We start from the raw sequence: 144,179 nt of genomic DNA on the forward strand, positions 1-144,179 counted from the left end.
GTTTTATCTTTGTTATTTGCTCTTGCCTTTTTATCATTTCACCTATTAATGATCATCATCCCTTTATTATTTCTTTTTCTAAAACTCTTTGTTGTGTTACATGTCAGAGAGGATAATATTATGAACCCCCCATGTCCCTGTCCCAGACTCAAAAATAAATTTGGGGCACCTGGGTAGCTCAATCGGTTAAGCATCTGCCTTCAGCTCAGGTCATAATCCCAGGGTCCTGGGATCGAACCTCTGTGTCAGGCTTCCTGCTCAGAGGGATGTCTGCTTCTTCCTCTCCCTCTGACTCTCCCCCTACTTGTGCTCTCTCTCTCTCTCTCTCAAATAAATAAATAAAATCTTTAAAAATAATAATAATAATAAATCCTTGGCCAATCTTTATTCATTTGTTACCCCAACCCCTCAATTATTTTGTAACAAATCTCAGATATTACATCACTGCATCCCTACATATTTCAGTATATATCTCTAACAGTAAGGACTCTTTTAAAAATATAAACATAGTAGCACTGCCATACTTAAAGATTAAAATATATTTAATATCACCAGATCCACTCAGTATTCAATTTTCCTTACTGTCTCATAATTTTTTATAATCTTGTTTTCCAGTCAGATATTTATTAAGGTCCATACACAGCAACTGCTTAATGGGTCTTAAGTCTCTTTTGATGTACAGATTTCTTCCAACTTTTGCACTGTTGTTCGAAGAAGCCAAGTAGGGCGTCCTATAGAGCATCTCTGAATCTGGAATTTGCTAAATACATCCAGGTATTATTTTAAATAGTCTTCCCTTTATACCCCATAATTCCTGAAAATTGGTAGTTATATACAGAAACCTGATCAAATAAAATTTTAATATTTTATTTGGTAAATACTTCATAATGTTATGTACCATAAAGAGATTCATAATGTCTGGTTGAATTTCTTTTCTCTTTTCTCTTTTTTTTTTTTTATGTTACCAGCTAGTAGTAAAAATTGCCTAAATCCACTCCAGCTGGAATTAGTATTAGAGTTAGCATAAGGGTGCAAAATGATAATTTTAAAATTGTATTATTCCCATTGGAATCATAAGCTTTCAGTATTCTGAAAAAGAGAAATTTTTCTTAATCAATTGTTTGGTTACCCTAGGCACGGGTTCAAACAGAAATATAGGATTAAAATGTAAGTGTGTTTGACTTTTTCCCTCTATTTATCAGTTTTCTAATAAATGAACTGGTGTTCCAATAGCTCCCAAAAGTGACAGAAAGGTGCTTCTTTTTTTAGTATCCTTATGAAGTCATGCATATTTGATATTTGATATGTTCTTATTTTTATTGGTCCTGAAATTGTCTCATCTCTGACCAGTGGAAACTTTTTAAATTTGACTCTTAGGTCTTCCCAACATGTTACTGGGAGTCTGATAGATAGCTTCCTTGCTTTCTGGTATGACAAGATATTCCAGGCTCTCATAAATTTCCTGTTCAACACCTAGCTTCTCCATGGATTTATGGTTTCTCTCGTTGGTAAATGGTATCTGGAAACCACACCCTGAGCCAAGAGATGCTTATTGTCCCTTGCCATTTCGTTGTTTTTTCTCCCCCTTAGCCTTTTTAATTAACAAATGAGAAGATAATCTTTTAGATAAATATATATCATGACTTTATACTAATACCTCCGGTTCAAATCTATAATTATAGAGTTTCTTTTTAGCCTCATTGGTCTCACATCTGTGTCATTCTTTCCTAACATGGAAAACCTTGGTTTTCAATAGTGTCAATATAAACATTCATTTTCTTTATCCTTCAATACACACAACAGCCTCAGAATAATATTAGTTAAGTGTACATTTTAGTTCTTTTTGTCCTTACGGTATACACCTCAAAATGTAGTCCAATTACCTTATAAAAATAACTTGTAATAATTCCTCTTTGTGTAGCTATTGTTCTTTCATCCCTAATACTTTAGATGGTAATTATTCAATTTGTTGTCTCTGAACTGTCTTGTATTGAACCTAACCTTGTACATATTAAAGTTTCTATAGGTCTGAAGAGAAACCCAATAGTTGAGTTCAACCTTCCATGGGACATTTACCAATGCCTAGACCCTAAAAGTTTCACTGATTATGAACTATTTTTACATTGATTTGTAGCTCCAAGTTTCATCATCTTTCAGTAGAAATTTAAGGTTCCTACACTCAAGGTGATTCTGTTTCCTTCCACAGTAGAGTATGAATGCTTGTCTTTCTGGCTTACAAGCAAAGATTTTTCAATTCCTACTGATGGACTAGGGAGCGATTTCACAGCTACTTCCAATGAACAGGAATGCTGATATCATCTCTCAGATAGGCGTGGGCATCTTCTTTAACCTATAGGTCTAAAGGTGAGTTTCACCCTAGAAACCCCCTCTCACCACTATCACTTTTCACACCCTCTTTATTTGGCTACCTGGAGTTTTCTGTTTTTGTCGCAAACGTAGCTGTCTATTCCTTAGTATTTAAATAGTTTAGCCTAGTGCTCACTACAGCAGCACATAGAATAAAAATAGTTTAGCCAACATGTCTATGCATTTTAAGAAATGACGGAATCCCCTGCGTCTGTTAAGGTCACAGCCTTGACCAGAAGTCTCAGATGTTAAACTTGTACAGATAGGTTCACATGGTCTATAAAATCCAGGTGAAATTTGGAAGCTTTCTTCATCCAGATATTTTGATATTTGTAAACATCTGAATAATTGACTGAATTTTTTACCTAGACACTTGAGTTCATGTAGATGTGCATCCAGTTTAATTTCTTTGTATGTATTTCAAAAGGTTTTCAAACCTTAATCTATATCCTGTAATATTTTGACCTTGAGCATGATACAGAAGCGCTCAGGTGCTCAATGGGATGCTCTGCTGCATTTTAGATCATGAGACTTGAACAGAGTTTCGAATACACTGAAGAAAGTCTAATAGATCCTGCAAGTTTGAAAGCTTTTTCCCTGGGTGTGCATTAAGTGATTTGTAAGCGCACTATCTTGTCCAGTTCATTATTTAGTCAATTGTTGTTCTGAAGGAGACTTCACAGCTCCTCAAATGCATCATTTCCATTTTCGTTATTGGGTTTCTCAAACTTAGCCCCCATCTCTTCTTAAAACTTTTATTTTTTAAGGGAGAAAGAGTCATATATTCCAGCACTTTCTTCTGCTGTGTCTTAACATATACTTAACACAATTTTAAAAAGATATTTAAAAATTAAATTTATCCCTGGGCAATTTGATTTGTGGGCTAAGGAGAGCTAAGTTATACAAATAGAACATTTTTAAATAAATCATAATTAATTATGCAAATATATCAAATAAATTTGGATACATAGTTAGATGGCTAATTACAGTTCAGAAAGGTTAGAAATTGTAATACTATTTTTTAGCTTGGTTAATATAATATTATAATTGGGGTTGCTTTGATCATGGGGAATGTTGGAGACAATAATTTTTCAAGCTTGGCTGATTTTGAAATCGTATTAGCAGCTTAATATAAAATGTGGTGCTGTCCACCAAGTTAAAAGAAATTATTTTTGTCATAATAAGCTATATTAATTTAATTAGTTGTGTATACAGTTATATTTCTCACTTGAAAATGAAAGCAGAATGTTAGTTGATAGATCTAGTTTCTAAAAGAGACAGAAAAGAATTCTTTGATATTTCAAATCCATAGGAGAACATTTCTGCCTCCTTTGGTTTTATTATTTCATATGTCCTAGAATTTGTAAATGGCCATTAATTCCTGTATTCCTTCAGTGAGTGTTCATATAGGGCTTGGCAATGTGTTAAGGGCTTCCCTCTTTGGTTTAACTTTCAAGCACGTTCTCCTGGGCTATTTCAATGGCCTCCTACTTTGCCTTCTGGTTTCTGGGCTAACCCCCGCTAGTCCAACCTCCACCCGGACGCCTGGGTCATCTTCAAATACAGCAATCTGGGGCCTGTCCCCCTGCGTTTCAGCTCATCATCCCCTACAGTGGCAGTTCTAGACTAACAGTCTATGAGTCACTTCCAGCCAATGGATGTGTTTCTGGCACTCATACTGTGATGTAAGTCCTGTTTTTTGTTTTAATTTAAACTTGTTTCCAAATTTGAGAATAAGGAGATTTCATAAAAATTCTAGAAATCTCACTTTTCTCCAAAAACTAAAAAGATATGATAATGTTGCTTCTGGAGCTAAGCAGAGCTTCCCCTTTCAGATGAGGTGGGTTGCAACAAGCACCTTGGGCCCCGGACTCACTGACATTAGCTACCCGGAATCCAAGTCTGTGATCCCTGAATAAAGATTCAGATCCAAGTCTATCATTTTTCCTACAAGGCTGTAGTGGGTTGAATTGTGACCCCCCAAAGATGTGTCCACCTGGTATGTCAGAAAGAGACTTTATTTGGAATAAATATCTTTGCAGGTATAGTACGGTAAGTAATATAATAAAGGTAAATGATCTTAGGATGAGATCATTCTGGATTAGGACAGGCCTTAAATATGATGACCAGTGTTATTATAAGAGACAGAAAAGGAGAAGACACAGAGACACACAAGGGAAAGAAGGCCCCATGAAGACAGAGACAGAGGTTGGGATTATGCATCCCCAAGCCGAGGAACGCCAAGGGTGCCCACAACCACCAGAAGCCATGAGAAAGGCACAGAAGGGAGGCTCAGAGCTTCCAGAAGGAGCCAACCCTAGGAAACTAATAAGGGCCCTCAATGATCTGGCCCTGGCCTACATCCCCAGTGTCTGCTCTGGCCTGTGGCTGTCCTCATCTTTACCTCTGTTCTCACCTTTACCTGTCACCTGTCCTCACCTTTACCTCTGTGTACATGCAGTTCCCTCACATCCATGTGGTTTTGTGACTCTGCTTTACACCAGCTGCCCTACCTGCCCCCCCTTGGAAAACTCTTGCCTCTCTTTCTGCCTGGTTGAATTCCAGTTTGTTGTTCAAGGCTCATAACACAGGACAAACTCCTTAAGGAACTCCTCCTCCTCATCCCTCAAACTGAGGAGATTGCTGCCGCTGACTGGCAATACTGTACCTTGAACTACAACTCCTCCTTTCAGTACTCACCACAGTCGGCTGAAAAATCATTCCAAGAGAAGAAACCTGCCAAAGGAACTAATCATTGAAGGGAGTTAAGATTATGAGGCATGTGACGGTTGATTTCATGTGCCAACTTGACTAAGCTATGGCGCCCAGTTGTTTGATCAAACACCAGTCTCGATGTTGTTGTGAAGGTATTTTTTAAATGTATTTAATATTTATACCAGTAAACCTGGAGTAAAGTAGGTAACTCTCCATCATGTGGTCAGGCCTCATTCAATCAGTTGAAGAAATTAAGAGCAAATACCGAGGATCCTCACAGTAGAAAGAATTCTTCTCAAAACTGCCATGTTTCTAGTAGTAGAAACCCTACTACAGGGGCCCCTGGGTGGCTCAGTTGGTTAAGCAGCTGCCTTCAGCTCAGGTCATGATCCTGGAGTCCTGGGATCAAGCCCCATATGAGGATCCCTGCTCAGCAGGGAGTCTGCCTCTTACTCTCCCTCTGCCCCTCCCCCCAGGCTCATGCTCGCTCACTCTCTCTTTCAAATAAATAAATAAAATCTTAAAAAAAGAAAGGAAGAAGAAAGAAAGAAGAAAGAAAGAAAGAAAGAAGAAAGAAAGAAAGAAAGAAAAAGAAAGAAAGAAAGAAAGCCTACTAGAGTTTCCAGGCTGCTGCCCTCTGTAATTTGGACTCAAGACTTGACATCAACTCTTGCCTGATCTGCCAGCTTACTCAACAAATTTCAAACTTGCTAGCCCACATGGTCATGATCACGTGAGACAGTTCCTTAAAATAAATAACCATGTGTGTCCCACTTGTTCTGTCTCTCTGGAGAACCCTGACTCATTCAAGGCAGAAAAGAGAAGGAAGAATGTTTCAGAAAGCAGGAGCAAAATACAGGCGTACTCATGAGTTCACATGTGGCCGGCTCATGGGGTGTGCTGAATAATGGAAAGAGGTAGAGCTGGAGTGGGGGCTTGGGCCCAGGCTTTTACTGGGGTCATTGCAGACATAGACACAGAGTTAGAACAGGATTCATTCTGGGCTTTAGAAAGGTAACCACTACAGTGGCAGAGATGGGATGAAAGCAAAATAACTCTAGACAGACATCTCAGTTAGTGAACTGCTGCAAAAATCCAAGTGAAATGTAAAAAAGCATATAAGGAGGCACTTGGAATACATGGGAGGGGACAGGTTGAGATACAGGGGCAGAGCCAAGTGACACCAACTGATGGCTAGCTTGCTGCATGGTGGTGTCTGGAAATCAGCCTATGTCTATTCATCGGGGCACCCCAGGGCCCAGCACACCTGAGACACAGCACTCGATAACGTTTGTCAAGTGAGGAACAAATGAAGGTGTATGCTGGAGGACAGTTGACAAAGGAGGAAAGACAATCCTAATGCTGCTCTCTGAATGGCCGTGTTTTTCCTTTCTGCAGCCTTCTAAAACTCTACTTCTTGTTGCCCATCTTCAAACCCTGTATGGTCTAAAAATAATCAGGAACAGTGCGGATTTAGCTTCCCACAAAACTTATTCTCCCTCGAGCTTTTCCTCCAATTTCACAGTGCACCCAGTCTCTTCCCTTTTCCATCCTCCAGTTTTCCTTTGTGTCATGTTGAGCCATGAATGCATGAGATGTGATGGATGAGCATCAGGGCTTGGCAATCAGTGAGGAGATCCAGCCCGGTGGAAGTAAAATCAAGGTTGGTTCGAAAAATTATTAAGTTACCAAACTTAGGGGGGAAATGTATAGGTAGGCAAGACCTACCCACACAATAGGGAAAGGCAGAAAATTGAGAAGGTGTCAAGAATACTGGGGGGTATTTTGCAATCATCTGACAAAATCATCTGAACAAAATTGGGAGTTTGACCAAGTGGTTTTGAGAAAAGCCAAATTGCGCATTGTACCACCTTCATCACCTTGACAACACATCCTCTTTCTTATGATAATAATATCATACCAAGAAAAGCCTTTGCAAATGAGGGAAATATTAATTATAAGTGGAATAGGATATAGCTAAGCTAGCCCTGTCTAGGGAAATCAGTGGTGAGGTATTTGCAAGGAGTTTGTACCACTAACACAGAATGAGATAAGGAGGGAAAATTGAAGTTATGTGAAAAAGGGATAAAACGCAAAGGACAGATGGGGTTATTCACAACCAGTATCAATCAGTCAAATAAGGTGCAGCCGTGATTTGGGATCTATTGGCCTCACCTTCTGGAAGGGACTTTGAGCTGAAAAATAGACAAGTTGCTGTTGGAGGCTGTAGCTGTTAGAGCACCTGTAGCTCTTGGAGCACTACACCTTCATTGGCTGGGAGGGTGGATGGAGAAGGATGCAGGAGTCGAACTAGCATCAAAAGCAACAAGAGACAGACATACTGATTTTCAACTTACTTACAGGAGGTCACTGTTCTTGAAGAGCCATCTCCCATAAAGCACTCTAAGGTGGATTCTGTGCAATTATTTTATTTTCTCTTCATGGGAAAAAAAAAAAAGGTAAAATGCTGCCATTAGAAAAATGCATTTTTGTTTTTAAATTACCTACAAGGCATTTATTCAGGACAATTGTCTTATTAAATTGTATTCTCCCATTGCGAAAATCTACATTTTAAGTATAAACTTTTAAAATTTGACATAAAATCTAGGGTAGAGTGAGCACTACATGACTGATCCTCTCTTACCTGTGGCAGAAAGAGCTTAATGGCTCCAGTCGTCCTGAATAACATTTTTTTCGTAAAGGTTCAAGTTAATCAGCCAGGCCATTATAAAATACCTTCTAGCTCTGGATGCCAATCAAAGCAGAAGCATTCATGCTCATAGGAGAAGTTGTCATCGCTGGTTTGGGAAATGCCTCTGTGCATCCGTCTTAAAAGCAACGTGGTCAGACAGACCATGGGACTGAGGGGCAGACACAATGGGCTTGCAGCTCAGCCATGATATGTGCTAACTAGATCCTGGTATAGTTGCTGAGTCTCTGCCTCTCCACATCATCCTCATCTATAAAAACATTTTATCATACCTTCCTCAGAGGTCTGTGGGGATTATGTATCACAATGTATGAAATACCTGGCACGTGGGAGGCCCTCCGGAAATATCCATTCCCTAGGCTTCTGGAGAATGATTAAACCCCCCTTGTTAGCACTTCCAGGCTCCATCCTCTAGGATCGAGCCTCCTGAAGTGAGTTTGTAGGAGACGCTTTTTGCTAATTCTTTTATCTCTCTCCCATAAACTATAAAGATAGGAAAACAGAGATGTAGAAGAGATGTAACAAAATAGCCAGTGGTCTGGAACATCCTGGGCTCTAGACCTATTTCTCCATTAATCAGCAATACGCATTTAGATGAGTCCCTAATCTCCCCGTCTCTGTTTTCTCCTTTGTAAAATGAGAATATTGCTCTAAATTATCCCTAAGATTAAGTATTATGATTTTAGGCAATTTTGATTCAAAATATGAGGCTCTGCAAACCACCTCTAAAAAATATCACTCAATAGGGGCACCTAGGTGGCTCTGTCAGTTGAGTGTCCTACTCTTGGTTTTGGCTCAGGTTGTGATCTCATGGGTCATGAGATCGAGCCTCCCCTTAGGCTCCACACTTAGCAGGGAGTCTGCTTGAAGATTCTCTCTCTCTGCCCACACCACCCCACTCACTCGTGCTCTCTCTTTTTCTCTCATAAATAAATAAATCTTTAAAAAATATATCACTCAGTCTTTTTGTGTGTGCATGTCCAGTGTGTTGGATGATGGTGACAATAAGGATGGTGGGCAGGTTTGTCCCATTTTGTCAGTTTCTTGTTTTGTGCTTATTGAATACTCAGAGAAATCTTGTCATGGTACCAAGCAAACATACCTCCTTTCTTCTTTTTTCTTTTTTAAAGATTTTATTTATTTATTTGACAGAGAAAGAGACAGCAAGAGAGGGAACACAAGCAGGGGGAGTGCGAGAGAGAGAAGCCGACTCTCCGCTGAGCAGAGAGCCTGATGTGGGACTCGATCCCAGAACCATGAGATCATGACCTGAGCCGAAGGCAGACGCTTAACGACTGAGCCACCCAGGCACCCCAAACATACCTCCTTTCTTTTATTTTCCTTTTTTTTTAAATTCTGTTTCTAGCTTAGCTTCCTAATGGTCTTTTATTAACAAAATGAGTCTTCGAAGTTGTAATAATGCAACAATTGGCAGTCGAGCAGAATGATAACAAATGGCACATGAGATGACAAATGAAGAGCAAACCATTTCGTCCTAACGCAGAGATACCACTGAACATTTTGCATGCTGTTGGCATCCTTCAGGGCAAATGTGCAAGCTTTCTCCAGCTTCATTTTCACATCTGCTGGTTTTATTTTTTGAAGATGCCAAACCTTTATTTGATCTTCCCATTCTTTTCTGAACTCGGATGCAACATTCCCACAGTTGGGCAAAGTACCTTCTCAGGGACTAGAAGGCTTAAAAGTAAACTTTCCAGTTTGTCTAAATGGATCATGGAAACAAAATATTTCAATAGATGTTCATTTGCTTTCTTATTTGCTACCAGAAAATTCATGGCTGTTACAAGAAATATTTATTTATAGGAAGCTTGTTTTATGTGACTCCCCCCCCCCCCCCCCCCCCCCCCCCGTCTATTAAATCAAATGGATGTAATTCATTGTGTGACTCCTCGGAGCCTGCCCTGCTCCACACGGGGGATCAGCAAGCATGCAGCACGGGAGAGCAGCAGGGAGATGGTTTGGAAGTGCTCTCCTCATCACAAATACGTGGCTTCAATATTTAGTTGTTGTGGCAGAAAAATGGCAACAAATACATGAACTGTAAACCATCTGCCTTGAAATATGTTCAAATATGAATGTTCATCTTGAAAAATGAAATCTATGGAATCCTGGCATCCACTTTGACTTTTGAGAGATGAACAGCTTGAATATGCAAAGAACGGATTTCTAGACTAGCCTTCTTAAACTTTAAATTTTCGTGAACTCCGAAGTTAAATGATCTACTGTCAAGACCGGAAAACTTCCTTCTTGCTTTTCAACTCTAAGGAAAAACCCTTACTGCTTGAAAATCCTGTGACTGTAACCGTAGAGGGATTTGTACAGAATTCTCTTCTGTGTTAAGAAATAGAGCAGTGAATGTGATTCTGTGTTTATTTAACATCTGCTAAGTTCCAGTGTATGCTGGACACAATGTAAAATGTGTAAAAAGCATGAGAATTCTGGCTTTCATGAGATTCCTAAAATAAAATGTTTAAACTGGCAAAACAGGAGACTTTGAACTGTGCCACTTAGTTTGGGGTAAGACATGAGTCATTCCCTCTGCTCTCTTTTGAACCACGATCCAAAGGCGATACAACATCCGTGCCCTGTGAGGAGGAGCTCTCCAAAATGCTTTGCGAGGGGTTTCAGGTGACTTGATAAATATAAAGAAAAAATGTGTTGCAAATGTATGGGAGCAGTGAGGAAGACGAAGGCAGGAGAACGGGAACCAAACAAAGCCCAGAAACCCTCTGAGCTTAGCAGACCAGACCAGAAGTGACCACGGGAATAGGATTGGGGGCAGGAGTCCTTTCTGTTTGCTGTTTGAGGTTTGGGGAGCTTATTAAACTGACCTTTGGTGAGACACAGAAACTTAAACTGATCTTCTTCCTTCTCTTCTTCACACCATATACTTTTGACCTTGATCCACCTCTAGAGAGCATTCTCTCCAGGATAAATCCTCACCTAGATCTCTTTGTGCTTTGGTGGTGCCCAGGCGTGCCGTCTCTCCCACTCCCGGATGCACTCACCTTCAATGGTTCTCCAGATGTTGCATGTGCACCTGCTGCGTCCCCACTACAGTGGAAGCTGCTGAATAATGGAATCCAGACCTATTCTGCCCACTGTGTCCAGCATCATGTGATACGTGCAGTGGTCTCAGTAACTATTCATTTGAAATTACGAAAGTTGCATAAATGAAAGAATTAGACCATCGGTAGGGAAAAAAGCCTGAACTGGATAAGGTTAACTAAATTTGTGATACAAAGCATTTTAAAATGATGTTAAGGGAGCACCGGTGTTTTCTGAGATAAAAATATGATATACATACCACAGTAAAAGATAGGGGTATTGTTGATATTCTTAATTAAACTTTATTTTAAAATTGGATATATTTTAATGTATTAACTTCATTTTTCTTTGATTCTGCTTTTCCTTTAAAAAATGGAATTTATCTCACATGGAATTTGTCTCATATAATTACATAGTTATCACAACAACTGGTCCTCAAAACAACCATGTAAGGATTTGAGATGATAGGTGTTTGTATTTTATTCTTTATTTTGTTCATCTTTTTCACTTTAATACTTACATGTTTACTTTGCTTGGAGGAAAAGGCAAAAAACATGTTGAGCACTTAGAAGAGGAAAATTTGGCAATGCTATTTTTATACTGTAAGTGCTCTGCTCTCTCTACAGGGAGCTTAGATCTACAGGGATGCGGCAGCAAAAGTCACCAGATGATCAGTCTTGCCCTGGAGGATCAAAGTGGTTTTTTGTTGGGTCAACTGTTTAACTAAGAAACTAAAAAGGACTAAAAATATAATAGAGCAAATCCAGTCCTGGAACATAGTGTGGGAGCAGTGTAGAATTTGTGTTCATACATACAAGCAATTAACCTGCCTTTGTAAACATATTTGTTCTGTTCCCCTCCTACTTTTTCCATTAAAATAGTTTGTTATTGGTGATCTTTACAAGGGAAAAAACCACATCATCTTTTGTGGTGAACTGGAAGAACCAATGAGTGTACTCATTTAATTAGAAAGACTATATCTGCCTTGGAAATGAACAATGCAAACTTTACTTTGTTTGTTCTGAGAAAATTCTGAGAAATGAAATGGGCACTACTTATTAACAATGAAAACAACTAGGTGAGACTAATTCTGAGCATTTACATCATTTTAGTAGATTTTGTATAATTTCCACTCTCTTTATATGCAACCCTATTAACTTGGCCCTGATTCTGGGGAAGTGATTCAGATAGTCTTGACTTAAATTGTAATTTGTACGGATTCCTTCATTGAAGTAAAAACTGAGGCAGACCTTTGGGGCATGATCAGCATCCCCAAACTTTCCCCAGGTAAGTTAAAAATAATGAGAGCAACCACAATGTCTTATTTATCCAAAATGAGAGCTTCCGGGAAGGAGCCCAGAGGCTGAATGAAATTGGACTTAGGTGTGTGGTATAAGATATCTTCAGTCTTATGAAATCTGATTGCAATATTGTAAACCAACCAGTGGTATCATGAGATTATTCCTAAATGTGAAAATAGAAAAGTTGAGATGAAAAGATATGTACATCAGTTGCACAAAAGTGTTGAGCTCTGAATGGATTTGAATATAATTTGAAGTTCACATATTTTTTATATGAGTAAACTAAATATCATTGCAAGTTCTACAAAAATAAAATGTCTGAAGAAAAATGCTGAAGTAAAGTCATGAGTTATACTCTTATAATACAACCGTGAGCCATTTTTGTGTGCTATAAATGAATAATAGCTACACTTTAACACAACGTGTCTTTACATATTCAAATGAGGAATAAAACACATGGCATTTTACAAATAAGAATGGAGCATGGAAAGATGCGTTTTTAAACCTAAACCTTTACATTTTATTTTTACAGTAGCACTAGCAACATTCTAAGCAATTAACAAAAAAAATGTGACTACACATTATTATTCCGCAATATATGCGTCTCATTTGTAACACTGTATGAAGAGTACAGAAGGCTGGAAAGTTCCAGCCTTCCTTACACTTATTGAATCTAAAATAGACAAGATAGTATAAAATTCTAGATGTATTCTCTCTGAATTAATTTTTATAACCCAACTGAATAAGGCCTCTAAGATATGTAAATCCTAAACACTTCAGAAATAACAAATCATTTCATCATGGAAGATTATTGGCTTAAAGAAATGAACATGAAGACTTTACAACTTTATATTGTTCACTATTAAACAGGCTACTGAAAATATTTCACTAAGTGCACTCTAACCTCAGGTTAATGCTGCCAAAATACCTGTACTTTTATATATTTCTGGAGGGGAAAAATCTTCAAGAATGGTATCTTTTTCTAAAGAGAAGCAAATTTGCTAGATTTTTACCGATAAATCTAAGACTTATCGCACCCAGACAGGCATCATCTTCTGTAAGTGTGAATGTGTGTGAATGTGTTTATGAGTGTGGGTGTCCAAGTGTCAGTTAGGGGACCTGGAGGTGAAGAAGCAACAAGATAGGCTCTATGAGGTATATATTATAATTAGCCCTAGCAGACAAATGGAGAAACAGACTCAAAAGAGGTAACAACAGTCAGAGGCAGATGACATGTAGAAAACTCATCCATTCATCAAAATGCTTAATCTGTAACTCCGAAGTTCAAGATGCTTAGAAATACAGGTGTTTTAAAATGTACCTGGGGTTTATTTCAATCGAGTATGGTAAGCTGGCAGACATACAGACATCTGCCTTGAAAGAAGAGTTTATCACTTCTAGTTCCCAAGACAAGGGGGTGCATCACACCATGCAGGGCCACGAGGGCAAGCAGTAGGATCAGTGAGGAGGAGGAGGAGCAAGAGGGAGAGCATGGGCCAGAGTCTCTATTGTGCTGTTTTTTTGGGAAGACATGGGCAATGCAGGGTGAGCAAGCTGAACAAGCTTGGGATTGGATAGTTTGAAGAATTTCAATAGGCTTTGGACTGAAGGGTTGGTCCCTAGTTGTCCAGTCCCTGGTCCTGGGGTGACTTAGGGCAGAGACAATATCGGGTTGGTAAGTGAGAGAGAGCTTGATAAAGGAGGTAGCTAGGGGGGCATGGGCTCTAGATGGGTTGTTTGCATATCAAAGATGTGTCCCTGTTTAAGTTGTTTGCTCTCACTAAGAATTAGCCAACCCGAGAGGGGCAATTCCTCTCCTGTGTCTGAAGAACCCAAGATTCCAAAGGCATCTTTTTACAGAGAAGATAAAAAACATGATTCATACAATAAGATAACCTATGTATTAATTTTTTTAATCTTTATTATTGAAGGACAGTTGGTAGAAAATGTTACATTTGTTTCAGGTGCACAACTTTGTGATTTGACAATCACATACATTACACAAAGCTCACCATGGTAAGTGTAGTTACTATCTGTCACCATACAAAGTTACTACAGTATTATTGACTATATTCCCTATGCCTTACTTTTCACCCCCATGATTTCTTTATTCTATAACTGGAAGTTTGTATCTCTTAATCTCCTTTATCTATTTCATCCATCCCCTATCCAGCCCCCTACCCGGCAACCACCTGTTTGTTCTGTGTATTTATGAGTCTGTTTCTGTTTGTTTGCTTTGTTTTTTAGATTCCACATGTACATGAAATTATATGGTATTTGTCTTTCTTTGTCTGGCTTATTTCACTTAGCATAATACTCTCTAGGTCCATCCATTTGTCACACAGGGCAAGATCTCATTCTTTTTTATGACTGACTAATATTCCATTGTGTGTGAGTATGTGTGTTGGGGGGTGTGTACCACATCTTCTTTATCCATTCTTCATAGATGGACACTTACATTGTTTCTATATCTTGCCTATTGTAAATAATGTTGCAGTAAACATAGGGGTACATCTATCCTTTCAAATTAGTGTTCTTATTTTCTTTGGGTAAATATATGCAGCAGTAGAATTACTGGATCATATGGGTCATTTTCATTTTTCTATAATTCATTATCATTATGTTAAAATAGACATCATACTTAACCACATATAATAACTTATTTATTTCTAATTAATAAATTAAATTAAAGGAATTCCTATTGCTTAAATGTGTCCAATTTATAGGAATGAGATTAATATCTGTACTTAAGTATGTTTGATGCACAAATTCATATATTAGTATTTAATAAAAAAAACACAGTGTAAGGTAGTGGTTAACAATAAAGATGCTCAATTCAGAGAGAACCAAATTCAAGTCCCAACTGCTTCTACTGTAAGTTACTTCACTGGGCCTCTTTCTACATGTGTGTAATGGAGCTTTTAATACTTACCTCATAGAGTTAATGTATGACTTAATTGGACAATACTCAAAAATTTCTTAACCTAGTGCCTGGATTATTTATTTAAAATCTAGGATTATTATTACTATTATTATTATTATTTAGGTCAATGAATATCAAATTAATGTTCCTACCAGGTTTAAATTTTGTTTAATTCTTGTAGGACAACTAGATTCATCCCATAAAGAAACAGAAGCTTGGGCAAATGTTTAAATGATTCAAATCTCCTCCTATTTTCATCTTAATTATCTGAAATTGTTAAATGAAATACTTGGGCCAGGACTAACCAGTAAATTGCTTCCATTGGAACAACTTTGTCTACCAAAGAAGTCATAGTTCTTGTATGGAACACAAAACCATAGAATGGCCAGGCTCATGCACAGCCCCTCCTGGAATCACTAAGTATAAAAGGATAGTCTCATCTACTTCATGAATGCACCAAGTGGGATTGGGGGGGAAATAGCATTTATTCTATCAATCCCACAAATATCATCTATTTTTTTCTTTAGAGTCATACTCAAAGATCTTTTTCATTTTTCTTCACCATCTTCTGAAAAACTGCTTAATTCATGTTTATTTACCACCATTCTATATCTTCCATAAAGGAATTTTTTTAAAGGGGTGGGGGGAGTAAAGAAGTAGAGAAAATAAAGTAGGAAAAGTTCAAGTGAAGTGTTTTGCTATACCCGACCTTCGGCAATGAGGTTATTTCTCAAATTTACATAAAGACTTATTATCATCTTGACTGCAATCATGTAGAAAATGAATGGGGTATAAAGTACATGAGGATAATTTAATAAAACGAGCTTTCTTTTCTTAAGAAATCTTTGAAGAAGAGAATCATTAGACAGAGACTTGCCTTGTATTCACCCAGGTCATGAGGCATGTCAGCCTGGTGATATGCCTTTGGCAAGAAGTCCTTAATTAGAAATTCCTCGAGAGCTGCTCCCAGTAGGTGCTTCCTAAGACAAAAAGACAAAATAATTTAGCAGGGAAGCCCTTACTAAGGATACAGCATCCAGGCTCAGGTGAATGAAGGCAATAATTTGCTGACAGCAAAAGAGCAAATCTGTCACAATGGGGTGCTGGATTTTGAATGAGAGTCTCTCCATCATATTAGTAGTAAGTATCATTTTTGTTATTCAAGTTTAAATATATATATTAAACAGTCTTTAATTTTTAAGATAATTTGTATAGGAACGCTAAATAGCTTGAAGTATTACTTTGGTAAAAGACTAAAACTTGTTAGAAAACATTCAGCAGATACATTTAATTTACCCTTACAGAATCATGTAAAGTTGTTTTTCGATTGAGTTCATTTTTAATTATTTTTAAAGTCAAGTAGTTTGTTCTTGCATAATGTATGAATGTTTCTCTAAATCAAATGAAGTCTTTGAATTAGACTATGAAATTGGAAATTTTCTAGAGTACTTTCTGAGTTGTTTTTAAAGATTTCTCCTTTTGCCATCATTGATTTAAAACACTAGAGCGATGTTGATTAGGAAGGTTTTTATACTTTTCATTAAATTCCTTAAAGTATACCCATATGTGTTTAAAATCTTTTTTATAAAGTTAACAATTTATTAACATTGTAATCACTGTTAAAAACTAATCTATGAGAAATAAGTATAGAGTAAGTCTGATTAATATTGAGAAGCTCTTCATTTCACTTTAAAAGAAGAACCCCAAGTGGTTTTGAACAGAATAAAAGATTGAAGATAGTATTGATTGGTCTCTTTTCATTCAACACTAGCTCTCATGGCTGGGAGTGAATTTATATCTGTTTATCGACACATTCTGTTGGTATGAAGAAGAAGAGTCTTTCCTTTACACGCGAGTTATTCTGGGTGTAAGTAGAGTTGGTGACTACACATTATCATTTTGGAAAACATTCTATTTTCCCCAGTTTCCTTACTCTCACTGCATCTCTCTCCTATGTCTTTATATATGGACAGTCAACGCTGGCTTGGGCGAGAGCGTCTGCAGTCTGCCTGAATTTTAACTGCATGCTAATTCTATTACCTATCAGTCGAAACCTTATTTCATTCATGAGAGGGACAAGTACCGTAAGTACTAAAATATTTGAAATAATTTCCATTGTTATAATGTCCTAATATAAGTGCCATGGAAGACAAAGATGTACTTTACTGTGAAATTCCTAATAATCCTGTTTGAATTGAAGTTTGTTTCTTTGTAAGAGAGAACACAGTGGCTAAAACTAAAAATCAGAAATTGGTACATCCAGGGGCGCCTGGGTGGCTCAGACGGTTAAGCGTCTGCCTTCGGCTCAGGTCATGATCCCAGGGTCCTGGGATCGAGTCCCGCATCAGGCTACCTGCTAGGCGGGGAGCCTGCTTCTCCCTCTGCTTCTGCCTCTCTCTCTCTCTCTCTGACTTTCATGAATAATAAAAAAAAAAAAAAAAAAGAAATTGGTACATCCGGTGTGACTTTTGTTCTTGCCGTTCACTCCCTACATGACATTGGAGCTATTGCTCAGCCTTTCCCTTATATGTTTGCTCCACTGGATAAAGATGGCTAATAGAATTGACCTGACTCACAAAGATGGAAGTATTATAGCAGTTTGAACTGTTACCACTTCTAATTGAAAGGAGACAAATAAGCAGTTGAGCCAAATGCCACTAAGGACACATCTTTCTGAGCTCTCAGCCCAGGAATGCACAACCACAGTGCACAGATTTCATTATGTAGACTTTAACCCCTACCAGATGTAACGGGACATTTCCTAATTATATTGACCTCACTGTGTTGGGTACTGTGTTTCCTGTTGAACTGAGTAATGCGCCATACAGAAAAATGAGAATGTCAATAACCCTAGCTAGATGAAATAATTTATTATATAATCATCATCATAATTTTATGAATATTTAGAGGCAGATGAATATAGTGCCTTTCTTTGTGTAATAAGGAATGCTTTAGAGACTACTTAAACCACATCCATGAGGATGACGGTTTCCATCTTCATTTCCTAAACTAGTTGAGGCATGGAGATTAGCAAGTTTATTCTAGAATTTGGACTTAATAGTCAGGGAACTATACTACCTCATTCACTTTTATTGAGCTGAAATGTCAGCAAAGCCAGTAATAACCGTTTGATTTTGCCTGCTTGGACTAATTAATGACCACTAACTTCTGTGCCCCATCATCCCATCTTCAGGAGTGTAGATAGAGGCAGAACCTGAGTCCTGCTCTCTTAGCTCTGAGGATGCTGTCATTGCTACGATTTTTCCTCAAACAAGGCTTTTATTTTCTGTTACTCCAGTGCTGCAGAGGACCATGGAGGAGGCAATTAGACAAAAACCTCAAATTCCACAAACTGGTCGCCTATGGGATAGCCGTTAATGCAAGTAAGTGCTTCTTATTCATCACCCAGTGCATTTTATAAAACCTAATGTTTAACTTGATAATTTTGTTTTAGTTCCCCCCTCCACCAAGGGCTCACCTTAAATAGATCTTTGCCTTCCATTAGACCCCAGAAACCTTCTATAAATGGATTTTTAAATTTCTAACGTAGACTCATGCAGTCTTCCCTACAAAGCCTTCAATTTGTCAGGGAAAAGTTTATGAAACTCCATTGTCATTTGTGAATAATTAAGCTTGTTGAGAAGACAACAATAAATACCTACTTGCAAAATGAATACCATGCTATTCGATATGATTCACATTGGAAATAAAACTCACCTATACTCAAAATCTCATTCACAGTCGTGGGAAAATTGTATCATAGGCAGTAAAAGAAAAAAGAAAAGGAAGATCAGGTGAACAGGGTTCCGAATAGTATTGAGCTAGTGGATATAAAAGGACCTTGAAAAGATATGAAGCTTTAGAGCATATAAAGTGTTATTGTTATTTTTTGAATAAGAAGACAAGAGAATTCAAGAGAAATACAATAAAAAGTAGCATCCAGGGCCAAGGCTAAACTCTGATGAGGAAGAAAAGAAGCTGAGCAAAACCAACTCGTTTGTGGTTTTGTTGGACAACAAATACACTGAAATGAAAGGCTATCTGCACAATAAAGAGTTATGGTTCAGGACTGTTTCCCTCAAACTAATTTAACTATAAAATGTTTTCCTCATTTGTTTTTATCCTTTCATGCATAAAAAATAGCAGAGTAAAAAGAACACTCAAAACAAATGTGGGTTTAATTAAGCAACAAGACATGATAGACAGTGCCTGAGTGCCAATTAACACAACTTCGGGTGTGTGGTGAGACAAGTGGGGAGATTTCCCCATCGATTGTCCTCATTGCCAGATTAAACCAACCCAGGAAATGTTTGCAAAAGGTCTTTGTAGTTTGTTAAGAAATAAGGGTAAAAAGACATCATGTCCTAGAGAAAACCAGCCAAGGTATGGAGGGCAAAGAACAAGCTAATGCATCTTTATGTCCAAGGCCTACTTAGGGCTGTCGTCCACAGAGGGGCCAAAAACCTTTGATGTATGAGTTGAACGCATGAAGGAATGAAGACTCAGGGAAGCAGATTTCAGCTCAGATATGGGAGTCTTCCAGACCTTCAAAATTATCTAAAATTGGAATGAGGATCCCTGAGAATACGGAGTACCCTGTCGTGGGTGGTGTCAGAGTGGAGTTCAGACTGCTCCTTGGAAGGCTCTTCAGAGAAGGAATTCAAGGATTCTCTGGGTTTCCTTTAAAATCCTAAGAATCTTTAATTCCTGCATTAAAAGAGGAGATAAAATATAGTAAAAAGGCAGGAAAGATATTATCACTATGCAATAGGTTTAAGACAGAACTAAACTCTAAGAGAAAGAGAGAAGGAACCCAAAAAAAACCCCACAGCATCAAAACACATCAGAAAAGGAAGCAAAAAAATAAAGGAAAATATGTTATGCAATTACTTCATCCTTGAACTTTGGGTATGTATATTTCTTTCTGTGTAATCCTAGATCAATAGGATAAATGCATCAGTGACGTGTATTGAATGTCCCCCATGTGCGAGATACCCTAAGAGAAGCTATAACCTGAAAGTAGTACAGGCAGTAATAATTTAGCAGGGACAGCAATTGACTAGAACCAGGCAACCAAATTATTTTATTCCCCTGTTACTGACTGGTCCTGTGATCTCAGATAAGTTTTTTTATGCTTTTTCTTCTATGAAATTAAAAGAACAAGAATACAATCTATTCATCTCTAGATGTGCAGACTAGTTGTCAGGATGTCTCTTGGATTCCACGGACTACGGGGTCATCCACTTGCCACTATTGCAAAGAGAATCACCTCCAAGTTTAGCATGGCCGGTGGGCTCCGTTCAGTGAGCCCTGCCCCCTCCTCCACTCTCATTTCTCTCCATACCCCCTTCCTTCTCCCGCCCTGGCAATGCCCAGCCACGGGGTCCCTGAGTAGTCTGTACCTTTGCTCCTGTTATCCCCTTTGTGTTACATGCTCTTCCTCTCCTTCCTCAGTGGATAAGAAGTTGCCATATCCGGGGCTCCTTGCCTGGCCTATTTCCCCTGACCCTCTGGGTCTAAGCTGTCAGCCCACCTCTCCTGCTGGCCTCGGCCTCAGTCACACCTCCTACTACAGAGTAAAATTTCTACAGACTCCAATCGCCTAAGGGGCTGAGCTGTGCCTTATCTGGCTTGGCTTTCCCAGCCCCTGGCACGTAATAGGTCCTCAACAAATTTGGTCAAACCTGAGGATGAGCAGGAGTCAGCCAGCCAGCAAAAGGGATTGGGAGAATTTGTGGGAAAGGTACAAGACAGCGCAGAGTTGTTCAGGGACCCAGCAGCAGCTGGGTCGGGGGGGGGGGGGGGGGGGGGGGGGGGGAGGGAGGAAACACAGGGTGTGGGCAGGGAAGAGTTTCAAAATGATGCCAGTCGTCCAAGATAAATTCACATTCTGCTGCAACAGGAGGAAGCAGGATGCTCTTTTTCCCTCCTTCCCTCCCTGGAGAGAATCAAATACCCCCTCGGGGGCCTCTTCTGCTTGAACCCCCACTGCTTTGTGGGGCTCCCAAACATCCCCGGGCTCCCCCTCGTGGGGTCAGGCTGCTTCTGAGAGCAAAGCACTCATCCCCCACCACCATGGCAACCAGCAGCGCGGGGCTGTTTCCATTCCCGGCAGAGGCAGGAGGGTGGGGGAGAGAGCTCTCTGCTTCTCCCAAACCCTGACATAGCAATTATTACATTTCACACTAACTAAGAAATGCGGCTGGCAACTGCGCTTTTAGAAGAAAAAAAATGCTAAGCCCTGGTTTCATAGATATCCCTTTGCTTTTCACATTTTGTCCTTCTGGTATATTCACTTGGGAGCCGCTGAAAATGTCCCCGTGCTTATTTTATTAGCATCGCCCATTATGCTGCTTTTCAAATAGCCGACTGGCTTAATAGAGGTGTGTAACCTTGGAAGAAGTGCATCCACATCGAAGTTTGCGTGCCAGCCCCTAATTTCTCATCGGTTCCTCTCTAAGTTGAACTGCAGGCTTTAATTGGTCAAATCATTAAAGGATGTAATTAGAGCCTGGTGGAAGTAGGCTGGGGAGGAGGGGCGAGACAAACAATGGTATCTATAATCAAGGGCATCACCGAAAATGCAGTGACAGAAACTCTTCTTCTGGCTTCCTGCCTTCCCGCTTGCCTGCCTATGATAAGAGCTGCTGGAGCATTCTTCAACCACTAATAAATCATTTTCAGGGACCTATAACCCCATTGGTATAAAAATCCCAGTTTCACAGCCCCTTCATTCTTATGAATGTGGATCTTTTTGGACTCTGTGGTCCACAGTGCACCTTAAAATCCCTCCAACTGAATAGTAGTACCGTGAGCCGAAGCTTCCTTCAAAGGGGCCTGTGAATAGTGACCCAGGCGGCTTACATCTGCTTGGCTCCAGGGGGGTAACAATTACCCACGCGCAGCTACTGATGAGCTGCTAAAATTAGCTTACAAAGCTCAATAAGCATAAGAGACAGGTTGAGAGGAGCGAGCTCAGAAGAAGGGTACTCAATAGAAAGACTTGGAGACCCCGGGAGAGAGAACCGCCCCAGAGGCCCAAATTCTTCAGGACCAGGTCCCTAAAGGATTGCTACTAACCCAGTGCTGCCAAAGGCATCGGGACCTCCAAGGAGGCTGTCTGCCCCAGCCTGTCTAGCATAATTGAATGTGATTTATAAATGAGTGGCGTGCACAGGGCGCCATAGTCACTGTGCGTTCCTGCGGAAATCAGACCGCACACTTAAAAGTTTGAGGGCCGGGCTCTGGCTGTAGATGCCAGGATTTGTCCCTGGGTCCTTATTTCTGAAGGCTGCTTAATTAGGAGGTGACTAACTCCAAAATGACTGTTATCACTGACAGGCAGGCAGAAAGATAGCAAGAACTGACCGCCCTTCCAAGATTCTCCCTCAATTATGCTTTCTTTGATCTCCTGAAAAATAAAAAGAAGGAAAGAAAGAAGGAAAAGAAACTTTCTCAGGGCAACTGGCTCTAACTGTAGCCTTTATGATTTTTTTGTTCACTGTTCAATAAAAGCTCCTTATTTGAACTCTGAAGTTCACACACCAATTAAATGTGCATTTGTGGTTTGTCCAAGACTGCTGCTCTCTTTTAACTGTAGAAGTACTTTGGTGAGAAAATAGGATTGTGGAAAGACCCAGTTATAGCAACTTTTAGCCTGGCGTTTGGGTGGAGTCAACTTGAGATTCTCTCTCCGTTTGCCTGTCTCTCTCTCTCTCCCAATCTCTCAAATAAATAAATAATCTTTAAAAATAATAAAATAAAATAACTGAAGTCTGTAAAGGGAAGAATAGAACATATAATGTCTGAAAAAACAGAAAATCTGTTTCTCCCTGGGAATCTACCAAGTCCCAGCAGCCATGGAGTTGGTGGGTGGGATACCTTTAGTTCGAAGCCAAGATCACAACAAAATTAGGATCAGCCCTCAGAGGAAATAAAACGTTTAGACAAACCAAATGGGCACAAGTAGTTTTCCTTCTGAGAATTCCTGAGATAAACAAAATTAGTCTACTTGTTATCTTATTACCTATAAAAAAGAAAACAAAATGGAGGCCGTTGGAGCAAAGGAGTATATCAGGCATGAATTTTAAAGTACATGAAAAGAGAAAAAGCTGAGAAGAGTAGTTTTCAACATATTCCCTCAGGAGCTACCTCTTAAAAAGCATCTTGGGTTTTCTTATACTACTTCATTAGTTTCTTCAGCTCTGTTACGGGAGACCTGGCAATAAGAATAAATAAATAGTTCAATATCCTTGCTCATTCAATAAATGTACTTAAATCTAGTTTAACAGTGTCAAATTCTCATGTGGAAATCAATCTAATAGAAAATAGATTGTGATCAACAACTCCTTACACAGGAGGAGAATGCTATGAAATGCAGAATATAAGACACAGAATCTATCCTGTACTTCCTTTCTGGCCGACACCGGTGCATTATGGGATTGGAAATGATGTCACTTAATTTGGCTTGAAGCTCAGTATCTACATCTGTAAAATGGGAACAGCTCTGCTCTGTCTGGTGAGCTTTAGTCCATGGAGGAGAACTGGGGACAGCCAGAGGCAGAGGGGTAAGGGTAAAGGGGCAGAGAGTAAAAGGTGAGTTTCCACCCACATGCAACGAGGATTCCAAAGGCTGCAATTGGTCTTAGGAGCTATTTGATTCTAAAGACTCAAGTGAACCATTCAAAGAGTTTTAGCTAAGCCCACAGGAGAAATTAGTTTTCAGTAAATTATAACAATTATTAATCAGTGAAAAGAAGCAATATAACTTAAAGGTCAAAAATGGGGCTCTGGACTCAGGCAAAGAGGGTTTATCCCACTTTTCATTAATGGACTACAAGCACCATAACTTTTTGAATACTGGTCTGTCAAATGGCAATAAGACTAATAAGTCTTACTGAGGATTAGGTGAGATAATATGCCCAAAGCATTTATAACATTGTTTGGAGTATAGTAAGTATTCAATATCTGTTAGCTATGAGAAATACGACCTTTAAAAAAAAACTTTAATATAATTATCAGAAAACAGCAATTAAGAATAATGCTGAACTGTTTGTGTTCAATTTAGCAAATAGTTTCCATTTTATATATTGCATATTGGGAGAGATGGCTACTAGACAAACTTTTCTAGCTTTATGGATGCTGAGACTAAACAAGGCAGCCCCTTCCTAGACACGACCACATTTATTGACAAAGGGAACATAAGGAAGAAATACAATGCCTTTTTGGTGCTACCCACGCCATACCCATAAGGAGACAGTCCACATCATGGACCCAGAAATAGCATCATGCTTTGCCTTTTTAGGTGAGCTTCAACCAAAAGCATATTCGAATTGATTTCTAACTTAAAGGGTGCAAGAAAATGTGCAAAAAAAAAATGTATTAACAGGGAAAACACCACTCCAACAATGTTGCATCTGCAGACAACCTCCTGACCCTTTCTCTTTCTGTAAGCTCATTGTCTCTCAGCAAATTCTTATTAAGTATATCCTGGTAGTAAGCAATGTGCCAAGTGTTGAGGTTACAAGATGAATAAATCTTGAGGCATGAGAGTCCACTGGGCAACATAGATGTAAATTAATACTCATAACAGTAACGTCTGGGAAATGTTATAATTAAATCATTGCTGTATCATTGGTGTCATTGGTGCCTATGGAATTGAAAACAACTTTGATAGAAAACAACTTTTGAGTTGGGTCTTAAAGCATGAAAACAACTTTGCAGGGCACAAAAGGGAATGGCTCTGATCAAAGAAACTCAGGGGACAGAGAGTAAAGCTAAATAGCAGATGGTATTTCTAGATAAGTCTGCTATTAGGACCACAGGGAGCAAAATGCCACCAATATTCTCAGAAGTTTCACTGTTCCTTTTTCTTTCAACTCCCAGCACCTCAACCCACAATGTACAGCCATGGAGGATTCCAGAATTTGCCTACAATGTGTAGAGACTGCATAATAGTAGTAGTCACTGCTTCTTTCCATGGTGAAGGGGGAAAAAAGGTATCAAATGGGAAGTTATCTACACCCTGGGTAATGAATTCTCATTTCACACTTGAATCTGATCCCGATGGCTGGTATCAACGGGTCACCCAATAGGGCTTTCATTTGCAGGAAAAGCATCAGGAGGAGGTCCTTGTCTGGATGTTGTGACTGCTAGCTTCCCCACAGATTTTACAAGACAGAAAAGCGTGGCATTGGGCACAGGCTCCTCAGGCTAAGTTATGCTGTGTTCCTGAGCTTGTTCTCTTCATTTAGAATTTAGGCATCACCAATTCTCAGAATTAGAAAGCTGAGTTTTCTTCTTCAGAATATACGGAGAGGATTAATTCTATAAATACTAACTTATTTCTATCCTCAAGGAATAACACATGCAAAGATATTGTGTATATGTGTAGGAGCGAATATACATATACAGTGAAATATATAAAGGAAGAATAGAAAGTATAACGTTTGAAAGAGAACAAAAACTCTTCCCTGGTATCTATCATATGTGTCATATGCACAGATGTCCATGTATATGATGTACAATACTCTAGAATAATGCTCTGTGATTACTTGGAAAACATATTATATAAGATATAAAATATGGAATCTATATACATATATATAAAACAGAATGTGTTCTATATAAAATATGGAGTTATATATATATAATGGAACATGTATATAATTATGTTGTGACGTCCTGATACCTATTCCACTTGCAGAGTGAGCATGTGTTTATAATTAAATTAAGGGGAATTGAGATTTACTTTATTTCTTCAAATAATTAAAATAGATGTGGCGAATCCCAGCATACCTTTAGAACTAGTTAATCCACTCCATTCAGCACAGTGTGAAAGATGCACAAATAAGTCACTCTTTGGAGATTACAAAAACCAGAACAGAGAAACTTGACCATAGAGGCATTGTGTTTCTGAGTAGCCATAAAGGAAGAAATCCATATGGCACATGTCTGATGTCAGCTCCTCGACCGCAGCCATCCACATCGTCGCCCATTTGTGCAACCTACAGCGCTTCCACTGGAGCCAGTCGGCCCACGCAGAGGGACTTCTGGCTGTGCTTTCCAAACTTGGCAACGCCCCCAATGAGAGCTACCTCAACCCCATCCGAACCTTCCACACAGTGAGTCCTTGCATGCTACCTGGTTTCTCATCTGAAAAGTCCTTCCTTTTCCGATCACTTTATCAGGAACACTGTGTTTCAAAAGCTATTAATAAAAGAGCTGGAGAGAAGTTTCTGCCAATTGTTAACATCGGTTTCACCATTTTTTTAAAAAAAGCTATTTTTTCATAAATGTTGCTAAGAGGTTATGAGCAAGAAGAAAAACTGATGCCGCTTAGTTTATAGCAAAACATAACAAATACACCTAAACAGGAAATGCAGTAACCTGTTAAAACCCTGATACTTTAAATTTTAAAGCAACTCATGATTAGATATTTTTTTGTTGGTGTTGGAATCATAAAGAATGTGAAGTGCCATCTAAATCCAGGGATTATAAATTGGATGTCTTCATCTTCAACTTGCAAATTGTTTTTGGATCTCTTCTCCTATGTCGTATTTTGGCACACAATGTGCCTGGTTGATTTGCCAAATCAGATACTGGGCAGAGTAGCTAATTTCATAATCAGACCTGCATGGCTAGTGACATCATTAATGCTAATTATCTGTGTGCACAGAATGGCAGCACATGTGGGAAACAAAAAGAAAACCAAAAATGTAGCTCCAGAAATCCACCTGCAGAGATTAAGATATTCCTCTCCCATCACCCACCTCCTACCCTTTTTGTCCTGGTTGATCAAAATATTAGATCATGTACTACCCTATTGAAATAGGCATCCACCATGTTGACCAGGATAAAAAAATTGGTATTGCTCAAGAAAAACCCAAAGACAATGCACTCCAGCCATGGAAATATCTCTTTCATGACACTTTTGCCCATGCAGCCTTATTTGAAGAAGCAAAATTCAGAGTCTCTTTTTGGGGAAATTCTTCTATGGCATGCCCCTAATTACCCTAAGATGATTTCCAATATCAGTCCATTAATCAAGTAGAGCTACATTTTCTTAGCAGACAACAATCAGAAGCACAAGTTTCAACATTGTAAGTCAAAAACAGATGCCATAAGCCTGTGGGAAGGCCTTTGGGGGTCACTCGTTTGAGCCACAGTATTTACCTTGACACCTACTGGGGTTAACTCTTTTCCCCACTAAGGCTCTGGAGAGCTCACTGTTACAGACAACCAAGAATAAGCCTCAATATTTTGAAAAGACCATACAGTGAATAGTATTTATTATAAGTACTTTTAAAGCAATTTAACAAGATAATTAAGTTACTCCCAATATGGTTTTCTCAAAATTTTAGTAGCAATCTACTATGTAAGTGCTAATTAAGTTCAAGAAACCCTCTGCTTTAGGGTATTTGGAGAAAGATCAATAACACAAATTGGTACATTTGGAGAAAGTATCCATAACACAAAGTGTACATTATAGAGTATTTTTAAAGAGATGCAATGGGATTATTTTAGAAGATACATGGCTACTCAAACCAGTCTATAAAAATATGTTGCAAGAAAAGGGAAGTGGGGATTTGCTTTAATAAGCAAAGAAGGATGATTTGAAATTAGCACATCCAATGATATAAATGGATTTCTAAAATGCCTGAGTACACTTGCAAAAAAATATCTTTTAAATGTTTTAGACATAGCCCTTTCAATTTTATTTCAACTATTTGCTCTATGAAGAAAAAAATAAATAAACAAGAAGTCCCTATCCAAATTACCTTGAGATCTCAAAGCAGCCCAAATTAATGAGATTTTACTGACAAAAGATACAGTGTGAGTTTATTGAGCTCACAGTCGTCTCAACGATAGTAACACAATGTATGAATACTAATGACTTGGCAAGAGTATGGAAAACTCACAGTAAATACAAAGTGCTTTGTGATTCATATTCTAAAAGGCTCTTTAACCATCCCTTACACTCGTAGGTCAGAATGCTGGTCTTTTGGCAGCGTCTACCAGATAAGAAGAGCTGTATCTTTATTGATCACCTAGGATTTACAAAGCCTTATTCCAAGCCTCCCAAGGTGGCATGAAAGAAATGCAAGTCATGGTCCTTCCAATTAAAAAGCAAGAGCAAGGATAAACTACCAGGGGAACAGAATGTGCAGCTGCTTTATTAGGAATGCCCCTGAGGGATCTCTCCAAAAAAGTGTTTATTAATGTTAAAATGCAATTAGGCATGGCAATCCACATTTTTATTTTAAAGATTCAAAACTTGAGACTTGGATTTATTTTGCAAGATTTTATCTTAAAATGCATTTTCATATATTGTCTTCATTTCAATTCAACGTAATAACTTTGACAGGAACATTGATTTATACAGATGGAAAACCTATAAATGATCAGTGGCATTTGATGGAATTGGAGCAAAGCAAATGTCTGCCATCAAACGGGGCAAAGGCAAAGACAAGGAAGCTGCCATCTTGAGTCATATGGGGACCCCTTTTTGAGGCTAATATGCTCCTGATGAGAACATTCTAAATTACCCCCTGCTTGAACTCTCAAATATTGACCCTAAAATGGAAAAGTAGAACTAAGATATCAATGTCATGGTGCTTGTTTCTTTTAGAACACCATCACTGAATTGCTAACGACAATCGCGGGTGTTACTGGCCTGATCATCTCTCTGGCTTTAATCTTGATCATGACCTCTTCCACCGAATTCATCAGACAGGTCTCCTATGAGTTGTTCTGGTACACCCATCATGTGTTCATCATCTTCTTTATCAGTCTGGCTACCCATGGGGCTGGGTAAGTCCATAGTGTGCTCAAAGTGTAAGATTTTATGTCTGTGAACCTCAAAATCATCTTAGAGAGCCCTTCGGATGGAGGAACACGACTGGCAGGAACTAAAGGACACATAGAAGGTATGGAAAAGAACATTCACTGGGGCAAACACCTTTTTTTAGTAACTGAAAATAAGCAACATAGATGGTGAAGTAATATCTTTATTTTTCTTGCTAAGTCTGTCGGGGAGTCTTGACATGTTTATAAGATGCGGAAATTTTAATGAGTGCTAGAAAACAATAGATCTGTGTTTCATTCAGAACATATTTTCGCAATCCAAATTACATGGGATTAGTCAGGATATATATTTCGGACACCCAGATGTCATTTCTGCCTAACCAAAACCACCCACTGGGAAACCCGGTGTGGGGGAGGGAACTGTGTGCCAGACGGCAGTCAGACCTAGGCTCTGCCACTAGTCATCAGCGTGGCTATGTGCAAGTCCTTCAAATTCTATGGACCTCAGTTTCCCCATCTGACTTCTAGGATTCCTTCTTGCCTGAACATCTCATACAATGCCATTCTGGTATTCAACACCTGCCTGACACTATTGATCTCTGCATCAGGAAACTAGAGTAGTGCGGCTCAAATACAATGTTTTCAGTTCTTTAAATAGTCTCAGAATGACTCTGGACCAACTAACCCATTGATGTCTATTCACTACTTTGTCCCACATTAATTATTTCATAAACCGATGCCTTTTTTTTCCATCTCACAATGTTAAGAGCACATTCGTGTGCATAATCCGTCTGATCCCAACAACAGTCCTGTCCAATGAAGAGGGTGACATTAGCCCTATTTCATAAGGAGGAAACATGTCCAGGGGGTTAAGTGATTCACTCCAGGTCCCAGGACAAATAAATGCCAGAGTCGGACATAGGGCGCCCGTCTTCAGACAACCCAACCTTTTCTGATAACAAGCCCTGCAGAACAGCTCTTCACTGGCTCCCGGGAAACATTCCTCCACACCTGCAGGAATGTGCACCAGCACATCCCTTCTCTTGAACTTTTTTCTCCCTCCATTGCAGCTGCTGAGCCTGGAGGGGGCTCTGCTTCTGCCCTGACTCGGAAGAGCTCGGCCACAGAGACTGTGGGGCCTGGCCAGGCACACAGGACAGGGTGACAGAGAGGCTCACTCAGGGCCCTAGGGCAGCTCTGCGTGATAAGCCACTTCCCTTCCTCCTCCCCACACTAATGGCCTCCCTCCAGCTCAGCCCTCTCCTTCCTGAGGGAGGTCATTTCTGCTGCTGCCACGGCTCCCCACCATCCACCAGCTCGTCAGATGCGCAGACATTGTAGAAGGAAGCATTGCTCCCCCGGGGCATTTTTACCCAAAAAAACTGCCAATTCCTCTGTTCATCCTTAGAATCCTAGTCAGTCAATGTTCCTATTTATGCTGCTGCCTGGCTAATGGCTTTCTGGTCTTTAAAAGATCAGCAGTTGGCTCTTCTGATGCTTGATCCCCCACCCTGACTCTCTATATTTCGGGGAGCAGGATGGATGGTCCCAAAGTACTCCACCCCAAAGACTGCCAGTCCTCCCTTTCTCTGCGGATTCTTCTCCTGATGCTGGGGCATTAACCCCTGTAGCACGTTTGAGAGACTCTTCATAATCCATACGGGTCTAGAGCTCCTCGTCTCAAAAATCATGCACACGTCCCCGGATCCTGCCTCCCTGCATTCACACAAGAGGATTTCAATGGGCCAGTGTTGCGTTAGAGATTTTTTTTTTTTTAATATCCAAATAACATTTCATAAGATGAAATATTTTAGTCATTTTAACTTAGTTGAAAGGCTTATTTTGGGATAAGGACTTCATTTAATCCTCTCAGCTTGAAGTATTCTACAGCTACTGTTTACAGCAAAAAGTAATTTGCAAATTCTATACAAAATGCCAAGTAAAGGAGGATTATTGGAATGTGTTAAAGCCCACTAATCTTTCTATTATGGGATAGCATAGATGAAGACATAACTTTTTTTAATTTTTAAAAAGATACTGCATTTGTGAAATGTTCTGAGGTTTAGATAATATAGAGAATGTTACCTAGAGCTTGAGAATGATGGTGTTAAAATTTACAGAATCTTTTCCTCTGGCTCCTATTTATTATTCACCCTTCCCATGTCTGGGCATCAACATTTCATGGGAGATTCACAGATAGTTGTGCTCATCTAATGCAAAGGGATGCTTTGGATGCCTTCCATGACACAGATTGGGACAAGGGCCAAAATGTCAGTTCTCCGGGCTGAGGTCTGAGGTCCCCAGGGTCATTGCCCCTCCCTCCTCTAATGCCTGACGATGCAAAAGGGGACATGTTACTCCACAGACTACCCAGGACATGAGCCTGTGTGATGCTAAAGTTCCTCAGTCTCTGAGTACCATGTTCCTCAAAAATAAGTCAATGGTTTTTATTCATAAACACCTAGGAATTGAGCAACTCCCAGATTACATGACCTCAATTCTTAGGCTTGGCAGCCCGGTGCACCAATGGGGAAATCGAGGAACTTACACCAGAACAACTTGTCAAAGGTCAGTCAGAGCTGCATTTGTGGCAGATATAATATAGCAGAATTACAGGACTCTTGATCCAGTGCTCCATTCACGAAGGCAGCCTTCCTTTTCGCCCTCAGATTCATCATGTAGTCCTGAAGACATACTTCCTACTGACCTATTTTGACCCTGTCAAACACTACTCCTGCTTGTGGTCACTGGGGGGAAAAAAATATCATTATTCAGGGCACTTCTTCTGACTCCTTCACTTGAAAACTTCTAGGTGCTCAAAAACAAACCAAAAAGGGTAGAAGTTAAATAAATCTGCAAAAGACCCAAATAGTACAAAGTTAGCCAATTAGCCCAAATCAGCAATCAGGACGAGATGTAACCTAATTAAATTCAACAGTCTACAAAAGGATGTGTTCAAACAATTTCCCTTCATTATGAATTCTCTAATATAGACACTTTCAATTTAACACAGGATACCGCAGAGGGGCACTTCTTTTCTGGGATCTTCAAAGTTACTTGAAGCTTCTTAAATTCCTATTTTTAAAGATGTTGAGAGAAATGAGTGACAGCCCGAGTTTCAAGACAGTTGAAGTGTTACTCCAGGGCCCACTGTAGAATATATGTCGGTGGTATCACCAGACTGCACAAAATCAATTTTAAACGTTTAGGTTTTGTTTTGTTTTGTTTTGTTTTGTTTTGTTTTGTTTTGTTTTAATGGCAAGTCGGATCGTTCGAGGCCAAACTCCCGAGAGTCAACTGCGGCACAACATCACCTTCTGTAGAGACCACTATGCTCAATGGCAGAAGGCGGCCCCGTGCCCCATGCCTCAATTTTCTGGCAAGGAGCCTTCGGTAAGAGTGAACCCAAGAGCTTTTAAAAAAAATAGCTGTCTCCATAGTTAAAAGAACTAGAGCTTTATATGCTTGAGAAAAAGAACAGCCCATGTCACCACTAGACAAAGCCAACTCTTTATTAAGTGTGCTAATGGAGAAATCTAGTTATGGATCATTTTAAAAGAGGTTTACTGCCAAAATTATTCTGTCCATTTTGAAATGTGCTCCTGCACTCACATTTAAATGTGGATCTCTGTTATGGCGGATCGCACACCATCGCAAGCGCTAACAACCGTGTCTCTGGCTTGCCACCCTCAGCTCAGCAAGCTCAACTCCCCGTCCCTCTGCAGAACTGCCCTCGCCATTCTGGGAATTAATAGCACCACTTCTCCAACGAACGTTAAGCAACAACCAAATGAGAAGCATGCCCTCCTTATTAAGCTTGCCTTCTTGCTTTCTGCAACTTTGGGGATCAAAAAAATTGGGGTATTAGATGCATTTACTTCCTGTTCTAATTAAGCTCCCATGACTAAAATAATGATGGTAGACAAAAGGAGACCGAATTCATTAGAGTAGACGATAATGTCCACAAGATCTCAAAAGTAAGATTTCCTGGGCATGCTGTCATCATTATAGTTTGTGGCATAGGTAAATAGAAATAATGACCCTATTTGGTCTCCTCGGGAATCTTCGTACAATGCAAACCATCGGGCAGCTGGGTGATGCATAAAAGCAAATCAATAAAGCCAGCAGATTAAAACTAGAAGGAAACAGTGGCCCCAAAATATGTGTCATTAAAAATGAGATAATAGTATGTAAATGGTGGGGGATTAGGAAATGAAGTCATCATCTTATGAAGACTCTAAGGATGGACTTTTTCTAAAATCCTCGAATATATTAAATTAAGCACTGGATTTTAAAAGTGAAAACTGCTAGGGGGAATGTGTAAAACCGAACCGGAATAGATGTGCCCATTAGACTATGGTTCTTTTAATGGTCAGTATAGATTGTCTCTGTCTTAAACTCAACTATTGGTAGCCACGACCCAGCCTGCATATTAATGAGGAACATGAATGCCTCTCGAAAATCTTCAGCTACAGCATCTCCATTAGAAAAAAAAAAAATCAATATTCTCCCACACCTCATGAATACAGACCATAGCTGGCTCGGCAGCAGATGCTGACATTAATTATTATTAAAAGGGGAGAACTTACCCATCTCTCTCTTAACTCTCCCCTGCTACACCTCCTTGCACACCCAAACTCATGTTGTCACTCTTTCTCATTATTTTTAATGGATCCTGATTCAAAGCATCTGTGGGTTGTGCAATTACTGCTTGGCTGAATGTACAATATTCTCTCTGATGTCTTGTAGACACTGAATCTAGAAGGTATCCCAAGGACAAGGAAGGGCTCTTGCGCTTCACTGCACCACATCTACCCATCTCTTCCTCTTTGCCTCTCCTAACTGCCTTTTCACAGTTCTTTCATCGATAGAACATTTATCAATTCACCTTCAGTGGTGCACTACTGCCCATGTTAGGAGGGAGAATGCTTTTTGTACATCACCGTGGAGACACTGAACTGATCAAGGGAACCAATTATACCCTCAGCCCCCTTCTGTCTCCAACTCATGGACACATACGAGGCTCCAGAGTAGAGATACTCATGGAACTTGGTCTCAAAAGAAGCCTGGTCTTCCTTAGCCAAAGAAGCACCTTATTTTATTTAACTACAGCATCAACAAGTGACAATAATAATAGTAATAATAAGGCTAATGCTTTTTAAATTATTAGGGCATGATATCAACGGTAGAGGAGGAAGCTTTAACTGAGGTAGAGTTAGTACAGCAAACTTTTTCTTTTTTATGTGCTTGGAGTTGCACTAGACTCAGGATGCAGAGACATGGTTCCTTCCCCTGGAAATCTTATTGTCTAGAAAAAGAGCCCATTTATAAACACACACATAAAATAAAATCAGAGCCAGCATGTTCTTATTTTCTGGTAGGAATGAAAAACCAGGAGTGAAAGTGGAAGAAACAAGTTTCGTTATTGCAGCTTTAAATCAATGTAGCTTTATTTCCATCATAAAATATTCACTGTACCATGACTTTTTTGAGTATTTTTTGAGAAGAAAAACTAAAGCAAAGAAGCCATAGCGTATTTTAGCATTAAAGAAATTTAGATATTAAATAGCCCTGCCCCTTTATGTAATAGATGGAGAACTTGTTTTAGTTTCTTCCCTGTGGTCACAAAAGGCATTCCCAGGAAAGCCACACCAAGAAACCAGAGTTCTTATGGCCATGAAATCTCATCTCTCTTCTCTTCAACATTCATTCTGAAGCTCCAGCCTTCTCCCACCCCTCACTTTGTCCACTCTCTACTGCTCTCCTTGAGAACATACCCCTGACACTGTATTTATCTCCATAAATAAAACTAAAACATTTAAGAGCCTGGAGGAAAGCCAACCAATAATTTTCTCCAACACTCTCATTTTACAAAACAGAAAATTTGAACATAAAAGGCCCAAGATTTGCCACAAGGCATAGGTGGAGGGATGGTAACCCCGAGACCCGAAGCCAGGTCTTCTGAGACTCAGTTCAGGAGCCCCTCCTGCCCTGGGGCCTGGCCTCCTTCTGTCTTTACTCACACTTGTCTATCCCAGTTGTTGTGGAAGGATAACCTAATATTCACCTCTGGCCGCTCCTGTCCTTCACTCCCTAACTTCCAGGGGCTCCGGGAGTATCACGGTATACCCAAACTGGGCTTTCTCCTCCTGGATCAATTTATATACTAGAGTAGAGATAGAGCCAAGGATTCATAGCTTACATTCTCCTTCCTGACTAACCATATAAGGAAAAATAATCTGTTTCATTTTTATCAATATGGAAGAATCGGAGACCATGACTGACTTGACACCACCAAAATGAAGTGTGTGACGTCTAAAACTTTCTTAAATGGGCGTGGAAGATTATTTGTAAAAGTACATAGAGACTATGAGTGTTTTTGCAAATATCTCTCTAAGCTCACATAGAAAGAATTGCATTCTTGCTATCCTTTCCGTAAATATCCAAACCAGTTCTCAAAACACTTTGTGGTTCATTCAAGCATAAGAGACCAAAGGATTCGTTCCCTTGGTCCAACCCCATCCTTCATGTCTACCCCTTCCTATCTTCTCCCTTACTCTGCTCATTATACCGCCTCACCCACAGCATAGGTGGACAAAAGGCTTTGTTCTCTCTGCTATGCTGAACACGTTGCTGAACCCCACTGAGGCATAAAAGAATAAGTGGGTCAAATTGCTTTGTGTTGCCTGCATAAATCGAGCCTTTATCAGGCGAGCAAGAGGCTCCCAGGGAAAAAGCAAGGAGTGTTGATGTAGGTGAGCAGAGATGCCATGCAAACAGACCCAGCAGTAAACAAAAGAGAAATACACAAGAAAGATAACAGAAGCAAAAATAACACCAAAGGGCTTGTGACCCATCAACAGAACGGACAAAAAAAGATAATGGGCAAGAGTAAAGAGCAATAAAGATGGTGAGTCAGCCAGAAAGGTTTTAGTGAACACGAGTTCAAAAGGGTGAGACATCGTTCCTGCTCCTAAGCTAGTGTGCTAGCAGGAAGGTCGAGGTGCATTTAGAATCCCAAGCAGAGGATTTAGGGAAATTATGAAAGGCTTGAGTTCCAGTCCGAGCTCCCCCGGGATCAAGTTCTGTCTCCCTACACCACTCTACCAGTTCCCACAAAGTCAGGGACTTTTCTTCTTTAAATGAAGAATTAGATGAGATTTCAGAGAACCCTTAACATCCCAAAATTCAATGAATGACTGAGTCTTTAATGTTTTGTAAAACAAGGCTCAGTAGCAATGTCAACACGGGACAGAAAGAAGCACAATTCGGTGGTAAGTGCACAGGCCAGGCGGTCAGACCCCTCTGGGGTCATGTTTTTCTGGTGCACCTCATTACCTTTGTGACCCGGACAATCTGTTTGATCTTGCTGAGCCTCAGTTTCTTCTTCTGTAAGACAAAGAGAATACCATATGCCTCGTGGCGTTGTTTGGTATCAGACCTAGTATAAGTCTTCAAACATTTTAAGTGTATGTTTGTACACAACAATTGGTACAAGACTAGCCTGCTGGCAAACTGATCTTCAGTAATACTGATTATTCTCATGAAAGGTTAACATAGGAAGGGATTTATTAAGAATGGAAATATTCGCTGTCACAATTGTCCAGAAGATTGTGGACGATTTTGTTCTGATTCTGTAAACCCACGTTTAAAGTTCTGAGACACTACCTTTATGTCTTATTCCTGATAACATTGGATATGCCTGTGTGTGTGAATGTGTGTGTGTGTGGGTGTGGGTGTGTGGGTGTGGGTGCTTCTTCAGGTAGACCCCCAAGTTGTGACGCATTGGTGGCCCAAAAAATTACTGTTCACAATGTTTTTATTTCATTCTCCATGTCCTATTTTGGCTCAAGAATGTAACTCTGTAAGCCCTTGACTTTGGCTGAGTTGGGAGCATTTATGACCCTATCATATGTAACGTAAACATCAATCTGCTTTCCTATTTCTTTACAAATTCAATTATTTCTAATTACATAAAGGCATCATTGATCAAGTAAGCACAAAAACTAATACAGAAGAGTTTAATCTCTGAAATAAGCTTGTAGACTTCAAGGAATAATTGAATGTTATAGTATTTAATACAAGGAGATATCTTTATTGTTGATAACTGGCCCAAAGTTAAAGGAAAATGTCTGAATCCCATCATGTTATGTATTGATTTCGTTCAAATTGAAAATATTTGGATTCTATTTTCATTTCCTCTCTCTCTCTCTCTCTCTCTCTGCTGCTCTCTACAGGCTTGGAAATGGGTTTTAGGCCCTGTGGTCTTATATGCGTGTGAAAGAATAATTAGGGTCTGGCGGTTTCAACAAGAAGTTGTCATTACCAAGGTATGCGTGTAGCTTTATGTGTGAATAAAAGCCTGAGTGTAGATGAAAATTTTTTATTAGCCCAAGTTTTTAATTTGCCATTTTTATTGCAGAACTGTCTGTAATTTAGAGGCCCATCTTCTGTTCTAATAATTGCTTATATCCCGCGTATCTTTTAGTGTGACTAATTTTACTGAAGACGGGGATCAGGGCTCCAGACCGGTACACAGAATTTTGACAAAGGTTACGGTGCAGCCCAGGAACCATCCGTTTTGTTCTTTATTTCAGTTTTTCACTGGGGGGTTGGGGTATTTCAATTTCTCACTGGGGGGTTGGGAAGGATGGGCAAGGGGACTGACTCAGCTTTGGTTGGTTTACGTTGGTTATGGTAACTTCTAATATAATCACTTCGTTCAACACATAAAGATGGCGATTTTGCAAACACACAAATAATAGACATTTTCAAGGACACACACTCCCACTCGGAGCTACTGAGCAGAGGACAGGGAATGGTCACCCTCAGGTTCAGAGTGAGAGGGAGAGTGAGAGGGGAGGGACCACGCGAAGCCCCACCTAGTGAGTGAGGGCCCCAGGGAGTGTTTTCCAACCTTGCACCCCTCCTCACAGCTCTCCAGTTTACCAAATGCTGGAGGAAGATGGAAAACATGTCTAGGAGACTGAAAAGTACCAAAGACCCGGCGCCCGGTGTTTTAAAGGTCCAAGAAGAAATGCTCTGCTAACCAAACTTATATTGCTAATACAATATTAACAGAATCCCCTTTCTCCTTAACTGTCTTCATGAAAGCAGATGCATAGAAATTGCTTCATATTTCTGTTTTAAGCTGTTTCCATGTTTCTGCTTTTAAGTTAAGCACCAAAGGATATCAGGCTACGTCAAAAGCCAGACAGTAAAACTTCTGGAAATCCACTAGAGCCGTTACTAGGGAGACAGTTTAACAGCAGAATCAGAACAAATATCAGTAAGGAGATGGGAAACAGAACTAATGATTAAAATGCGCTGAGATCCTCTTCCAAATGGAAAAATACTGTCACAGGATCTAGACATTTGCTTTTGCTCCCTTTCACCTCCTACCACAAAAGAAGACACAGGAGCCTAGAGAGATTTTTTTTTTTTTTTTCAGGAAACAAGATGGAAATCGAAGAAGGGAAATCAGTTCTTTCCTTCTGATAAGCAGCACTTGGCAAGGCTCTTAAAAAAGCGAGGAGAGTCTTTGCCTGCTACTTCCATACACCTCAAACTCAGAGCCTGAGCAGGACCATGGATGAGACCTGACTAAAAAAAAAAAACAAAGCGAAACATGTCACAGTGAATTTGAGGATTGTTTTCCACTTAGAATGAAAAAATAATAGGGCCCAATCAACCAGGGATTGAGAAAAGATACAGGTCATTGAAAATGGTAACAGACAGGACCTACATTTTAAAACCATGGAGATGGTTCGGTGGGTATTTTAATAACCCTAAGCATCATTAAGTGCAGTGTCTCATATGTTGGCTCCTATCCTCTTGATCCTGGTTAACTGCGCTAGCGAGAGCTTGGCCATCGGGGACATAAAGTCACGTGTCAGACACCACGTGGTGCAGCTACCCAAATTTCAGATGGCACTCTGAAGGAGGTAAGCTTCACGCTTGCTGGAGTTGCCAAGCCAGATATAAAAGGGATGGCAAAGATCCTTGGAAGGTAACAGCAAATGGCAGATGGAAAGGACACCTCAAAAAAGCTGGTTCTAGAATGTAAAATCCTCTGGTGGACAAAAGTCATTGTCTTCTCCCTTCACCTGAGGAAAAAAGGCAAACGACTCTCTTGCTCTGATTTAGGTGGTGAGCCACCCGTCTGGAGTTCTAGAACTTCACATGAAAAAGCGGAACTTTAAAATGGCCCCGGGGCAGTACGTCCTGATCCAGTGCCCCTCCGTATCCCGGCTGGAGTGGCACCCCTTCACCCTCACCTCCGCTCCTCAGGAGAACTTCTTCAGTGTCCACATCCGGGCGGCAGGAGACTGGACAGAAGCTTTATGTAAGGCCTTCGGGGCAGAGGGACCAGCCCCACAGGAGCTCTGGAGCCTGCCAAGGTTGGAGCCCATTTCATTTTTACATATAACTTAGAAAAGTATAACAAATAAGTCATTTTCGTGCATCAGCAGGCTTCCCAAATCCAGCAATATCTTTATTCTAGATGGCAAGTTTTAATCCATTTTTTAAATTTGAGGACCTATATGGAGTCTAATTTAGTGGATTTCCAGTAGAAGCAAGTACATTTCTTTTTAAAAAAAAAAAAAAAAAAAAACAAATGTTCAACAAAGGCAAGCAGTGATCTAGGAAGAAGGAGCATTGTGCTTTCTCAGCTCCAAAACATCACTTGACTAATTACATGCAGCCCGCAATGAGTAAGACAGCCCTGTGAGCTTTTTGCTTTTGCAGGCTGAGGTCTTTATATTTGTTATTTTGGTCTTCCTAAGGAGGATGCTTTACAGTCAGAGTGAGGCTGGCAGGCCCCGTGCCCTGGAGAAAGAGCTAAACAATTGCAGATTGAAACTCATAGAGTGACAAAGTGATCGAATGGTCCAGAAAGTTGTGCCATTCAATCTGTCGGTGCCACCTGTGTGCGTGCAACAAGTACTCGTAACCTCCTCTAGGTGCCAGAAATAGAGAGATGACAAAACGCTGCCTCCTCTCTCTAGAACTTCGAGAGGCCGAATGCAATCAGCATCAACCTGCACACAGACAATAATTTTGCTGCAAGGTCCATGTGCAGAGGGTCGGTCTGGGAAGGGTGGAAAAGCACAAATGACATCCGTATTCATTTCTTAGGGTTGTGGTAACAAAGGAACACAAACTGGGTGGCCGGCAACAACAGAAATGTATTCTCTCCCAGTTCTGGAGAACCCGGGGCTGAATTTAAAGGACAGCAGGGCCGAGCTCCATCTGAAACCTTTCGGGGAGACTCTTGCCCTGCCTCCCCCTCCGCTCTGGGGGGTTTGCCAGCAATCCGTGGCGTTCCTTGGCTTGCACCTGCAGCAGTGCACTCTGTCTCTGTCATCCCATGATATTCTCCCCTCTCGTGTCTGTGTCTCTGTGGCCTCTTATAAATCCAAGTCATGTTGGATTCAGGGCCTGCCCGTCTCCAGTAGGACTGCATCTTAACTTGATTAATTACACCTGCAACAACCCTATTTCCAAAGAAGGTCACATTCTAAGGTACCGGGCTTAGGACTTCAACCTAGAAATCTGGGAGACACAATTCAAAGACAACATCCTATTCAGACGAGCATGGGCCCCAGTGTCAATGAGCGCTCCTTAGCTCCCTTTGGCAGACAACGGCTTAAAGTTGATCCCCACTCTTCCAGCAGGATGACCCAAAAGGCAGACCAAACCCATATTTAAGCCCCCAGGAAAACGGGCACACACAAAAAGGGTTGAGAAAAACATTTTGAAAGAATTTGACCTTTCAAAAGAAGCATCAAGAGATTCCTTCTCCTGCCGTCCTTGGAGGGGGTCAGAAACTAGCAAGCAGTGGCCACTGACAGAAGAAATTAGGGGGTGAACACTGTCAGGATACGCTTGGAATGGAACCTCCTGGGGGCGGGGCATTGCCTGTCCTCCCATCTATGCCCGGTGCCTGGAGCAATGTCTGACATGTATTGCATACAGAGAAAATATTTAATGGAAAAATTAATAAATACCAGACCCAGTATGGATGCTTTAGCTCATTTACTTTAACAAATATATAGAGGTGGCAAACTAGGCACTAGAATAAGTGTAAGGCACAGAATCTAATCAGCTTAGTGTCCCTCTTTCCCCCCTCCCATAGGACACTGAACTGTGACTATATAGCTCTGGGCTTGCTTGTGTCCAGTGGCTAGGAAGAGTCACATGCCTTCATTTCAAACATTGGAACTGAAGAGTGGTAATGATAACAAACCGAGTGTAAGCATCATCCTGTCAGACCACAGCCCCAAGTCAGATGACAACACCTGATTCCTCCTCCATTTAAGACCTTCTCTTTTTAATCATGGAAAGGAAGCAATGTAATAGAATTCTAAGATTCAGAATGCGGTGCAAATGCTTAAAATCAGAAATAAAATTAGACACACACACACATACACACACACACGTCCCTGCCCTCCTTTTGGCATTGCCAAGATCAATACTTCCAACCTGTTGTCAGCCTGGTCTCTACTCTTAGTGCATACAGTTCTCCGGTCTATCAACCAAACTTGCCTTTCACAAACCAGCTAGCATTTCAGCCAATAACCCAAAGAGAACTTGGAACATGTTTCTCAGGGGTCAATATGCTTTCTATCTGTGGGATGCCTTGTCAGCTCATGGCCTGACACCATATGCCCTCTCCCCCACCCCCAGGCCTCCCTGGGCTCCGCTGCCCCACCTCCTGCTCCCTCCTTGAACTCAGCCATTCTTCCAGCCTTCTTGGCTTTCTCCCACACCAAGCACCTTTACCACTGCTGTTCCTCCACCTGGAACATTCTTCCCCAGATTTCTGCTAGGCTGCTCCTTCACCTCCCCCAACTGACTCTCAGTAATCGCTTTGTCCCAAGCCCTACTTTATTCTTTTGCATAGTACTTATCCCCACCTGACATACTAAATCTCTGTAGGTTTATCTGTTTGCTATATATCTTCCCACACTAGAATGGAAGTTCCATAAGAAAAGGGACATTATCCATGTGGTTCACTTTGTTATCTTGTCTTTGGTGCCTAGAATAGGCCCTAACTCTTAGTTGGTACTCAATAAATATTTATTGAATGAATAAAAATGAGTTGTTGGAAGCAGAGCAGTTTCCCTTCATTTGTTAAGTTCATTTGACCTCTGCTTCTGTACATGTGTAGGCATACGGATTAACAGTAGAACCAAAAAAACCCTACAATTTCTTCAACTCTTCAATATATTAAGAATCAGAATTTTATTGGACTTCCTTGGATGATTTTTATCTCTTAGAGTTGTTTCAATTTTGAATTGAATCAAACACATGGGAGAGAGCACTATAATTTTTCACTGTTTTGAACCCAGAAAGGATTTAAACCAGCCCCAGGAAAAAGGAGCATCTGGGTGGCTCAGTCAGTGAAGCATCTGACTCTTGATTTCAGCTCAGGTCATAATCTCAGGTTCGTGGGATCAAGCTCTGTGTGGGGCTCCACACTCCGTGGAGTGTCTGCTTGAGGATTCTCTCCCGCCCTTTCCCTCTGCCTCTCCCCCGCTCAAATAAATAAATAAATCTAAAAAATTTTTTAAATAAAAAAATAAAAGCTTTTGCCTTCTGAGATAAAATGGAGGAATTTCTCAGAGTTGATGCTAAAGTTTTCAGTGATTTAACCTACTGCCCAGAGCCAAGGACACCAACATCCAACAGCCTGGGTTCAAAGCCCAGTTCTGGGTGTGATCTTAGAGAATGTATGTAACTGTGTGTCTCGGTTTCCTTATCTGTAAAATAAAGATGATAATAGTATCTAGGACTTTGTTTAAGAATAAATGTCCTTATAAAGCCCTTCACATATTGCATAGTAAGAAAAGGTTAGTTATTATTATGAGCAAACTATGAAAGGTCAAGTACTGCAGAGACGTCCATGAAAGTGATGATCAACAGGGAGAACATGTAGATGAAGCAAAGGCAGTGGGCTCAGAGAGTCGAGGTTGGAGGTCGATGAGGTGGGTGGGTGTGCTCCCGACTGAAAGCAACAAGGAACCACACGGTGTAGATGCTGGAAAAGCTGCATCATTAAACTCTGTGTCCGAATGAAAGAGGAAGTAGCTGAGTGAACTAGATAAACAAGAATTTGTGCAAAGGAAGCCAATTCAGGATTGTGAGGTCTTGAGAAATGGAGACATTTTTGTCCAAAAAAGAACAATCAGGGTGTCATGATAGCCACGATCAACCACTTAAAGGGCTGAGACAAGAAAGGGAAGAGACCTGGTATGTGTTTCTCAGGAAGGCGAGCGGCGTGAGTTGTCAGAAGACAGATTTCAGTGAGACATGAGAAAAACTATCTCCTGCTTTGAACTGCCCCTACACGGAACAAGGTGCCCTGCAATTTAACATCAGAATGGGATCAACTCTCAGGGTTGTGGAAGGAAGGATTACTATATTAGCAGGGAAGTTGGACTAAATATTTTCTCCTGCCTTTTCCAGCTTAGATTCTCAATTTTAATTATGTGGAAATGTGTTTATTATGTATTTCTGTGGATTATACAACACAATTCTTCTTTGGGTTTCATTGTTATCTTTTCAAATCAGTGTCAAATAAATCCCAAATACAACTAATTATAAAAACAATTAACAATAAGACATTTTAATCCTTGGACAGTTTCATTTTTTCTCTCTTGATTCCCCTTATCTAATTATTTATAAACTAATCTACAGTGGGCTGAGATACTAACCCTTTCTGGTTAATGACCTTTTATTTTTATTCTTCCATTTCCATATATCAATATGTAATAAAGCCTTATTAATTAAGATTAACTTGAGGAGAGTTAATTTGAATTATTAGGAGGTCTGGAATATGGAATATTTAAAAATAAAACCCAATTGAACTTTCATGAACACATAGTAAGCCCAAATGGGCCAACCTCGGGTGCCTTCAACAGACACCCCTTAGGGAATGGTTATGAATAACTTAGAAGCCTTTTAATTAGCATATCTTTGTTCATATGTAAATGTGTGCTTTTGGAATAGTTGAGGTTATTTAATACATTCTGCTGACTGAAATATTTTAAATATTCCCTTTACAATTTATTCAATGAATTGTTATTGAACAGCTCCATGCCAGAGAGCATGCACAGCCCTGGGATGCTGAGGGGAGCAAAGACAGACCTGGCTCCTCCCTCCAGAGAACTTGTGGTCCAGTGATCAAGATAGATGCAAATCAAATCATGCACACACACCCAAAAAACTGTAAAATTACAAATGTGATGAGGACTCCAGAGGATGGGTACATGGGGCTATAAATTATATAAGGGGATTTAGCCTAGTCTAAAGGGTCCATGAAGCTTTCCCAGGGAAATGATGATTCAGATAAGATCTAATGAAAGGATAACTAATAACCAAGTCGGGAGAGTGGGGAGGAACTGGGACAGAGTATTTCTGGTTACTTGGATTTTCCCATGCAAAGGTTCTGGGGCAAAAGGGGGGTGGGGTTACTCTGTATTTTAGGAAATGAAAGAAAAGCCAGTGTGGAGAACTGTTGTTGAGAAAGGGAGTAGAATCCAGGGGCTGGTCTATTCCGGACCATGTTAAAGACAATTGTATTTATTCAATAAATATGCTTCATCCTTACAAAGAAAAATTTGCTAAGCAAAGACATCAGTGCCATTTCAGACAAAAACCCAGATTTTGAGTTCACATCATCTGAAATAACAAGCTTTAGAAATTCCACATAACTGACAAATTATCTCAAAATCATATTTATTCCAAATGAATGGCTTCTAGACTAAAATTATATGAATATACTAAGATGTGGGACTGAATAAGTAAAAACAGGAGAAGCACGTTAGCAAGAGTTAAGAGATAAGACTTCTAAACCACCTTCTGCTTCTGCTTTATTCTTCTGATGGCAGCTGCAGAAAAGAAGAAAGAGAAGGAAAGGGAAGGGAAGGGAAGGAAAGGAAAGGAAAGGAAAGGAAAGGAAAGGAAAGGAAAGGAAAGGAAAGGAAAGGAAAGAAAGGAAGAGGAAGAGGAAGGGAAAGGGAAAGAAAAAAAGAAAAAGAAAAAGCCTCTTCTACCAGGCTTCATGATGCCTGGAGCCAAAACAAGCATCTAAGAATTGTAAGAGCTTGCCCTGTGGAAGAGGTGTGAGCTCGAGCCAGAGAAGCCAGGCTTTGTCCTCCCGTGAATGGCACCTGGACTGGCCTGTCTGGTCATCCCCCACCCCTAGGAGACAGGCCCCCATTTCCTCCTGCTAAGCCCAGGCTCTCCTAACATGGCATCCTCAAGCACAGAGCCAACCCCCTGCACACAGTTGCGAACACATCCTATGAAAAGCATCGGTTGAGGATGGCTTTGTTTTCCAGAGCAGAGCGTTCTAAATGTCACAGGGCTGCACTTCGTGATTGCAGGCTGGCGGTGGACGGGCCGTTCGGAACCGCACTGACGGACGTATTTCACTATCCAGTGAGCGTGTGCATCGCTGCGGGAATAGGGGTCACTCCCTTCGCCTCTCTTCTGAAATCTATATGGTACAAGTGTGAGTCACAAACCCAGCTGAAGCTGAGCAAGGTATGGAAAAAATCATTAGTTCACACTCCCATGGATTAAAAGGTTCAACATCCTTCTATCTATCATCTGCCAATTCTTGGGGAGGATTTTAATTAACTATGAGGGATAAACTCAGGGATCCTTAACTATACTTATGTTCTTAAAAATCTCCATTCGGTATTACATTTATGAGAAGGGTTATGTCTAATCTTGTTAAAGATGACAAGACATAAATTTTATTGCTTCATTGCCATTACAGGGCATGTAATTGCTCATGTCGGTAAAATAGGGACAGGCTGCAAACGGCTTTGTGACTGGGCTGCTGTTAGTGACATTAACAGGCGGCCTTTTCCTTAGTCTCTTTAGCCTGATACTATGGCTGCAAGTATGTGATTCAGCATCTTCCTTTCGTGGACTCGGGGTCTTAACGAGAAGCAAAAATGCCACAGTTGGGATTCATTGGCCTGCTTGCTTGGTGTTGCCCAGCTCCGAATCTCTTTGGTCATTTCTTGAATGTTCTCTGACAAGACACCTCCATAGCTGCCTTCCTTCCTTTGTCCTACCCAAAGATGGTCCATACTTTAACCCTCTGAGGAGCCGCAGGAGAAAGGGAGCCATGTTAACACCGAGTGGCGTCCGTTCAGGAGGACTCAGGATGTCAGGCAAACCTGGTTCTGGGCCTGATTCTGCCACTTCTCTGGTTCACACTTTGGCTCCAGTTTCCTCCTCTAGCAAAGGAATTTGCTTGATTAGATTAGCATGTCTATCTAACATGAGTTAGGTATGAACATTAGTCATGTGCTATGGTCCACTAAAGAGAATTCAGTGGTCAAAAGAACTTAAGCTACTACAAATCCCAATCTAGAAGATTCACATCATCTATTAGCCTATTAAATAAGTTCTGTAGAAAAGAACCTCTTTCAGTTTTGTTTCACCCATCCTTCCCAAGCTTAGTTAGCCATGGAAACTTTCTCCACCTAACATTTATTAAGGAATGGTATTCTTTGAAGCCCTGGGGGCAATACCAGAAGATCTCTAAAGTTGGGGCTTTTCCAACTAAGAAATAAGAGAAAAATCAGCTATCATTTCATGAGTTTCCAAGTGATAGGTGCTTGACATACATTTTCTCATTTGGTTGTTCTAATTCCCAACAACCTTATACAGTAGATAATAGCAAGCCTGTTTTTCACATTAAAAAAAAAAAAAAAAACTGAAGCTTAGAGAAACCAAAGTGACTGCCCTAAAAATACATGAGTAATAAAAGGCAGAATGAGGATTCAAACTTAGATCCATCTGGCTCTTTCCATGACATAACCAACATATGGTAGATATGACTGCCACCATTGTATTGTAGGCAGACTGAGGGATCCCAGGCCAGAGAATCCGCCTCAGCCTGATTCCACCCTCACTAGAAGCATCGTCTTGAGTGACTCAGGTCAACTCTTTGAGCTGGGTTTCCTGATCTGCACAATGGAGAAATAAGAGTCCATATCCTACAGGGAGTTTTAACACCAAGTAGGACAAATCGATAATGTGATGTGTAAATAATGTAATGTAGATTTGTATAAAATGATATAAAAGTTCATTATAGCTGCCAAAGATGTAGATAGATTAGTAGTACTACTGTTACTAATAGCTTAGATTCAAGCCTTGACTACCTAGCAGGCAGGAAGTTAGGCATTTTATACATACAGTCTCACATCATCTTTTTAAGGAACTCACCGTTTTTATTCCCATGTACAGGTGAGAAAACTGAAGCTGATCACAAAGCTCATAGGAATGATAGCGTCATATTATCAAATTATCATAATTGTTCTTTCAGATAAGTAACATCCTCAGTTTACTACTGAGGAACCCAAAGCACGGAGAGCTAATAAATAGTAGAATGAGAGTTCAAAACTAGACTTTTTGAATGCAGACTCATCTTTCCTCTATACCACAATAAGTTCAACAAAGTGTCTTAGTCCATTTGGGCTGCCATACCATGATATCATAGACTTGGGTCACTTGTTAACAGCAAAAACAGATTTCTCACAGTTCTAATACTGGAAAGTCCAAGATCAACAGACTTGCTGACTTGGTGTCTGATGAGAGCCTGCTTCCTGGTTGATAGGCGACCATCTTCTAGCTCTAACTTCCCATAGCAGGGTGGTGAGGTAGCTCTTGGTAGTGTTTTGAGTTTTTGTTTGTTTGTTTGTTTTGGTCAGAAAGTGTCAAATTTGTTGACTTGCAGTTTGCAACTCAATGAGGAAAAAGTAGATACAGAAGTCTAGAAGTCTGGAGTCTTTTTTTATAAGGGCACAAATCCCATGCATGAGGGTTCCTCCTATATGAACAAATCACCTCCCAAATACCCCATTTCTGAATATTATCGCATCAGGGATTAGGTTTCAAAATATGAATTTTGGAGGACACAGACATTCAGTCTATGGTACAAAACAAGCAACACAGCTACTCTTTTATTTATTCAGACCCCCCCGACCCAGCAATGCTTTGTTATGATTTATGATGATTTCTCAATCCCCCTAAGTTTTTTCTTTCCTCTCACTGTCTACCACGTAAAACCCATCCACAGACGCAGCTTCTTGCTTCATGGTTTTCACAACACTAAAGGTCACATTATACTTCACACGTGATGGATTGCATGTCTCGCTTTCATTCACTTATTCACTCCATGAATATCTATTGAGCACCTACTATGTGCCAGGCCCTTTGACACTGACATGACAAGCCTCTCACTCTCCTCACAGCAGACTTATAACACCTCACCCTTCTTTCAATAATCTGTTATCCATGTGCTTTCATGTCATGTTCACAAAGGATCTCATTTCTCCTAATAGATTCTGAGCTCCTTGCATGAGGCTTCTTTGGGTATCTTTATAAGATACACACACACACACACACACACACACACACGCACGTACACACTACAATTTTTTAATAAATCAATAAGTGTGCCAAAATGAACAAATGACTTCTATGTAATTTTTTATAAAATTCTAGGTTACTAAGATTAACTCATTTTTTATTTAACCAAGAAGACTATTTGTTCAGTAATTTTATAACTCAAAGAATATATTCCAATTATTTTACTACAAATAGGAAAAATTCTTGTAAGAACCCACAAAATCTTGAAAGTCCATATAGGAATCTGCAAAATCCTCATACCACCTCCTCCCTCACTATTTCATTGTTATTTCTGGGCTCTGTTTATGGGGTTTCTCAAGGCTGTTTCAGTGGGAGGGTTAAGCAGTTACCACAAAACTATAAAACAGGGACATTGATCTCTATCCCCCAAAAAAAGAAACCAAAGAATTAGAAATTTTTAAAAAATGTTTTTATAACTTACAGAAATTGGTGGCAATATTGGGGCAATATTCCACTGAAAATAAAGGTCAGGATAATGGCATATGGGAGAAAAAAAGCTAAAAGCATAGAATCACAAAATAATTTGAGAGGTCTTAACCTCCCAGCTTTGCATATGACCATGAAAGTCAGCATCTGTACTGAGACTGGGAAGTGATTTGTCCAAAGTCATCTAGTTGGTTAGCTACTGAGTCAGGATGGGAGCGGGCATTTCTAATTTCTGCCTTCAAGACTCTGCAAAAAGTGAGATTTCATGCTATTGAAAGTTTACGCTGAAAATTCCACTTAAGACCCACCTGGTTAGAGTGTGCATGCGGGAGAAAAAGTTTAAGAAGTTTTTCTGTTTTAAAGCCACTTTGTGTGTGTTTTGACTACAGCTATCATTAGGCTTAGGTAACTAATATTTGTCAGGGCCGCCTACATGTGTTTGAGATATAAATACTCTTTCCACGAAACTGTCAGCATCTATATAATTTTTAAAGTGCAGGAGAGCACAGCAGTACATATTTATCCAACAACATCCTAACAATTATAGACCTGGGCTATAGTTTTCAGATAGTTCTCTTCTGTAACAAGCAAAAGGGAAAATGCAGCATAGGGGTTCAGAGCTGAAAACTTAAATCTAAAGGGTTAACTGCAATTAGGTGGGATTTTCTTTCTGTATACAAGACTAGTTGACATAAAGGCATACATTTTTACATACAAGCCTGATGTTGCAAGTCTACAATAAAAAAAAAAAAAAAAACTGCAAAGTTTTCTTGGTTGTTACCCTTGCAAACTATATCTCTTTACCCTTCTCCTCTGCCACGTTATTCTAGAACACTTCTAAGTAAAATGCAGGAGAATAGCCAATAGGATGCCTGCTGCTTGTCTGGGATCATGTGTAGCACTTTCTATTTGAAGCTGGTGTTTTAAAATTTCTTTCTAACGATCTTTTATTTTTAAAGATGGTAGGGAGGAGGGGGAGAAGTGGTTAGGAGGAAATTTCCCAAGAAGGCAAAGTAAAAATAAATGGAATGATGGCTTGGGAGTGGGTGGGGGGAGGGGAAAGCTGTAAGATGTGAAAGGGGTATTTTCAACACAGGAGTAAGAGCCAAACTTCACTTAGTTGGAGGCAGATGAGCACACACCGCTCCTTCAGGATGAGGGAAGGGGGTGTGAGTGGTTGAGGAGTGTCTGTGATGCAATTCAAAGGACCTGAGCACTGGGGGTGCAAATGCCCCATCGCAATGAACGTCCTCTAACGCCTGCCTAACGGGATGATTAATTCCACATCACACTCAATTTGTGAAAAGAGCTCTTGAAAAAAATTTTGCACAAGCAAACTGTCAAAATGATGAATGAAATAGGTGTGTGCAAATGGGGAGGGGGGACGGCAGGCATAAATGTATTGGCTTATACATTTTCGTTCCCCTAATATCCCAGCCGTGTAGACAGGGCAGAGAGAACCGCCAACTGGAAGATTTGGTTCCTTTTCCAAACTGCATATGTAATCCGCAGACTGTGATAAGATAGATTATAGAAAAAAAGAAATAATTTCATTTCTTCATAAATTGTCTTCCTTCATCACCCCAATAATACATAACCATGATAATGGGTATTTATAGTGTGTCCCATGCAAGATGGCCTTGGGTCCTCAACCTAATATAATAAACAGATAATTCAAATAAAAAGACAGCTCAGGCCAGTGGGAACAGGGCAAAGAGGCCAAGAAAGGCAAAAATCCATACTCTACTTAAATATATTAATAAAACAAAGGAGGGCCTGCTCTCTTTTCTAATGAATGAAAAATGCACTTAATTTAATCTGTTTAGTTTGAGAAATTATTTGCTTTCCCTTTCCCTCACACTGGAGCTCTGGCTACTTCTGGAAGTGATCATCTCTGCTAAACACTGACGGTGTTGTAATAAATTGAACTGGGGCACACAAGGCCACATGCGCCCTCCAGAAGACAACTGCGCCCCCCCATCTTTCACTAGACAGCCTCAAAAGACTTCAGTCCCCCAGCAGGCATCACCATTGCCCTATGGGGAGGTGACCAGTATTAATAGTTTTAATATTTTGGTTTATTAACCACACAAGCCATACAAGAGTATAATGTCCTTGTAAAAAGATTCAAATAAAATACTCAGTCAAAAGGTGTCCCTTCATCAGCCTTCCTCCCCAAACTAACCACCGCCATCACTCTGCTCTCTAGGGGTTCACCATTAAACAGTGGAGCGTGTATCATTCCATTCCTTCTCCATGCATTTGCACCCATACGCATATGCAGGGTGCTGTTTTATTTATACATAAATAGAGATGTGGGTAGGGGGAGAGAGAGAGAAAGATGCACTTTGTTTTGTTTTCGTTGCCTTTTATAATATGGCTTAGCACATCTTCCGTGTCAATACTTACTGATTCACTTCATTTGATTTAGTGTCTTCAGAGTATTCCGAAGTATGGATATCCCCCACTTGATGTAATGATTTTATTATTAATGAACATTTTGGTTGCCCAAGAAGTCTTATTAACTATACTTAGAACAAACTGAGGCACCAGCGAGGTCAGTCCTCCCTCATCGGGCAAAACAGTAGTACAGCCATGAAATAATTAACTTTAAAGATCTTTTAAAGAAAAAGTCTTAGAGACTAAAAATAATTGACAAAGAAAAATTGTTTTATAATTACATTTCCTTAAAACGGGACATGGAAGCCCCATTAAGGAAGTTTCTCAATAAGAAGGAATAGTTGCTTCAAAATTTGTTTGCTATTATAATCATCCAGGAAGACCTTTGCAACAACAACAAAATAAAAAACCGGGACGATAATAGCTGCCATTTATTGAGGATAATAAACATTTATTTTTGTTTTCTAATCAGTCACAATCTTTATCTTTTTAGAGAGAAAAATTCTTTTTTTGGGAAATGGTCACAATTCCCTCAGGGGAAAGTCCCCATCACCCTACTTGTTTGGAGTTTCTGTCAGTTCTGTGTTATTTTGTACAGCATGGATATCTTAGCACACAGCATATAGTTCAGGCTGCTATAACAGAAATACTATAGACTGGGTGGCTTACACAACAGACGTTTATTTTTCACAGTTCTTGAGGCTGGAAGTCTGAGATCAGGGAGCCAGCATGGTTGGGTTTCGATGAGGCCTCTCTTTCTGGCTTACAGATGGCCACCTTCTTACTATGTCCTCATGTGACAGAGATAGAGCTCTGGTCTCTTTCTCTTCTGAGAAGGACACTAATCCCATCATTGGAGGCCCCATTCTCATGACCTCTTCTAAATCCAACCACCTCTCAAAGGCCCACCTCCCAATACCATCACATTGGTTTTCAACATACAAATTTGGAGACAACACAAACATTCAGTTCCTAACAGTGGGGAACAGAGGGCACTGTCCAGGAGGCAAGGTCACAGTGCAACTCCACTGGCCTTCTCCTAGGTGGAGGCATTGGTCAAGGTCAAGGTCAATGTTGGCACCCCGTAAAATGCCTCCTGTGGGTTTAGCACACACAGAGCATGGAGTGCGCTTTGCTGGTGAAGGGATTCCTCTGTCAGGACCACACCCTTACAACCAATGCTGAGGTTCCCAGACTGGTGCTGGGGATAAAGCTGGGTTTCACCTCTTCTCAGTGATCACCACCTCTATAATTCACAAGTGCCCAGTGGGAACACAGACCCCCACGTAAGGCAAACGATTCCCCTTACTGACTCTAATATAAACATGTGGTATCCATTCTGTAAGCTCCTCCAAACGACAGCAAGGAGAGCAGCAATCACAACTAAGAGCTCTGAGCACTTACTGCCTGTGTCAGACATTGTGCCAAATGCTCCCATGAACCATACCTTTCATCCTCACAATAATCTCATAGGTTGTTGTTCTAGAGGTGGTTTTGTTTGTTTGTTTATATACGTGGTGATCTAGGTTCAAGTTAAAAAAACTGCCCCCAGTTACCCAGCTTATAGATGGTGAAGCTGGGAGTCTAGAACAGCTTAGAGGACTCAAGGGCTCACAATGTTTAATTACTCTGCATCATAACACTGTGTCCTTGTGTACAATTTCCTTCTTTGGAGAGGTTCTGGGCCATAAATAAATAGGTATATAAATAAATATTTTTGTCCCCAATCCATCCTCAGGAAATGGATTTGGGATCTAAAGAAACACAGGTTGTACCTGTGGATGTGTCCTCTGTCTGTGTTTGGGGATGCCTATCCAGGCCATGAGACAGGGAGCATCTGTGGACTCTGCTAGTCAAATAGATGAGTAGCTTTTCTTATTTCATTTTCTGAAATTGTTTCTCAAAAAGTAGCACATGTCCATTTCCTTCTGGCCCCAGATCGCCTTGACCTGGTCCATGTGCATGTCTGCAGAATTCTTAGAGCTGCAGGAGCATGGGGGAAGAGGTGGTGCTCACAGAGAACACAGCACTGCGTGTTGCTCACACCCAGGCCGTCCGAGGTGGAGGTGGCTGAGTTTGGGATGGTGGTCCATGCCAGGAAGGATGTGACCTGAAGACCTGTGACAGGCCACATGCACACAGAGCTCCCTAAAGCCATTGTCCACTCTTGGAGTCATCTCCTAAAAGATCTGGGGCTCCATTAGATCTACAGAAACGTGTGGTATGAGTCCTGCTAAAACCAGTACCTTTGTTGCTATGAAAGTTCAGAACTTTCATCTCTTGATGGAGGATGACTTTCTGTTTAACAAAACTTTTTAAAGTAACCTTAAGTATTAGGGGCCTCTGATATCAGCTACAGAATTCTGGAAGCCAGGCTTTAGACAGGTGAATGATTTCAGGTTTTTTATTTGTGGACACCGAGGAGGGGCGAGTGTTGGGCAGATCACAGAGGTGTAGTCTGTTGTTTGGGATATTTGTTCTACCAGTGACCAGGTCCTTCCTACTGGACGAAATGCAGAAGTGGAACTGCCCTGTCCCTTCACAGTGAGTGTCCCTCACCGTTAGGATGAAAGAGAGTCAAAGTCAATAGCCTCTTTCTCTGTTCAAAGTCTCTTTTCTTCTTTTTCTGCCTGAAGCACTTCTGAGCCTATTCAGTGTTCCTTCATTGCCTCTTGCACCAAAGCTGCCCAGTGTCACCTCTAAGTCAATTACAGAGGGAAAAACACACAAAGCCATTACAAGGAAGTAAAAAGTATAAAAGGCTTGGCAAGCCCTAAGAAGGCTGACACACTGCTAAGCCACAAGAAAGCAAGGACAGGCATGATTTCTATTTGAAAGGATAAGGGTCAGTATGAGCAGGAAGCTAAGATGTGGGCATTTTTCAAGGAAGGATGTGATTGAGATTGGATTTGAAATTGACAAGTTTTCTAAAAAGTAAATGGGGATATTGTTCCTATATGAATGTATTTGAAGCACGTCCCTTAAGGAGTGGAAATAAAAGAAAATAAATCAATGATGTTTGTTCTCATCCAAATGCCACCATCAATGTTCCTAGGTAAAACAACCTACTGAGAGCAGGAAGGAAGGGGAGGTGCATCAGTAAGAATGGTATTAAATTCAGTCAATAGATTTTCTGTTTCCACCGGGAGCAAAGCAAGTCAAAAGGAGGGCTCAGGTTTTCAAAGAATAATTTAGATTAGGCACAATGGAACTTGAAAAGCAAGATGATAGCAGTACTCATCACCAACATTGGATATAAAGTGAGCCTCCTGGCCTCCATTCTCCCAGGGATCCTTCCTCCTGATCCTCCCTCAGACCCTGTCGCTCCCCTGCTCAACACCATGCAGTGCTTTCCCAGCTCACTCAGAGTAGAAGTTAAGATGGCCCCAAACCCCACATCTGTACCTCCCAGCCTTCCCGTCAGACCTCATCTCTTACTGCCCTCCCCTCCTTCACAGCTCCAGCTACACCAGCCCCTTGGCTCTTCCCCAGAGGCCCCATTCCTTCTGTAGGGCTCTTGCCCCAACCATGATTCCTCTGCCTCCTTTCATCTTTGCTCAAATGTTCCTATCCCTTGATCATTTGACTCAGTATTGCAGCCCTTTCCAGGCTGCTTTGCGTTTCTCCATAGTACTTATCACTCTCTGATGTACTCTATGTTTTACTTATTACCATCTTTCTTCGCCCTCTACACGCAAACTCTAGAACGGTGAATTTTTGCCTCTTCTGTTTGCTCTTAAATTTCCAGAGAAGAGAACAGTACAGAATACATATTTGTTGAGTCAACAAGCAAGTGGATGAACACAATCACTATACTTGTGGGGGGCCATGTGGAGTTCAACGGAAGGAACCATTGGCTCAGATTTACAACTGCAAAGAGACAGCACTCCTTTTGGGGGTTAACACACTTAGAGATTATTATTTGAGCTGGGAGTAGTATTGAAAATGCCTTCTGAGCTGTAGCTGTCCAACCAATATTGGGCTCTAATTCTTTTTTATCCAAATTTTTATTTAAATTCTAGTTAGTTTACTTACAGTGTAATATTGGTTTCAGGAATAGAATTTAGTGATTCATCACTTATATATAACACCCAGTGGCTCAACACAAGTGCCCTCTTTAATCCTCATCACCCATTTAGCCCATCCCCCACTCACCACCCCCCCCTTCCAGCAACCCTCAGTTTGTTCTCTATAGTTAAGAGTCTTTTATGGTTTGTCTCCCTCTCTTTTTTTTTCCCTTCCCCTATGTCCATCTGTTTTCTTAAGAGAAAAGGTCTTATCCTCACTAGCTTTTGCTCTTACTGACTGTTAATATTATAAACTCCTGCACAAACCTGGAGAAAATAGACAAGATGTTTAGCCTTGAAATACATTCTGTGAATTTTTTTTTCCTCATGAACTTGATCTGTTAATTAAATCTCATGTATAACTTTCATCATGATTGTGAGCTTGCAGGCTGGCTGGTGGAGAGGGGAGGCAGGAGTATACACCATCTCTTGGAGGAGATATTTCCCAGCGGAGGTCAAGGCCAGCCTCCTGGTAGATCTTGTTAAGCAATACAGAAGTCTCTTTGGGGAGGGGGTGCAGGAAACAGTAGTGAGCAGCAAGGAATAGGAGAGTGAGAAAAATCAAGAGAATTAATAGATCGTTCTCCTGTGGTTTCTTCTAGATACAATTACCTAAAACTCAAAGCGCAAAAACTAAGCCTTTATTTCAGCAAACCCAGACTACTTCTTGTCACATGCCACTTGCTAAACACAGAGAGTTAAAAAAAAAAAATGTTCCTAGACATAATTCCATTGTAGTAGTTGACACACAATCATAACCAACACCCCCCAGCTTTCTTGGACACTGATATGTCTGGATGAGAGAAACTTCTGGCCTGTGTGGCTTAACTCTGCAGTTGCCATAATCTCCACCCTCCAGAAGTTGGAAGTCGTGATGGTGAAGTGGATTACTGCACAAGCCGTTGGGGTCTCTGGAGAAGGGAGTTCAAATCCCAAGCTTAGGTCATGAGTAAAGATGAAGGGGGTTGGTCTAATGGTTTATCCCCCTTTGGGAGCCATGAAAGGCACAGCTAGTTATGATTATTAACCTCGTTCAAAAGAAGCACAGCCAGGAATGTGGTGAATTGATCCTCATCCAATGAAACTGGCAACAGCCCACAGACTCCTGACTCTGAATTCACTCTGGACTTTTTCAAACACGATGTGAAATTTTTCAAAAGAAATCACAGTGTGACTGTTCCCTGGCAGAGAGAAGCATGTCATTTTGCAGAAGTGCCCATTTGAGCTCAAATAATTTAATGGAGATAAAGTAGTCTGTGATTATCAGCACATTATGGAAAAGAGGGACAGATCCGTTCTCTTGTCTTCTCTCTTGACAGGTGTATTTCTACTGGATTTGCCGGGATCCAAAGGCTTTTGAGTGGTTTGCTGATCTCTTACTTTCACTGGAAACACTTATGAATGAGCGAGGGAAAGCTCATTTTCTGAGTTATCATATATTTCTTACTGGCTGGGATGAAAATCAGGTACTGACAAGATTCAGTATAATCAGTATTACATAAGTCATCTAGTAATAGAGCAAAGAGCAGAGGAACGGTGTCAATAATGAGCTCTATAGTTATCTGGTGGCATGAAAGAATTATGTGTATGTTCTTAAAAAGGAAGGAAAAATAAAATAAACCAGGTTAGAAAGAGGTATTCAAATCATAGCAATAAAAGAATCCCAAGCATGGAAATCCAAGAAGAATTCTGTCACTAAAGGTTGCATTTGTCATTTTAGTGACATGAGGCGAATATTACCGATCAGCTGTATTGTCTTGTTCAGCTCCTGATTGGTTCTAATTCTATGATTTGAGCTATTCAGAGTTAGCAAGAAAAAAAGCCAAAGTGTTTACATTCGACATTTTGTATTGTGACATATGTGAACATCTACAGAAAATAATCATTATGAATACATGATTTATCTAGAGATTTCTTTTTCTTAAGACATTCTTAGAAATTATGTGCACATATGTTCATTCACCTAAGATCAAGAGGATCTTCTTTTGTGGCACATGTTCTGCAGTATATTGTATCAATGAAATAGTAAGGTTGCATTTACCAGAAATAATGTATATCAAAATATTGCACTAGGGTAGAATTTCAGGGTTGATAATATTGAATGATAACTACTACCTTTTAAATCTTTTTTAACTCCTCAAATATGGACGCTAACAATGAAGTAATCACTAGGTTTATGAAATGTATGCTGCTCCTGTTGATATTTACTTTAAGGAAAGTATGTTTGAGCCAAGATTTATATTAATCACTAAATTTACAAACGAATGTGTTCCTGAGAGTGGGTACTCCTGCTCTCTCCCTCCCTCTCATAAACACAAACACACACACACACACACACACACACACACACACACACACACAGAGGCCCTATGGGACATTGCTGAAATTTGACTCTGTACCTTTGGGTAAGACTTAGCTTAAAATTCAGTAGCTAAATGAATTTTTAGGGTCTTATTTGCAGTCGGCCTTAAATATTTATTCCTTTGGGATAATTTGAAATACAGGTTCCTTGGGAACGAGCCTTAAAACATCCTTTTTTCTTTAATTTTATTTTATTATGTTATGTTAATCACCATACATTACATCATTAGTTTTTGATGTAGTGTTTCATGATTCATTGTTTGCGTATAACACCCGATGCTCCATTCAATACGTGCCCTCTTTAATACCCATCACCAGGCTAACCCACCCCCCACCACTCCAGCAACCCTCAGTTTGTTTCCTGAGATTAAGAATTCCTCATATCAGTGAGATCATATGATACTTGTCTTTCTCTGATTGATTTATTTTGCTCAGCATAACACCCTCTAGTTCCATCCACGTAGTTGCAAATGGCAAGATTTCGGGGGTTTTTGATGGCTGCATAATATTCCATAATGAATTAAATAGTGTTAATTATGTTTTCCAAACAGAAATTTTCCTTATTCAAATGGGATTTTTGACTAATGATCCATTTGATGAAGTACAGATACAGTCTTTGGTTTTTTTTCCTTTCGAGCACTGTGCTTGCTCTTCAGCTTCTGAAGTGAATTGATTTCAAGGGTCCATCTCGGAATTCCCAGTCATTTGGGAGTTTTGAGACTGAGGCCCTGTTTGATTTTGTGACAATACAACTCTGCCCCATCCTATCTCTGCCCCTTCTCAAAGTATGCTTTAAGATATACTTTTTTACTGAATACAAGTAAATTAAAATTGACGTGTTCTTAAATTTTTGTCATGACACGTTGAAACTCTTTAGATGCTTGAATTCCAGGAAAAAAATAATTGGTGCATTCTGTCAGTGAGGAATCAAAAGGCTTTTTTGGAAATAGCCAATTGTTAAACTGAATTCAACAACCTCAAAGTGGCAGAATGACAAGAACAGAAGGGACAGATGGAAAAGGTATTATGAAGGGCAAATCAACAGGGTTTGAAGATTAATTGAACACTGGGCTGAAAAATATGGAACAAATATAATTCCAAATGTTTGAACATCACTGATTGGTAGCTCGACAGTACCACTAACATAAGTAGAAAGGGACCTTTTTTTTCTATTAAATAATGCCCAAACTTCTCCTCAAGGACTTTAAGGCCCTTCCTGACTGACGGCAACCAACTATTGCAATTCCATCATGCCTCTGGCACTGGAGCCACCAGACAATGCCTTGTGTTTGCATGCCTCCATATCTGCCCTCTCTGTCCCATTTCCCTGACCGTCACTTAACGTCCTCTGTCCTCCCCACTGCCTAGGACATGCAATGGTTCTTTGAAGCCCTGGCCATCCCCAGTTCTCTTAGTCAAAAGTACTTGGAGCTTCAGCAGTGTAACTTGTCTACTTCTCCAAGAGCACTTTGTTTCTATCTCCAGTAAAGAAGGATCCTGGTCTAACTTATGGCGTTGACGTCATGCACGTGGGCTTCCCCTCCCTTGGATGACCAGTTCTTCACAAAGCAAAGACCTTCTGTCTTTCTTTTTGTACTGCTCACTCGTAGTACCCTGCCTGCTTATAGAAATCACTCAACAATTGTATGTGGAAGGAAGTTGAAGTCACACAGTATTTGAAGATTCATTTTGAGCTATGATGATCAATTTGAAGGAACAGAAAAAAATTTACGTAAAAATATGCTTAGGGAGTTCAAGACCCAGGACTCTACTCCGGCAGGAAGATGAGGGTGTGGGGGAGAAAGTTAGTAGTCATCTTTGTAGACGATGCTCATTGGGACCATGAAAATGAAAGTTCTTTGGGGAGTAGTGGTCCAAAAAGGACTGGAGACTGGGAAGGCAGCTGCATTGTGAGACAGGAGAAGATCATAGGAAAACAAATCTAACATTTCGTCCTTGAATGAAAAGAAGAGTCAGAGAGAAGGAGAAGAAATAGTATTTTATAATGCATATAAAATCAAGGAGAAACAATGTTCAGCCACACGGTTGGTGGAGAAGCCAAGGAGAATAGGCCCAAGCTGGTCATTAGCTTAGGCACTTAGTCAAAAGTAAATTGGCTGCCTCTGCCTTCTTCTTTGCCCACAGCTGAAACTAGTCAATCCTACTGTTAAGCAAGAGGGCTGTGGGGCTGCAATTGTGCTGCTCTAATCTGGAGGCTGACACAACTCTGATCTTGACTTCCAGTTCTGATAACAGGGCTTCTGCCACTTTTCAAGGCTCAATCCTCAACTACTGCCTCAGTTCCTGTCCCTGAGCTCTTGTCTCCTACTTCATGCTTCCCTCTCGGTCTTGATAAACCTGCCCAAGAAGAGGATCCTGCCGTACTCTCACTATTGCTCTCCTGGAGTCCCCTATTCCCAAACTCCATGCCGATAGGATCCCTGCCACCTGGGGTCAGACCTGCCTGATGGCAACTTCCTGCAGCCCGGGCTTCTGTGATTCCACCACCGTCCACCCTCACCAGCTGGTCTGTTGGGGCCTTACCTGGGGTAAGGTTTGGCCCAGCAGGGTTGTTAGCCAAACTGGTCAGGAGCAAGATGAGTCAGAGGACATGAGCAAATGGAGCACCAAAGGTTGTGAAACACATGAACTCAAGAGCTGCATCGGTGTCTTAGGGGTGAGCATAGAACACACAAATCCCAGGAGGTAAGAAGAAAGTAGCTACCAGGATTCAGCAACCTAAAACATCATCAGTAGGCAGTGCTATGCCCCAGGCTCTTATTTATCAATCAGTACTTACCTGATACCTGGGTGCTTTTATATAATTTGAAAGCAAATTGTTGGGCACGGAGCTCCAATCCTGCCCCTCTCTGTGCTTGGCCACCAGGTCTGTCTGCCAGGCTCCGCCTCCTCCCAGCACTAGGAACCTGGACAGTCCACTTCAAACCGTTTCAACCCAGTAGGTAGATCTGACTGTAAGATCCAACCACTTCCTGAACGTTTCCTATCATTTTAATCTGGCAGTGCCCTTCTCAAATCCCTAAGGTTTCATATTAAGTGAGTGGGAACAGAGGCAGAGATTAATTTCTGAGCAGTTTGGTAGAAAAAAGGAAGTAGCTTAATGCTTACTGTCCCTTAACCATATTTACCATACCACTCTAATCCTTGTCAAGAAAATTCCTCCCAGGTTCATGTTACTGTACCTCACCCAGGCACACATCAAACCCTTTGTTTCAGTAGTGCCCAAGGTAGAATACAAAGATAAATGAGATGTGATGTCTATCCCAAGATGCAAAATCAGTGATTTCTGATACTAATGATAAGCATCTCTAGCTGCATGAAGAAATGTTTTTGAGTATTCTATCTACAAATGAACATAATTACTTGATCTTTTATTTAGAAGCAGGTTCCTGTTGTGTTTTTTTTTTTCTAAATGTCACCTGATGCCACAATTTTTATTTTAGGCCATTCACATTGCTTTACATTGGGATGAAAGTACTGACGTGATCACGGGGTTAAAGCAGAAAACATTCTATGGAAGACCTAACTGGAGCAATGAGTTCCGGCAGATGGCCTACGCTCACCCCAGGTAAGGCGCTCTCTTTCCTCTGCCTGTAGGAGCCTCCCTGGAGGCTGCTGCTGAGATGGAAAAGTCTAGGGCACGAGCTGCTCAATGTGTAGTAGTGAGCACTTTGTTTAGGGAGAAAACATCGACCTTAGAAAGGGTGGTCATGGAGTTTTCCAGAAACCTCTCTGCTTGACTGGCTTTCAACATCTGACAATTAGCGGTTGTGCTGAAATGTTTCACACTTAAATTCAATCAAAGATGGCATTTCTTTTTTTTTTTTTAAAGATGGTATTTCTTAAACTACCTAGGTCTTGAAGAAATGTTCAGTGAACACAGCTGATCTCAACTTACCCAACTGGAGAATTCACTTATGTCCAACTGTAAACCGTATCTAACATGTTCAGCAAAGCAGACAAAAATTGTTCTAAGACCAAGCAGAGATTTAATGTGGTGGCTAAAGACCCAGGATCTGGAGCCTGAGTGCTTAGGTATAAATCCCAGCTCCACCATAACCACCTGCTTACTTTGGACAGGTTATGTATCCTGCCACTGACTTAGTCTCCTTCTCTGTAAGCTGCACTTAATAATAGAAGGTTGTGCTTTCTAATTCTAGAAGTTACTGGCTATGTGACCTTAGACAAGGTAGCTTGTTTGAGCTTTTGGGCCCCATTGTAGAAACATGAATGATACCATGCAGCCACAGTGTTGTTTTCATAATTCAAAAAATACATAGCTTGATAAAGTGCAAAGCACTAATGCAAATATTTATCATTGTTATTCTATGTCCCCTAACTCAGTCTCTGTTTTGAATCCCAGCATCTATGGCTCTTGAAAGTCAGTATGTCCTAATATTGTCCTTGTTTAAAGAATATTTTCCATATTTGAGGAAAGGCCATGGAAGTGAGGAAGTATGCCACATAGATAACTGGGAAAGAGCAGAAGGACAGCATGTGCCAAGATCCTGAGGCAGCAAACACTGTTCCTGGCATGATCCAGGAGGCCAGTGAGGTTGGAACAGAGTGGGTAAGAGGAAGAGGGGCAGAAGGCATATAGGAGAGATAACTGGGGGACTATTACAGACCATTATAAGGCTTTGGATTTTATTCTGAGAGAGGAAACCACTCAAATGCAAAGGTTCGAGCACAAGAGTGACATGATCTGCCCTATGTTTAATGAGACCACCTCTGGCTGTTGTGAGGGAATAAATTATAAGTGCCCTAAGGCAGAAGTGGAGAGGCTAGGAGGAGGTAAACAGTGGTAGTGGTTTGAATTAGGAGCAGTGCAGGTACTGAGAGGCAGTTGGATGCTGGTATTTTGTGAAGGTAGAGCTGACATGGCTTATTGATGAATTAGATGGGAGAATGGTGTGACCCGAGCTAGAATGGACTTAGGCTTACTAATTTGGGGATGACTGAGAGAGCAGGTTTGCCAGCACAGGATGTCAAGAGTTCGGTCTTTTGACATGTTTAGTTTGAGATGGCTGTTATACAACCAAGTGGAGAAGTCAAGCAGACAGGTGACTATGAGTCAGGAGTCAGAGGTGTTCAGGCTGGAGATGTACACGTGGGAGATGTTAGATGTGAACTGTATTAGAACCAGGAAACTGAATGAAATAGACAAAGAAGCCAATCAGATGGACAGGAGTTTAAAGGACCACCATATCCAGAAGAGAGGACAACACATTCTCTATTTGCAGGTCACAGAGTTTAATATAAATTACTCGTAGCTATCAGATTAATCATGTCATTTACATCTTCTATAGCCTGACCTCTCTTCTGTCCACTTTATTGGTATTGAACCACTAAGAGTAAACTAAAATCTACTAGGGTCTTTCTGACTAATTCCCTGTTTCCATCTCTCCCAGAAGTTCTGGTGCTGTTGCTTTGTGGTCTCTCATCAGGGTCATTGCGTCCTGAAACCTTCCATAATTCCCTTGCATGCTTTCTGCTCTATAGGATACTCTTCTGGTGAATATTAATTAACTTTTGGTCAGTTTGGCTGCTCTTTTTTACATTTTTCTAATACTCTTTGTGCTCAAACTTTTCCATTTTCTTTTTTGTTAATCGTTACTAAATTTTTGAGACCTCCTTGGACCAGCTGTTTGAAGAAAGTATGGTGAGACACGGAGTGTGGAAGGAGTGACCAAGTCCAAGGTTCATAACCTGTCCAGTTCCAGCCCTGTGAGACCCCCAGCCAACCCTCTATACCCTATGCTGTGGCAGCCTGCCTGAGAAACAGAGAGCATTCACTGCAGAGGCTCTGGATTCCTGAGCACACCGTGCCTGCATCTGCTCAGGAATGAATCCATTGGAAGCAGTGGGGACCTTCTCCTGACCTTGAATTGTCCTGAGAGTAAAGGATTTCCAACAAGAGAGGCCAAGAAAAGCTTAACCTTTAACTTCAGGGTTAAGGGAGGGAAGGAATGGACCAACTACACAGTTGTTTTGTCCTCAGGCTCAGCCTCAGATGCCCTAGGAGAGCTGGACAAGCCCATGGCAAGTGGCCTTGGGACTCTCCAGGCACCACTTCTGAAAACTGCTGGCTCCACTTTGTTTCTTACCTTGACTCTTGCTGACACTTGACCTAGAATCCAGTTCCAGTGTCCCATCTTCTCTCTAAATATGGTGCTTAGAACCCATCCCAGCTTCCAGAGCCTCAGAATCTGGTTCCCTTGTGCTATCTGCTCAACGTCCTGTCCCAACTCCTAGAGCCCTAGCCTCTTCTGAGCCCTGAAGTCACCACCCTTCATCTCCTACCCATGGGGTACTTATCCAGGGGCAGAGATTGGATCGTTTTATCTGTGAGTTCCTTAAAAAGATGGTGGGTGGAACACTAACAAAATGATACAAGCTCATATGTTACAACCACGACCAGGATTTTCTTTGTTGGTATGTTCTCCTTTTGGAAAAAAACATCTACTCATCTGATAAATGTTTTACACTTAGTTTTCAATTAAAGGATGAATGTTCCCACTTGCAGGCTTCTTACAGGGACACATACATCTTTACTCTGAGTTCTTATAGATAGGAACACTCTTTGTTAGGATTGCCCCTTATTGACGAGTCACGTTGTATTTGTTTATTTGTTACACGTGAAGTTTGCGGCCCAGTGGGCAAGAAGGCCTTTCAAACCAAACCATTTAATTATCATCCTTCCCTCAGAAAGGTGTGAGCCAGAAACAGCACCAGGAGACCCGAGAGCAGAACTGAGTTTGCACTAACGCTGCCCAAGCAATTATGTCGGGTAGTGGCTGGGAAGCGAGTCTGTCCAAGCATGCGGGGAACGAGGAGTAGGAAACAGTTTGAAGGCAGGAAAACCACATAGTTGTCACTTCTCTTGTTGCCCTTGTGAAGAGTGTGCTCATTCCTGTTCAGAAGCTGTAATCAAAGTTTAGTATGTAAATGTACTTGAAACCCAATTGAGCTTTTCAGCACATTAGCTGATGGATGACTTCACCTCCCCCTGAGTAAAAGAGGCCCCCTAAGATTGTCACCAAATCAAGCCTCTACAGCATACTTCTTAGCCCCCAAATTTTAAAAGTAGCCTATTTGTAATAGCCTTAGACACTGGAACACAACTTGTTATATAGCTCCAACTATCGATGTAATTAATATAAGACACATGTAGGCAAAGATCAATGATCATTTCTTCCTTGGAATGCCAGATCCTGGGCAAGACAAGTCACCAGTAGACAGCTTAGCAACCCCCTTCCAAAAGACTTTTAAAATGACCTCCTTAAAATAATTTTGTTTTCTGCTGTGTAAAAGAAGATTTATGTTTAATGAAGCTTTTAATGAAGAAATCTCAGAAAGAGAATGCCAATAAAATCTAATTTTTAAACAAGAAAATCTAATTTTGAGAGGTATTTCAATATCCTGGCCTTTGTCCAGATATAAATGAAACACACAATCCAATTATTGTTCCGCACAAAGGACAGAGTAACGTTAATTTTCCTCAAGATGGTTATTAAAGAGATAAACAGTATGTTTTTCCTTGATTATGTCAAGGATATGTTTGTTCCCAAGCCTACTTGGCTACTCTTACAAGACAGGTCTTTCCTGTCATTAGCTCATATCTTTTGGCAAAGATGGGTCAGAAAGAATTGGTGGATTTGTTAGTGGCCTCAGAAAAGGTTCTTTGTTCTTGAGGGCCTTTGAAGTAGGCTCTCAACCATTTCTATTCATCAGCACGAAGCCAAGGATTCTTAGGGCTTACTCTTTTAAAAACATTTACCTGTTCCCTCAAAGCTGGAGTTTGTTCTTGTTCTAAGAAGGAGTTAAATCAAAAGAATAAAGGGAAGAGAGGCAAAAATATTTTTTTTACAGAACATGAAAAACAGCACCAAAAATAAAGCTCGAAGGAAAGCAGATCAAAGAGAATAGTGCAAGCTCCAAAGGAACCAGAAAATTGCAAAAATAACAGTAATAGAGAAACAAATTGATGGGCATCAAAATGAATACAAATAAGGAAAGGGGAGGAAAAAATTAAAAAGTGATCAAAGACTGAAAGTAGAAAAATGGGAAAGTGTACTCTATTGTTTTTATTTGCAATTAATTTTTGTAATTTTATCAGCTGTATTACAGAACACAAGTATAGTTTTAAAAGAAGATCACCAACTAGTAAGTGAATATATAGAAAGTAAGCCTTTGATTGGCCCAAACTCATGGGCACGTGACATTCACTGTACATTGCTTATGTTGGACAAGCCCAGAAAAGTAGTTCAAACACAAAACAATGAAAACAATTCTCCCGACTAGAATACGGTAGGTTAATTAAATACAGGCATTGAGAGTCATGTCTTCCTAGTCTATAGAAATGTGTATCTTTCACAAAAATGGAAGCTGTATTTCATTTTTTGTAAACGGTCTCGACTTGTTCCCAAGCTCTCACAAAATATTCAGAAAATCAGGGAATCATTTCCAAGAAGGTACACAGAATGAAAATATATATATTTGTCACATCCAGCTACTTTTTGGATACGTACACATTGTGCATATACTCAACCGTCTGGATCTGCAGATTGGTTGTTTTTTAATTAATTGAATAAAATGATTTTCCATAGGACTTTGGTCTTTGGTCTTAACATTTCACCAAGTATTTATCATTTGCCACTTTTGACTTAGCTGCTAATAACTTCCCCGTGCCATGTAGATGTAAAACTTTATGTAATTAATGACCATAAAAATTTTGAAGATTCGGCCATTTCTTCAAAACTTGAGTAGAAGTGTTTCTCTTATCTCGAAGAAACAAATAAAGACTTCAGAAGAGTACTACCATTTGTTAGAACTGTTCAATCCAACCCAACAAGGGAGAAAGGTGCCGACTTACCATATGATTGGGAACTTCTAATCCATATTGCAGGAATGTATTTTAGACCACCCATTGTTTTCAGAAATGTAAAAATACCTTTATACTAAATCGAGTAAATGTGTCCATCTGGAACCACATTTGCTTGTGTGCACACTCTCCAATTCTCATTTGTACATGCATATGTGCAAAATGTTTTTAAATGATATTTTGGAGAAATTCACATTCTGATGATAGCATACAGGGCCCTCTATCTAATAGGATATTCTTTACATTTGTTATATGACTAAAGTGTTCAGAATACCCGAAGAAATAGACCTAAGTGGAAATCCCACACATGATAAATTATAGCTTTATGAGAAAAATAAAGCCACCATTAACTTATGACTGGGATAATGTTAGCATGTTTCAATAGTACCTTTCCACCAGAGGACATCCAGCTCTCCCTCCAGTTAGAGTCAGGTGAAGATTCAATGAAAATTACTGGCTTTACTCTATTTTTGGTAGCAAAGATTAGGGAGGTTGGGTGAGCACAAGTGGATTTGTCATTATTCTGCTAAGTATCTTTGATGGTTTTACCTAGAAAATCATTAGATATGGCAACTATATTAGCATATTTCTGGATGAAGGTGTATACATTTCTGTGTTTTATCAGAGAGGGGAAGAGAGAGGATGGACAGAAAAATGGCCCTACCATTCCCTGGCATCTAACGCTACAAGTCACCTACTTTTATTTCTCTCTTATTTCATTTTCTATTGGACCATGACCATCCTCAAAGACAGCAACTTTCTCTGTGCCCCCACGGAGCTGAGCACAGTGGCCAACATCAGCAAGTGAAGGGACCATGAGAAGGATGTGGAAGCTGGGACCAGATTCCTAATTCTTCCCAAATAAAATGGAGTTGGTGGGAATAGCAAGTTAATTCTCAGCGGTGAGCAAGCACTGTTAGGGACTTTGTAGCTCCTAATGAACCACTGAGTAATTAAGATGCAGAGAAAAGTCACAGAGCAGGCTGCTACAAATCAACCGGGAGATGGGTTTAAAAAAAAAAAAAAAAAAAAACTGGCCAACACAATTATTATCTGTGGTTGTGAAAAGAAGGTGTTGTACAAAATATAATTATACGATGAATCATTTGGAGGAATTTCTAATGAAAAACATTCGCTAGGAAAGATTAACCAGAAGTTGTGTCCATTGTCTGATACCAAGTTTGTAGCCCTCCTTGTCTTCTTTCTAAGCCTCCATAAATCCACGGGAAGCTTCTGTTTATCGATTTTATTTGCAGAATGCACTCAGGGTATAAAGTAATTTGATTTTTTTAAATGGGGTTTAGGGTCTGCCCCTACAGGGTTATAACTTACCAAGCATAAAAGCCAACACATAAAAACAAACGTACAATTTAAAGAGAGAAGTGCTCAAGGCAGCAGAACCTGGGAATCCAGCAAGATGGTGGGATTACTCCCGGGCACACCCACTCTCCCATATATCTGCTGAGCAGAAATCTCCTGGTGGGTGACATTTTGGATGCCTTTCATGCATGGCATTGCTGAAATGTTTTGAAAAATGCATCAACCCTACAGAAAAGAGCACAATAGTTATTTAGCAAATAAGAGGGGGAGCGGGAGGATTCTCCTTATTGTTTATCAGAGCTAAAAATAATACTGCTAATGTTAAAACCATCTTTGCAGCTTGTGTAAAATTTGTCCTTTTCTCATCAAAGTCAGCAGCCCAGACTGATCGATGCCGCTAATGTTGTCCTGGATCCAAGTCCTCATTCATGTGCAAGCTCTGCAGCTTGCAGGCTGTAAACCAAAGGATAATGCCTTGTGTTTTTATACTTCTTTTACAGGGAATCTTTTTTTAATTCTAAGCAATCGTGGGTAATTAAACTTTATAGAAGAATTTTTTTCTATACCAACCCCATTAGGGTTCTGTTGCACTTGTCCGCTGCCTCATAAAAGGAAAAAAAAAAAAAATGCTGCCGCATCTGTGCCTTACACACTTTGTGCAGATTCTCGGCTCTGTGAGTCACACGGTATGCATTCGGGACAAGAAATCTCCACACTTGAAACCACAAGTGCCGAGGAGGGTAAGCAAGGCAAGCGATAGGCTGCCCTGTGCGGGGACAGGAAGGCACAGAGTGCTAGTGAAGGGAGATAATGAATGGCCTTTGTGAGACTTTTTGGCGACTGCATAATCGTGACAGTTACATGAATCCAGCAAAGTGTGTACTTCGTTGTGCAGTGTAATAGTCACAATTTCAAAAGAGGCAGGGTTGCTGTGAACGGCTGGGGACACCAGTGGTTCACCTGGCCGCTAGCAGTCAGAACCCTTTGAAATGGAGTCTTAAAGGCAGAGCATCAAAGGGTATCCTCAGGACCCGCAAACAGTCACTACGACTGCAAACGAAAGGGCAACTCTAGCCTGTTGGGAATGGGCCAGTGGGCAATCGCTTTGGTGACACCTACGCGAATGGAAAAATATCACCACCCATATAGGCGTCTTTGAACACGGATGCAGGGATACCTCTGGGCCTCAGACACAAAGCCGAGCTGTGACTCTTTACTGGGAAGGGTTTTGCCTGACCCATCTATCATTCAAAATGTTTCACTCCAGAATTCAAATAGCCCAGTGCTGGAGTGCTGATCCAGGAGGACTGTCACCATCGTTGGGTTAACAGCCCACGTCACATCTGTTCAGCTCCGCGGAGCAGACAGACATCTTGTGGGTCAGAGTGTAGGCTGTTCCTGAAGCTGGCCATGTGCCAAGCACAGGACGGAAGGCTCTACCGGCCATGTCATGTCTAATCCTCTCAGAGGTTCTAAGAGCTAGGTCCTATCATGCACCCCATTTCATAGAGAAGGAAGCAGGGGGGCTTTCAGGAGATAATAAACTGCCCAAAGCTCCTCAGCAACAGAGGGGTAGAACCAACAGCATTCTTAATCAGTGCCTTCTATTTCCATAAACACCTGAAAGTTGCTTCATTAAGTCATAAACTCGTATTTTTCAGTGGAAAATACTTTCGGAAAAGGCACTTTCTCGAATTTTGCCATGGGAATAATAGCTTCAAAAATAGTCCTTATGTGTTTTAAGCATATTGTCATTTACAAATGAGTCCACTTGATAAATTCCTTTGAAGCTAGAGTTTGAAATATAATTGAACCATCAATTTCTACCATGGCTATTATGGTCCTGGAACACATAATTAAAATGTGGATTGACTACATGGCAGAGAACCATGTTAGCATATAAGCTAAGAAGAACGAGCTATAGAGAAACTTCCCAACCACAGCCAGCTATCAAGGAGCAGAGGTGCTGGGTGGGCTGGTCCTAGGGTCCCAGTAATTTCTCCAAGACAATGTTTCTCAAAAGTGTAGCTCACAGGACCATGTGCTTCAATATCATCTGGGGGACTTGCTAAAAATGCATTCCTGGGATTCAAGCCTGGGAATCTACATTTTAAAAATCTGCCTAGGTGATTTCATGCGCAGTGCCAGAGACTGGAAAAATGCTATAAGGAAAAGAACAGTGCAAGACAAGGGAAGCATGGTCTGTAAGTTTCTGTAGAGACTGGTTACACCTGACTTCTGGAGACAACCTGAATCCTTGCACCAGTGTGTTATTTATATTTATTTATAGAAGCAGAGCTGGCAGCCGTGGTCCCAAGGGGCCTGAGCAGCCCGGGGACACTCACTATATGCAACAATACCTCTTCCACACAGTTTTCTGAAATGTCCTGACTAGAGAGGACAGTTTTCAGGTAACTCCACTTTCAGTAATGTCTTTTTCCTTTCCAATTCTTCTTTTTGGCCTTCTTTGAAAACCAAAGGCATTCCAACAGGAAAAATAAACTAGCTTCGCTCACTTTAGTATAAATTTTATTATCTATGAAAAGGCAGGGCTGAACAAGATATTAATAATAACTAACACTTTTTAAACCTTTTTGAATGCATTATCTCATTTTCTTCTCAATAAAACATATAATGTAATCATTAGTCTCTTTTTGCACATGCAGAGATTGAGATCTTGCCCCAAATCTTGCAGATCATAATCAATGGAACCATTTATTCATTTATTCAACAAATGTGTATTTTTTACTGTGGCCAAGCACTATTGCGGGCTCTGGAATAGTGAGGAGTAGAGCAGAACAGGAACCTCACATTCTAGTCACCAATCCAGGAGGACATGAATCAGGGTCACTGGACCAGAAATCCAAGTGCTATCACCTCTGTCATTGAAACTCCCTCCCCAGTCATCATGGCCCTGCTACTCTCGATCTCCTGGGCTCCACCTGCCTGTGTGTTTCAGGGTCTAACAAGACGCTGGGAACCTGTGTGGGAGTACGGCACTGAGTAGGAGAGAGAATCTAAGAAAAAGGAAGTGAGTGGAGAAAAATAAATTAAGTCACAACCCCAACCACTTCACTAATTTTATAACTCTGTCTTGGTTTCTGGCTAGCCTTGCTCCTGCATAACACATTCTTTCCTTGTCTTATCCTACTGCAGCAGCAGCATTGGTGTGTTCTTCTGTGGACCCAAAGCTCTCTCAAAGACGCTTCAAAGGATGTGCCGCTTATATTCCTCAGCCGACCCCAGGGGGGTCCATTTTTACTACAACAAAGAAAGCTTCTAAACCTTGGAGAAAAAATTCCTTGTGTTATGTAAGTGGCTACAGTCATGTAGGTCAGCAGTCAGGAAACGTTTCCTGTAAAGGGCCATGTAATAATTATTTTAGGTTCTATGGACCATATGATCTCAGTCACAACTACTCTACTCTACCATTTTAATGCACCAAAGTAGCCACAAACAGTAAATACGTCAAGGTATGAGCATGGCTGTGTGCCAATGAAACTTTATTTATGGACATTGAAATCATATTTCATATAATTTTGTCATGGAACATTCTTTTGATTTTGTTTCTAATGATTTAAAAATGTACAAGTCATTCTTAGCTCATGGGCTATCCAAAAATCAGATGGTGGCCCAGATTTGGCCTGCAGGAGGTAGTTTGCTGACCCCTCATAGATGTCATTTTTCTCAAACTTATTTTCATGCTCAACAGTGAGCATCCAACATGGAGACTGATATGGCTGCCTGGCTCAGAGTCTCCTTTAGAAGTCATTTCAAATTTCATCACCCTCATGGCAGAGACATCTGCTTTCTATCCAAACCTGATCTTTTCTGCTTAAACTTAAGCTCCTTTGTGCTTTCTTTTCATCCCCTATAGACCTGAGAAATCACCAATGTGGGTTATCTTTCACAAAAATCCTTTATATCTTGAAAGTGATAAAATCATCTCTTACCTCTCTCTTTTCTAGTCCAAACAATACTAGATTCTTAACCTTTCAGCCTAGGATATATATTCTAGCCCTTCAATCATTCTTGTTGCTCTTCTTCAAATCCATTTCCATTTCTTCACATCTTTTTAAAATGTGTGGACTAAAATGAGACATAACGTTCTAATAGATGCATGACTAGTATCGGGGAGAAAAGTGATTTTTTAGATATTGTGTGCCATGTTTTTCAATACAGCTAAACTCTATATTTGCCTCTCTTTCTTTCCTTCTTTCCACATCCCTTTCTTACTCTTTTTTAATGCATACTTTTTATTACTATCACATTTTATTTTCTTTTTCTTTTTCTTCTTTTTTAGTAAGCTTTATGCCCATCGTGAGCCTCGAACTCACAACACTAAAATCAAGAGTCACATGAACTACCAACTAAGCAAGCCAGGGGCCCCTACTATCACATTTTGATCTATGATCATCTTGACACTTATTCCCCAACTCAATTTCTGCCCCACAAATAGACTGGGAATGTTTTTTTAATTTTATACTCTCATTGAGCCCATCTTTTTTTTTTTTTTTACCATCAGCTACTTGATCCCCAGAAAGTTCCTAAGGTATTCCTCACATCTTACAGTTTTCTCTAATAGTATTGATTAATCTTTTAGAATTTTTCTTTCTAATATTTCAAGATTGTTTTGAAGTTCAGCCCCAGATAATAATACTAGTATTTAGTTTCATAATATCCATAGATTTAATTAGTGATATCTCAAATCTTTTGTTTAGATTTTCAACCAAATTATTGAATCCAAAGAACTGCACCATGAATTCTTGCAACTACCTGTTAATATGAGTTCCCAGTCAGGAACAAGTTAATGATAACTAGCTATTGAGAATCATACACATCATACTCTCTTAGCTTATAATTAACATGACATATGCAATAGAACAAAATCATTTCTTAAAGTTAAAATAGATTATGTTTTACAAATGCTTCTTATCTTTGTAGACCGTCATTATGCCATAAAAGAGAATTAAATTGGTCTGACATGATTTGTTTTTACAAAGTCAGGCAGCCACTTAAGCTTTTTCAGAGATTTCTAAATTATAAATTGATCAGTTCTTTTACTTTATCCTCAGATATTGACTTTGATTCTATGATTTCTAGGGTCTATTTTAAAATACACTCTAGGAAAAAAGGTGGGTATATTCCCTGATGTCTCTAAAATTATTTCTACTCCTCTGAATTGGAATTTCTTAGTATCTTTAAGTGTCATTTGATAGATAGCATTCAAACTCTACTAATTTTAATATATGCAGCCTTTCTGTTTATTCATTTCCCCACTTACGTTTGATTCAGCTTTTATAAGAACTTTCTGCAATGTATATATCTAATCTTCAGCAGGAAAATTAAATGTATTAAAAGGTTTTTCTTGGTTGTATTCAGTTATTAGTTTTCTTTCCCTATTTGAAAATAAAATGCACTCTTGAGCCACTGGATTTTTGTCTAACAAATTAAAGGATACTTGTTCTTAAGAACAGATTTCTTTTAAAAAAGAACAGATTTCAACCTTTCTACATTTCTCTCAATTTTGTGTAAACCTAAAACCATTCTTTAAAAAATAAAGTCTTTTAAAAAAAACTGATTTTGCTGCATTTTTTTATCTATTTACTTGAGAGAGAGAGAGCATGAGCAGGGAGGAGAGGCAGAAGCAGATTCCCTGCTGAGCAAGGAAGCCCTACATGGAGCTCAGTCCCAAGACTTCAGGATCATGACCTGATCCGAAGGCAGACCTTTAACTGACTGAGCCACCCAATGCCCCTTGCTGTAGTTTTTTTTTTTTTTTTAATTTCTGCTCCTTGCATCCACTTTTTAGTTTTGACCTTTATGTTACTTCCCTGGATACTATGCAGAACCTGACGCATCCTGATAGAAAAAAATTGTTAAAAATCAATAGATTTCTTTAATGCAGCAATAACCAACTAAAAAATGTGGATTTTGTTTAAAAAGGAAATAACCTATTCAAAATAGAAACAAAAACATAGCAAGCTTATAAATTTATCTAACATGAATTATGCAAGATGATTTGATAAATGACCAAACGTTTATAGAGAGACATTTTCAAATGGAACGAACGGCATGTGTCTAAATGGGAATATCAATATCAAAATATCAATTGGTTCCAAATTAATTAATAGGTTACACAAAATTCCAATCAAAATTTAACTTCTCTTTACAATTTTTTGAAATGCTAGATATTCTAAACTTCATCTGGAAGAATATATGAGAAAGACAGAGGCAAAACACATGTGAAAAAGATAAAGGAAGGAAGGAAGGAAGGAAAGAAAGAAAGAAAGGAAAAGAAAATTCAACATCCGGGGACATTGTCATGAAGGAAAAGACTTTAAAGTAACCAGAAAGAAAAACGTTAAATTACCTACAAATGAACAATAAACCTAACAGCTGCCTTCTCAAAAGCATCAATAGAGACCAGATGATAATGAAATAATACCTTCAAAGTGCTAAAGGAACATGACAATCAGTTGAGAATTTTGTGCTCAGTGAAATTATTACCCAAAAGTGAAGGCAGAATACAGATATTTTCAAACAAAAGAAAACTGAAAATTTATCTCCCTCACTGAAACAACTACAGAAAGATATATTTTAAGAAAGGAGGAAATTCAATTAATGGGATACAAGAAGCAGTGATAAGCAAAGACATTGAAAGACATTTTGTCAAAATCTCTAAGCATTGACTGTAAAAGAGAATGACTGATTATTTCAGAAGGAAAGCTTTTAGAAGTAAAATGGAAATACTAGACAACAATGGTATAGAAGATGGGAGCATGACATTGGAATTAAGGTATTCCAATGTCCATATATGTTCAGGAGGATAAAAGAAATATTGATTAAATGTAGCCTTTGTAATGTTTTATAAATAACTTAAAAGGGATAACTCAGAACAGATTGCCTGCTGACCACCATTTCTTTGAACCTGACTTCTCCATTCTTGAGTTTTGTTGAGCCTAAACTACTAATTTTTTGGATTGTCAAGCAGTATGTTTTAAGAAGGACTCATGAGTGTTATATTCCCTGATTTAATTCATATTTGAGAATGCAGCCTGTTGCTTTTTCACTCACCTGATAGTGGGCTTGATGTAATGTTCTTGGACCATATTCTCTTCCCCTCATAACTTTGTAGAAATGACTCCAATGTTTGCTGTTTTTGGACATGGCTGTGGTGATGTATGAGGCCAAATTCATTCTTTCCCCTTTGTAAATAAATCATCTTTTTAATGTTTTTTTTCAATGAAAAGTATAAATATGAATATTCAAATTAAGTGGGATAAGCAAAGATTATAAATAACCTCACATCTGTTCAGGACAGATTATGCTACCACGTTTGTTACCAAAAAACCCTCTAAATTTTCTTAGGTTTTTTCATTTTGGAATTTCAGCTTAGGGAGAGATTATGGACTTGGCATTCAGCTGTCAGTAATGTTTATTTTATTCCTTACTAAGTTTTACAATTTTTTAATTGGTTTTATAAAGATGTTGCTTGTAGCCCCAACTTGTTACCTTAGATCTGTGATATCTCTTTTGATCTCATTCTGTTGTTTCATAATTTTGTCTTTTTTTTCCTGTCTTATTAACTTACTGTTCTCATTCAGTTCAACATTATATGAAGCAATATTGAGGAATTACCTGAGTTATAATTTCTACTAGATTGGGTTTTTTTTTCCTTATTCTACATTGGTTATTTTCCCTTTTTTCCTGTAGTATTTTTGCACAGTTGCTATGCTTCTTGTATATATATATATATATTTATATATATAAATATATATTGTTTTGTTTTGTTTTGTTTTTACCTTGCTCATATTAGCTAACTCTGCCCAGACATTTTAATGATTCTTCCATATTGTGAATAATTTTGGAGGGTTTTTCTCTGTGCCTTCTCTAAGACCATTTTCCTTCTTTCTCTCTCTCTCACTCTCTCTCTCTCTTCCTCTCTTTTCTTACTATAAAAGCTTTATTGAGGGGTACCTGGGCGGCTCAGTCAGTTAAGCATCTGCCTTTGGCTCTGGTCATGATCCCAGGGTCCTGGGATCGAGCCCCACATTGGGCTTCCTGTTCAGCAGGGAGTCTGCTTCTCCCTCTCCCTATGCCCCTCCCCATGCTCATGCTCTCTCTCGCACGCTCTCTCTCTCTCAAATAAATGAATACAGTCTTTTAAAAAAATAAATAAATAAATATAAAATCTTTATTGAGATATAATTTGCATACCATAAAATTAACCATTTAAAGTGCACTATTCAAAGTTCTTTGTATATGTATAGGCTTGTGCAATATTACCACAATCAATTTTAGAGCATTTTTACATTGCAAACAGGGACCCCATACCAATCAACAGTCATTCCCCCATTTTCCTTCAACCTGCTCCCAGCCCTAACCATTAATGTACTTTCTGTGTCTATAAATTTGCATATTCTGAACATAAAAATGGATTCCATTTCATATAAATGGGACCATATAATACTAGGTCTTTCGTGGCTAGCTTCTTTCACTTAGCATAATGTTTTCAAGGTTCATCCACATTGTAGCATGTATCAGTACTTCATTTCTTCTATCTATGCCCAAAATATCCCATTGTATACAACATTGGGTTGTTTTCCGTTTGGGGGGCCCTTATAAGTAATGCTGCTATGAACATTTAAGTACAAGTGTTTGCGTGGGTCCTGTTTCTCTTCTAAAGCTTGGCATTAGCCTGGGTATTTCATGTTTAACCACTTTCTGTGGTCTGAGAAAACAGCAGCTGTCATGGCACAGTATGCAAGAGAGGACGGAAGCTCAGCTTGGGTTGTGTGCAGACTAAGTCAGATTTCCTGGGCTCCATTTTATCTTCTGAGGTCATTGACTGTCCTGTATCTTGATTCATTCTAGCTAACGGGGGCAACGGAAAAAGGACATAATGCATTTCCATAAGGAGACACTCCCAGGCTTCGAACTCCATCCCCCAGTTAAGCGTGAACTTGGATCCTTCTCTTCCAACAAGGAATGTCAGCTTTGTTGATTTCTTTCCCTATTCATTCACAACTTCCCATCAGAAGATCTAAAAAAAAAAAAAAAAAAGTGAATGATCTTTCTCTTCACTCCGTTCCAAAACCGGGAGTATTTAATGAAATGTCTCAGGAATTTTTTGACTCATGAATGGGACTCCAGATTAGTAGGGTGAGATAGAAGCCAAGTGATACTGCTGGTCTCCATTCTGTTCCAGGATCCTCTATTCCTGTTCTTGTGCAGACAAGTTTTGAAAACTTATTAAGTTAGGTTTGTCCTTTGTCTGGTCTACTCATGAATGTGTGTGTTTGTTATATCAATCAACTCTCCATAGTTGAATGTCCACAACATTCTCTCTTTCACACAATCCAATAAGAATGTTATCTCCACAGCTATAACTATCTTCAAGGTCCAACATAACCACCAAGATGTGAAATCCAACTCCTTTTTATTTTTAGCAGCAACTGAAACTGTTGACCATTTCTCCCTTCTTGAAACACTTCTCTTTTTTTTTGACTTGGTGACATAACAGTCTCTGTTTTCTTCCCAGCTTCTTCTGTCCAACTTTAAAATGTTGGAGTGTCTTACGACTTGGTCATAGTTCTTCTTTTTCTATCTACCTTCTTCCCTTGAGTAATATCACACATTCCCATGGCTTCAAACACCATCTGTTTGCTGATGAGTCCCAAAGTTAAAACTCCAGCACAGACTTGTCTAAATTCCAATCTGATATATCCAACTACATATACCACCATTGGACGTATAATAGGCATCTCAAATTTTACATATCCAAAACCAAACACTTTGGTTTTCTCTTTATAATTCTGTTCTTCCTCCATTTTTTTCTTGTTTCAGTTAATGGCACCATCATCTACCAAAACGCCTAGGCTAAAAACACAAAATACCTCCAAGTCATCTTTAATTTCTCTCTTGCTTTCAGCATACCCTCCAACACCTATTCTAAACCACTACTTCATCATCTTACTGGTTCCACCTTTTCCTATTAATGTTTCAAGAAAATACAAGTTGTGCTTTTATGACCTCCAATATATACAGTAGAAATTCCAAGTTAGTGGCACTGCTTATGTATATTCCAACACAGGCAATCTGTCCATGCTTATTGGCAAAGCTGGTCCACGCTCCTAGCACAAAGAAAGTCCTGCTTATCCAGTTAACTAGTCCTTCCCTTCTCTAAGAGGTGGCTGGCATCCTAGTTTTTATCTACATAGGTTGCCTTGTTACCAAATAATCTAAAGTATCTTCTTAGACATCTACCAGCCTTATCATGCTGGACTTTATTCTCTTCTCTTTTTCTTTTTTTCTTTTCTTCATTTCTTAAATTGTTCTCCCTTTCAATTTTCATAAGAATATCTGCAGCCTTCAAAGTTATTTTCTCCCCGTTCTTTCCTTCAGACTGAATAAAAGAAAAGCTGTTTAAGAATTCTCTATCAATTCCAAACACCTTCAAATTATTATAAAAATTCATGATTGATCTTGAAAAACAACAGCTCAATAATGATCCAGTCTCAATTTATTGATCTAATTAAGATCAATAAATTAAGACCTAAGGAAAGAACCATCACTATTCCTTATTTATATGATAATTTTTGTGCCACACCCTCCAAATTTCCAGCCAACTTACCTCAAAATTCAAATTTACTTTTTAAAAATGTTTGGAAGTAGAAGAAGAGCGCCAAGCAATGTAAGGTGCCAATAAATAATTCTAACAAGATACACGAAACCTTTACAAAGAAAACTATAAAACTCTATCAACCATATCTACCCTGAGCTAACAGGAACACTGGTTGTTACTCCCTCACTGCCCCCGCCCCCCACCCCACCCCACCCCGGGGCTGTCCAGTGGAGACCTGCCAAACATTCCTGCCCTGCACCCAACAAACATCTAGCCGAGGTTTGGGGGATGAGAGGGGGTGGCCATTACAGAAAGAAGAGAAATCTGAATATGAAGTCCTGGGCAAATTCTCCAGAGGCCAATGTGTGAAACCAACCCAAAGCAACACAGCAAATGATTTGAGATTTGAACTCTGGTGAGGACTGCTGCCGAGGTTGCAGATTGGCCTCTGGGTTACACCCCAGTGTAGCAACCCCAAATAGCAACACAAGGCTTTGAAAAACTAAATTGATATTGGAACCACAAACCACAGAAAGTGGGCCAGGATGTATGTTCTAAACCTAAACCTGCTAACTGCCAGCTAAAATTAAAGATCTAAATAAGACCCAGAGTGTCATAACATTGTACTTAAAATGTACAGGATACAATCCAAAAATTTTGTCATACAAAGAACTAGGAAAATCTCAACTCAGATGAGAAAAGAAAATCAACAGATGCCAACACCAAGATGACATGAATGTTGGAATTATCTAACAAGGATTTTAAAGCAGCTCTCATAAAAATGTTCCAACCGGCAACTGCAATCACTCGTGAAACAAATGGAAAAAGAGACCATCTCAGCAAAGGACAGGATATACAAGGAACCAAATGCAAGTTGTAGAACCTAGAAACATAATTACTGAAAGAAAAAACCTCACTAGGTGGGCCTGTGGTAGGTAGACATCCACATCCCAATCTCTGGAACCCATGAATATGTGAAGTTTTGTGGCAAAGGGGAATGAAGGTTCCAGATGAAATTATAGTTACTTTGAGATGATTCCCCTGAGATGGGAAGGTTATCCTACATTATCTGGGTGGGCCCAGTGGTTATCACGAGGGTCTTTAGACATGGAAGAGGGAGGCAGAAGAGCCAGCCAAAGTCAAAGAAGAAGACGGGATGGCCAAAGTACAGGCTGGAGTGAAGTCATTGACAGTTCTGAAGATGGAAGGGGCTGTGAGTCCAGGAATGCGGGAAGCCTCTAGAAGCTGGGAAAGTCACCGAAACAGTGTCCCCTAGAGCCTTTGAAAAAGAACACAGCCCCGAACTACCTTGATTATTTAGTCTGGTGACATGCATATTGGAGTTCGACCTAAAAAATAAAAATGATAAGATAATAAATGTGTGTTGTCTCAAGCTGCTGACTTAGGGATAATTTGTATAGCAGCAATAGATAACTAATACGGATGGACGAGAACAATATCATTAATGCATCAGTTCCCTTCAAAACGATCTATAAATTCAAAGTAATTTCATTCAGAATCCTGAAAAGGTTGTTCATGAAATTTGGCAGGCTAATTTTTAAAATGTATTTTAGAAGAATATAGGGATAAGAATAACTCAGACAAGGCTAAAGAACAAAAATCGCCAAACTTTCTCTGTGAAGGGCCAGATAATGCATATTGTGGGCTTTGTTGGCCACAGAAGGCCTCGTCATGTCTGCTGCTTTGATTTTGTTTATTATTCAATCCTTTACCAATGCGAAAACCATTCTTAGCTCAAGGAGTATATAAAAACAGAGCACCAGTTGGATGGCCCATGGGCCATAGTTTGCAGACCCCAGAATTAGAACAGCATGAATAAGCCTCATAATCATATTGAGAAAAAAAATTGTAGAAGAATATACATAGAGTAGAACTACTCAGGATTGAGAAATGCAAAATAATACTATTCATACAAACACACACATCATCACAATGTGAAGTAAACACAAATGCACCGAAATTAAATGACAGTCCCCAAATTCAGAACAATGGCTATTTCTGATGAGAAGAGGGAATGGGAACAGGCACAGGGCTTTAATCGTCTCCATAATATTTATTTCTTAAATTGGATTTTTAATTTGTGTTACTTAAGGTGTAATTTTGCATGCACCTGATACATTTCATAGTATTCATACATTCTTGGTAGAGTTTTGCCCTGCTAGACAAGGAATGATTCCTCTAGTTCTTGTCGAACCAATGGATTTTCCTCGCTGGATGGAGTGTCCCAAGTTCATCCTTGCCGAGGGTTCTGTACACATCTCATGAATTGTAGGTGTGATTATGGGACACTCGGTTTTCTGGAACTGACAAATGCTAGTCCAGCTCGTCATTGTATCTGTGACAAGGAAACCTGGCTTATCTTTCAATGACATCTGTGGTTAAAAAAAAAAAAAAAAAAAAAAAAGACCCAGGATCTCCACTGCTGCTATCCCTTCCCTCAACACACAGATTCACTTGTCTCAATCACTTCAGGATTCTGAGTTTCAGGGACTATGCCAAGATACTCCAGTCCACGAAGATGTCCTGTTCTAGTGCTCAGTATCTTTGGCCACAACCCTACTATCTGCAGTTCTAGGAACCTCTGCTCCACGTCTATTCATTTATTTTCTTCAGACTTTGGAGTGAGGGTCAGATTGTGGTATAAACACAGAATAGAAAGAAAATATGAGAACGGATCTGGCACAAACATTCCAAACTACAGCAGGTGGGGCGGGGGGGGGGGGCTGCTGGGAGGCTGATCCAGCCCAGGAGCAAAAGCAACTGGGCAAGCACAACAAAGCATGGTGCCTGAAGAAGAGCTGTGGGTCAGGCAACAGTGAGCATTAAGATTCGCCGGAAGAGACAGGCGCATCCCGTGAAGGAAAGTAGACCAGGCCAGCAGAAATCCCAGGTGGGCAGCATATCAGATTGAGGATGGCAAGTCTCATCATCAGGAAGCTTCAGACCCAGGAATCAGGTTACTAGTTACATGGCTAGGTGTCAGAGGCAGTCATCTGTGGACTTGCTCAAGGTGTGCAGGGTAGCGAGACACAAACCGGGCTCAGTTCTGAGAAGCAGAGCATACAAGAACCCAGGGACATCACAGGGCTCTGGGGTCTGGGAAGCTGGCATATTAAATTCCGTGGGCTGGAGCGATGGAGCTGTTTAAATACTGCCCATCTGTCGTTTGAATCAGTCCGGGAACCAGGGCAGAGCTAAGCCTGGTGGTGAATGGGAAGACTGGCCCAGCTCCTGTGATCTGGGGAAGGTCGTGGAAAGAGAAAGAGGGTTCCTCTTCTGCTTACACTCGTCTATTTCCTCCTGCCGCTCCCTCCTTCCCCACCCAGGCATTAATTAATTATTTGTACTAACATCTGCAGCACATTTTTCAGATTCACACTGGCACAAAGAAAGCATCACAAAATAAAGTTATGTTATTGTATTTTTTTTAAAATGGTGCATCTTTGTTTGAAAATTGCTTAAGTTTTGAAATGTCTCCCCATCCTGCATGATTAATGTGATACATAGAACGAAGCAGCAGAGTGAGTGGAGAATTAGTCAGCGCCAGTTCACCTAGAAGCATTTATCTTTGCTTTTTTCCCCTGGTGCCTGTGCTGAGCCTGAGGGTAAGCTGACACTTTTTTTTTCTTTTTTAACAAATTAAGCTTCATTTTCTTTTTTGCGGGTGTGTTAAGAATCTTGAAGGGAATGAGCAATGTCTGCAGCCTCCAATACCAGCTGCCATGGCAGGAAAGAAAGAGGTGACAATTTCCCCGCAGATTCGGGATGATTGTTTTAATGGGGCTGGGGCGGAGGTAACGGGCACAAAGATCTCGTGCAGCCAGGAAAAAGCAGGCTCTCTCCTTCCCTAGCCTGGCACTACATGATGTAACATTTAGCTTCTGGCTTAAGGTGCATCTCTTCTCTGCTTTGATTTATTCCCACTTTTGCAAATCACAGAGGTATGTTACAGGAAATGCATTTAGAGCTGCTTTACAGTTCATTGAGGAGCAAGGTTGTTATTCCCACCAGAGAAAAATCTCACGTGTGCCAGGGTGAGTGACCTAGAATAAAAGGAAAGAAAGGGGGAAAAAAAGAGAGAGAAAAGAGAACAGGAATGTAGATGTTACGCTGGGATGAAATTGTATTTGCCTTGATTGAAAACTCTTTTATTATGAACATAATTTAGATCGGAATGGGAAAATAGAACTCGTGGGCTCCTTGCCTGGCAGGGAGTGCTGCTGAGTACACAGCCGTTCCTGTAATGTAAGTGCGGATGTGATGACTGTGTTATTGTGTTTATATATGAAAGCATTATGCTCCATCGAAGGAAATGAAAAATATCTTCAAGGGTTTGCTCAGTCAGCTCCTTTAGCAGAAAATGCTTGGAGGTGTGGAATAGTAACAGTGGCCAAAATACAGATTATCGAAGAGCTCTGCAGGCTTCTGTGGATGTCATCTATCGATGTGAAAGAATGAAATGCTGAGCAGACCCTGGCAGCCTCAGAACAGTTCATGCAGGGGCCCGGATTGTGATTCTGGCTTAAGTACTCCTTGAGCACAGATCATGCCCACAGCCACGGGGTTGGGGGAGATGGTGCATCAGACACTGGTGCTGTCTGCAAGGAGCTCCCAGTCCAACTGAGCAGGCAAAACCAATGCACACAGAGAGATCATTAGCAATGCAAGTGGGGGGATTTCAAATGAGTCGCTAAAATGATCCAAATTCAAAGGAAAATGTCCTAGTAATTTAGCCACTCTCTCTGCACAATGTGTGTGTGTGTGTTTATATACCTATATTTATATATATATATACATTTTTATTTACATGTATGATGTCTGTTTTTACACTTTTTCTTAACACAATTAGGAAGCCTCAGTTTCCTTATTTCTTTTTTTTAAGATTTTATTTATTTATTTGGCAGAGAAAGAGAGCATAAGCAGGGGGAGCAACAGAGGCAGAGGGAGAAGCAGGCTCCCCACTGAGCAGGGAGCCCGATGCGGGACTCAATCCCAGGGCTCTGGGATCATGACCTGAGCCGAAGGCAGAAGCTTAACTGCCGGAGCCACCCAGGCGCCCCTAAAGATTGTACTTATTTATTCTAGAGAGAGAGAGAGCAGGGGGAGGAGCAGAGGGAGAGGGAAAGCAGACTCAGCGCTGAGCGCAGAGCTCCATCTCATGACCCTGAGATTATCCCACCTGCACCAAAAACAAGAGTCGGATGCTTAACCGACTGAGCCACCCAGGCGTCCCATCAGTTTCCTTATTTCTAAGACTTTCTGCATGTCAAAGCCTCAGGTGGACCACAGATCTGAAAGAGAGTTGAAGTATTTGTCTTTATATGACACCCACAGCAGTGTAGATGATCCTCTAGACATTTCACCCTCTCAAGCTGTAATTGACTACCCACCACAGGGTGCTGGACACCTAGTACAGTGCAGAGGAAATTTAAAAAAAAATTTTAAAAAGATCAGCTCCGAGCTCCATTCTGTGCTCGAATGGTACAAAATGTTTTACTTGGTATGCATCTAATTACCTAATTGGTGGAAGTTCAACAAGAGCAGGAACCTTGTCTTATAAATCAACATTGTATTCCTCCTACTTAGGGCTAAGCTTGGCAGGTAGAACAGGCTCGGTTAATATTTGTTGAACGAACAAATGAATGAATGACTCCAGCAAATTTATGAATGTAGCATTACCCTGTCTTACTAATGAAGCTCAGACTCAGAGATTGAACCATTTCTACATGATCCGCAAATATACTGTAACCTGTAGTCAAGACTAACTAGGTCTGACTCCAAAGACCAGCTTCTTCCCACATAAACATTGTTTCTAAAAGGCAGAATGCCCAAACCTGCCCTCAAAGGGCTTACCATCAAATAGGGAAGCAACACTCTGCATACAGAAGACAAAAACAAACTGCCCGAGGGAGGACATGATTAAGAGAAAAGAGAATGAGCACAGTTGGGGTTTGTACATACAACTTTCCTGAGCCCTGCTCCACATACCAAGCCCCAGTATCCTGCCTCACCCGTTCCCATCCACAACACCAGGGGGAGGGGAGGTCACTATTCACACACTTGGTTTTGTCTAACCATGTTTTCCACACCCAAATAACCCAAGAGTTAGAATGTAAACAAGCACAAAATTTCAATTGATAATACAATTTAAAAAAAAAAAAAAAAAAAAATCTGATTCTGCTCTTGTTAATTTCTATCAGATGAACTGGGAAAACCCAGAATAGTTCTCTGTCATTTTCAGCTTTTCTCACACCAGCTCACTATGGGAATATGTATCACTTATAAAAGGTCAGCCCGACCTCTGACATGGGCTAAAGGTACAGCTAATGGGAGGCAGGATGAGGGAGTACTCAAGCACATAGAATCTGAGGTCGGATGTTGCAGCCAGATGCCGGTGAAAATGTGCAAAATAACCACGGTCAGGGGGCTTAGATGATAAAATGCAACAAGGGGGAGATCAGGCTATCACCCCCTTAACCAGTAATCAGTTTTAGTATCATTAAGTGAGACAACCAGAAATTAGTGGTCCCGAATACAATGCAGGATAAAATGCACAGCGAGGCCTATGAAGTGTTCTTGACAAGTGTTTAAATTCAATCTAAGCAGGACTTTAAGTACTGGAAATAGAGGAATAGGTTAAATGACACCACAAGGAAACAATTAGATAAATACAGAAGAAGGACATTATAAAGGACAGTAATCCCGGTCCTTTCAACAAGCCAATGTCAGGGTTTAGAGAAAAAAAGAAAAACAAGGCAATGTTGGACTGTAAAAAAAAGAATGGAAGGGAGGACTTTTTTAGATCAAAAGATATTTGAGAGACATAATAAATGTGAGAGACATAATAAATGTTTTTAGATCAAAAGATATTTGAGAGACATAATAAATGTGGCATAATAAATAAAATAAATTTGATTCTGGTTTAAATAAATGAGCAATAAAAGACATTTATGGGGAAGAATTGGGGGAAATTTGACTATAGACTGAGTATTAGATGATATTGGGGAATTATTGTTAATTTTGTCGAGGATGATGTTATGGTTATGTAAAAAAAAAAAGTCCTGATTTTTGGAAGTGCATATTGAAATATTTAGGAGTATATTATCATGATACTTGTGAGTTTAAGTACTTACATCCCCCAAAAAAGACACAGATGCAGAAAAATATGAATAGTTATTAAATGTGGATGATGGGGTTATGGGTAGTTCTTATTCACACTCTCTGCTTTTCTGTATGTACATTTTCATAACAAGAAAAGTTTAAATGATTGTTTAACAAAATTCCTGGCACACAGCAAATGCATATTAAGATTAGCTTTGATCATGATTATTGTTTTTATGATTTCTGGCTACCCCTGGGCCACCACTGCCTGCCAATATGACCACAAAGGCCGCTGCCCGCCAAAGGCCAGAGCATTGGTTCAGTGTGGGTTGCTGTCTCCAATCCCTGCCTACGCTGCTAAAGCCAGTGTTGCTGGGGCCTACGGTCTCAATAACCAAGATTGGTTTCTTTTAAGCTTTTGGTCGTTCTTAATGCAACCTCTTTCCCAGGACCTGGACCGGAGAAGAGCCCGCACGGCAGGCATTGTGCTTGACTCAGAAACGCAGCTCTGGAGGTATTGATGAGTGAGCTGTGCTGTAGGGGGAGAGGGATGGAGGAGGGCAGGCTCCTAACCCTGGCTTCCTCTTCCCCACGAAGGGACAACAGTGAGAGGACATTCTTGGATACGGTCTACTCCTCATTCACTCTTCTCTGAGGGAGGAGTGCTTTATCGTATTGGCAAATTTGGGAGCAAGCCCTGGGCACAGACAGCTCAGCCCCTGCTGCACAGGACATGTGATCTGGAATGCCTTCCACATGCCAAAGTCATGTGCTCCAGGACCATAATCAAAATTGGCCTTTTTTTCATCTCTTTATTCCATTATCTCCTTTGGTTTTGAACTTAGATGGACAAGAAAGAGGATATTATGTGTCTGTCCCCTTGAACCTCAACATCCTGGACTAAACATGTGACCTTCTAATCTTTCTATTGAGATGAGTTCTTTCCTGGGTTCTTCACATAACGCAATCCATGTCCTGCCCTGGAGTCATAGAGAAATACCCAGAAATTCCTGAATTTTAGGACAACACAGTTGTTTGGGGATATCCATTCTATGCTTTTAAATAAGCTCAATAAACTAGATATTACTAGATATCAAACTTAACTTGGCAAAAGATTTTATATGAGTCTTATATTTAAGAAATTTTCAAGTGGGAAAACATTCTGAGTGAAGCTAAGTGAAATATGAAATTGCCACCAGCTCTCCTAGTTATTCTAATTTTTCAAATTAAAAAGAGAAAGAGAACAAAGCTCCATATGTTCCAAGTGTGGAATTAGTAGGTCCTTTAGTAATTAATTTTTTTTTATGATTTGGGCAAATGCTAAAGTCAATCTTGGAGTTGAAATGTCGATGGCATACTGGAAGCCCTCCCAGTGACCATCTTGACCTCTTCCTTGCCTAATAATTTCAACCATCAGGAGATAAATTTCCTAGGAGGATACGTCACTAAATTCACAAGGCACAGCAACTGATACAGTGGATTTTGATGAGAGCACAAAACATCTGCACATAAGCCAAATAAAAACAAGTACTTTTAAATATTTTTCAGTTGTAGTAAAATGCACCATAACAACATCTACCATCTTAACTAATTTTAAGGGCACAGCTCAGTGGCATTAAGTACAGTGACATTATCCTGCAGCCATCACCACCATCCAACTCCGGAACTCTTTCACCTTGCAAAACTGAAACTCAGTACCCATGAAACAATAATCACCCCCCCTTTCTCCTAACCCCAAGCACCTGGCAGCCACCATTCCACATTCTCTCCTTATGAATTTGATTTATCCTAGGTACCTCCTATAAGTGGAATAGCACAGTATTTGTCTTTTTATGATTAAAGACAACGATTTTTAAGTGGCTTCTTTCATTTCCTCTGCCTGTCACTTACTGTGGGCCTTACCGTGGGCCTACTTGCCTGATAAGCCACCTACGTAATCACACCAACACATAAGCCAGGCTATTTTACATTAAGAAGACTACATCATTCCATTGACTTTTGAATCTAGCCGTCACCAGGCACATAAATCCTCAGTGCCATAGCCTGTTGGCTTTGTTCGAAGTTCAATTCATAAGGTCAGAACACTAGCAAATTCGCCTAGTGCAAAGGGTTCCCTCTGTACCAATCTCTGGGAGTCTCCCACACATCGTACCAGCTTGGGCCAAGGGCAGCAGACGTCAAAAAGAGGGGCCAAAGCCGGACCCAGAGCCAAAATCAGTTGTCAGGAAAATAGAGGCAAGGCCATCAGAAAAAGATAAATGTCATCACAGAGTCAAAACTAAAGCAAGTTCCACTGTGCATTTTCAACAACGTCACTGGAGCACAGCAACCTGCCACATGGGGCAGCTGTGACCTCTACCAGCAACATGTGTCCAGTGTATGAGACGTATTAGGAAAATGCTGCATATTCTCTATTTTTATTGTTTAATATTAATAAACTATTAAATCGTATTTCCTAACTCAATTATCTCATCTCTACCTACAGAGATACCAAATCCAAAATCTGAATGGAGTCTTGCTTAAGTGTTATATTATTTCTTTTACATAAACACCTTACTCTATTATTTAATAAACAACAATAACAACAACAACAACAAAACCTTGGTCTGAGGACCCAGAGGGAAAGAGAAATCTTTTGCCCCCTTGGATAGTCATTACTCTTTTGAAAAGTGACTTTGGCAAAGAGAAGTCAAAACTAGTTTGAACTTTGGACCCAGACAGCATCCATTGACTATCATGAAACCATCATTAGAAATAATATTCAGGAACAATAATGTATTTCTCAAACTGAAACTACTGTATATAAAGCTCTGTATTTAATTCTGGAACCTGGCACTTTTTTTCCCATTTGGGAAGAGTCTGCCTTTCTGTGCCTTAGATTCTTTGTATACATAGTCACGCCAGTATTTTTCAAAGTTCTTTGAGGTCCTGACATAGTCATTTCTATCATCACTGAAAAAAAAAACTTACATTAAAGAGTTGAACAACGAAAACTTAAGGCTTCACATGAAAGTGTCATGGTCCTGGAAATCACGACGCCATATGCCAGTTACCATACCACAGGGGTACATCTTTGTTCCTAGCATGCAATCCACTACAGAGCCTCAGAATATTGAAGATAGAGTCTTGGAGGCCAACTACATCAAATTCTTTGTTTGTCCATTGAGAAGACTGAGGTCCAGACTGGTTTGACTCATTTAATCAAGGTTTGTATAACTAGAAGCAAAATTCAAATCTCCTTAACTTATTTCTATGCTATTTTCATCACACCAAATAAAAATATCTAAAGAGTGAGAAAAGAAATTGATCTCTATTTGGAATCCAACCCTTAAGAGACTTCCAGAGTCATCTCACCCTGACTGAACTTCTCCAAGATGAGGGATGGTTGAACAGAGAGAGGCTAGGTTCATGAGTAGATTTGATAACTGGCTCATAAATAAATCGTGTTGGCCGATGATCCGTGTCCTGAGCTGCCTGTCATAAGACCTCTCGTGCCCTTCATAAAACAGGCTGCTAAACGGGGGGTGGATAAATGGTTAACAGTCATAGGGACTGAATTTGAATCATATCTGGGTTAAATTCAAGTTATAAAGCAAGCAGCTTCAGTTCAAGCTCCCAAAGTATTGTCAATTCTGTGAAGACATTTAAAGATAAGCAGATTTCTAGAGTCTGAAACTATAGACAAGATAATGGTAGAGGAAAAGATGCATAGGTTCACCAAGAACCAGGATATCATTTGGATAAGTAGGGTCTATCCAGGAAAAAGTGTCTGAGGTAAAATAGTTAAGGATGTCTTTCAAGTTTCAGAAAGTTTAAAATTAAGAAATGGGGAGGAAAATGGAGGAAGACATAATATCTGAGTTATCCAAGCTTCAAGTAAAGCAATCAGGGAGGAAGTGAAGAACATACCTGAGAAAAATAAAAAGAATAAAATAAGGATGCCCTAACTAAGAACTAATGAATGGGAGACGTGGAGAAAGGCCAATCCAGTATGCAAAACTGCTTCAAACATTAAAGACTCACCAGACCAAATGGCCAGATGGGAGTACTTAGCAACAAATGAGGACTCTGATATAATTAGCATGTAAGGAACCAGATAGCCTCTTGCTGCCAAACAAAAACTCTGTATAGGAAGGATATGGTGTAGGCACACAGGAGGGGATGTAACTTTGTATTTTAGGACATCTTAAAGCAAGTTGCAGAACTTTATGGGAAAAGGAAATAAAACAGAATCACGGGGGGGAAGAAATGCTGTACTTAAATATCTAGATCAGAGGTTGGCAGAGTCCAGCCTCCAGGCCAAGTCCAGCCCACAGCCTATTTCTACAGAGCCTGCAAGCCCCATGAAGTTTAAGAAGAAAAGATCCTATTTTGAAAAACATCATATTAAAAATAACTGTGCCCAAGTAGAAAAATATAAGGAGTGTCATATATAGCAGAAAAGATGCAAATTAAAAAAAAAATGTTAAAGCTAAAAGAGAATTGGGGGACATTTCTGAGGACCCAACCCCAGTATTGAAATCTTTGTTAGAAACGTGGGAGGCAGAAAGACAGCAAGAGAATCAATGAGACCAATTGATTGATGATCACAATATAAAAAGACCATGCCGGTCTGAAAAGGAGATAACAGAATGAATCAGTTTATAAAGGAAGGCATTAGTGACATTCCCACTCCTAAATTAACTTTTGAAGCATATCGGTCACAGATACAAAATCAAATAGCAATAAATAAACTAGATGTTCTTGGCTGAATCAATAATGCATTTTGTCACAATTTTCTTTCCCAAACTTGCGTAATCACTGGAAATAAATGGGCTCTACCCAAGTTTAGAAGAAATTCAAGGGTGAAATTTTGGATCCATTGCAACTTGTAATGACAGATCAATTTAATGGAGCACTGCCAAAGTGCTAATGTGAGAGGCATTCATGAATAAGGACCAAAGGATATGATTCCCTGTGCGTTTAAGAGTAAAATAATCTGTAGTAAGAAAGGCAAGGTAGCTTCTGAAAGGGAGATTATATCCCCTTCATATTTTTAAGGAAGTATGTGGGAAAGATAAAGCAATAGATGTCCTCTATTTAAATACTTAGTAAGACTGGGGTAAGATTCCATGAAAAACTATGCATATTTAATAACATTTCTTATTACAAAAGCAATATATATTCTTTGCAGAAAATGTGGAAAGTACAGAGAACCAAAATGAATAAAATTAAAATCATCTATAATCCAGCTAACCAGAGATGTCCACTGTTAATATTTTGCCATATATTTTGGGGGACCAAACATGGAATTTAATTAACTATTTTATCGTCGAAGAGAACTGACACTGGCTTGAAAGAGGAGAGAAGAGCAAGGATAAATATTTTAAAAACTGTTCCAACTCACAAATGGATGCTAAGATGTAACAAGAGACTGTTTACAATAAAATCCTCAGGTTTGCACATGACACTAAGTTCTTTTTAATAATGAAATATTATGCCATTTATGTAGAGGAAACTGTGAAAATTTCACCAGACTGCATATGGGAGCAGAAAACTGGCAGATGAAATTCCTTACAGGCAAGTGCAAGAGAATACATTCAGGAGACTGTAAGACTAATTACCATGGAAAAGGATGGATTCCAAAGTTTCAGTCACCATCTAGAACATGGAACATGACATCATTACACACCATATCTTAAAGACAATGTACTGATCTGACTAAAGGATTAAATATGATGCAGAAACCAATATTCTACTCTCTAAAATAATTGTATATCCACAGTTAGTCTGTGCATTAAGAGGGGCCAGAATAATTCAAAAAGTGATCAGAGGTCAAAGAAGTGAAGACACTCACCTATGAGAATCAGTGTTAGTAACTGGCATTCTCCGGGCTGCAAAATCTAACTGTGATAGCTGAAATCTAAACAAGATGAAGTCTATAAATTAGTGATATTTTGAGATTAGATGATCCTCCTTCACCTGGGGTGCATGGACTTCAGGTGGTCTATACACTCCTTAAAATGGTGTGTGTCTACATGTATGTATGCATATATGTATGCATATATTTACATATCTCTGTACATAAATATATATGAGTTAAAATATATATAATTATAATATATATGTATTTCTTCTGTTGAGTGGGTACATAGTTATCAACAGATTCTTAACAGGGTTTATGATTCAAAGTCTCAAGAACTCGTGGTCTAGACAGGAAGGATGTAGATTTTGTCACTAACTCCTGGGAGCTTATCTTGAGGCTTGAACGAGAAAGACTGAGAACAAATTAAGTTGTCTTTACCCCCACGAAAAACAAACATGTGGAACTCATTTCCCTGAGAAATGCTGTAGAAAAGAAGACATCGAGTTTATGAGAATGTTTGAGGGAGATGTTTGAAGTTGGTCTCTAAGCCTCTCATACTGGGGCTCCATGAGAGCAAAGACCAAGGTCTGTTTTGTTCACTGTTCTATCCCTAGTGTTTAGAACAGTGCCGGGCACATATCGAGCTGCACTCGATAATACTTGTTGCTCACCCAACAGTTAGACTGATCTGGGTAGCGCTGTCAAAGGCAGTGGCTGTGTGAATGCGGGGTCTGTCCCTAGCGCCATTTCTGATGTTTACTGGGTGAGGCTGCTTCCCTCCTTTTCTTCGTCCCACATCCGCATCTCATTTTCTTGCTCAAGGATCTGTCACTGTGAGAGCCCCTGGATTACGGGGGAGAACAGGGCACCATGTCAGCAAAGAACTACGATAATTTGGCCTTGGAATAACACAGAAGAAAAACTAGAAATGAGATATCAAAGCAATAAAAGCTTATAAGAGTTTGTGAACATAAAACATGTGTGACTGTTAAATGGAACACTGTCAAGCAGATTAATTAGTTAACATTTGGAAAGAGCATTGAAGATGAAAATCGCCAAATAAGGGTTTTGTACATTGAACCAATTTCTCATTGTTATAACTAGATGGCATAAGAAATCAGTCCACCGATAGCTGAGAAAAATATCTGCCCAATTTGGACTGTGGAGGGTTTTTGGTCTACGGGAGGCTACGAGCCCAGCATAGACTTCCTTGGGGATTTTGAATAACACGTGTTTCTCAAGCATCTGTGGGGTTACAGCTGTGGAGTCCCGGTCCCCTGTGGTTCTCTGCTTCCTCTGACTCTCTGGAGGCCCACTGCTCGAGGCCTCTTAGGGCCAACTGAAGACTTTATAAATAGCCATGTTAGATGCTTCCAACTTGAATTTATATTTCGGTAAAAGGAGATTTTAGTCACTATTTCTTAGATAAATGGTATTCCATTCTTGAACAATATTGAAATATTGAGCTATCCAGACATTCTTGAAACCCAACATGACAAGGGCCAGAGCTCAATACCAAGGGCTGCCTCTGGCTTGTGCTGTCAGAACAGATACTCTCCCTGGAAGCAGGAGTCAATGAAGGGAGAATCCTGATTCAGAAATCATCTGGGCTGGGTAGCCAATAGCACATGAAACCAGATTCTTTTAGTATGTGTGCAATTGTCTCTGGAAAAAGAAAAAAAAAAAAAAAACACCTACCTGTTTGATATAGTTTTACCTGTCCATCTATCTAATATCTTTATTTTGACCAACATGTGTTTCTGTTTATTTAAGTTTTAAGATCCCCCCTACTTCCAAAACTGAACTGAGGCAGCTTATAGATTAAAATGAAGTGCAAAAAACTAAAGCATCTGAAATAAAATAGGACAGATAATGCATTCCTATGCTGGAATTCATAAGACACAGTATACGCTAGTGGAAAAAGTATTGGAACTGATGTTTAAAATTCCTGGGCTCTAGCCATAACTCTGTCTCTACTGAACTGTGCGGTCTTGTGCAATCTTTATTCCATTGGCGAAACAAAGTCTCTGGAAATTTTTCAACATGATGTTTTTTAAGTGTTTAAAAAATAGTATTGTGGCATTCTCATGTCAGGCCAAACAGAGTGGGTGAGGTTGTAGAGGGAACTGTTAAGAGGCTGAAGTGTAACCCAGGCATGGGGGGGAGTAACAGTAGAAATGGAAGGAAAAGGAAGGACAAAATGCTTTTTAAGGGTAACCTGACAGAACTTGGAAATTGACCAGATACAAGAATGAGCAAGATGACACAAAGATGACCTTGAGTCTGTGGCTGGAAGCATGACGTCTCTGTGAATAGAAAAAGGAAAAAATGTTTCTAGAAGAGGAGGTGAGGCCAGGATGAGGAGGGCAGACTCAGTGTGGAGTCTGCAATGACTGGAAACCACCCAAGTGAAATATCACGTGGTCTTGTCTGGTGCAAGCTGAACCTACAGGCAGGAGATCAAAGCCCTGAAGGCATTAGCATTTCAGTAAAGGAGTAGATGAGGACATGCATGAAGCGTAAGGGGGAGTGGAGGGCTGAGTTAGCCAGGCCCAGAGACCAGGTTGCTCAGGACCAAACATTTATCTCTGTCATTAACTAATATTTGCTCCAACTATTTAGGTAAACTCAGTGCATCACCTGTGTTTTATTTACATTTCCCCAAACCTGCCCCTGTCCATTCCAAGCTTCTGTGCTTCTGAGGGTCTTTTGTGCTGTGCTCACTAACAACCTTCTCCAGAAAACTTGAGCAAGTTAGTCATGAGTTTAAAGTCTCTTTCCTACCATTTATCAAGGGCAATTGCCCAGATCCCATATTCAACTGCATGAATCCCCATGATTCTTTCTCCTATATAATAATACTCAACTTTGTGAATCCTCAGAGGCAGGTAGATAGTCCCAGAGTTTTCCGTTGTATGATATTTACTCCTGGCCCCATAATAAATTATAGATCAATGTATTAAATTACCAAAATACTCATCATAAAAAAAAAAAAATGTCCTTCCCCTCCTAATCTCATCATCAAAGATACCGTATTTGGTGAAATAGAGGGAAATCTGACTTGTTAGAATAATTAACTTCTATGAAATATAAATTGGATATCTTTTCAGCACAACACATATATATATTGTATATAATATTGTCTATTATATATTACTTACAATTATATGATCATATATTACATATAATTACTATTATAATTATATTATTAATATATTATGGTGGAGTATTTACCATGATAATATGTGTTATAACATGTATGTCTTAGTGATTGGAAAATGATGTCACTCAGATCTATAACATTTTTAAATAACAGTTATAGATGACATTATCAATGTAGCTTATGCTAACATTTACTAAATCAATGTTCCTAATGATATTCATCTATGACATAAATACAACAATAGTAAGGCCAGATGCAGGAAGAAATGAGGTGTATAGTACAAAGGAAAGGGACACCTAAGGATAGAAATTGGCCATGACTTTGGCTTTCTTGGAAAACTGCAGATAGCCCTGGTGGTCTATGAATAAGATTCTCTCAACCCTCCCCTCCATGGCTCTCAGCCGTTCCTAAAATAATGTCAGTCTCGGACTGGAGCAAGTGAAGTGCTTAGGGACAACTGGAATACAGACCAGCCACAGAGAAATGGTCTTCCCTCCGCAAAATCAGATGTATCAGTCTAAGAGCAGAAGAGAATGGTATAGAACCTTGCTGATGAGATAAGAGCACAAGAGAAAACGTGTGTGTTTGAGACAAAAAAGGAACAAAGTTGTAGAGGTTTCCAGTAGGAGATGTTAACCTTAGAAAAAAAATGAGATCCCCGTATTTCTTACTACAAAGAATTATTTGTATCATCTCTGCCTTGATAGATCATCAAATATTTAGTTTGAATGTAAGCAGAAAGTCCTGAAGGCATATAGGACAATTGCTAGAATTAGAACCAGAGCATCATGTCATCACTACATTACTTCCTAGCTGTGGGACATTAAGACAAGTTATTTACCTCTCTGAGACTTTTTTTTTAAATCCGTAAAATGGGAATGGTAATTATAATGTATCCCTTGCAAAGATACAGGAATGAGTAAGATTACATAGCTAAAAAGAGTTTTGTAAAATTTTAGTGCTAGGCAAATGCCAGTCATTAGCAATTCTCTAAGGTCAACATCATATGTTTATCTATTTATTGAGGATGAGTTCAGTTCACTTGGGATTGAGCAAGCTCAGAGGACACCCAGGCAGTTGTGGGGGTGATCAGAGAAGAGTTCTCCCCAGTGTTTGGGGAGACGAAGTGTGCAGAAGGTAGCGATTTGACTGCATGAGGCCACCACCAAGGGGATCCACTCTGTCCAAGCTGCCTGACCTGGATTCCACTGGCCTTCCAGGAGTTAGAGTTACAAGGTTGGTGCCTGTTCCAAATGCACCTTGTGGGTGGCTTCATTGCCAGAGACACAGGGGGGAGAATCTCACTGGTCAAGTGCCAGCTCTGCCCTCAGCCTGGCCTCCATCTGCCATGCAGTGACATTGTGGAACTATGTCCCAGAGAATGACTGCCTGAGTTGTCCCACCCCACACCCTCAGAGCATCAGACTCACAGCTCTGGAAGTTTTGTGCACAGCGGTTCTTGGGAAATCATTATCTAGTTCAAAGGGCTTTGGGCAATAACAATGGGAATAGTGACCAAAAGAGTCTTAGGTTTAGTCCATCTACTTCATTCCACCGACTCAGCCCTTCTCTTGCCTTTTATATCATTCCTGTCTCTGTCCCTTTCAATGGTCATAGTAGTAAAGCCAAGACATGTTAATATCCCTTATGTGATAAAGAAGTTGTTAGATTCTCTGCTTTTAAAGCATAGAAACTAAAATAATTTACAAATCTTTCTCTGTCAACAGAGCAAAACAAAAATGAAATCCCATTGGTTTATTTACTGTAGCAGTAAATTTTATTTTTTTCCCTCTTGGGGAAGCTTGATAGGAATTTGAATTTGAAGCAGTTCTAAGTGTGAGTAGTCCACAGTTGTTACCACAATGAGTTCCTGAAAATCTTTATCATAAAATACCACTATAAGGCAGACTGTACTTTTGTACTTTCCCATAGAAACCAGTTTATAATTAGGGTTGTGTTCCTGATCAAGGACTCAAGTCCAAGAAATCACAGATATGACCAAAAATATGTCATAAAGGAAAGATGCAATTATAAAATTTGATAGTCATTTAAAATAGTAAAATTAGGCCCCAGGTCTTCTAAAATGAGCAAAAATAGGACACGCACAATGATTGTGAAAGGGCCCTAACCCACCAGTTAAGAACATGGATGGCATAAAAATGCAACTCTACCTTGTTATGAATTTGCCTAAAATTAATATGTTATCTGCAATAAATATTAAACTTGAGTTCACAATAGCATTGTTTGCTGTCCTCAATTTTAGAAAAACTTTCTAGAGAGGTTTTGGATGAGTTGAGCCTCCTTACAAAGCCAGCTGGTGAGCAGGGACTGGGGCAGAAAACAAGGGTCAGCCCCCGAAGGAGTTCCATTGTACACTTTTATTATCACTTAGATAAACGAACTGAGAACATGCTAATTAAATTTGGAGGGGATGCTCCACAATTTTAAGATCTTGGTTAAAATGAATAAGAATCACAAGTTGGAGAATGAAGACAGAGGTAAACAGAATGAAATTGAACAGGGATTCATGAGAGATGGTCATTGTCTAAGTTGGAAGAGGACTAAACTGCCTATCATGACTATCAAGAAAGTATTTCCTGAAGACTCGCCAAGCTAGGGGAGATATAGCTATGGTGTAAGAGGTTTAAAAGAAACAAACGGGGGGTCTAGGGGGGGGGGGGGGGGGGGATGGGTTAGCCTGGTGATGGGTATTAAAGAGGGCACGTACTGAATGGAGCACTGGGTGTTATACACAAACAATGAATCATGGAACACTACATCAAAAACTAATGATGTAATGTGTGATGATTAACATAACATAATAATAATAAAAAAAGAGGTTTAAAAGTAGAAAAAGGGCTGATCATCATAGAGGATTTAATACCCTACATTAAAAGCAAGAAAAGAGAGACAAATGGTTATAAAATAGGCACATTTTGTATGTATAACAGACATGAAATAGTCAATAAAAGCAGAAATTGTAGGGTTTATGGGGTTCCCCAGCCCTTCTGTCGACTCCAGCCTGTGCTGTCACCCAGAAGACACACGTTACTGAGTGGCATGGCTGTCTTCCTGTTTGGCATGTGTCCCTTGTGTCTTTCCATTTCTACCTATCCAACTCATTACAGGCACTCAGTAACAGTTTGTTGAATGAAAAAGCAAATCAATGTTCTATTTTGCGGTGAGAAGCACTTAGGTAAAAGTCAAAATTCCTGAGTTGCCTTCAGGAATGCCTCCTTGCCTCAGCCACTTCCGGCATTGGATCTGGAGCAAGTTCTGATGAGGCATCTCTCACCTTTTGAACACAAAGGATCACATTTATTACTTCTCCCCCACGTTGGGCTCATGCTGGGAAAATTTTGGACCACCAAATCCCCTTTATGAGGTGATTTTTTTTTATTTTTCCCTTGAGACAACCAGGGTTAACACACTAAGTTGATATGATTATTGCCAAGAGCTGAAAAATTACATTTTTATAGTCTATACAATTTATCACTGGTAAATACTCCCCTTTTTAAAACTGAAAATAGATCATTGCTACCCTCACATTACCACTGTCAGAGTCCAGCCCCCACGCTGAAAGCAAGTTTTGATCTTATCTATGGGTCTTTCTTGTTCCAACGATGTTGAAATCTGTATAATTCTGGGTTGTGCCCTAGAGAAGAAAAGGCTGGTACTTGATAACAGTCTATATCCAAACATATGTGGCTATGGATAATTGTTTGTGAAATACCGGAAAAGTGAAAACAGAAAAAGAAAATATGAAAGGAATTATCAATTTAAATAGAAGCAAGAGGAATGTACATTTGTTTTTTTAAAAAATCCTCACAACCAGCGTTCCCACGTACAACACAGAATTACCAGAGATGCTGGTGAATCCCATGGTCCTCGCTCACCAGCCAGGTTCAGGAATCCATTTCACAGCATGTGAGACCTAGCGCAATGCCTCCCCAAACAAATGATGTACGGATGGAGAACTATGTTATTTATTAACCATGCTCTCAGAGAATGGGGGGGCAAGGAATATAAGGGAGAGGAGAGAAGCAGAGCAAGAAACATTGCCTTGCCAGGAGATAGATGAGAGCAAATAGTGAGATGTCCATCTGGCCGAGAGCAGGAAGCCTGGTCCAGCACATGCTCTATGCTGTTGGCAGGCCCCACGTGGCTGCTGCAGGACTCGGGAGACACCCTCATCCTCGCTCTGCCTCAGCTACCCCGTCCCTCCAGTGGAGAAAGTCACCCTGCCTCATTCAACCTGCTGTGGGTAAAATCAGGTTGAGGTACTTTGACAAGTTGAGAAAGTTAAGAAACTAAAGAGTCATTTTGAGTGTTTTTAAGAAAAGGATAAGCAGGGGGGTGGAGGGATGGGGGAAATAGGTGATGGGGATTAAGGAATGCACTTGATGTGATGAGCAACGGGTGATATATGAAATTGTGGAACCGCTATATTGTACACCTGAAACTAATATATCCCCCCACCATCTGTTAACTAACTGTAATTAAAATAAAAGCTCAGAAGGAAGAGATCAAAACCTAAAGCTTAAGAATAATAAAGATGCAACATTAAAAAAAAAAAGCATGAGAAAGGACATGCCTCATCTCCTATTGGACTGTATAAAAATCAAGGGGTCAAATAAATATAAGAACAGCATGGAAAAAACAAGTCTTCTGCTTCACATAAAACTTGCACACCTTCTCTTCTACTTTGTATATTTCCATTAGTGTCTTATTGCTTTATTCCCTTTCCCAATTTTTTTCTCTCGGGGTATTCATCTGTCAGGTGTTACAAACAATAAAGACATCACTTTTTCTGTCGAACTCTGCATCTGGGCTGAGAGAGCACTACTGCGTAGAGGCTGAGGCGTGGGCTCCTGGCTGCCTCTTCAGCCACCGATGCTCTGATCACCTGGCTGGGGAGGGCAGTTCTCAAACCCAGTGCCTCCTGGGTTGTGCTTAGGAGGCAGGCCCCGAAGGTGTGCCCTTTCCTGACAATAGCTTAAAAAAAAAAAAGTTTCCAAATCTCTCTTCCCTTAAAGTACTTAGTAAGAATAAAAGAACTGGGAAAAGGAAGAAGGAAATCACAAAAGAAAAAAAAAAATGAGGGTATATTGGGAAATTTGAAACGTGAGGGAAGAGAATAAGAAGTGGAGAGAGAAAAAGATCAGAGAGGAAAAAAAGATTTCTTGAGAAGAAGAAAAAAGAGAGAAACTGAGAGCGGATACGGGCCAACTTGAAAAGAAATGGTAGAATGTGTAAAAACACTGACTTCACTGAGCACAGGAATAAAAGCAATGCCAAATAAAAGGCAAAAGAAAAAAGCACTAAAATGAAAGAGCTTTCAGAAAAAGAAAAATGTCATGTAGAGATAAAAGAGATGAAAAAAATTGGGGTAAAAAATTCTCCAAGCATTTTTATTTAGTTATCTAAGAAAGGATATGAATTCAAGAGGATAGGGGAACTAAGAACGACCAACAGTCGTCTAAGAACGTAAATGATCCTAAAGAACAAGGAAGAAAGGAGACAAATGATTTGGGCAAAGGAAAAACTCTTATATAAGAAATTTTCCGCAGCTAAATTAGGTGAAAAGACTTGTTGTAAACATCATCATCAATAAAAAGAGTTTCTTGAACTCACTTTGAACCTGGCAAACACAGGTAGTGAGAACAGAGAGCCCCTTTAGAGAGGAACCAGGACAAATCAGAAAACAAACTAGCTACCCTGAAGGAAAAGCTCCAGGGAACACAGGTGTCTTTTATCCTGCCACCTGACAGTCAAGGCATTCTGCAAATATCTGTGGAATGAATGAATGAATGAATGAACGAACATATAAATAAATCTATGGAGCTTCAGGAGCCTTCCGTATAACGGTGACACCTAATGACATAGAAACATTTTCTGTTCCCCAACATGGATTCCCACCTCATGTGGAAATTCCTTTCCTTCTCTTTGTTCTGCCCGCAAAAATGACAAAATCCAAGGTCACCCCAGCCCCATTTCCCATAAGCAGGGGAGAAGGGAAATGGTGAGAATTTTTAACTTTTCAAAGCATTTATAAAATACCTCACTTGATCCCTGACAAGTTGAGCAAGGCAACATAATTATCTTTAGTTAAAATCAACACTGAGATGTAGAGTAATCATTTTAATGACCCCAGGAAAGAAGAGCAATAGAGGTAAGAATAGCTAAATAGGAAGAAGGCCCCCTGACACCTATTCAGAGAGATTTTATAACTGCTCTGGATGATGTCAACAAAGCTTCATTCAGAATGTCTTTGAAGAAATGATATGCTAGCTGAGTTTTAAAATTGTTAAATAAGGGGCACCTGGGTGGCTCAGTCGTTAAGCGTCTGCCTTCGGCTCAGGTCGTGGTCCCGGGGTCCTGGGATCAAGCCCCGCATCAAGCCCCGCATCGAGCCCCGCATCGGGCTTCCTGCTCCACGGGAAGCCTGCTTCTCCCCCTCCGACTTCCCCTGCTTGTGTTCCCTCTCTCGCTGTACCTCTCTCTGTCAAGTAAATAAATAAAATCTTTAAAAAAAATAAATAAAATTGTTAAATAATATTGCTTGAAGGTATTAGACTAGGGAATTGAATATACACAGGTGCACACACAAAGATACACACACACACAATTACACTACACTTAAAGCAGTCAAAATCAACATTGAGAATTCCATTGTTATTTTTTTATTATTATTATGTTATGTTAATCACCATACATTACACCATTAGTTTTTGAGGTAGTGTTCCATGATTCATTGTTTGCATGTAACACCCAGTGCTCCATGCAGAACGTGCCCTCTTTAATACCCATCACCAGGCTAACCCATCCTCCCATCCCCCTCCCCTCTAGAACCCTCAGTTTGTTTTTCGGAGTCCATCGTCTCTCATAGAATTCCATTGTTATTTAAATGGCCCCAACCAAGGACTGGAAAACTCTCTCCAGTTACCTTGATTGTTTTTATAATAGAATCTCCTTCCTACATGTCCAAGCCTATTACTAAATTTTAAGGCGTTTTTTCCTTTAAGGGGTATCCCTTTTTAAGGCAGCTACTGTGATAAAGCTAAGAAGACACTACGCAATAATTTAAAATAACTAAATGTACGTCAATCTCAGGCTTGAAAGTATACAACTAAAAAGGATAGTTTCAGGATAGAGTTCATATTACAGAAAGTGATCCTAAGACCTGGGGAATTTTCTATCAGTTCCCTGAGCCAGAGAAGCAAGACTAAGAAGTATGGCCAGGCTTCAGAAGAGCAAATCAGAGTTAGACAAATATGTGTTCATGTCAACCCAGAGATTTTCAAGTTGCATTAAGTATGGCACACTTAAATAAATGCATTTAAAATCATGGCATAGTAAGCCATGTTTCATTTTATTTTATTTTTAAAGATTTTATTTATTCATTTGAGACACAGAGATACAGAGATACAGAGAGCATGAGCAGGGGGGGAGACAGAGGGAGAGGGAGAAGCAGGCTCCCCGCTGAGCAGGGAGCCCAACGTGGGGCTCGATCCCAGGACCCCGGAATCATGACCTGAGCCGAAGGCAGATGCTTAACCATCTGAGCCACCCAGGCGCCCCGCCATGTTTCCTTTTAAATTGTCAAGAAACCCATTAGATAAACAGCATGGATTTGACCTTTTAAAAAATATAATATTTAACTGGGAAGTTTATTTTAAATAGTATTTTTTAAAGATTTTATTTATTTGTTTGAGAGGGAGAGAGCACAAGTATGGGGGGCGGACAGAGGGAGAGGGACAAGCAGACTCCCCACTGCACAGGGAGCCTGACGCAAGATATGGCTCCATCCCAGGACCCTGGGACCATGACCTGAGCTGAAGGCAGACGCTTAACCAACTGACCCACCCAGGTGCCCCTTACATAGTATTTAAAAGAGTCATGCATATTAATGGAATTATCAAGTTTCTTCTGTAGTTGAGAACAACTGAACTTTCTTTCATGTCTGCTTTCTTCAGATTTGAAGTAACCCAGGTGTTCAGAGAGCTATTACTACACTCAACTCTAAAAAAATCAAAATATTAACATCCATTTCTAAAGTGAATACAATTATTTAATTTATGTAATATGACTCATTATTTTCTTAGCTTGTGCTACTAGAAATGCGTGTTATTATTCTCTTCAATCAAGCAGAATTTAAACTCAGACTCACATATAAATCAGGGTCACAGAATCAGAAATTAAAATGGTTTACACAAGAAGAGAAAAATAGAATTTTCTTGGAATTAGAAGGGACCTTGGCAATCATCATAGTCACTTAATAAATACATGTCAACTTGAAATTTTTACCAATAATGAAAAAATTGGATCTTGAAAGAAAGTGCCAGTTATATATGAATCCATCCTAATCACTGACTATTTTCAGTAATTTCTATTTAAATGGTCAAGCATTTTTCTTTTTTACAGCACAAGACGAAGAGGAACTAAACAATGACATACCCATGCGTCAGAATAAATTTTTGCTGTTGAATTCATTGCCAGAAACCACTTTTTAGTGGTCACGGTCTCCTTGGGGTGCCTTTTAATGACACGTAGGAGGGAAGAAGATCAGAAGATGACCATAATAAATGATAATGCAAATGGAAAGCAGTTAGGCTGAAATGGACCAGAAACATTGATCCACTGACCTACCTGAAAGGTAAAACATTCCCTAGAACAAAGTGGACCTCTTCTCATCAACTTTTAAAGAGCTCCTGGTGGTACCATTTAAAGCCACATAAAAAGAATTTGCCCAAGGAACCCTGGTGTACTAGAAAGCCATAGGTGAAGATCTAATTCTCAGAAGAGATATTGATTATGTTGGATCACCGTAGGATCAACTGAGGAATGCAGCGCAACCTCCGAGCTCTCTCCCTGCTGAAACTTACTCATTTGCTCATTCATTCAGCTGATGTTACATGGATCAACCGTGACTCCAGTGAATTTGGTGGGCAATACTTATGCCTCCATGAGCATTCTGTCTTTTTCTTTTTTTTTTAATTGAAACAGAAATAAGTAAAGTGGAATATTCATTCCATATGGGTAGCCAAAATAGTTTTTATTTTTTTATTTTTTATTTTTTATTTATTTATTTTGGCCTAGGTGGCCACATCTGATTCCTGTGTGGGTAGTGACTGGAACAGACTGACAGATGTGGAAGCATGATTCAAAACTCAACCAGGGCAAATTTTCCAAAAAATAATTGAAGACTGCATTCAAGTCTTGCATATACATAGACACCTGCTATATTTGCATAGCCCAAGCTTGCAGGAAGCTTTAATCAATCATTTTCTGTGTGGAATTAGCCAACCAGAAAACCATCACTTATTTCTCCAGAAAACAAAATTTTGTTTTTCCTCGCTGCTAGATCAGTTGCATCTCGTCTTCCACTCACCTCCCTCCACCAGCAAACAAAGTTTATACCAAAATATATGGGTCAGTGTCCCAGTTTAAAAACAATCTTGGCTTAAGTTTAAATCTCCAAAAAGGCATATTCTGTCACTTCGTTTGCCAATATGCGTAAAAATTCTGCCTTCTCTCACACACCTCTTCATTTCTATTTATTGAGTGTTTGTTCCTTACCGTGACAGGTGTTAGGAAACTAGTCAACAAAAGGAGACAAATTTTGGTTAAATAATCATAAAAAGTATGTAATTACAAATCATGATGGCTGTAGAGCGTGCTACATGAAAGGATAAAACGGGAATCTGATGTAGCTGTAGGACTGGGGAGGTAGGGGGTCAAGACAGAAGGAGTACATGAGCTGAGATTTGAATAAATAGACATTAACCCAGCAAAAGTTGAGAGGGAGGGATCACAAGGGGGAGGAGAAAGTTGCAGCCAAGAAAAAATATCATCTGCAAAGGCCCTGGGGCAGGAGGGAGACTTCTCACTGAAGAACTGAAAGGCTTATGAGAATGTAACAGAAAAAAATGGAAGGATGGAATAAGAAGGCTGGAGAGAATGGCCCCAAAGCATGTGAGGCTTTGCAGAACTCACAAGGAGTTTGGACTTCAAGAGCAATTACAAGCCATTCAAAGGTTTTCAGATACATATTTTTAAAAGCTTTTCCTGGGTACACTGCAGGGACATACTTGGGTGAAGAGGCCTTTCAGTGGACCTGAGTTAAATGACAGTGGTTCCTGCTATACGGATACGTGAGAGTTGGAAAGAAGCGTATGCATCCGGGGACTCTTAGGACGAAAAACCCACAGGACCTGGCTTTGTTAAACAAACACATGAATCTTATTAGTGAATCAGCCCTCAAAACAAGTCACATTTATTTATTCTTCCCACTTACCACACCAACTGAATTTTAGAAATATTCTCTATACAAATGGTAATTTAAAAAAAGAGGAAGTATAAACTCCATCCAATATAAGTGTTTTACAAAACAAGGCATGTGAGCCCTTATGTGTCTGATGGGCCTTATTTCATGTTATAAACAAACAGTCTTTAATTCAGTTATTTTTTCCCCTTTGAATATTTTTGCAAGAGACTCTTCCAGGTTTCTGATTTATTCTCTACATTTATAAATATGTAAATGTTAATAGCCTTCAAGTTAGAGCCAAGCTACAGGTCTCTATTTCTTAAAGTGTGTTCCCCAGAACTAGCCCTTTCGGAGGTAGTAGATGTTACTTAAAACAGTATTTTTTCATAAAGAAACAATGATAAGCAATATTTAACAAGTTTCCTTACTGAGGGCTTTTCAGAGCCTTTGCTATGCTAATATGTGTTATGAATTTCCACAAGAGAAATATGTAGCCCATCTCAACTCATGTGTCCAAGGAATGCTTTCCACTAAAGCATCTCAGGGAACTGACATCCCATATGATCCTTTGGATAGCAGAGCCATGAACATACTGGCTTAGCTCCCTGAATAGGATTTTGCATCCAACAGGTCTTTATAATCTGTTGAATGAATGAAAATACAGATTAAGAGTTGCAAATTCTAACACTAAGTCTCTTAGATGAGGGAGGGCCATCATTAAAAGGACAGCCACTCACAACTCAGCTTCCAGCCAACTGGTTGACATGAAATATTCCAATTTTTTTGAGAAGCCAGAAATCTATATTTCTACATGAAATTTTGTCATTTTTTAATGTTTTTAATAACTAGAGGTCAAATAGAACATTTAGGCTACTGGTTTTCAGCTTCAGGGGCATTCTAATACAGATTATTTTCACCACGTTAAAACAAAATTACCGTGAACAGTGGGGGCAAGTTGCTCTAGTGGAAGAATCAAGAACGCTCCTATGAAGTCCGTAAAAGCTTTCCTCCCTTTTAAGGAACTCACACTGTCCATTTGAGGGAAATTAACTCCTTCATGGCCTGGAGGTATCATCAGAAGCCTGAAAATATATATCTTACCAAATAACACTGTCAGGCCTTGAAAGAAATAATTATTTGATTAAGATAAGCACATTTTCTCCCTATTTAGAAAAGATCAGGTCATTCAGGAATAAAGAGCAATAGAAAAGCAATCCCACTTGAGCAAGTACATTATTACACCAGAGGCGACACTAAGAGACAGAACACAATCAGACCGGAGTTTAATTACAGATGGGATTGCTTGTTTTGCTAAAGAGAAGAAATGTCATTGCTTAAAAGACAGTCAACTCTCAGTCATTGAGGATGTGATCCAGCATCTTATTCGCTGTCCAGCTCCACTCTTTCTCCTTTCTTGCTTAGAATATTTGTCCATTTCAGTATGAAAAGGTACAGGAAAATGTACTTAAAAGTTTATATTTCTTAAATTGAATCAAAACAACAACAACAACTACTACTACTCACACACACACACACACACACACACACTCTCCATACACACAGGTTAGGTATTCTGTGTTCCGGTTTTCTTCTCATTTGTACTATTGCTATAATGAATGCTTTATTGCTCCTCCTTTACTTAAAATTCTACTTGTATATCTTTTTCTTTGTTTTATCATTTAAAAGTCTAGCATGAATAGTGGAGAAAAAATTATAATGGTAGCATGTTTCTATTTTGTAAAAATCAATCGTATTTTTAAATGAAGTGTTAACTTGAGAAAATGAGATTTTTGTACTGCTAAGGGAACCGTATATAGATCTAATAACACCTCTCTAATCTGGAGATAACTTGTTTCATGACCTCAATGATCTAAAACATATCCAAGAAAATGGAATTGAACTAGTAAGTCTATGAAAGCCAAAATAGATCATAACAACAAAAAATAATACTGCTACCTCATGTTGCCAGGGCAACTTTTCTTTAAATCATTTTTCCTTTTTTTCCTTTTTTTGAATCTTATTTTATTTAAATATTTATTTAAATTTTATTTAATTTAAATTAATTAACACATAGTGTATCATTAATTTCAGAGGTAGAATTCAGTGTTTCATCAGTTGCATGTAACACCCAGTGCTCATTACATCACGTGCCCTCCTTAATGCCTGTCACCCAGTTACCCCATCACCCCTCTTTAAATCCTTTTAAAACACTTTCATAAACATAATCTCTTTTGGTCCTCTCAACAACATTTTAAGAAAGAAAGGGTTAGCAATATTATGCCCATTTTTCAGATGAGAAATCTAGGTTTGCCATATAAGATTTCATCCAAGTCAGGACAATAATCGGGGCTCTATTCATTATAATGTCAGGACAGCAAATGTAAAGATGATTCCAGGCAAACCAGAACATATAGTCGCTCTAGAAAGATGATGGCTCGAAGCCGTGCCCTTACCTAAGGAAGCCCTTCAGGTCTTCTCTCGGAGATCATTTGCTCCTTGTAATAATAGCTGAGGTGCTCCCCTGGCAGGCATGAGGCTGCCTCTAGCTGATGGGTGAGGGATACAGAGTCAGCCTAAAAGGACAAGGTTGAACCTGCAAATCTCAAACAGATGAATTGGGCCAATGGTCCAAATCACAATGATTAGGGCATTTCGGGAACTTGTGGCTAATGTCCCATTCAAATGTCAAATCAGTGCTAGGGACGCATGCAGTGTCTAGACTCTTCGTCAGGCAATGGAAGAGTCTTGGTCTCAGGGCTTTGTCCCCAGTATTTCCAGGGAGTACTTGGGCTACAGGGATTGGTTAGGACGGGTAAGACATGATAAAGGAGCAAAGGACAGCAAAAGGCAAGAAGGTAAGTCTGGGAGAAGGGAGCTAAAATTCAGAGCATCCCCAGTTCCATCAGAGGACAGAGCTGCGTAGGAGTCACAGCAAACAGTTAGGGCTCTAGACCAGCCACGTGTATCAGGAGCCTCCAGGGCAGCAGCAGCTCCTGGGGCATTCACACGGCGAGGGAACTGAGGACCCAATATCAGATTTAGAGCAACAATACCAAACCCAGGAATGAGGCTTCTAATTCCTGCTAGGCTAGCGGCTAGGGGAAGGTCTTCATGGGTTGCAGCTAGGCAGGAAGAAGGGAGGAACAGAGAGACTCACGGGAACCCCAGTTCTGACAAGCTGCATCATCTGATCACCTTGGTTATCGATTGTGGGTGGGGAACGGGATGCTGCTGGGCGCAGACACTCACAGCCAGAGAACTGCTGACCAGCCGACTTCTGGAAAGATACAGATGCCCTTGAATGAGTCAGCAGGGACCTGCACAGGTGGAGCAGGATTCTGAGTTCCCGTAGTTCCTGAGGGCCCTTGGTTGGATGATACCTAATGGGATTCTTAGCTCTAAAATTGATAGTAAGTTACAAACATGATTCTTCCTTTTCACAAAGGTTAAATTAGATGTTGTTTAAAAAGGGGTGGCCAAACGTAAGAGTCCTTAGAAAGATGATCCGTCCAAAATAATTAACACAGAAGACTTGGTTGCTTTAAGAGTTAAGCCCTCTGAGCTATTCAGAAGCCTCCATTAGCCTTTGAAAATAGTGCAACATGGCGGGAAAGACAAAGGACTTTTCAAAAAATTAAACAAACGAACAAAACCAAAATGAGGTTGTCCCCCCACAACCAGTTCTCCTCTTGGACTTGCTGCAGAAATGACCATGGAACCCCTGAATCTCTGCTCGCCCAAGCTTGGCGTGCGGGAACGCCATGCTTGGCTTCAACAATTGGGCTGTCTCTCTGCTGTCCTCTCATGCTCATGCTTTCAACCTTACATTTTGATGTGAAGTTTTCACCTTTCTTTGTGCACTGCTTACCAAGCCAGTGCCCCTGACCTCCCCACATCACTTCCTCTCCTCCTTTTTGTTCATGTCTTCATGCTCTTCTGACCATAATGGAAGCATTTTGGCTAAATATCATCTTCTCTCTATGAAAACCTCTCCTGTATCTTTTTCCTCTTTTCTCCTAAATCATTTTAAATCACATCACAAGGTTCTCTTGTTTGCCTCTTCTTTAAATATGCTTACCACTGAGCATTAAATGACTCCCATTTCTTTCCCTTGGATATCCCAATGTGGAATACTTACTGGGGCAACTAGTCATTTGTATTTTAACGATCAGCATTAGGCTTCCTTTCCCAGTCTGCTGCCATGAACTAAACCAAAACAACCCGTAATGTGGACTTTTGTCTGCAGTGAATCTGAGAACAAGCAATCAACTTCAACTGATAACAAAGCACTGTGCATCCTGTAATTATAGTTACACCCACAGTAGTGTGGTGCCAAAGAGAGGAGTTCACTGAGAAAGCATTTGTGCAATTTAGTTGAGCATCACTCTTTAAAGTGCATTATCCACACTAACAATGTACATTCAGTACTAATTGAAAAAGGAACTAGGACTGAGGCAAGAGCATTTTTATCCTACAGTACCTCTATTACTGTGTAGGTTTAATAACTAAAAATAAAAAGCTAACATTTGTGACCACTCAGTGTATGACAATTCCCACGTACGCTAAGTACTTTATAGAATTATCTCTTGTAATCCTGCCCAGAACCACTGCGTTCAGTGGTTTAGGTTGTACACCGCACAAAAGTAGCACATCTAAGGAGACTCTCATGTCTGAGCCATCTTACAGTTTTGAGATTTTTTTTTATTTTTACTGTAAGTTCAAATTTAGCTTCAAAGATGAGCAAGCTACGTATTTATTAATACAGTTTTGTGGCAGGTGACTATAAAATGTCTTTTTCAATAGGATTGGTATATATCCCTTTCCACTTGAACTTACAAAGGAAGAGTATATTTGATTATTAAAATAACTTGATGATCTAACAACATTCAGAATAACTTCTGTTTCTAAATAAGAAGTTGCTTTCTTACTGAAGTACTGATTGATTAGTATCTTAAAATTAAAAAAAAAAACTCTATCAGTGTCACTATACTGCAATGCACATACTACTACTTGTTTTCTGCACTGAATGGGATTGCAGAGTTCCCATTTTAAATATACAGGCACTTTCTTTATGAAACAAATAACTAGGTAATAACCAATATTAATTTAGCATTAATAATATACAAAGTAAGTATTAAATTGACAAATTAGAGATTACTATATAATGAGCTGCTAATTACATTAGAGCACTTGTTTATTTGTTGCTATGGAAATTTCATAATTAACTGCTATTAAAATCTTTAGCTTATTATGTATCTATTATTTTAAAATTTGATTTTCTAATTATTGTGATTAAAAACTCAAATTGGATATTATTTTATGTTTAATAATTTGATTTGTATTATTTATTCAGAATGATTTTATGTTTGTATAATTGAAATTAATTAAAAATATATCATATATTGACTTCAAAAAGACTTCTTACTTGCAAATAGGAACCTTTCTCTAATTCATTCAAAGGTGTCCTACGAGCAATAGTCCTGATTCTTCCACCAACCCCATGATGGAGAGGATACTATTATAATTCTTTCTTCACAGATGAGGAAAGAGAGGTTTTAAAATGTTAAGTAATTTGCCTGATGACACAGAGATCACAAGTCATGGGGACAAAAGTCAAACCTTGACACTCTGAGTCCAACCTTCCTGCCTAACTGCTGAACAGCAAGGTTGGTGGAATTATAGGTCTCCCTCCTGAAAGGGATGTCTCTTGTATTCCTGCCTGGCTGGACATTTCGGCTGCTGATGTCACCACAGATTAGACAACAAAGGTGAAGTGTATTTCTTCCAGAAGATCACAGGGATGGTGGTGGAAGCTGAACACAACTGGCAAGCTGGAAGTACAATTCAATACTAGATTTCCAAAAATAGGAATGTGTTATGGCAATAGAGTGTATTTTGATAAGAAACAGAGCTAGATTCAAATTCTACCTCTGCCACTTAAGAACTTGCCCCCAACCCTTGGTCCCTTCTGTACACATTTCCAGCCATTCATTTGTCTAAGCCAGAAACCTGGGAATCAGCCTCGACAACTGCCTTTTCCTCCCTCACCCCGTCTCCTCACACCCATCACCAAAAACTGTACACTTGACTTTCCAAATAATTTTACAACCCAGCATGTTTCTCATCTCTACCACAGCTGCCCTGGTCCCACCATCATCTGCACCAGAATTATCATAACACCCTCCATATCAGTGTCCCTTTGCACACTCTGGCTCTTCTCCAATTTATTCTCCCCACTGTATGCAGATCGACGTTTCATCTGATCAAGGCACACATTTTTTAAAATCCTTGAATACCTATTGTTTCTAAACATCAAATTCTACCCTAGGCTACAAGGTCCTGCAAGAGCAGACCCTACCTCCTTCTCCAGTTGTCTTCCCGCCTTGACTCATCTCCCTCCTCTTCTGCACAGCAGACCGGCTTTCAGATTCTCAAACACTCCCAGCTCCTTCCTACATTAAGGCCTTCATACGTGCTGTTCACCTTGGCCCATTATTTTTCAAGACTCATCTTCAGGTATATCGTCCTTGACCTTGACATTTCCTCCATATCTGTCCCCACCTTGCTAGCCTATGAGCAGATTAGGTCACTCTGTTTGAGCTTCTCCTATATTGTACCTTTCATTTTTCCTTCATGGACTTTCTTACAGGTTGTAATTCTATGTTGATATGTAGTTATTATTTGATTAATGTCTGCCTTCTCCCAGGGACTCTAAGCTAAAAATAGGGAGCGACCGTGTCTGTCTTGCTCACCATTTGGATCTCTGTGCTTAGCACAAAGCATAGGTCACCAAATTCCTTTTAAATGGCTGAAAGAACTATGTGGCTTTGAGCAAATTAAACATTTTCAGTCCTTTCCTCAACTGTAAAAAAGGATAATAACATAGCTGCTTCCAAGGTCGTTGAAGCTTAGCCAAGACCAGCATTGTAAAGCACGAGACAGAGTAGGCACACAACACATGGTGGCCATTTATGCTGTGATTCCTACAATAGCCATGTGTGGCAAGAATCAGCACCTCTTTCCAAACTGCTTCTATCCCCATAAAAAAGGAAGATGTTCCCAGAAATAATTAAAACACTACAGAATATGAGTTTGTCATATTAGCCAAGTAGAAGGCCTGGCCTCGGGCAAAAATGTAAAGTAGCCAACATTCAGGACGCCTTACTCATATCTCCTCCGCCCGGGGTCTCTAGGAGCCCGACTGCTGGACTCACAGGCATCCATCACCTCCTCAGTGTGGTCCTTCACAGGGAGACTCTGCTCCTTCCTCCTTCAGCGTCCTCTGCCAGGGGTGTATGCTGGCGTATTTGCTACAAAATAAAAGTTCCTGAACACAGAAATCATTTGAGAATCAGGGTGTTTTTTTTTTTTCCTTTCTACATTCCTGCCCAAATCAACAACAGTAAGTACTCAATTAAGATTCACTGAATGAATGAATGAATGAATGAATGAATGAAAAGGGAATGAAGTTAGATAGAAAAGCCTGGATAGGTAGACAAGACAATTAGAGCAAGAGGAATCGGGGTGCAGGGAGTAGGATGGGGGGTGGTGTACAAATCCAGAACACAGTTCTGTTCAGAGGGTTTTTCAAAAGCCAGGTCAAAGGAAATGGAACCTCAGAAGGAGTCGCTTTGCTCTGTTTACCCTTCAGCTGCTTCACAATTTACCTGCAATCCCCACGCCTGGGTCGGCTTTGACCTGAGATCTTTCTATGGTGGTGGTGCGGGAATCTCCTAACTGCTATCTGATTCTTCATCTGCAAAATAGAGCTAATGACACTGACCTTCCTCATAGAGCTATTGTGTGGGATAATTAATAATTGCAGAATTCTTTGAGAGTATAAAGTGTGACATAAATGCTAAGCATTATTTCCATACAGTCTCCGCTGCCTCTTCTAAAGTACATTTTGGTCCCAGTGCCTTTGATCTGCTGTTATCACCTGAAATGGAGCAAACAATGCTTTTGTATCATTAAGCAAATGCATAATGAATGCTATTCATTGTTAAAGGTTACTTAGCAATATGACTTTTTTTTTTCTTTTGAATGGGGACATCCTCCTGTGAGAGGATTATGTAAGCTAATAGCTAATGTATCAAAGGAATAGGGAGAAAAGCAGGAGCCATGGCAACAGGAGCCAAGAGGCCCACACTTCGGCCTTCTGGAAAAACCCGCTCCCACCCTCAGAGGGAGGATAAGGAGTAACTGGGAGAAAACTAGAGGCGAAGGCAAGCAGAGGAATCAGCGGTGGAAAATGGCAGGCTGGAGCCTACCCATCCTCCGGCCACAGGCTCTCAGCTTACTGTACAAGATGTGATCTGCAATATTTGGGAGAGCAAAGGTTGCGTGCCAGAGTCTAGTTCTCCAGCATTGCCCTCTTCCTCAAGCCCTTGGGTCTTCCTCTTCATGTTCACTGATGCTTTATTGGGAAGGTTCTGTTTTTCTTTTGAATATAACCTTTCCTAGAGATAGAGGTGGGCAGCGCTGTGATCAGAAAGCCTTTATCCTCCCCTGCATTCCTACTGATGCTCGTTTATCTCCACAGAAACGGACCTCGACTCAAAGCCCTGCAGGTACCAATATAGATCATTAACTCTAGGAGCGATCATTCCAAAATCCTAAAGTTAAGCTTAGCAGCTTGACAGAGACCACGTTCTCCTATAAAATGTGGGAAAGCTCAAAACCTGTGGATTGGTTCATTCTATTTAATATTAAAATATTGGAACAGGATTATAATTCCCTTTTGTGTTTCCTTTAGATTTAGACAAAATAAATAACATGTTTGTTGATTTGGTTTAGATTTTGTAGGTTTAGGCGTTTATACTCCAGCAGTTTTAAGGTACTTGGTTATTCTACAAGTTAAATCTTTAAATGTTAGAGTTAACTTTTAAATCATGTTTTTCAAAAACTATATAAATTTACAATCTACTCCTCTCCCTATATTCCTTTAAATAATACCCAAAACACTACTCTCATAGACCCCTCTATGTTTTACTGCCTTGACTATAGGGATTTTATGTCTCCTATTTGGCATTGCTATTTATTGTCATTCCACCATAATTCTGGGTTTTTGCTGACCTGATTTTATTTCAGTATCCTTTCGAAAATCTTTCTTCACTATGCTTAGTTAATTCAAACTTTGGCACTATTGGTAAAAGCTCTAAAAATCTTTCTTAACATGGAACAAGATCACCACCCAGTGGCCAGGCTGGGCTTCCTTCTGAGCATCCTTCCAGATTTTCTGCCCCCATATTTTTATTTCATTGGATTATATATAACAGAAGTGTCCTTAAGGACTATCTAACCCAGCCCCTTCGTTTTTCAGATGAGAAAACTGAAGGTCAAAAAGTTAACCTATTTGGCCAAGGGCACAGGTCACAGTAAGACCCATGCGTCACGACATGCTATGCCCTTAATTTTTCCAATGACAGTAGCTCAGAGACGGAAGTGAAGTTCAGGGTCAACCAATCCAAGCCTTCTATCATATAGATGAGGGAACTGAGGTACAGAGAAAGGAAATGGCTTTTCAAGGTTCATGGTATTGATTGAATTTGGACAAGAACCCAGCTTCATTAATACAGTCTGGCATTCATTCTCCTACTAAACCAATACCATTCTTCAGTGTTTTATTTTTCTCCCTTAAATCATCATAATTCCAGTCTTCAATAGGTGACCATCGTACTGAGAATAAAGTGGTCAAGTTGTTCTCCTTCCTCAAAATGAAAATGACCACACACCACAGGAGCCCTTAGAAAGGCAAAATTCATTCTCATAAGTGAATGGTTTCCTGTTGGCATATACAAAAATATTTCACCACTTTTCTTTACACCTAGAAGATAATGAATTTAAGTAAAGAGAATTGGAAATTCTAACTGTGCTCCCTCTGAGCTTGAAGAAAATACTTATCTCTGGCTTAAAATGTCTTGACTCTACAACTTAATTGCCGGGATTAGAGGACTTTCCTTGGCAAGTTGGGATGATTCCACATTGTCTTTCAACCCCTTCTCTTCTAACTTCAGTCATCATAATGAAATAAGAAAGGTCCATAGCACTGAAGATTCCTTATCACTCTAAGTAACTGTGAGTTCCTAAATTCTCAGGTGGAAAAAGGTTCACAAAGAAAAGCCGGTGTGGCACATTCTTGCCCTATCTCCCCGTGTCCTCCTGACTTCACCTGCAGCTCAATTGCAGGTGGGCAGACTGAGAGCTTCCCCCTGCCCTGCTGTCTTCTGTTCTCAGGGAAAACTTGGAGTTGGGTTTTGCAAAGGTTTTCAAAGGGTCTCTTGTGGGATTGAGCCTTAGTTGTTCTAGAGCCCTACATTCATTAAACTACTTTTTTAAAAAGATTTTATTTATTTATTTGAGAGAGAGAGAGAGTGCAAGCTGGAGAAGGGAGAGGGACAAGCAGACTCCAAGCTGAGCACAGAGCCTGACCTAGGGCTCGATCTAACAACCCTGAGATCATGACCTGAGCTGAAATCAAGAGTCGGATGTTCAATTGACAGAGCCACCCAGGTGCTCCTAAACTACTTTTTAACCACATTAATTGGCTTTTCTCCATTTCCTATCCTGATGTTTCCCATTTCCTCATCTGTGCTTCCTGGGCTCACCTGCCAGATAAACTACCTGCCTGCATCCACGTCCTTGCCCTAGACTCTGACTTTGAGGGAATACAAACTATGATGCTCATATTATAAAGAAGTTCTTGGGCGCCTGGGTGGCTCAGTTGGTTAGGCGACTGCCTTCGGCTCAGGTCATGATCCTGGAGTCCCTGGATCGAGTCCCGCATCGGGCTCCCTGCTCGGCAGGGAGTCTGCTTCTCCCTCTGACCCTCTCCCCTCTCATGTGCTCTCTCTCTCTCTCATTCTCTCTCAAATAAAACCTTTAAAAAACAAAAAAATTAAAAAATTAAAAAAAAAAAAAAAAGAAGTTCTTGTTTTGCCTTGGTGGCATGATTAATCCTCTAATGACGGTGTCCCTGGAGGTCCTTCAGTCTGGCCTTACTCCTGTACACAGCAGATGGACCCTGAAACTCAGGAAGTGGTCAGGCTTTTCATTTGAACTAGACTATTTCAAGGCCCTGGGAAGGCCCTGGAAATGTACTCATGCGGTTGTATATTTTTGTAAAATTTGCAAAAGTAAGACACTTTAACCACAGTTAAAACCATTGTCCCTTTCCAGGTGGTATTCTGGTGCTGGAGTGTCCCTTGAAAACCCAGCAAAAGGGAAAATTGAATTAGGAATATACATTTTAATTGAAATGTGGAATGATATTTTAGAACATTTCAATAAAACAAATACAAAATTGTAGACACCTGATTTGTGTGAATTTGGAACATGTTTTCTGTTATCTTTAAATTTAGGTATTAAAAGAACTGAGAGAAAATTTACATCAAAAAAAGTAGTGGGGTAAGACACAAAAGAAATAGAGTGAGAGAGCAATAAAATCAGTAGAAATTATTCCTATATCAAGAAGTGAATTGCAACAAAAAAATTTCATAATATCAAATGCAGTAATTTATTAAGAAGAATAAATAAATTGAGTAGAAGTAATGAAAAGCCTCCTGGATTGTTTGATAACCCAATTAATAAACAGAAGTGCATCATATAAATACACTGGAAAAAATTAAATGTGTTGATTACTTGACACCAAATACTGACATCAATGAATATAATATAAACTTACAATATTTCGCTACAATGAAGACATCTATGACAAGTTCGTTACTGAGTGTCATTAATTTAAAGTGTTTAAAATTAGACATTGTATAAAAAAACTCAAAATGCTCTAAAAACATACAGATCATATATGCAAAAAACTTAATAGAAGGTTTTCCAAATTTGACAACAATCCTAACAATTTATATGGCATTGCCAATAATAAGTTGTAAAACTGCAAGAAATGTTTCTAAACTATGAAAAACAAAAACCAAATTTTGATCAATCATGGTAGAGCAAAAACTAAGTTATGTTTCTATTCTTTCTATGGAAAATATTCCCCAAACCTTATCATATGAAGAGGCAACCAAAGAGTTTGCTTCCAAAAATGTAGGGGGAAGATTATCAAAAAAGTATGAGAGTAGTTAATAATACAAATTATTAGGTTACTTTTCTGGACGTTATGATGTTTGTGTTCTTTGTCATTAAATATTTGTCATGTCTTATGATTTCTTTCCTCATTCCAAATAACTATTGACTTTCATATCTAATTGTGAGTTTATAATTTTGTATTCTTTTTCTTAAAGAGAGCCTCCCAAATTGTATAAGCTTCCAAGCCCATCTCTTCCCAAAGCTTCCTCAGTGAAAGTAATGCATCAGATGCATTCCAACTGAAAAGAAGCAAAATGCTATATATTCTGCTTATATTCCAGAAATGGATATGTACCATAAGAACCCCCCCAAAAGCAATGCATTTAAGAGAGTGAGAAAACAGTATATGATCTTCTGATATGACATAAGTCATTATATTTTATAATAAATGGAGAGTATGTACATTTATTCAAGAAAAAAAATCACCCACCTACTGCATTTGCTAGTGATCTGCTCCACTAGCATTTTAAAATCTAAAAACAAACAAAATAAATGTGTCCTATGAATTACACAATAGTCATCGCAGATAAATGAAGGAAGAATGGTAAAGATCTTGGCAGGTCATTATCCATCATTGAGGTAAATATTAGTATAATATATTGTAACAATCATTTTTTAGAAAAGAAAAAAATGATCAAAACAGAATGGAAAAGTTTAGAGAATAGAGTGCATCACACATAGGTTAAGTGTTTTATGAAACTTGTGTATGTGAATGTGTGGATGTGTGTACAGGGTTACAATATAGATGGGGTTTTGACTGTGAGTCACAGTCTAAAAAAATTTCAAATATACATATGAAGAATATGATGTGGCTACAGACTGAAGTGCAAGAGAATAAGAATGACAGGGATAGTTTCCAGAATGCAGTTTGGCAATTTGTAGCAGTTTGTTGTTTGTTTGTGTTTTAGAGGGGTGGGAGAGAGGGAGAGAGAATCTCAAGCAGGCTCCACACCCAACACAGAGCCTGACATGGGGCTCAATCTCACAACCCTGAGATCATGACCTGAGCCAAATTCAAGAGTCGGATGCTTAGTCGACTGAGCCACCTAGGCGCCCTTGTAGCAGATTATTTGTAAATTTATTGGAATTTGGAAGGCATTTTTCCTAAGGAATTAATAGTTTGTCATGATTGGATGTCTAGCTGAAACCACAAAAGCCATAATATAGGTAATATATAAATTATAATATGATACATGTTACAATGGGATATGATATGATTAATATACGGACATGATGTAATATAATGAACATAATAGAATGTAAATTAACTGTTGTAGTTAGTATAGCCCTAAGCCAGCACTTCCATTTCCCTCCGCATAGTCTCTCCCATTCATATGACTTCTGAGCAAACTGTTTTAAAGCCTAAAATTACAGGATTTCGGTCACAACATCATGTGCATGTACTTCACAACAAAATTGAACATTTTGGAATGATAATCTAATATTTTATGTTTTGCATTGCCACCTGATTTGGTACAACTGTTACCTAAATTCTTCTGCTGAATTAGAATCACTTACCCTTCCTCAGCTTCCCCTCCCCAAAAAGAACAAGAGAAGTATTGAATAGGCTAAAATGATGGCGGTTTTTAAACTGGGTAATAATAAGATCAAATGACACATTTTTTTTAAAGTATAACATTTATAATTCTCTCCTTAAGAAAATTCTCTATCTTTAAAGTTGTCAGTGTCTCTAAATAATGAAAAAAAGAATAAAGAGTTAATATTCAACTGTCAAGCTCAATAAAAATCTGCAGAAGGGAAAGTCATCTTTCATGAGAGCCACAGAATAATAAATGGGCAGGTAATTCTCTGAGCTTACTTTGTCATATGTTATAACAATAAAGGAACAATATTCTAATGGCTATTTGATTTAAATACCATAAGAGTATTAACAATTCGATGTAGATTATATATAGCTAGATTTATATCTATCTGCTAGATAAGTGTGTTCAGACAGGAAGAGAGAAGGGGAAAAGCATTAACATTTATGAAATATCTTCAATGTATTGGCACTATAATGGTCTCTCATATGTATTATCTTATGAGATATAATGATACATAGCATTTTGTGATATTTTGATATTACAAAATTTTTGCAATATGTTATCTATTACTATACTCACATTACAGTTAAAGAAACTACGTTAGTTTCCTATGGCTGCTGTAACAAATTACCACAAACTTGCTGGCTACCATAAACAACATACATTTATCTTACAATCCCATACTTCAGAATGTGAAGTGGGTCTCACTGGGCTAAAATCAAGATGTTGGCAGGTCTGTGTTATTTTCTGGAGTCTCTATGGGAGGATTCATTTCCTGGTCGTTCCATCTTCTAGAGGCTCCCATATTCTAGAGACCCACACCTTGAAGGTTTTATCCTCTCAGCTCTTGACCCGCTTCTTCCATCTTCAAAGTCAGCAACATTGGACCATGTCCTTTTCATGCTGCCATTTCTTTGGGTCTCTCTTGCAATTCTGTCCCCCAATTTTAGGGACCCTCGTGGTTACATTGGGCTCACCCAGATAATCCAGGATAATCTATCTTAAAACCAGATGGTTGGCAACTTAAATTTCACCTGCAACTTTAATTCCCCTTTGCTATATAACCTAACATATTCACGGGTTCTGGAAATTAGAATGTGGAAATCTTTAGGAGTTGTTATTTTGTCTACCACAGAAACTGAGTTTCAGAAAGCTTAAGCACCTTGTCCAAGATCACATAAGTAGAAGCAGAGTGGAACCTGGATTCTGACTCAAATTTGCCTGACTTCAGCGACCCTGCTGTTCTATTCAGTACACCTTGCTGAACAGTTTATATGTCTAAAATCAGAAAAAAAATCTCCACAGTAGGGGCTGATCAAGAAACATATCTTGAGTGCCTGTTGCACCGTGCTAATGCAAAATACACAAAGAAAAATGAAAGACATTGTTCCCATTGAAGAACTGAGACTCTAACAAAGGAGACTCTACATTGTATTATTATAATGCAGTATATTATGATACATGTTATAGTGAGATACAATATGTTCTCTGTTGGCTTTATAAATGCAGTGCTGTAGAAATTCAAAGCGAGAAGGATCAGGACCAAAGCAGGAAGGACCATGAAGGTAGTCAATATAAAGAAGGTTCTCCGAAGTGGTCATACTGTGTTGGGTCCAGAAAGATGAACAGGATTTCACCCAGAAGAGGAAATAAATAAAGTGGCAGGGGCCTTCTTGTGGGGCAGCAAGTTTCAGGATACACTGGAGGGGAAGAAACAGGACATAACAGAAGTAGCCCTAGAAAGGAGTTTGGGCCCACACTGTTTTGGACCTTGAATGGGACAGTAGAGGTTTGAATTTTTTCCTCTAAGTGGGGAAAAGGCACCAGGAAAAATTTTAAGCTAAAGACAGGGCATGAGCAGATATGGTTTAGAAAGGAAAGCCAGGAGAAAGAGAGACTGTTGGAAAGGCTGATATGGTCATTTCATTATATGTGCTCTTGGGAAAAAATGCCAGGCATTCTACAAAAAGTCTATCCAGACTTTTAAGGTTTGAGAACAACTTGAATTTTTGGAGTTTCACATTCCTATAGAAAATAGAGTCTACTCTAACCAGAGGGAGTCATTTTCATTCATTTATTTAGCAAATATTTATTAAATAGTTGACTATGTTTCAAGCTGTATGCTAGGTGAATAATCAGTTGATATTAGTGAACAAATAGATATTGCCCTGTTGTCATGGGTCCCACACTTTAGTAGGGCAGACAGCAAAAAAAAAAGTAAACAACAAAAATAATAACTAAAATAAAGTGTAGTTGTACCAAAGGAGACAAACAAGGACTAAGACAGAGTCACAGAGGAGGTCATCCCTTGCGTAGAACAAGGATTGAGTGATATTTACCCCAAGCACACCATACTTGTTAAAATATTACAATAGGATACAGCCACACCTGCTGTATTCTATTTTAATAGATGTTCCCAGGCTCCCTAAGTACTCCCGCTTTGTACTGGAGCCACACTGGATTCTCCCACGAAACTCCCTAGAATTCCTCACTGTCCAGCAAACAAAGAATTGTGCTTGGACTGAGGGGAGCCTCCAGGATTCTGCTTGAGTTCCAAGACCTCTGCCATCCTTTCTGATTGCTAGACACTGACTTGTTGGTAGGTGGATCAACAAACACATAGAGAGAAAAGGGAGCAGTTGCTTGCTTTGAGTCTGTTCTACCAAAATGGAACCTTTGGAGGAAATGTGTTGATATGACAATTATTAAGACTATCCCACCCCCCAAAAAAAGAAGAGAAAAGCATTGAAGGGAGCGATGTAAAAGCAAACTTGATGGAAAAGTAATCAAAGGTCAAATTAGCTTTCTTTCCTGTTAGAATTTAACAAGCAAAGTTCTGAGAAGGTAGCCTCCATGGTAAGACATGGAAAAAGAGAAGGCAACCAAAAAGCAGAAGGTGATCATTCCAGGCAGAGAAAGCTACACATGCAGGAAAAGAGAGGAAGCAAGAACCTGGCATGAATAAAGAACCTGAGGAACAAAGAAGACCAGCATGGCTGTAGTTTATTGGAAAGAGGTTGGAGATAGGCAGGGGCCTGATTAGGCTCTTTAAGGCCATAGCGAGCAATTGGATTTTTATCTTAAATGCAATTGGCAGCCCCTGAAGGCTTGAATGCAGATGACTGAAGTGATCCAATTTACATTTTTAAGATCATTTTGCTGCTGAATATAAATAGATTGTAGAGCAAGAAGATGGAGGCTGTTGCAGGAATGTATGTGGAAAATGTTGACATCACAAATGGAGAGTGGAAGTCAGGTGTGAGATCTGTTGTCAGGTGTCAATGATGGTGGTGGGATATGGTGTTGAGGGGAGGGAGAGACAGACTGAGGTTTCTAGAATTACTGTATGGCAAAGTTGATGGAGAGACAATGTTTCATGGAGAAAAGCAAGCATTCTATTAGAACGTATCATGTTTGAGATATCCGAGACCTCCCAATGGCACATAGAGCAGGCAGTTATAGATGTAGGATTGGAGCTGGAAATATATTTGAGAAGCATCAGTATAGAAATGGCATTAAATCCATGAAAATTAATGAGATCATCTAGGAAGAAGCAGGAGAGAGAGAAAAAAGATCTTGCACTGAGCCCTGAGAAATCATATACTTGAGAGTTTGGGTAGAAGAGAAGTCAGCATATGAGAAAGAGAAAAACACAGGCTGTGGTAGAAGTTGAGAGAACAGAGTACTCCAAAGAGAGGTTAACTGCCAGCCATCGCGAGAGTCCACATAACCCAAAGTTGAAGTGTGTCTATGTTGCAGTCATATTGTCCAGGCTCTCTCAGTAAAGAGCTGGGTGAACTTGGACACTCAACTTCTCTGTGCTCCAGGTGCCTCATTAGTAAAAGGACAATATATTTAAAAAGTTAATATGGGTAAAGGTACCTAGAATTTGGTAGGCTATGTAATAAGCATTGCTAAATCTAGCTATTGTTGTTACACATTAAGTAAGGCGAGAATAGGTAAATGTCCTTTGGATTTGGGAACATGGGGATCCTTGGGACTCTGGAGAACAGTCACTTTAGAAGCAAGGATGGTGTGGACAGGAAATGAGGAAGTCAGAAGAGCAGGTATACCTGACTCTTTAGAGAAGTTTGGCTGTGAAGAGGGGCTGGAAATGGGGCAGGAGCTGAAGAGGAGTTGGCTCAAATGGTGTATGATTAATCTATTTAAGGCAGGAGACACATGTAAGCTATGATGACTGTTAGGAGCCACACGTTCTCCTTTCTTCTCACCCTGTGCCGCGTGGCTTCCTCTTCTTCCAGAGGCTCAAGTGGGAGGATTAACAATAGTTTTGCCTCCTCCTTCCTCCTGAGCATCCACTTTGATATCTGAAGCAGGAATTGCCCATCCAGACCCTCATCTTGGGTGAAAGGGGGAGGCTGCCAACTTAGCCTTCCGACCAGGACGTCTGCTTGGTCCTCGTTCCCAAACTGGAGAAACGTCATTATCACCGGAAAAGAATAAGAATGCTTGTTCTAGGTCATTTAACCCAATAGCTGAAACTCAGTCTGGGAATGATAGTTTGAATTGGAAGTGTAGAGAATAGTGAGGGAAGTATTAACTCGGGATGATTGAGGGGAGGGGAAGGCTAGCAGGGTAGAGGAATATGATAAGTCCAATAGCAGTCTGAAGGCCTCCAGGCTCTAGGTGGGCCAAAAGGGACATGAGAGCATGCCAACACCCTGCTCTGGCTCTCCCCCTCAAGGGTGAGCAAGCCTCTCCCATCCTTCCTCCTTTTGTTTTCACCTACCCCTTCTCCATTGGAGGAATAGGTAGCCAATGGCTGTGAATGAATTCCAACTCACTAACTTGTACAGAAAAAGGCAGATCATGGGCCAGGTGTGTGCATGGGGGCACTGCCTTTCTCCTGTGGCCTCGGCCTATACTCTGGTCTCTGAGGCTTGAGGTAGTGAGGGTCAAGGAGAGGGGACCTACAACAGAGAAAGAAGGACTAGGTGTGGCCTTATTTAGTAGTCCACCCATAGTCCTTTGGCTGGGGAGGGATGGAGCTGTCACCAAGATGTCCAGGGAAGCCCACAACTGGTTGAACCCAGAGCCTCTCCATTCACAGAGCAGTTTGTTCCTGCAGCAATTTTTAAATGCATACAAAAGACTTAAAAGCAAATGTGTTCATATTCATAGTTTTATTTATTGTTAAGCTTTTTTTCCAGTTAAATGTTGAGGTTTAGACTAAAAAACTAGTAATATAAAAGAGGGTAATTATTTTTACAATGCCTTTAGCATGTGCTGGGTTTTTTTCTTCTTTCACAAAAAGCTTTTGCTTTATTGTGCAGGAAAAAAAGAAAAAAAAAAACCTACCCACAGCATTCTGAGTCATCTTGAGTCGAACAGAGTTGTCTGTCCTCATCACCTCATTAGGATACTTGACAATAATTCACAGATCTTTGTGGATAATCCGCAGGCTTTCAGATACTGCCTGGAATAGTGATAAACACTATATTTTTTAAAATAGTGTAACTGTTACATGGTTCCCTCAGGCGATTAGCCTGTGTTGCTTGCCACAAGTTAACCTGCTTCTATCCCCAGAGAGTAAGCATTTGGTCTGTCTGTTCAGAATTATCATGTATTTCCTTCTTCCCTCTAGGTAGGTCACTAGATTCCTTTGTGAACAGTGGGCATCAAACAGCCATTAAAAAAAAAAACCTAAATATGTGCAAAATGCAGCTGTTAATATTTCTCAAGAGTATTGAGTCATATTGAGTCAGATTATGTGAAATTACGAAATACTATCAGAAAAGGGCACTTTACATACCATAAGAGTCATTTATAAAGTTCAATTTGGCAATTCCAAGCCATATTTAATTTCCTCTGAAAATTCCCACACGGCAGAAAGATATTGCTCTTTGTGGCTTTCAAGTCTATGTCAGGGAACTGTAAAATGACAACCTTTTGGAATTAGCACTTTTTCTATAAATAGACACTAAATCACTTTGCCAAATAAAGTCACATATGTATTTTCATTAAAATAAATACTAAAATAATAAGTAATTTTGCTATATAACCATTCTGGGATCTATGAAAATTAGAATTTTGTATTACAGTGCAGTATGAATCATTTGTAGTTCTTCATCTTCACTGATAGGTGGGGCTAGTAATTTCTGTATTAATTATAATATTTTAGCATGTTAAAATCTGTATCTAGATGAAGCAGATACTTCAAAGCTTCAAAACTGATGAAACTGCATACTTCTCTTTTAAGGGATAAAACTGTTTGCATTAATATATGAAATACACTACTAAAATACCCCCTGCTGATTTCATAGGCTTTGCAGGGAGTTATGCATAATTTTCTGAAAATTAAAGGAGTGAGGATCAGTATTTATGATGATAAAAATTAGATCTCAAGAACTATTAGAAACTTGGAAGATTCTTCTAAAATGGAATTTTAAAAATTCAGCTCAACAATTATTTAACATATGCCAGAGGTAAAAGAACAGAGTAGACTCAGAAGATCAGAATTTGAGATTCAGCTGCACACTTAGGGTTTTCCAGTTGGGTTTTCCACCGTAACCATAACAGGGCTTACCTGATACCTTTGTAAACCTACATCAGAGAATTGAAATGAGAATTAAGTGAGATAACTTGGGAAACTTGGTAAGTAATAGGTTGTAACTTCACAAATGTTGGTTATTGATGTAGCATGGTATAAGACAGTAATTCTCCTATTCAGATTAAGGATAAATTCTCAGGAATCCACAAATTCTCCATGTAAATGTGTTTTTACACCTTTTAATTTTGTTTTTTTTATCTTGGTGCTATATCTTTTTTTTTTTTAATTTATTTATTTGAGAGAGAGAGAGAGAGAAAGCATATGAGCTGGAGGGGCAGGGCGAGAGGGAGAGAGACCCCTCACTGAGCACGGAGCCCCACACTGGGCTCCATCTCAGGAATCTGAGATCAGGACCTGAGCCAAAACCCAAGAGTTGGATACTTAACTGACTGAGCCACCCAGGCAACCTGATGATTGTTGGCGCTAATCTTTTAAAAAGTTCATGTAAGCACATTCTAGATCATCTGAATATCCTCCTTATAACTGCCACGCAACATATATATTCAGGATAGCACTAGCGCCAAGTAATTTAACTTCATTTGTTTCCAAGTTAATGAAAACAGATACAAGCAGACTTTAATAGGTAGCTTCCATGTTCCTCCAAGGGAAAGGCAGGGTACGATGGCAAAAATTCTGAGCAGATTTGGTGGTAATTTGGATCCAAAAAACTGATGAGAAAATCATTACATGGCACACTATAACTTTAGTAAGCTGAACTCTAAGAAAACAAAATCCTGCCGGTCTGCATTAAAAGCAGTGATTTAACACCTTGCATCATTTATATTGATTTTGTAGCTTTGCATATATTTACTGATTGTTTTAGTTAAATAGCCATAGGAAAACTGTAAACTTAAGCTTATACTCAGATTCATATTCCATTTATTTAAATAAGATCATAAAATTAACATACATTAGTTAACTTAAAAATAATTTAACTTGAGGGCTGTGGCCCATGAGATCAGAACTCAGAAAAAAAAAAAACTTTAGTTAAATCTTCTTTCTGTACTTTGCTATGCGATCCTGGGTAAGTCAAATTACCTCCTTCACCGTAAAATAACAATAACAATCTCGTTCACGTAAGAACACTATGAAGAGTAAATGAAATAATTAATATATGCTGTGGAATATAAGGACTCTGAATCAAGAGTTTAGGCTTTCAAACTACACTTCGATGCCACCTTGGGCAAATCACCTTACCTCTTTGAGAGTCACTTTCCAATTTTCTAAAGCTTGGAGCTATGTCAGATTATCTCACAGTTCTTTTTAATATAGCTATAACAGAAGGTGGTTGGGTTTTCCACTGAGATTCCAATGAAAATTTCATTCATTTGATTTCACTCATATCATATCCACAGCTACTTGGTTTTCCATTCGCTTTATTTTAAACTTACTACTCTGAGAAATAAAAAATGTTATGATTCACTTGTGATCAAGGCAGCAATTTGCAAAAAGAACAGGGTCAGAAAAGCTAAATTCTCCTATATAGCAGAGATTTCAATCTTTCTTTGCTTTGTTTTTCCACTGTTATAATAGACAGAATTCAGATTTGAGTCTTTGTACTTAGAGGTAACCATCCTAGGCAAGTCAAATGACCTCTCAACATTGACTGTACTGCTTAAAAAGCAGGCTCTGGACATAGACTTGTGGATTGAAATCCTGATTCCACTACTTACTAGCTATGCAGTCTAGGACAAATTGCTGAACCTCTCTAAGCCTTTGTCTTTGTAACAGTTAATGAGATAATAGCTGTAAAGCACTCAACTGTGAAGCCTGGTACTTAGGGAAACGGCTCAATGAATGTTAGCTATTATTAGTATTATCATGTTCATTTCCCTTCCTTTTCATCCTTACCTTTCCAGTTACTGCAAAAAGAGACTGCAATAATTGGGGCATGGAGGGGCAATAAGAAAACTTTGGGAAGGCAAACAAGAAGTGGCAAATAATACTCACAGCAAAGGCAGGTGACTAGAAAGAGCAGCTACCATACATGTCCAGAAATTTAGACTGGATCTGGGTTCTACAATTTTCTAGCTTTGTGAATATCAATTAATTTATATCACCTCTCTAAGTTTTTGTTTCCTCCGCTCTAACCTGAGACTAGGAATATTTATATCGTAAAACTGTTTAAAAAAAAATTCGATATACGCGAAAACACTTCCTGAGCTCTATAAACAAGGCGGTTTTTCTCATTGACTGGATACGTTTGGGGGGGGGCAGAAGAATTGGATTCTACTTCTGGCCTTCTCACTGCAAAACTGTGCACCTATCCTTTAACCCCTCTGGCCGCGTTCATCCGCTAGATCATTACGGTAGTAACGGCCACCATTGATTACGGGCTTAACGTATGCCATGCATTGCACTATGTTCTGAATCTGCACACCAGACGACTTCCCTCATTTAGTTCTTGAGATTTTAAGATAGATATGTCCATTTTACAGGTGAAAAACTAAGGCTGAAGGAAGTTAGAAACCTGCCATCCGGCACCTACAATGCTAACGTTCTAAAAACATCTACCATAAGAGAAAATCGTTAGCAACCAATAGCGTTGCCTCTATCATTAGCTTTCCCACGATTATCCAGAGAGGTATTAGGCACGTCTATCCGCCGGGAGAATTCACCCAAGGGTGTTGCTAGGCTCCTCGGTCCTCTGCTCCGCCCCTCCGCGTTCCTATCCAGGCCCCGCCTCGCCCCGCCCCCCGGGGCCGCTCTGGCCACCGCCCACCCAGGAAAGACCCCGCCCTCCCCGCGCCTCCACACTCTGAAGGGCGAAAAGCAGCGCGTACCCAGCCTGCACTGCGCTTAGCGAGACGCAGCGCATGCGCTCTGGGTGCGCCCAGATTTCCTGTCTGTCCACTGCGCTTCCGGCGAGGTATATCCGACCAATAAGGTCGGCTCGGAGGTGGGCCTTAATGCTCCCCGCTCCCGCCCCCCCTTCCCTTCCGTGGATGATTTAAGAGCAGCGCTAAGAGTCCGCGGTGAGGCTTGGACGGTTCCGCGGGGTTTTATGGCTGCCTCTGGGACGCTGAGCACTTTCCGTCTCCCGCCGTTGCCCACGATTCGAGAAATCATTAAGTTATTCAAGCTGCAAGCAGCGAAGCAGCTATCCCAGAATTTTCTCCTGGACTTGAAGCTGACAGGTGGCTGTCTTCTCAGTGCTCCCCCTCATCTCCGGTGACGTGGGCCGGCGGTTTCGCGCGGACCCTGTGGGCGGGTGTCTGGTGTCAGGCAGTGTGCAGCGGGCCATAGGTCAGGTCCTTCTACCGCTTTGTGCTGAAAGAACCCCGGAGCACCGCCCAGGAGACGCGTGGAATGAGTTGTTCGCCCGCAGCATGGCGTGCTCGCGGGCGTTTGCTGTGGGCGAGGGAAGGCAGGTTATGTAGACGTCGAGCAGACACTAGGGGAGGCAGGGGTCGCGCATCATGAAAGGCGGTTGTGGAAATTCCAATCTCGGTGTGTTAACACTATGAAAGCGTACTGCATGTGTGACTAGTTTTATTTTCCATGCAATTTAAAGTGACCAGAATTTAAATTAGTGCGGGGAGTTTTTCAATAACATGTCGAGAAAGAATCACTCGTGGGATTACGTTATTTAAACGTTTACTTGGTGAATCCAAAACCCTCGAGGCGCAAATATTCAGTAAATACATATCAGACAAGCTACTATGTGCTAGTACTGGAGATGCAATTCGGGAGTGAACAAGGCCAAGCCTGTCGTCAGGGAGCTTACATTTTTAGTAAGTTTACATTTCCACCCTTTATTTTAAGTCACTCTTATGAGGTAAAATTTACGTGCAATAAAATGAACCAGTTAAAAGAGCACAGTTTGATGAGTTTTGACACACATATACATTCGCTTAACCGCTACCCCCATTTCTTGGTGATATTTTCTTCTAAAAGGTGAGGTTGCAAGAATAACATGTATTATAAGTATGTCCACTAATTTACTGTTGGGGTATTTACTGTATTTGAGGTTTTCATATTTAATTCCATTTTGGCCCCTCATGAGAAGCTGAAAAGATCAGTAAATCACACCCAAAAAGTTCATTTTCAGTTAAATGAAGTATAGTCCACAAACCATGAATAACATGTTTTATTTCTTGGATGTGGAGTCTTTATTCTAGTAGAAATATGATTTTGGGTAAAATAGCTTAACTAAGCTTCAGTTTCTCATTTGTTAATTGGAGGAAAGCCCCTACTGCAAGAACTTTAAAGGGTTACCCACCTCTAAAATTCTTTAGTTGTAGTAGTAACTAGAATCAGCCTTGTCTGCAAGTCGTTAGTCACATTTTGCAGGTATAAAGCACCATTCTTAAGACGGAAAATATAGGTCTTTATATTTTTAATGTAGAAAAAAATCCTTCGTTTACAGTATCATGTGTGCGCCTTTATTCACTCTCAGGAGTCAATTCGGGAACCCAAGGGAAGGGAGATTAAAGTATTTGTCTGAGGTGAGAAGCTCAGGTGGGAGCAGATGCTTCCTGAATTGACAGTGCCTTTTTGATATTCGTTTGTATTTGAATGTGCCTGAAAAGTTTGAGGGCAGAGCCCCTGACCTCTCAACTATGCTAGCTCTCCATTTAGGAAAATGAGAATATTAAATTCATAATGCCTGTGCCTAAGGTATCAATTCTATTCCTTCTAAAAGGCATTGTTCTGGAGTGGAGGAAGGATTGCTTTCGAATTTACACCTGAGCTGGAGTCCCTTCTCTTCCATTTGCTTTCTAGATGACCTTGCACAAATCAAACAATAGACAAGGAAATTGAAAAGTTCAGAGAAGTTAAATTGGGATAGTAGTTCTTAATGTGTTGGAAGGATTGGAAGAATTGAGATGCAAGTGAGAAAGCATGTAAAGTACCTAAAACAAATGGTTCGTGAGCATATTACTAATTCCCTCCCAGCACCAGTTAAAAGACAAAACTATTTTAGGGTGGCTCAGTCGGTTCAGTGTCCCACTCTTGATTTCTGCTCAGGTCATGATCTTGGGGTGGTGAGATTGAGCCCAGCATGGGGCTCCACGCTCAGCGGGGAGTCTGCTTGAGATTCTCTCCCTCTCCCTCTGCCCCTCCCCCTCACTCTTTCTCTAAAATAAATCTTAAAAAAAAAAGACAATTATTTTTGCCTTTAAGCCTACAAAAATGGTAGTATACATCTCTGAACACTGCAAAGAAGTGCTGGTATGTTTTCAGTGGCTAAATTTCCACTATCCCAGGAGGCCCAGTTACTTGGATTTTAGTATCTCAGTCAGTAAGACCAGCCCATTATATGTTTTTCCAGAAGTGATAATTGGTTGCAATGAATCCTCAATAACCTTTTTATGATTTCTTAAGCTCTGTTAACTTAGAGGTTGATTAATTTAAAATACTAACTTTTCCATATCAATTTGCATATTTGCAAAGCTTTAAACACCTCCACTGATAAGTTTAACTTTTTCCTAAAAATGACCAAGGATCTAAATTTCTGCTAGTCCTATGAGTAGAGTAGGAAGGAACAAGTAGGTAAGAACTTGTTGCTGTGGCCTTATTGACCAACTAGATGTCTGTAGGTAAAAATGAGACTACCAGCACTTTTTGCTTTGGGATGTAAAACTAGTTTTACTTACTCAAATATTCAGTATTTGGCAACTGTAGAGAGATGGTGCATGCTCACCTGGTCAGTTCTTAGGAATTGATTGATTGGTTTGGTGGAGGAACAGATAGAAAATACAGTATTAACTATATAATTGATTGGTTTGGTGGAGGAACAGATAGAAAATACAGTATTAACTATATTTAAGTTAGGAAGTTTGTCATGATAATCCTATTTTTGTTAAGGGACTGACAATACAGATAAACTGTTGTGGTAGAATAGGGAATGGCCACTATATATTGGTTTAGGTTAAGAGTTAAATAATCAGACAAATATGGTGTAAAGGATTAGTTGAGTAATGGTTGATAAGAATTTATGGAGATTATTGTTAAATTTTGCACATTGAAATTTATCAAGACAATTAAAACATTCTTTTTTCTAGATAAAATCGTAAGGAAATCTGGGAATCTGACAAATGCTTATGTTTATGAAGTGGGCCCTGGGCCAGGGGGAATCACAAGATCCATTCTCAATGCCAATGTTGCTGAACTTTTGGTGGTTGAAAAGGATAGTCGATTTATTCCTGGATTACAGGTAAGATACTTAAAATGTCTTCTTTAGGAGGCAAAAAAACGATTTAAATCTTCAGGCCATGATTCTTAAACCTCAGGATATCCCAAGGATTATATAGGTTGCTCTTCAAACTGCACATCTCCGGGCCCCATTCCAGAGATTCTGATTCCATAGTTTGGAGAGGTCTAGGAATTGCATTTCTTTTTTTTCTTTTTTTTTTTTACTTTTTAAGTTTTTGTTGTTTTTGTTTTGTTTGTTTTTTAAGATTTTTATTTATTTATTTGACAGAGCACAAGCAGCGAGAGCAGCAGGCAGAGGGAGAGAGGGAGAAGCAGGCTCACTGAGCAGGGAGCCCCATGCGGGGCTTGATCCCAGGACCCTGGGATCATGACCTGAGCTGAAGGCAGACGCTTAACGACTGAGCCACCCAGGTGCCCCTAGGAGTTGCGTTTCTTTTTTTTCTTTTTTAAGATTTTATTTATTCATTTGAGACACAGAGGTAGAGAGAGAGGGAGAGGGAGAAGCAGGCTCCCCTGCTGAGCCAGGAGCCTGACGTGGGGCTTGATCCCAGGACCCTGGGATCATGACCCGAGCTGAAGTCAGACGCTTAACCATCCGAGCCAACCAGGTGCCCCAGGAATTGCATTTCTAACAAGCATCCCAGCATGGTCTGTTGACCACTACCTGAATAAACCTGCGTTATGCGTCAGTGCTAGACAAACTCGTTGCTTTGTGTGATCTTTTTTTTAATAGCCATGCATGTTCTGGCCCATTCCTTCAAAAATAAGTAAATAATGCCAATAATGACTTAGTTACTGGCATGATTTATGAGAACTTCATTTAGATTCAGAAAATCATTTCTACAAGCAAAAAATGGAGAAAACATGCTTTTTAAAGAGATTAATTGTTAAGCTTAAGCGTTTGGTAAGAACTTAAGTGAAGAAATGAAGTTGTACCACTGTACACATAGATTTAAGATGAGGTTTGAATGAAGTGATACATGCATCTTTAAAACAGTAGGTGCCATTGGTATATGAGAAATATTTGAGGGAACTGGGCATGTTTGAGTTGGAGAAGAGGAGCCTTGGGTGAGGAGATTCATAGCTGTCTCTGAAAAGGTGGCAGTGAAGAGGATAGCTTATTTTGATTTCTAAAAAAAGAACTAATACAAATAGGTGGGAATTGAGGGAGGCTGATGTGGATTTAAAATAAGGAGGGACTTATATTTTTTAAATGGTGGCAAACAGTGAAACCCATTATGTCAGGGATTTTGTAAAGGCAATTCTTCACAGGGGGGCACTTAATGACTAAAGGGCCTTTGTTTGATTCCTCTGTAATTCTAAAACTTTAGAAGAGCCCTTAGCCTTTGGCTTAGATGAATAGCAATTTATTTTGTGAGTCCAACAGAATAATAAAGTTATCTGCATTATTACTTTCACACAAGAGACAAATTGGTTTAAAATTAGTACAGTCTAATGCTTGTATGTGCAATAATTGAAAAAGGTTTCATTTCTACCAGAACAGTTTGAGGAAATTTGTTTGAAAATCTAGGGCTTTGTATGCATGCAACTGATTTTTTTTTTTTTTAAAGAAACCTAGTGATTTCTTTCTTCTTATTGGGCTACATTTTGTTTTATGCTTTAAAAAAATTATATAATATTTAGTTTTATCTAATTTTACCACTCTATTGACAGAATTAGTTTCAGATTTATAACTATTTTGGGATTCTCATATGGTACATATTCCTTGATGTGGAATTTTAATAGTGATTTTTGCTTTGAACTACTTTCTTCTTTGAAGAACTGTATCTCAATTAGAGGTGAAAATGGGAATATCTTATTTTTGGTGAGATCATGAGGTAATGAAAAGAAGCTGAATAACACTATGTAATTCCCTTTAGGTTTTTTCATCTAGCCCTTTCTGGACATGGGGAATACTCATCTGACTTTTTTGCACTTGAAGAGACTTCCTAACCCTCAATCTTACCATCTGTTATACGTAATTCTTTCTTATGAGGCAAGGAGGTGAATCAAATTTCTCTTCATCCCCACCTGAATTTACATTTTCTCTTTTCCTGATCTCATCTAAGCTCTTTGAAGACAGACTATTTAAAAGGCAACTACACGCTTCTCTTTTCAGCTGCCCCACCAAGACCCTGCACTCCTAACCCCTGCCTTGTTTTATTTGTCTCATTAGATTGATCATCTGATACACTCTATTTTCTTACTTGTTGTCTATCTTACCCCTCTGGAATGTCAGTGCCAAGAGCATGGAGATTTTTGTGTGTTTCATTCTCTGTTCTGTCTACCACACGTAACTGTGGCTGGCATGTAGCAGGTGTTCAATAATGTCTTCTATGGGAAAATAAAACGTTGACTAATGTATATGTATCTAATTAACCAACTAAATATGTCATTTAATAGTGAAAATGAATAATTGTGCAGCATTGATTATTTAAAAGTTTTGTGCTCTTTTTTTCTAAATATAAAGATTTATTTCCAGGTAAATTGTTCTGTAAGAAATGTGTATTTGTCTTATCTGTTTCTGTAGAAGCAAAGTTAATTCTTAGTGTCCTATATTGCAGGAAAGGAATTTGCCTTAAAAAGAAATGTTGGGTACTAAAATATCAAATAGATTTCTTTTTCCTATAAAGAATGTTTCAATATATAAAACCACTTTCATTTAGAGGTACTAAATTAATCATAAAACTTAATAAAGGCAGAAGGAGTGATCTATTTTAAGGATTCCATTTTAGTGGTTTCTGAGCTAATAGAATTACTTTTTAAAGAAATTGTAATAATTTATAAAATGTCTTCTAGCTGAAACTACGTCATTTGTATCCTAATCCAATTCTTATGATATCCTCGTGAGGCATCTTAGGGTCTTAGGGGAAAGAACATAGTGCTAACATACAGGTTTCATCATCAGCATGTTGTAAAGTAAAAAAACATGTCTCTTCTAGTATGTGAACACATAATAGGATAGTGTTGTGGTAAAGAACACAGACTTAAGTGTCAGATTGTCTGGTTTTGACTCTGGGCTCTGTCATTTACTGGTTATGTCTTCGGGCAGGTAACTATGTCCTCTGTGCCTCAATTTGCTCATAGGATTGTAATGAGGATTAAATTAATGCCTCATACTTAGTTAAGCACTCAATATAATTTTCGATATAAATAATTATTGTCCCTCTGCCTTGGGCATCTGTTAATTAAGGATTGATCAGGAGACTGCTTATCCGGAAAGAGGTATAGGAGAACTGTGAAGTTATTCCTTTGGAACACTAGAATATAAATCCCCAGTGCTGTGGAAACGTTGGAGCTTTCTCCCAACTCCTCAAGTTAGCATTGGACATCTAGGGTTTCTTTCTCTTAATGTTGTAGCATTCTCTTGTGATTGTGCATTTTTAGGTTTGTTTTTTTTTATTATTTTTTAGTTGCTTATTGTTGTTACATTTTTATGGCTGGTGGATTCTCTGTGCTTTGGAGGGGAGTGAGATTTTTTGGTACCTCAGGGATCTGAGGTTTTGTTCTTCCCCCCATTTCTGAACTGGAGAGAACAATATAAGTAATACATTCTCCTTGAAGTAAATAATCTGGGTTCTTCATTTTTTTTTTTCCTGTTTGTTATTAATATATAAAATCTTTAAAACAATCGTATTTATGGAGGGCTTACTGCACTAAGTACTTTGTTTTACAGCTTTATTGAGTATTATTGATGTGCAGTAAACTGCACATGTTAAAAGTATACAGATTACCAAATTTTGACAAATAAAATCTCCTGAAACCATCACCACAATCGAGGTAATGAACATCCATCACCTTCAAGATTCCTCATTTTCCTTTACAATCCATCCCTCCCTCCTCCCCTTCCCTATCTTCAGACAACCATTGTTCTGTTTTGTCACTATAGGATATTTCCCATTTTTTTAGAATTTTATATAAATGGAATCGTACAGTATATGCTCTTTTTTGTCTTACGTCTTTTACTGAGCATAAGTATTTTGAGAATCATCCATGTTGGGGTGTTGATCAATAGTTTGATTTTTTTTTTTTTTACTGCTGATTAGTATTCCATTGTATGGGTATGCCAAGCTTATAAATCCATTCACTAGTTGATGGACTTTGGGTTGTTTTCATTTTTTTGGCAATTATGTATAGAGCTATCATTAACATTCACATGCAAGTCTTTGTGTGAATATATACTTTTATTTCTCTTGAGAGAAGAATTAGATGTGGAGTGTCTGTGTCTTATGGTAGGTGTATGTTAAACTTTTTATGAAACTACCAAACTTTTATAAAGTGGCTGTACCATTTAACATTCCCCCCAGCTATGCATGAGAGTTCCCTTAACTTCACACGCTTCTCACACTTGGTATGGTTAATGTTTTAAATGGTAACCATCCAAATGAGCATATAGTAGTATCTTAATGTGGTTTTTATTTGCATTTTCCTGATCAGAAATACTGGACATATTTTCTTAAGATTTATTTATGTTTAGAAAGAGAGTGTGAGGGGGGCCAGAGGGAGAGGGAAAGAGAAAATCCTCAAGCACACAACCCACTGAGTGCAGAGCCCATTGTGGGACTTGATCCCAGAACCCTGACATCATGACCTGAGCTGAAAACAAAAGTCAGCCGCTTAACCCACTGAGCTGCCCAGGTGCCCCGGACATATTTTCATGTGTTTATTTGCCATGTGTATATCTTCTTTGGAGAATTGTGCAAACATTTTGAGCATTTCTTGTTTTGTCTTCGTATTGCTGTATTGTAGGAAATCTTTATATATTTTGTCAGATACATGTTTTGTAGTGCTTCCTACTCAAACGGGATTTACCTTTTCATTTTTGACATTTAACAGTGTCTTTGAAAGAGTAAACTTAGTTTTAATGAAGTACAGTTTATCAGTTTTTCCTTTTGAATTTGATGCTTTTTGCATTTTTTTTTTTTTTTTTTTTTAAAGATTTTATCCATCTGACAGAGAGAGAGACAGCGAGAGAGGGAACACAAGCAGGGGGAGAGGGAGAGGGAGAAGCAGGCTTCCCGTGGAGCAGGGAGCCGGATGTGGGGCTCGATCCCAGGACCCTGGGACCATGACCTGAGCCGAAGGCAGACGCTTAATGACTGAGCCACCCAGGCGCCCCGATGCTTTTTGCATCTTATGTTAAAAAAATAATTGTTAAAACAAGAACTAAGAATTTCCATGTTTTCTTCTAGATGTTTTATAGTTTCAAGTTTTTCATGTAGGTTTATAATAAATTTTGAGTTACCTTTTGTGTGTAGTGTGAGGAAGGAGTAGAGGTTCATTTTTTTTCCATCATTTGTTGAAAATGTTATCTTTTCCTCATTGAATTGCCTTGCTCCTATTGTCAAAAATCAACTGGTCTTATAAATGGTGGTCTGTTTCTGGACTTCCAGTTCTCTTCTGTTGATATAAGTCTGTTTTTTTCACTGAGACCAACCTGTATTGATTACCATAGCTTTATAGTAAGACTTGACAGCAGGTAATTTAAGTCTTCTGACCTTACCTTTCTTTCCAAAATTGTTTTGGCTATTCTGTAAGTCCTTTACATTTCCATATAGTTTTAAAATTAGATCATCAATTTCCTTTTTTTTTTTCTTAAAGCCTTCTGGGACTTCGATTAGGATTGGACTAAAACTATAGATCACTGTAAGGAGAACTGGCATCTTAATGGCATAAGCTTCTGATTTGTAAACATGGTATGTCTCCCTGTTTATTTAGGTTTTCTTCAGTTTCTCTCAACAGTGTTTCATAGTTCTAAGTATACAAGTCTTGCACATCTTTTGTCAAATTTACCCCTAACTATGTCCTATTTTTTGATGCCATTGTACTTGGTATTGGTTTTTAGTTTTGATTTCCATTTGTTGCTCCTGTGTAGAAATACCATCTATTTTGACGTGGACTTTGTATCCTGCAACCTTGCTGTGCTCACTTCTTTGTGGCTATTTTGTAGATTTCTTAAGATTGTCTGCATGTGTTATCATTTCATCTGCGATAAAGACCGTTTTTACCTTCTCCATTTCACTATCTTTGCCTCTGTTTCTTCTTGTCTTGGCTAGAATCTCCAGTATAATGTTGAGCAGAAAACTAGGAGTAGGCCTCCTTGCCTATCCCTGATCTCAGGGGGAAAGCATTCAGACTTTTACCATTGAGTATGATGTTAGTTGTAGGTTTTTCCTGGATCTCCTTTTTCAGACTGAGGAAGGTCCATCTGTTCCTAGTTTGCTGAGAGGTCGTGGTGCTTTGTTTGGTTTTTGTTTTTGTTTTAAATAATGGATGTTGAGTTTGCAGAAATACTTTTTCTGAGTTTATTGAGATAATCATATGGCTTTTTTTTTTTTTAGTTAATATGGTGAATTATTTTTTTTTCTAATGGTAAACCAACCATCTGTAGAATCTTCAGTTATATCCTCTCTCTCATTCCTGATATTGGTAAATTGTGTGTGTCTCTTTTTTTCTGATCAGTCTGGCTGCATATTGGTGAACTTTATTGATCTTCTCAAAAAAGAACAACAAAAAAAGCTCTTGATTTCATTGATCTTTCTGTCTTGGGTTCCGTTTTCTATTTCATTGATTTCTGCTCTGAAATCTTTATGTTCTGTTTCCTTGAGGTTTACTTTGTTCTTTCTATAGTTTTTTAGGGTGGAAGCTGAGGTTGTTTCTTTGAAGTCCTTTCTTATTTTCTTATAGGTGTTTAGTGCTATAAATATCCCTCTCAGTACAACCTGAGCAGAATCCCACAAATTTTGATAGGTTGTATTTTCATTTTCATTCATTCATAATGAATGAAATTTACTAATTTTTAACTTTAAATTTTTTTGAGATATTAGACCTAAAGACTTCTGAAAGAAGTTCAGAATTCCCATATAAACCTTCAACTCCAATTTCCCTTTTTATTTCTTATTTGACTTGTTGGGTTACTTAGATGTGTATCATTTAGCTTGTAAATTTTGGTGTTTTTCAGATATCTTTCTGTTATTAGTTTTTCATTCCATTGTGATCAGAGAACATACTTTGCATGACTTGAGTAATTTTAATTTATAGTTGTTTTATGGTGTACATATGGTTTGTCTTGGTAAGTGTTCCTTATGCATTTGAAAAGAATATGCATTCTGCTGAAAAGAATGTATTCCCCCCGGGGCGCCTGGGTGGCTCAGTCGTTAAGCATCTGCCTTCAGCTCAGGTCATGATCCCAGGGTCCTGGGTTCAAGCCCCGCATCTGGCTCCCCGCTCTGCGGGAAGCCTGCTTCTCCCTCTCCCACTCCCCCTGCTTGTGTTCCCTCTCTCGCGGTGTCTCTCTCTGTCAAATAAATAAATACAATCTTTAAAAAAAAAAAAATGTATTCCCCTGTAAGGATATGCATTTTGGTGAAAAGGATACGCATTCTTCTGTTGTTGGATGCTACAGAAATTTCAGTTAGGTCAAGTTGGGGTTATTCAGGTCTTCTATGTGAGTTCCTACTTGTTCTATTATTTATTAAGAGAAGGGTACTGAAATCTCCAGTTCTAACTGCAGACTTGTCTGTCTCTCCTTACAGTTCTATCAGTTTTTCTTTCATCTATTTTGAAGCACTGTTATTAGTTGCATGAACATATAGGACTGTTATGTCTTTGTGATGAATTGGTTCCTCTGTCATTATGAAATGATCTCCATGATCCCTGGTGATATTCTTTCCTCTAAAATCTACCTTGATAATAAAGCCATTCCAGCTTTCTTTTGATTAATGTTAGAGTGATAAAGTTTTTCATCCTTCTTATTTGTGTCTTTATATTTAAAGTGGATTTCTTGTAGGCAGCATATAACTGGGTCTTGCTTTTTTCTCACCAATCTGATCATCTCTGCCTTCAATTTAGTTTTCTATTGTTGCTGTAAAAAGTTACCACAAATGCAATAGCTTAAAATGACACAAATTTATTCTCTTACAGTTCTGGGGATAAGAAGTCTAAAATGAAGGTCAGTAGGGCTCTATTGCCTTTTTTAGCTTCTGGAGGCCACCTGCATTTATTAGTCCCTGAACCTCTTGCTTCTATATCTACTATTGACTTTAATCCTTCTGCCTCACTCTTTTTTTTTTTTAAAGATTTTATTTTATTTATTTGACAGAGAGAGAGATAGCTAGAGAGGGAACACAAGCAGGCGGAGTGGGAGAGGGAGAAGCAGGCTCCTGGCAGAGCAGGGAGCCCGATGCGGGGCTCGATCCCAGGACCCTGGGATCATGACCTGAGCCGAAGGCAGTCGCTTAACGACTGAGCCACCCAGCCGCCCCATCACTCTTTTTTTTTTTTTTTAAAGATTTTATTTATTTATTTGAGAGAGAGAATGAGATACAGAGAGCATGAGAGGGGGGAGGGTCAGAGGGAGAAGCAGACTCCCTGCTGAGCAGGGAGCCCGATGTGGGACTCGATCCCGGGACTCCAGGATCATGACCTGAGCCGAAGGCAGTCGCTTAACCAACTGAGCCACCCAGGCGCCCCATCCGCCCCATCACTCTTATTAAGGTCTGTGTGATTGATTATGTTGGGTCCACCCAGATAATCTAGGATAATCTCCCCATCTTGTGATCTTTAATTTAATCACATCTGCAATGTCCTTTTTACCATGTAAGGTAATATAGTCACAGGGATTAGGATGTGGACATCTTTGTGGGGCTAGTATTCAGCCTGCTGCAATTTTTATCTATAACTCTGTTTTACTATTTTAGTAATTTATTGATGGTATATGGTTATACATCTTTAATGTATCCCAATTTATCTTCAAGTAATAAAATACCACTTTATATATAGTATACAAATCTTACAATAGTGTATTTGTATTTCTCCTTGCAGGCCTTTGTACTGTTGTCATACATTGTACTTCTCCATGTTGTGAAGTTCACAAGACAATGTTATTTTTGTTTTAAAAGTCAATTCTATATTAAAGATTTCAATACAGTTGACTTTTGAACAATGTGGTGGTTAGGGGTGCTAACTCCCACATAGTTGAAAATCCACGTATAACTTTGGACTCCCCAGAAACTTAACTACTAAAGTCTACTGTTAACTAGAAGCCTTACCAATAACCAATCAATTAATGCATACTTTGTATGTTACTTGTGTTATGTGCTGTATTCTTATAATAAAGTAAGCTAGAGAAAGGAAATGTTACTAAGAAAATCATAAGGAAGGGCACCTGGATGGCTCAGTCAGTTAGGCATCTGACTCTTGGTTTCAGCTCCGGTCCTGATCTCAGCATGGAGTCTGCTTGTCCCTCTCCCTCTGATCCTCCCCCTGTGTGCACACACGCTGTCTCTCTCAAAATCTTCAAAAAAAAAAAAAAACATAAGGAAGAGAGAATATATTTACAGTACTGTAAGAAATCTGCATGTAAGTGGACTGACCAGTGCTGTCAAACTCTGTTGTTAAAGGGTCAACTATAATAAGAAACAATGTTACATATTTACCCATTTGGTTACCTTTTTTTTTTGTATTAAGTAGATTCCGTGCCCAGCATGGAGCCCAACCCAAGGCTTGAACTCACGACCCTGAGATCAAGACCTGAGCTGAAATTAACAGTTGGACGCTCAACTAATTGAGCCACCCAGGTGCCCCCCATATGGTTCCTATTTTGAGTGCTCCCTCATCCATATTTCCACTTAGTATTATTTTCTTTCTACCTGAAATATTTTCTTTAGCATTTTTTGTAACTGTGGATCTGTCGGTGACAGAACTTTCGGTGTTTGTATGTCTAAAAAAGTGTTTTATTTTGCCTTTGTTTTTGAAAAACACACTGGCAGTTTATTTTCTTTTAGTAGTCGAAAAATGTTGCTCCGCTATCTTCTCATTTCATTGTTTCTGACAAGAAATCTGTTGTCATTCTTATCTTTGCCCCTCTGCCTTTTTTCTCTGGCTTCTTTTAAGATTCACTCTCTATCACTGGCTTTGAGCAATTTCATGATGAGTGCACCTTGGTGTCCTTTTCTTCATGTTTCTTTTGTGTGGGGCTCCTTGAGCTTCGTGGATCTGCAGGTTTTCCTGCATTTCCTGCTGTCCAGCTTCTGAAAACTGTTGTTCATCTATTTTGTCCATTTTTATCTGTTTAAACCAGAAGAGACTACCTGGTCTTTTATACTCCATCTTAGAGTAAGAAGCTCTAGGATTCTTCTTAATTATTATGTGCTTATTTCATGGAATTGTGGAGACAGTAAGTCATGATTATTGTTAGTATCACCTTTGGGTTTTATAATAGGTAAACTGATTATTTCTACTTGACAGGCAGGATAGAAAGCTCACAGGATTGGTGTCAGATCTCAGAAACAGCACATACTAGCTTTGTGATCTTGAGCTTGCAATTGAACCACTTTTAGCTTCAGCTTTCTCATCTGCAGCATGGGAATAACAGCTATCATTTGTGATCCTTGCAAGGATAGATGGAAATTTATGTAAAGAGATTGGCATGTAAAGAGCCTGGCATATTGCCAGTATTCAGTAAATGGTTGCTATTATAGTGATGCCCCTTCTCTGTCATCTTATAAATGGATATATAAATACTTTAGTCATCCTGGCAAAAGGAACTGTTTTTCAACAGAGATAATAAAACTTGTAAATTCTTTCATCTCTAGCAAATTTTACAAAAGAAAAGATTGCCTGACTGTCTGCTGTGACATGATTACATACTTCACACATGACTTACTTGATACAGCTACAGCTATAGTTAATCAAAACTCAGCAAATAAGTAAAAGGTGGCCTACAGCCAAAATGATTTCCTAGTCCATTACAAATTAAAAGTACGGAGATCAATGCTAGAGGCAGACCCACTGACAACAGCAAGAAGTAACAGTGATTACTGTGGCAGAAAAGCTATAAAAAGCAAACATAAATACTAAAAAAAAAAAAAAAATTGCTCAGTAGTAAGGGATCATAACCATTGAAGCCGTTACTCTACAGGCAACAGTGACCCTGGTCATCAAGAAAAGGGTGAAATTGGGTTCACTGTTCTCAACTTAAGGAAGAGAATTGTGTGATATTGTATGGAAGCATTCTATCTATAAGTTCTTTTTTTTCTTTTCACAAGTTTTTTATTGAACTACAATTAACATAGTTTTGTGTTAGTTTCAGGTGGACAGTATAATCAGCAATTCTATACATTTCCCAGTGCTCATCAAGATAATGTACTCTTAATTCTCTTTGTTTCACCTCTTCCCCCACCCAGTTCCCCTCTACAATGACTAGTTAGTTCTCTATATTTAAGATTCTGATTTTTCTGTTTTTCTCTTTTCTGTTTGTTTTGTTCTTTAAATTCCACATATAAGTGAAATCATATGGTATTTGTCTTTCTCTGCCTGACTTATTTTACTTAGCATTATATCCCCTAGGTCCATCTATGTTGCTGCAAATGTGAAGATTTCATTCTTTTTTATGCCTGAGTAATATTTCATATATATACACCACATCTTCTTTATCCATTCACCTATCCATGGACACATGGGCTGCTTCCATATCTTTTCTATTGTAAATAATGCTGCAGTAAACAAGGAGGTGCATATATCTTTTCAAATTAGTGTTTTAATTTTTTGGAGGTAAATACCCAGTAGTGGAATTACTGGATTTTATGGTAATTGTATTTTTAGTATTTGAGGAACTGTTTTCCACAGTGGCTATACCAATTTGCATTCCCACCAACAGTACACAGGATTCCTTTTTCTCCACATCCTCACCAACACCTGTTATTTCTTGTGTTTTTTATTTTATCCATTCTGATGGGTATAAAGTGATATCTCACTGTGGTTTTGATGTGCCTTTCTCTGATTAGTGATGTTGAGCATCTTTTCATGTCTGTTGACCATCTATATGTCTTCTTTGGAAAATGTTTACTGAGGTCCTTTGCCTATTTTTTAATAGAATAATTTGGTTTTTTTGGTGTTGAGTTGTAGAAGTTCCTTATATATTTTGGATATTATGTTTGGTTGATGTTTTCTTTCACTCTGCAAAAGCTTTTTATTTTGGTTAGTCCCAGTAGTTTAATTTTGCTTTTGTTTCCCTTGCCTGAGGAGATGTATCTAGAAAAAATGTTTTTATGGCCAGTGTCAAAGGAATTACTGCCTATGTTTTCTTCTAGGGGTTTTGCGGTTTCAAGTCTCACATTTAGATCTTTAATCCATTTTAAGTTTATTTTTATGTATGATGTAAGAAAGTGGTAGAGTTTCATTCTTTTGCATGTAGCTGTCAGTTTTCCAAGCACCATTTGTTGAAGAGACCATCTTTTTCCCCATTATATATTCTTGCCTCCTTTGTCAAAGATTAATTGACCAAAGAAGCATGGTTTTATTTCTGGGCTCTCTATTTTGCTCCATTAATCTCTGTGCCTTTTTTTTTTTTTTTGCCAGCACCATACTATTTTGATTACTATAACTTTGCAGTATATCTGGAAATCTGGGATTGTGTTACCTCCAGCTTTGTTCTTTTTCAAGTTTGCTTTGGCTATTTGCGGTCTTTTGTGGTTCCGTATAAATTTTAGGGTAATTTGTACTAGTTCTGTGAAAAATGTTGGTATTTTGATAGGGATTGCATTGAATCTGTAGATTGCTTTGGGTAGTATGGACATTTTAGCAATGTTGACTCTTCTAGTCTATGAGTATGGAATACCTTTCCACTTGTGTCATCTTCAATTTTTTTCATCAGTGTTTCATAGTTTCCGGAGTATGGGTCTTTCACCTCCTTGGTTAAGTTTATTCCTAGGCATTTTGTTATTTTGGGTGCAATTATAAATGGGATTGTTTCCTTAATTTTTCTTTCTGCTGCTTCATTGTTATTCATTAAAAAATCATTCACCTTGATCAGCTGGGATTTATTCCAAGAATGCAGGGGTGGTTCAGTATTCGCTAATCAATGTGATACATGACATTAATAAGAGAAGGTATAAAAACCATATGATCCTAGATGCAGAAAAAGCATTTGACAAAGAACAACATCCATTCATGATAAAAACT

The 144,179-nt window shown here is 39.5% G+C and overlaps 2 protein-coding genes across 2 annotated transcripts in view; both read left to right on the forward strand.

Moving 5' to 3' along the window:
• Nucleotides 1–16,180: 16,180 nt before the first annotated feature.
• Nucleotides 16,181–71,114, forward strand: NOX3 (NADPH oxidase 3). Its single transcript, XM_032408291.1, has 13 exons — nucleotides 16,181–16,225; nucleotides 16,857–16,952; nucleotides 17,059–17,169; nucleotides 18,384–18,468; nucleotides 26,063–26,208; nucleotides 28,716–28,897; nucleotides 32,155–32,284; nucleotides 37,129–37,221; nucleotides 39,038–39,291; nucleotides 45,286–45,445; nucleotides 56,565–56,711; nucleotides 61,071–61,195; nucleotides 70,988–71,114. Exons 1-13 carry the CDS (start codon nucleotides 16,181–16,183, stop codon nucleotides 71,112–71,114), a joined length of 1,701 nt encoding a protein of 566 aa, XP_032264182.1.
• A 56,878-nt stretch (nucleotides 71,115–127,992) lies between these two features.
• The window catches only part of TFB1M (transcription factor B1, mitochondrial), a 67,081-nt gene continuing 50,894 nt past the window's right edge, over nucleotides 127,993–144,179 (forward strand). Inside the window, exons 1-2 of the mRNA XM_032407609.1 lie at nucleotides 127,993–128,194; nucleotides 131,066–131,217. Coding sequence (XP_032263500.1) covers nucleotides 128,062–128,194; nucleotides 131,066–131,217 — 285 coding nt within the window. The 5' untranslated portion in view covers nucleotides 127,993–128,061. The remainder of the gene's footprint in view (nucleotides 128,195–131,065; nucleotides 131,218–144,179) is intronic.

Source organism: Phoca vitulina, unplaced genomic scaffold (genome assembly GCF_004348235.1).
Source record: "Phoca vitulina isolate PV1807 unplaced genomic scaffold, GSC_HSeal_1.0 scaffold9, whole genome shotgun sequence".
Classification (NCBI taxonomy): Eukaryota; Metazoa; Chordata; class Mammalia; order Carnivora; family Phocidae; genus Phoca; species Phoca vitulina.

What these genes read in the sequence shown, in the direction of transcription:
- NOX3 (XM_032408291.1), top strand. Translation starts at nt 16,181, where the DNA reads ATGGGGTGCTGGATTTTGAATGAGAGTCTCTCCATCATATTAGTA. An exon ending in CCATCCGAACCTTCCACACA is followed by an intron (nt 26,209 to 28,715) that starts GTGAGTCCTTGC and finishes TGTTTCTTTTAG; the next exon opens with AACACCATCACTGAATTGCT. An exon ending in TTTCTGGCAAGGAGCCTTCG is followed by an intron (nt 32,285 to 37,128) that starts GTAAGAGTGAAC and finishes TGCTCTCTACAG; the next exon opens with GCTTGGAAATGGGTTTTAGG.